At 41.0% G+C, this 144,179-nt stretch overlaps 1 protein-coding gene across 1 annotated transcript; it reads right to left on the bottom strand.

The window, feature by feature from the left end:
* Positions 1-82,512: 82,512 nt before the first annotated feature.
* Positions 82,513-120,480, bottom strand: LOC124620127 (E3 ubiquitin-protein ligase BRE1A-like). The gene is made up of 4 exons (XM_047146798.1): positions 120,359-120,480; positions 99,008-99,738; positions 82,795-82,848; positions 82,513-82,664 (listed from the first exon to the last, which is right to left on the bottom strand). The coding sequence occupies exons 1-4, from the start codon at positions 120,478-120,480 to the stop codon at positions 82,513-82,515; spliced, it is 1,059 nt and encodes a 352-aa protein (XP_047002754.1).
* Positions 120,481-144,179: the final 23,699 nt, after the last annotated feature.

The raw sequence follows: 144,179 nt of genomic DNA, 5'->3' as shown, positions 1-144,179 counted from the left end.
TGTCAGGAGACATCAGAAAATTTAGAAGGAGAGGTGTATCGGTCGTTGGCACCAACCCCACTAGTCAGAAACGGCAAGAACAATGGCTTTGGCAAACTCGAGATTTCCCTGTAAACGGCAGACGTTAACCCATTACCAGACCAATGAAGGTACAAAAAGCTACTCCGTCAAGTACAAAGCCCAAAGTGGAAGAAAACACAAGGATGCCACTGCTTTTCAAGGAATCCTTAGGCAAAACATAGCAGTGAGGATGAAATCTTAGTCATCTTTGCATTAAGTGAGGTTATTGGTGATCGGAGAGAAGATCAAGCACTGGATAAAAATATGGAAGCCTTGTAGAAGAAGGAATCGATAAAAAAATCGTCTGAATTAGTGCAGTATTGTATAAGGGGAACTACGATGCGATGGAGTGGACAGTGGTTGGTCCTTATCCCAGGACATATAAGGACAGCGGTTCACAAGTATATCCACGAACATTTTAGCTGTGGTCACCTTGGGTTAATGAAGATTCTGAGCAGCATAAGACTCAGATATCAAGAGCCACGTCTACTTCGACCCGTTGGACACTGTGTATGCCACTGTAGAGAAAGCCAATCATGTGCCAAAGTACGTGAACGCTTCTGGTACCAGTACTGCCAGAGCACCATTCTATCGATCTCCAAATGACCTCCTTGGGGGTCTCCCACAGTCGACAAACTGGAATCGATTGAGAGTAATATACACTCCTGGAAATGGAAAAAAGAACACATCGACACCGGTGTGTCAGACCCACCATACTTGCTCCGGACACTGCGAGAGGGCTGTACAAGCAATGATCACACGCACGGCACAGCGGACACACCAGGAACCGCGGTGTTGGCCGTCGAATGGCGCTAGCTGCGCAGCATTTGTGCACCGCCGCCGTCAGTGTCAGACAGTTTGCCGTGGCATACGGAGCTCCATCGCAGTCTTTAACACTGGTAGCATGCCGCGACAGCGTGGACGTGAACCGCATGTGTAGTTGACGGACTTTGAGCGATGGCGTATAGTGGGCATGCGGGAGGCCGGGTGGACGTACCGCCGAATTGCTCAAGACGTGGGGCGTGAGGTCTCCACAGTACATCGATGTTGTCGCCAGTGGTCGGCGGAAGGTGCACCTGCCCGTCGACCTGGGACCGGACCGCAGCGACGCACGGATGCACGCCAAGACCGTAGGATCCTACGCAGTGCCGTAGGGGACCGCACCGCCACTTCCCAGCAAATTAGGGACACTGTTGCTCCTGGGGTGTCGGCAAGGACCATTCGCAACCGTCTCCATGAAGCTGGGCTACCGTCCCGCACACCGTTAGGCCGTCTTCCGCTCACGCCCCAACATCGTGCAGCCCGCCTCCAGAGGTGTCGCGACAGGCGTGAATGGAGGGACGAATGGAGACATGTCGTCTTCAGCGATGAGAGTCGCTTCTACCTTGGTGCCAATGATGGTCATATGCGTGTTTGGCGCCGTGCAGGTGAGCGCCACAATCAGGACTGCATACGACCGAGGCACACAGGGCCAACACCCGGTATCATGGTGTGGGGAGCGATCTCCTACACTGGCCGTACACCACTGGTGATCGTTGAGGGGACACTGAATAGTGCACGGTACATCCAAACCGTCATCGAACCCATCGTTCTACCATTCCTAGACCGGCAAGGGAACTTGCTGTTCCAACAGGACAATGCACGTCCGCATGTATCCCGTGCCACCCAACGTGCTCTAGAAGGTGTAAGTCAACTACCCTGGCCAGCAAGATCTCCGGATCTGTCCCCCATTGAGCATGTTTGGGACTGGATGAAGCGTCGTCTCACGCGGTCTGCACGTCCAGCACGAACGCTGGTTCAACTGAGGCGCCAGGTGGAAATGGCATGGCAAGCCGTTCCACAGGACTACATCCAGCATCTCTACGATCGTCTCCATGGGAGAATAGACGCCTGCCTTGCTGCTAAAGGTGGATATACACTGTACTAGTGCCGACATTGTGCATGCTCTGTTGCCTGTGTCTATGTGCCTGTGGTTCTGTCAGTGTGATCATGTGATGTATCTGGCCCCAGGAATGTGTCAATAAAGTTTCCCCTTCCTGGGACAATGAATTCACGGTGTTCTTATTTCAATTTCCAGGAGTGTATCTCAGTCAATATATCTCAGCCAATATGCTGTCACCAAACCTGCGCCTACTGCTGAACTTCTGGGTACTGTAAGGTTCTTTATAGAACACATCATGAATGAAACATCTGTGTGCTGATCCCTGATACCTTAATAATAAGTTGGCAGATATGCCTTTGATCTACGTTGATACAGTACAGATAGATTGTCTCTCATGTCATTCACATACAAGACAGCAAAGCAAGCCACAACCCGCTTCACCATTCCTTCGGCCTCATGTTGGCAGCCAGAACGATAACAGATACATCCCATTTCAGCCAGATGATATTTACATTGACTGTGTGAAATCTCATCACCAGGACCAAAGAAGCAAGGCAGCTGGATCGCATACGGACCCTGGACACCCGAGAGAAAAGCAAGGAACGGTATAACGCCATGCACCAGTCAGTGAGATACAGCCTGGGAGACTTGGCATGAATTTACGCCTGCGCGGAAGGTAGAAATATCGGGAAACTTAATAAGGGGCAGCTTTTGGCTGTATCGTATGCTCTGCTGCTTGGACGTCACATAAGAAAACAGTTGCGAAGTATCGCCGAGCGAGGCTACTTTCAACGTTCAGCATAGTGAGGAGGATGTAACAACACGACCAGAAGCAATGATCCACCAGCGTCGCTATACAGAGCTGCTTTGAAGAGATATAGGTCAAAGACAGGGGAGCAGGTCGCTGTCCCTTCAAGAAGTGAAGCAGTGCCTCTATCTGTTCTGCATGCTCATGGCATTGTGAATAGGGACCCTGGATAGCACGCTGTAGGTCATCAGCTCAAAATAATATTTTTTTCTTTAATATTTACCGTTCCTGGAAAGTTACAGGAGTATCATACGTTTCCAATGTATGTATCAATAGCATCGTTTTGGAATATTCAATGTGCCTACTAATAGCTGATTAGTTACTCGAGTGCACGATGTCAAAGCTTGAGTGCGTGTTGTTCGTGAGTGCGCCGGCCAGGGTGGCCGAGCGGCTCTAGGCGCTCCAGTCTGGAACCGTGCGGCTGCTACGGTCACAGGTTCGAATCCTGCCTCGAGCATGGACGTGTGTGATGTCCTTAGGTTAGTTAGGTTTAAGTAGTTATACGTTCTGTGGGACTGATGACCTCAGAAGTTACGTCCCATAGTGCACAGAGCCATTTGAACCATTTTTGTTCGTGAGTGCACTGCCGAAGCAACAGCTCCTACCGCTCGGAGCTGGCAGATCGCAATGCGGCTGGGATCGCCTCACATGTGGGCTCATCGCCCACACCACTGACGTAGACAATGGTTACAACAGAAGGTGCATCGAATATTACGACCCAATGCATAAAGAAGACATACATTCCGATGATGGAACTACGGACTATACGACTCTTGTTGGGATGAACAAACGCAAACCAAGAGATGATTTCACCACCAGTGACGCACTTCAGACCTCTGCAGCAAGTGGCGGTGGATGTGCGAAATCGCTGTATACAAAGCAGGCAAAACCGAAAAAACGGAATTTCTTGCCTACTGTGAAGAATACAGATAATTGTTTGACAAATCGGGACTCTCCGCACTCGACGTCACAGCACGCAGTGTACCAGCGCCAGCTCATAACAGAGTAGACGGAAGTGTTTTATATTCTGGGCATCGACAGCTGTTGAAGGCCATGAAGGTAAAAAGAATTCCGCTGCAGCTGGTAAAATTGTGGTTTTATTGATTAACGACCGGGTTCGCCGCCTAAAGCCACATCATCAGGTGCAACCTACATAGCAAAGACTAATGTACAGTGTCATAACTTATTGGATTACTAAAATTAATGAAGGTCGTATCCAAACCATACTCACATTATTAAAAGGTCGTGAGTGTATAAATTAATCCTAGAGAAGATATATTATTCAATGAATATTGTCAACATTTCATAGGCGAACGAAGGGTGCCAAAAAGTGATCCATTAAATTCCTTAAAATTAGTATTAGGCGGATCATGAATTCACAGATTATTTTGAGATGTTCCTACATATAAAAGAAAAAAAGATATTTTATAGTGAGAGAAATCTAAGGAAAATATGTCAAAAAACCTGATGGGCTATAAAAAAGTCATTGCTAACGCGATTAGTTGGCGCACAATACAATTATTGTGTCCAGTGGTATAAAGTTCAAATGGCTCTGAGCACTACGCAACTTAACGTCTTAGGTCATCAGTCGCCTAGAACTCAGAACTAATTAAATCTAACTAACCTGAGACATTACACACATCCATGCCGGAGGCAGGATTCGAACCCGCGACCGTAGCGGCCGCTCGGCTCCAGACTGTAGCGCCTAGAACCACATGGCCAATCCTGCCGACCAGTGGTATAAGGTGTGACTGCAGTTCTTACTGATGTGACTGCAGGGCAGAGCGATGTTGGTAAGAATATGAGTGGCCCGTACAAGTGACTAAGACGGACTAACAGGCTGACGGAACGGAAACTATTTTGCAGATGGTGTAACGTATGTACTCGTGAATGAGAGATCTTGCCGCTCCCTTTACAAGCCGATGTAATACTGAAATTCATTACGTACTAATACTTAATCGTACAAACAGTACAAATTAGCCAAAATGCTACTGTGTTTTAATACTAATTAATTATTCAACGTGAACGGTCCATTTTCTTTCTCATTCCAAAAATTTCTACTTCCTCTGATATATTGAAACCACGGCTTGCTTCTTTTATATGAGGTACACACATCGAAAAGAGTTTTGCATCACATCGGATCCGACAGTTCCGGAACCGGTACAGGTAATTGGAATAGAGATCGACATAAACATCATTTTTTGAAATCTTATCGGACTTAACTGCTAAGATCGTCAGTCCCTAAACTTACACACTACTTAACCTAAATTATCCTAAGGACAAACACACACACCCATGCTCGAGGGAGGACTCGAACATCCTCCGGGGCCAGCCGAAACATCATTCCCGCCCTTTTTATTGCATATGAAATCCACTCATTGTATATTGTATCACCATACACCGAGGTCTTCAGAGGTGGTGCTCCATATTGCTGTACACACCGGTACCTCTCAAACCCAATAACACGTCCTCTTGCAATGATGCCTGCCTGTATTCGTCATGGTATACTTTCCGTAAGTTCATCAAGGCACTGTTGGTCCAGATTGTCCCACACCTCAACGTCGATTCGGCGAATATCCCTCCTAGTGGTTGGTGGGTCACGTCGTTCATAAACAACCTATTTCTATGAGTCCAAGGCATTTTCATTAGGTTTCATGTCTGGTTTTGTATCCCGCCTAGTAGGCGGCACGTGGGTTGCTCCTGTAAACTGAAGGGTAGGACGAATGTAGGAAGTGAGTAGGAGCAGGAAAAGGCGAAATTCTTCGGTACTGTGTTTAAATTAAAATCACCTTTACTATAGGAACAATTAGGATTACATCAGGCTAAGGTAACCTTGGCTGAGATGAGCACGTAGGTCCGATGCTGTACATCAAGTTACAAAGGCAAAATCTGTAGTGGCTCGTCCACTGTCAAATAGAAACAATGTTGCTTGGTCGTCTACTCAGAAACAAATGGGCTTAATCCGGAGCGGCGCTCGTAGAGCTGAACAGGGACTGATAGAGGGCGCTGTCGTCGGTGCCGTAGTGCAAACCTAGCAGAGCGCACCTACGTTGTGGCATCGTAGCTATCGACACCAATACTGGAGAACATGTTGGCCGCTATAGTCGAGCAATGCCGTTATCGTGAAGAAAGTCATTCAGAAGATTTGAACGATGGGAGATCAAATTGTCATCCATGAAGACGAATATCTCGCCAATATGCTGCCGATATGGTTGCCCTATCGGTCGAAGGATGGCTTTCACGCATCGAACAGCCGTTACGCCGCCTTCCATGACCACCAGCAGCGACGTCGCCCAACATCATGCCACACCAAAACCGCAGGAATCCTCTACCTTGCTGCTCTCGCTAGACGGTGTGTCTAAGGCGTTCGACCTGACCGGGTTGCCTTTAAACACGTCCGCGACGATTGTCTGGTTGAAGGCACATGCGACGCTCATCGGTGAAGAGAACGAGATGCCACCCGTGAGCGGTCCATTCCGCACGGTGTTGGGCCAATCTGTAACGAAGTGCATGGTGTCGTGGTTGCAAAGATGGACCCCACCGTGGACGACGGGAGTGAAGTTGCACATCATTCAGTCTACTGCACTCAATTTGAGTCACACAGTTTTAGTCGTGACAAGACGTCCTGTGGCTGCACGAAAAGCATTATTCAACAATGTGGCGTTGCTGTTAGGGTTCCTCCGAGCCATAATCCGTAGGCAGCGGTCATCCACTGCAGTAGTAGCCCTTGGGCGGTCTAAGCGAGGCATGTCATCGACAGTTCCTGTCTCTCTGTATCTCCTCCATGTCCGAACAACATCGCTTTGGTTCACTCCTAGACGCCTGGACACTTAGCTTGTTGAGAGCCTTTCCTGGTACAAAGTAACAATGCGGATGCGATCGAACCGCGGTATTGACGGTCTAGGTATGGTTCAACTACAGCCAACATGAGCCGTGTACCTCCTTCCTGGTGGATAGTCTTAAACTGACCGGCTGTCTGATCCCATCCGTCTAATAGGCGCTGCTCATGCATGGTTGGTTACGTCTTTGGGCGGGTTTAGTGATATCTCTGAACAGTCTAAGGGACTGTGTCTTTGATAAAATATCCACAGTCAACGTCTACATTCAAGAGTTCTGGAAAGCGGGGTCATGCAAAATATTTTTTTTTATTTGTGTATTATTAAATTTTTTCAAGGAATTGTGAGGCTGTGCCCTAAGTAGCGTAAATGCTTTGTTAACACTGCGCGGGGTTATTTAAGTTAATCTGTTACTGAAATCTTTAGCGAAATGACCTACCAGTTTACCCTATATGTTTCGTAGGGCAGTCACTGCGTGTAACACAGCATACACCCACTTCATTATATTTATGAAGCACAGTTTTTTCCCTGTGCCTCAGTTTACAAAGTTCGCTGGAACGATGTTTTTACATCTCAGACATCGTCCTGCTTTTCCGATTACCTCTTCTAATAATTAAACGTTCCTTTGTTTCATAAGCGTTATGGGATTTGTGTCCTATCCGCTATTCAAAGGTTCGTTTTTTCTTTTTGAATATACTTACGTTGACTGGCTTAACCAAGTCCAAATCATATCTGTTTTCACACGGTACATGCTTTATAATTTCATGTTCAGCCATCTGAACTCCGCCAGTAAGGCGTACTTCATACATAGAGTTTAACGCAGCTCTAAATGCTGCGGATTTATATTTCATTGTGACGAAATAAACCACCTACAGCCGTCCTTATGATTTTGTTTCATTTTGTTGCAACCATTTTCAACGCTTGAATGCGCCATCTTGCGGTACGGGTTGATATGATCCCTATATAAATCACAATAGTTGCCAGCATAAACTGGATATGCACATAATGTGTCAGTACTCCAACCGTCAACTGCCAACTCAAAATCTATAGAGATCATATCAACCCGTACCGCGTCAACAGCAGCCTGAAGATGGGATTGAAGCGTTGAAGCTGGTTGCAAAAAAAAAAAAAAAAAAAAAAAAAAAAAAAAAAAAAAAAAAAGATAAAATTATAAGGACTGCTGTAAGTGTTTTATTTTGTCACAGGAGTAAACGGTCGTCCTTCCAAAAGGATGGACATACAAAAACTTGTATTTCATTGGGTGACGTGACTGGCTATCTGTAACAATATCTGTCGTGGTTGGCTTTCGGCAAATTTCGAATACAGTTTTTCCATTTTTATGGTAAGATGGAGGTCCATAAAAGATGAAATGTCGTTCTCTGTGCACTGCCCAGTAAACTGCACCTTTTTGTTCTAATTATTTATATCCTGGAGAAACTGATCGCTTTCAACATTATTATTGTCATATTACATGAAAACATCATCGATATATCCAGTCCATAAAATGAATCTTGTAACATATTGAGAGAATTTTATCGTAAATTCATGCTCAAAGTTGTCAAAGATATTTGCTAAACAATAGGAAAGTGGCGAACTCATAGCTAAACCTAGTTGTGAATAAAAATCATCCCAGAATTTACCACAATTAAAAGACAGAACGATTTTTAGTAAGGACGACAATTGTTTCACCTCCAGAGAAGTCTTTCTGAAAAGGCTTACCAATTCTCTGGGAAAATAAATTCCACTTAAACACAAGGCATATTTCAGTATATGTTTTTGACATCTTATGTCATTATACATGTGATATGGATATAGCATGCAGGTTAGTTATAGCATAGGCCTTAGGAAGCCACAAATGAACCAAAAATATAGCAAAATCATAAATCCTAAATAGAACTAACAATAAAGGTAATCAAGCAACTAAATTATAAAAAATTAAGATTTAGCAGTGACGTTAGTGGAATGGCGGAAATGTTTATTTAAATATTCAGACAGCAGCCTTTCTGCCTCATAGCATACGCTCCCTCTAGCATTCACAATCGAGTGTAAAGGAATGTCTACTTCGTAGAGCTTTACAGTACCATATAGTTCTCGTGTAGTTTGGTACATCGGTAAAAGTCGCTCCTCTTTAATTGTATCAGGAAACTTTGCCGTTCTGCTGAAGAACTTTGTTAGCTTCGCTAGGTATTCTGCAGTTAAATCATATCTAAGTTTCGTTGTAGTATTGTGCCCAAAAAAGTTTCAAATTTGCTTATGTAGTGCGCTTCATAAATTACTACAGTTGACTCCCTTTTGTCAGGCTGTATTATGAGAAGTGATGTTTGGCTAACTTACTATGAATTGATGTTAGGTTACATGATCTAGGAGCCACTATAAATGACATTTTGTGGGTTCCAGCATCCTTACTAGCCCGTATTTTCGGCAGAGCCCTTCCAATTTCCTTTTAAGTGTAAAAGAAAATTCCAACCTCACGTGAGGTGTATGAAAACCAACGTGATTGTATGTTATGTAAAACTTATCACCAATAACCTGGTTGCCGAAAACCAGTTGTGTCAAATATAGTTTCCTATTAATCAAACCTTTCTTAATGTACACATAATCTCCTTACAGCTACTATCTGTGATTCTATATTTACTAATTAGCGTATGTTTAACACACCATAGCAAGCAACGCCATGTAAGATATTCCTTGTTGAACTTTATATTAGCATTTGAGGATCACTATTTCCTAGCTTAAATTTAGAAATGTATAATATGCCGTGGCATTTTGTCACAAAGAGTTTTATATTTTGGCCATCCACAGCTATCCAAGACACGATGATACGAAGAATTCCACTGAGGGCGGATGAAGTTTTTGTTTTACTGATGCACAAACGGTTTCGAAGCATAAAGTCGCATCATCAGGGGAACCTACAAAGTAAAAGTATTATATAATATCCCATAATTGTGGACTATTACAATTAATAAATATCTAAAATATGCTCACAATGTTAAAATGTCAAAGGCGTACCCATCGCTCCTTTTCAAGATATAGTAGTCAGCGCGTATTGTCTAAATTACATGGGTGGTTAAAGAGTGTTGCATCAACTTCCTTGAAAATGGAGGTGAGTGGGTAATGTAGATACAGGCCCTTGTTTTGATATTTGCCTGCATCTAAAAGAGGAAAAAAATATTTTATTGTGAGAGGACACTAAATAAATTATTTTTAAAACACGAGATTGGCTATAAAATAGCCACTATTAAGGTAATTAGTTGGGTCTCAATGTAAATTACTGACTGCAGGAAGACACCTCAAGAATCGACGGTGGTAGAGAGTTTTGCTGTTGACCCTAGACGTAAACGAATGAAATGTATTGTGCATGAATAAGCGGAAAGACCGCTTTTTGTATGATGACTCTTTGGCTGAACAGTCATTTGAAGCAGTCAGCAGATGTTTAGAACAACCACGAAGCAGGTGGCGCACAGAAACCTCCTTCGACTAGTCAGTATGGGGCTCAAAATAGACAGAACCCAAATTAAATGAGGAAGATCCAAAGAAGATCAGCCCGTTTCGTCACAGGTACGTTTAGTAAGCTTGCGAAGGCGTCCCGGAAACGCTCAGCTAACTGCTGTTGCAGGCGTTGTCCGTTAAGATGTGGTTTACTGTTTACAATTCCGATTACTCAAGCTGCTACAGGAGTCAGACAATATACTGCCCCCTCGCCCATATACCGGATGATTATAACTGAAGTGAGCTACTCACGGTCTTCAGTGTGGACTGTAATTATTGTATGGCAGCGAGACTCGGTAGATGTAAAGTAACACGTTAAAGCGGAACCGATTTACTTTGGAAATAACTTCCAATAGTTGCAACCAGGTGCAAATTTGTCACTGTGCACTGTCTGAATGACGGTAAGAAATCCAATTTCATCTTTGGCAAGCCATAACGTCATTAAAGGCTATCGAGATTAGATACCGTGCGCCCTTAACGAGACTGTTTTATGTCAACAAGAGCAATTACAGTGCTGCACTGAAATAATATCGTCAAGTAAAAGGCCTGAGGAAAGGTTCAGTGTCATTAAATAGTTAAAAAAAATGATAAAGAAATTCGAAGATACGGGTGAACTAGGTGTGGCACCGGAGGAGAAAGGCGTCGTATCACGGTAGAACTTACTGACAGGTTGCCGCTAGTTGTAGCTGAGTACGCTGCACATTCCCCGGGTAATGCTAGTGCACGTGCGGTGACACGAGAATTTTCCATCCTGTGGTCAACAGTAAGGATAGTTTTGAGGTTTATTCTACACTGGTGCCCGTACAAGATCGTGACGGTGCAGCAACTGAAACTTCGTGATCCACAGAAACGTATGAATTTGCTCTTCAGTTTCTGGCACGGACCAAAGATGACATGTGACAGGGCAATGTTCTATGGAGTGACGAGGCACATACTACACTGCAGGGTGCAGGAAAAACAAAGAACTGCCGAATGTGATGTACTATTAAAATGCCTGTTGTGCAGGAAGAGCCGTATCGCCCGCCGTAAGTGACTGTGTGGCAACGATTCACAAGCACCTTTATTCACGGTCCGTTCCTCTTTGAAGAGAGGGCCTGTCAGATGTAACGTGACGTCTGCATGTTATCCAGATCTCCTTGTACATCATACGATTCCTGTCTTGAAAGCACGCAACTGTTTGGAAACCACTGTTTTCATGCAAAGTGGGGCAACACCTCATGTCGCTCGCCCAGTGAAAGATCTGCTTAATGCAACCTTGACCTTCCACGAACGTGTTTTCTCCACCGGTTTTCCAGATGAGTAGCATGCAGACCAACTAATCTGAATGAAATTACGATGAAATCCAGACCTTTAGCTGCTTACAGGCATTGATATACATCAACGGATACAGTTGAAAATGTGTGCCCCTACCGGGACTCGAACCTGGGATCGTCTGCTTACATGGCAGACGCTCTATCCATCTGAGCCACCGAGGGCACAGAGGATAGTGCGACTGTAGGGATTTATCCCTTGCACGCCCCCGTGAGAGCCACATTCCCAACTTAATGTCCACGCCCAACATTCGTAGTACCCCCGCCCATTACACTCATTACTCGCGGCAGACAATCTTACAGAGTCCCGTAAGAGTTCGGGCAATGCGTGTAAATCCAACACAGAAGAGGAAGGTTAATGACCTGTTAGTCTCAACTATATGAAGATGGTATCTGTTCTTTCGGACATTTCCGAAAGAACAGATACCATCTTCATATATTACATTTTTAGTGCCCCTGCCCACCATATTCATTACTCGCGGCAGTATATCTACCGATTCCGGTAAGAGTTCGGGCAATGATTGTGCATCCATACTAAAGAAGATCATTGGCCGGTAAGCCGTGTCTATATGGAGATGACACGTCCGAATGAAAGGATACCATCTTCATATATTCATATAACTAATCTGAATGTTCCGTCTGTAACACTTTGTTCGGATTCCACCGGATCTGCTGCAAGCAACTGTTGACCTCTTTGCTTTAAGGATGCAGCATCTCGTCAACGTCCCCGATGCTTCTACTGAACGCATTGTGTAAGCGACAGTTGATAATTAAATCAATATTATTCCCGTCTCACTTGTTTGACATTTTGTGCTTATGTCCCGTTCCTAATCCACTATACATGTAAACATTTCTACTGGCCTTTATTGCATTCACGGCGCTGGATTGGCATGTGGTGGCTGATACTGGAATTAATTTCTTCCAGCATTAATTGCCAAAAGATAATTACAGCGTATACTGAACCTCTGCGAGTTGCTGCACTACGTAGACAGGACACTAGTCACGCCTGGAGCAGAAGAGATGACAATGACACCTTCACTTCGTATGGGGAATGCACATGAGAACGTTAGTATAGATGTAAATTAGGCTCACACTTGGTAGTGAAAGACATCTTACGAAAATGACATGTCCCCGTTTCAGAATATACTAGTCTGCAAACCTAGAAAAATTTCTAAAGAAACAATTCCTCTTACTGGAAAGACATTGTTATAAATGACGTCACTGATTCACAATGGAGGACACAGAATAAATGAAAACTTCTAACAACATTTTTCTTCCCAGATAGTCGAACGAATTTCGGTTCAGCAGTTTCCAGCTAGATGAGTTCGTCAAAACATCGCTCCCTTTCGAAGAACTCAGTTAGCTGGCATCATGAAAACCTTATAGTACCTGTAAACGTCTAAAAGACCACATCTTTGGCACACAGAGGAAACTGTGACACAGAGATGCAGTTGGCTCCGTCGGGGCAGCCAGCAGCTGGAGCTGTAGAAGAGGTCACCGAACTGGGCTACCTGCAGAACTTTCTCCACTGGTCTGGCACGCTGCGCCACCCAGGTGCTGGTCCCTGGTCCAGTCGCGTGCACCACCTGGTCCACGTCTTCACCATTGTAGCCATGCTGCTATTCATCTGCTCCGAGGTCGTCCTGCTTTGGCGCGATGGAGCGACAGACCTCGAGGAGCTCACTCTTACGCTGTGTGTCCTCAACACGACAATCACCTTCGTATTCCGCCTGAGGCACATAGCAGCGTGGGAGTCTGAGTTCCAAAGGCTTGCTCCACAGGTTAGCAATTTTGGGATTTGCATTGATTTGTCGCTCACTTTAATATTTTCGGTACACTGATAAGTGCGCTGTATAGCATTCCTAAGTAGTTTTTGGTAGCGATATTCTTGAATGAATGCTTCTCACATTCCTTGCATGTCCGAGTTTCATGCAGTCTGAACTTGTCAACAACTTCCTCCATCACGATCGTCACGAGCAGCTTACAGGCCACGTGGTATTTTATGTAGTTCGCTGTAGTGTGTCATGGAGACTTCATGAAGTCCTGAAACTCCCATACACTATCAGTGATTATGTTATTGTCTGTAGTGGAGGAACTTTGTTGGTGATAATGATATCTTTAGATGGTGGATGATAACTTATTTCTCTGTTGCTTTTCAGCATTAAGTTCCTGTTTTCATACACCTCAGCAGTATTTTATAGTTACTTTTTTCCGCAATGTCGGAGACATAGTTGTGCTGCTGATTTCCTGCTGTTGCTTGGGAATTCAAAAATTCAAGACTTTTCAAGATGGTATATTAAAAAATTCTTATGACGGAATATTTAAGAATACAGAATGGTGCTAATAGGAAACTAATGTACGCATTATGGCAGGAAATCAGAAAAAATATAAAAATTTGAGATTCGAAGTTGGTAGAACTAGCTCAGTCATGGTTTGTAACGCATCTCTTAAACCATCCCTCCTCATCCCTCTTCTCCCATCAGAACATAGTATTTCAGCAGCACAAACGACGAAAAATGTAAGGGTTGTATTTTGGTGGCCATTGACATTAAACAGGCCATCACAATGTTGCTCTATACCACGCATATCGGCTGTACTCAGAAGTACTTAAACGCACTAAAATGCCATTACAGTCAATATCCGAATAATTTTTAAAAAACCTCCATTTGCATTATTTCCCCAAGTAAAATGTGACATCAGAATACAGACAGACAGACACACACACACACACACACACACACACACACACACACAGACTTACAGAGTTTCGCAACACACTTAAAAATTCAAAGTTCATAATCTGTACTACAATTGCATAAAATTGGCGAGTTCAATAATATATTACCAATTACTTTTTTATTCTGCACCCCAATAAATTGTTAATGTACTATTTCTCCAGAAACAGCAGTAAAATTCATCAAAAGCTATAGAGCATTTCATAATGAAATGTGACAACACATATAAAACATACTCTCCATAATAAGTTACAAGCCTACATTCGCTTATGCAATATAATTATCGTATTAAAAATATGTAGTTGTGCAAGACGAATTTTGTTTTGAGTACTATACCTAAAACTTAAAAAGGTGAAGTAAAATCCACTCCTGCTTTATGCTCACAATGGTATTTTTCACACGCGCATATGTAACCAACAAACTGGTGTGTAAACATGACTGTGAACTCTAGGGTAAGGACATAAACGCTGTACCCACATCAACATAGTTCACAAAAAAATGCTAAAATGACGATTTTAGCATAAAAGACCGACGTCAACATGACCAGGAAAAATCCATGTTACCTAAATATTAGACTAATCAGGCAAACACACAGATAAATAGTTCTAATTACTGGAAGAATGTAACTACAAAAGTCTACTTGTGGTTTAAGGCACAAAGCACTTTCAAATTTCCTGTCATCCAAAATCATGAATTTTAAAATAAAACATCTTCTGGTATCTCGCAATTTTGAATTTTCTTCAATCACCAGCAAATAGCACCACGACTTTCTCCATGACTGGAGGTGAAATCTTGAACTGTGCCACAAACTCTTATAGAAATTCTACTGTGGTGCATGGAAACGAGAGGTTGATGCTCAACGGCAACAGAGAAATAAGCTGTCATGCCCCATCTAAAAATTTCAACATTGTGACTTACACAAAGCCTACACCAATATATCCACATTCAAATTGTCTCAAATGTAATGTAGGTGGTGTTGTGGTATCTAAATATGTAGAGGGAAGTGAAGTTCCATTCTAATTTTGTGGTATAGAATATATTGTCATCACCTAACATGCTTACAGATCATTCCATAATGCTTCGATTTCAGTTTGTGAGGGGCAAAGATAATGTTTTACTAAAAAACATAATCGACATCATTAACAGCAAAGAAATAACTTTCAGTGAAAGCAAAAAGATTTAAAAATTGTAAGTACAGGGCCAAGACCCTTTGAACTGTACTTCCTATAATCGGCTACTAAAAATACCAATACCTAATAAAAACATGTCATGTAGAAGCAACACACATAACAATACACAATCTTTGGAAGGAAGGCAGATGGTGTTTTTCTTATAGTTTACAATTTAAACCATGGTACACAAGGAGAATATATGATTTGTTTACAGATAACACGATCAAAAACAGAGACAAAAATGAAACACTACCAGCAACGATGTTTGCAACAGGACGTAATCGATATCTCAAATATAACGTTATTTATCTAAAAACATGCACGTCGATGCAAGCATAACTACAGCTCTCGAAAATTTTAGAAAATTAATGTTGTATTAACTGTTAGATTTCAAATACAAAACATATTTTCTAAGCACAATGGACATTCAAATTAAATATTTCAACATACAACTTGTCTGTATAGCTTATTAAAATTCATGTAGTTCACTCGTTGACACTATGATCAAAAGTTACAGGTTAAGCAGTACTTATTAAATCCAACGTTCTCTTGCAGTACCAAAATTACCTATAAATGTATTATTTACTGAAGTACAGGCAGTTTACTTATTGAAACTAGTGAAATGAAATATAGGTTAGTAGATATCTGTTGTTTAATGTATGTATTTTGTACTATATTCCTCAGTATACATAAAGACTTATTGCTTAACACACACGAGAATTACTGCCAACCTAATTTATAGACTAAAGGAATTAGACAATTAAAAAATGTTATTCCCGTGTCAACAACCTACCTGATACAAAGTTAATCAAAAAATTTAGTTATTATCTGCTAGGGTATTAATTTCATCTTGCAGTACAAAACCCTTGTCATCCTCTGATACAGCACAGTGGAGACAACATAACACTTCATGCCTCCATAATCGCCACTTTACAGGGTAACTGCAACTACTTACCTCAAAATTATAATAAGCTGTCTCATGCTACAGCTAAGCTCTAAGGAACTGCTCGCCATGTCACAGCTAAATTGTAAAAAAGATGAAGAAAAACCTGATTGAATTGACCCCCCTGTTACAGGAAAAATTTAACAAATTATACACATTACACCAAACATGTAACTATTTTTCCTCCATGTCACATATTTTCTCATGTTACATATAAACAATCACACATTTCACTCCGTGTCACAGTAGAAATTTAACAGATTGCTATTGTTACAGTAAAACTGTGATCACTGGCTGCACCTAAAAGCATGTGGCCCATTACATACTGTTTTGTTACCCTTCAATACAAATATATGAAGCTTAGCCTTACTGTGAATTATGAGTGTTGATTGGAATTACAAATTACTGTAAGCCATCAATTTGTTTTGCAGAGTTAACCTTCCCTTGTCATGTGGATTTGTGTCAGTTAGTAAGGTATGTACGTAGTGGAAGTACAACTTGTCAATAATCTATGGGAGTGTCTGGTAGCACAAAATAAAATACAAGAAACAATACCCACACACGAAAAGAGCCCAGCTGTGGATGCTTAAAAGTAGTACTATTTCGTTAACCATTTTATGGCTTAAAAGGCTATCAGCAGACTTCTACCAACTACCTTCATCAAAAGGTATAAAATACAGATGAATAACATTGAAACACAAAACTATAGTTGTGTGTGTGTGTCTTTTGGTGCTCAACCTTAAGATTTTCTTGGTTTGATCACCTTATATTTATTTGCGTTTTCAATCACATTTTAATTATACTGCCAAAGATGACATTTCTTTTTTGTTTGAAGATATAGCACTGCTTTAATGATTTTCATTACATGTTTGTGATGCCTTTCTATCTCTTCCTTTGCTTCATTTGTCCCATACTAAATTCAGTGGTCACATAACGCGCAGACCTCTACTTGAGATGAGAAATACTATAATTGTAGTATTAGTTAAACAGTCTTCTGTGGAAAGCGTCCTGGGAACATAAAATATTTTTTTTCGTTACTAATACGAGACATAATCAGAATGATTAACAGCTGCCAAGCGGTACTGAAAAATTTCGTATCGCTGCCATCACAATCCAAGATGGCAAGCGCTTGACCATGAAAAGTGCAAGTGGTACTGTGAGTTGCCTACATACAGTGGCAATCTTATCAGTGACATACTTATTCTTATTAGTTATGCCAGCTAGTCATCAGCCTGCCCCATCTCCCCTGGCGAATCACAGTGGACTACAGGATTGAGACAGTACATCACAGCTTAGTATTCTAGCGCTATTAAAAGGAAAAAGCTATTACAATGTAGCCACCTTGATCATGCACACAATTATTTGCTGTTCTTTATTTCTTGCGCTGTGCTTATACATATGCCCAATGGCAGCACAGTGTTTTGCCTAAGATTCCATTACACTACAGTATTTCCACATAAAAAAGTTTTGTAACCTTTTTAATAGAAATTGGCATTGTGTTCAAAATAAAATATTGTTATCAATACAACAGTATTCCCAAAAAAGTAATGTAGCTTCGTCAGTAAATTACATTGCTTTTATGCTATACTCGTTTCCATACTTAGTGTTTAAGTCAGTTAAGACTCCATCATATCAAAATTTCATCTCTCTCTCTCTCTCTCTCTCTCTCTCTCTCTCTCTCTCTCTCTCTCTGTCTACAAATTTCAGTAATGTTCACGTGAAAATACTGTGATATCCCATCTTCGGTTGCACTGCCTAATCATAAATAACTTTAACCTATGCATATGTAATACAGAGGGAAAAGGAACAGTGAAATTTTAAAAAATCTAAATGTAAATTTTTTTTAAAGAAAGGGTTACCTGCCAAGGAACGTTAGATGCCACTTGGTTGACTGTGCATGTTCATCTAGAGCCAATTTTTGCATCTGATTTCTTACATTATTTCACACATGTAATAATGTTTACAGTTCTCGAAACTGTAAAAGTACTTTAATATCCTCGGTGCAGCACTCAACCACTTAGTTATACTGCAAGAGAAACACATTTAATGCTATAAGACATAGTGCAAATCGCATGAATTTAGTATATATGCTACTGCATCTTCAACAGAATATCATTTGTTGCAAGCATTAGATTGTTATAATGTGTGTAAATATTTGAGACACATCCACTAGCTAATCTTGACAGCTATAAATGCCTTAACAAAATTGAAATGACACTGAATTGCGTTTTCTGCGCCAATTTTTACACTATTAATAATATGTCGTTAATGAAACAATCAATCAATTTGTAATACTGAAACAGACTCACTTCAGTATCATAAACACATTTATAGTTACCACACAATTCTAAGTATGAAGTCTTATGAAGGTACATAGTATTCCTGTTTGAGCAACATTATTTCCATGTTCACTTCTGATGAAGCATTTCGATTAGAAACAAATGGAATGCTTATTGTGTGATAACTAAACGCACACACACCTCCAGAACAATCTTATTTCAGATAGCAGACGTTAAAATCACTTATAATTCCAATGTGTGATGCCTAATAAATCTTGCCCTCCTTCAGATAAATCAGAATTGCCGTTCAATATTTGTTGTTGACGCAACTTTCTCTTAAGATTGGCTGCCGTTCGCCCTTCTTGAATGCTGAAAGTTTCTCGATGTATATTGTGCTTCTCCCATCACCCATGTGCTCAATTTTCTGTAATAGGGAAGTTGATGAATCCCTGCTCTCTTGATTTATAACATGTAATTGATAATAAAAATGCAATTTTTTTATGTCAGTAGTTTTACACATTTTTTTGTAATTCGATTATGTACACGCAGGGAATGCGTTAACAGCAACACCAGTAGCTACAACACCAGTAGCAACGTCGCTAATGCCTAATGCCCATAAGCTGTTGTCTCATATTTATACACAATTTTGTACTACGCCAGGAGTTAGCTACATTTTTCCACAAGGAACAAAGTGCTTAGTCACTTGGACAGTAGATTTTGGAATCACCAAGTATCTTTTATTTCACTAAGATGGAATGTCATGAGAAGAAGACTGTTGCTAAATGCATAGTGCGTAGGTTACAGCTAGCGGCTGACTAATTGGCCTGTGCGTCATATTACAGTAATCTGAGAGTCAATTGCATTTGTGTCCATCACCTGTCTGTGGTGCACAATAAATCACCTTAACTTTTTGCATTTTCACACGTACGCTGTAGTTTCAGTTAACTTTCTCTATCAGAACACATTATTTGGTAGATTATGATGCCACATTATTATTCATCCTCAAAAATGTCTAGTATATCAGCTGTTACAGTCAGTACGTTGTTACATGAACACATGTGCGACTGCTGTGTTCTCACCTTCCGTGACGACTAAGTTGTAATACTGGCACTACAATTGCGACTATACGCTCAAATCATCACTGTAATCAATTCCAACAATCCATTGTATGCTGTTCGATACTTTAAATCCCAATCAAAACTAGTGTGAAATGCTTCCAAATCCTTATACGCGGCAAAATGCGCGATTTTAGATGCCTTTGAAATGATGGGACATCGCATACGCAACTTACCATTCCGTAATTGAGTCTTTCACTTTATAATTTTCGTGTTTATCTGTCTTCTTTCGAAACAGCAATCCCAATCTGCGTAGCGTTTAAGAAATGGGTTTATATAAATGTCCCAGTATAGATTCGGCTTCAGCTTGCCTTTCTTGCAAAGTGCCAGTTACTTGCGGACATTTCGTCGAGATTTCCACAAAATGAGGTGAAATTTTCCTGTATCTAACTTTAGGCACAGCTGGATCTGAGATGGGAAACGACACAATATCTAATGAATATCTGTATACATAATGGTAAGAACTATATAAAAATTGCTCTTTTACACATTGACCCACTGTGTTTGGATATAGATCTGATGAGAATTTGAAATGCAGGCCTCTTGAATCACCTCTTCAAACACACTCTACCTTCACGTGGTTTCAAGTGGTATGCACACTTCCTTCATAATGTCAGTTCCAAGAAAATCAGCTGCTAACATGTTTGAATACCAAACTATCAGTTTCATGTCACAGTTACAAAACACTGATAGGAATTCTTTACAGATGAATCCAAAAATCTTATAGAAACAGACCTCGGGGTAGACCAGTTTGAATTCCGGAGAGACAGTGGAACACACAAGGCTTTCTTGACCATAAGACTTCTGTTGGAAGATAGGTTAAGGAAAGGCAAACCTACTTTTAAAGCATTTGTAGACTTAGAGAGAGTTTTTGATAACGTTAGCTTGAATAGTCTTTCTGAAACTCAGAATGTAGCAGAGGTAACAACAGGGAGCGAAGGGCTATTTGTAACATGTACTAAAACCGGATTTCAGTTATAAGACTCGAGAGGCATGGAAGGGAAGTAGTGTTGATAAGGCAGTGAATGTTGTAGCCTATCCACCATCTTATTCAACCTGTGCACTGAGCAAGCTGTAAAGGAAACCAAAGAACAATGTGGAGTAGATATACAAGGTCAAGGAGAAGATACAAACAGATGACACTGTAATTCTGTCAGAGACAGTAAAGGGTTTGGAAGAGCAGATAAACGGAATCGGCAGTGTCTTGAAAGGAGGATTTAAGATGAACATCAACAAAAGCAATACATGGATAGTGGAATGTAGTTCAGTTAAATCAGATGATATTAAGGGAATTAGATTAGGGAATGAGCACCTGAAAGTAGTAGTTGAGTTCTGCTAGTTGGACAGCAAAATTACTGGTGATGTGCGAAGAAGAGAAAATATAAAATGTAGACTGGCTATGGGAAGAAAAGATTTTCTGAAGAAGAGAAAATTGTAAACATCGAATATAGATTTAAATAACAGGAAGTCGTTTTGTAAAAGCATTTGCCTGGAGTATAGCAATGTATGGAGGAGAAATGCGAATGAAAAACAGCCTTTTTGAAATGTGGTGCTACACAAGAATGCTGAAGAACAGATGGGTGGATGAAGTAACTAAGGGAGTCAAACTGTACAGAAGTGAGGAGATAAGAGATTTGAGTCACAACTTGAGTAAAAGATGGGATCTGTTGATAGGACACATCGTGAGTCGTGATCATTAATTTGGTATTGGAGGAAAGTGATGGGGAAGGGTGGTAAAATATCGTAGAGGGAGACCAATAGATGGAAACACTGAGCTGATTCAAAAGAATGTAAGTTTCCCCAGTTACTCGGATATGAAGGGTCTTACACGGGATAGAGTACCATGGAAACCTGTCTTCGAAATGAAGACCAGAACAGTGAGATGTACGCTCAGTAATTGATGGTTCAAATGGCTCTGGGCACTATGGGACTTAACAGCTGAGGTCATCGGTCCCCAAGTACTTAACTAACCTAAGGACATCACACACATCCATGCCCGAGGCAGGATTCGAACCTGCGACCGTAGCAGTCGCGTGGTTCCAGACTGAAGCGCCGAGAACCGCTCGGCCACCACGGCCGGCTCAGAAATTGAGCTATACATAACTTCATATGGTATAAATTTTCTGTAGTGCTGAGTTATATACAAATGCTGTTCCTGATAGAAACAAAGTCTTAAACGTTCATACTGATATGTAAGACAATGACACAAAGCGACGTTTACTAACGTCGCGCTACTTTGATGTAATGTTCCCCACTGCAGTGTTCATTGGTCTGTATATGCACTTGATCTGGAGGGCCGAGCCCTTGACTCCGACGGATTATGGGGATGCGCCGGTTATCGGGCCTGCCAGTCAGAGTTTCTAGCAGGGAGGTCAAATTAATTCCGCAGTCTGTGGTGGCGTTTGTGCTGGGTGCCACCAGACGGAGAACATCAAGCGATGGGTAGTGATGGAGGCTCCAAACTGCCGTCTCTTGCGTAGCTCTCATCGGAGTGAAGCGCGTAAACACTTTTGTAAATATTTATGTCATATTACGTATACAAAGGGATCACTATAATTAACTGCGAAAAATGTTTCCAATGAAAATACATCTGTAAGCAGGTAATTTGTAAGACGACTTCGTTAGGAGTCTCCACTTTATTAAAACCGCGCGTATTCGTCAGCAGCATTGAAACGAGCAAGCTGTGGAGGAAGGTACAGCTACGATTACGCCAGACACACACGTCGCCTGCCGCCACGTAGCTGGTTGTCCCGTTCAGATGTGTCTGAATTTTGCGTCATGTTCAAAAGCATTCAAACGATATAAATTTGGTGTCAGTGAGCACTACATTCGGAAGTTTCCCTAATGATTTGTTGGATGTTTTCACAGCGCTCCATTATTTGTCGAAGCCAACAATTATACTGTTGATACAAGTCAATTCCATACGGTCCGCTGACACTAACGCGACCACTGCCTATATTTAACGTCAACGTGCAATATCAACTCACTGACGACATATGGCAGCACTAGCAGTAGACAGTATATAAAATGTGTTGGGGGAACGCGGAAAACAGTGCAGTCGCTGTCGTAGAGCGGAAACGAAGCGATTTATCTGCTACACAAAAAAGCATGTTCATTGACTATAGGGCAACGACGGAAGTACGAGGGCATTTCGAAAAGTAAAGGTACAATGGCTCGCAGTCCTTAAGTAGAACATTTATTTAGAAAACGTCAGTTACATCTTATTAATTGGATTATTTGTTAATTTTCGACATAATCACACCCGTTATCCAAACATTTGTTAAGTCAAAGCAAAAGTTTTTGTATCCCACAGCCATAGAAGGTTGCCGCCTGTTGTCGGAACCACATTTCAACTTCATCTTCGATCTCTTCATCGTCGTGGAATGATTTTCCACCAAGATGTGACTTCAGGTAACGGAAGACATGGAAGACGGTGGACGCAAGGTCCGGGTTGTATGGCGGATGGTCCAATACGTCCCTTTTGAATTGTTTGAGTAGTGCTTTGGTTACGAGCACTGTGTGAGGCCGAGCGTTGTCATGAAGCAAGCGGACTCCACTTGTCAGCATTCCCCTGCGTTTGTTTTGAATTGCCCTTCGAAGACGGTTCAAAGTCTGGCAATATACAGCAGCATTAATTGTCGTTCCAGGAGGCATATATTCCAACAGAAGAATGCCTTGTCTGTCCCAAAAAACAGAAGCCATGATTTTCTTCGCTGAAATCGACGCTTTGCATTTCTTGGCTTTTGGTGAATTCGAATGGCGCCATTTCATTGATTGTTGCTTGGATTCAGGTGTATGGTGATAAACCCACGTCTCGTCACCTGTCGCAATGTGATCAAGGAACTCATGACCTGCTTCAGCATAGCGTGTGAGGAAGTCGAGTGCAAAGCCCATCCTTTTCTTTTGTGTTCTTCCGTTTACAGTTTTGGAATCCAGCGCTCACACAATTTGCTGTACCCTAACTTGACAGTCAAACGTCATAAAGGGTTGTCATTGACACGTTCGGTATGATCTGAAGCCATTCTTTCAATGTGGGACGTCTATTCGCACGAATTGCTTTCTCCATTCTCCGATGAAGGGCATCAGAGATCACAGATGGCTTACCTGTTCTTTGTTCGTCATGAACATCGGTCCTACCTTCAGAAAAATGACGACACCATTTCGTTACATTTTGTCGATTCATAATGTTCCCATAAACAGAAACAATTTCCTTGTGAATATCCGCTGGTCGCTGACCTTTTGCATGAAGAAAACGTATGACGGAGCGCACTTTGCATTTGGCTGGATTCTGAATCGGTGCAGCCATTTTAAACACGACCTACTCCAACCAGAAGCAACGTTCAACTGCCGAACGACCGCGAGGAGAAACCTAACAGTTCAAGGTTAACACCAGTGTTGCCAACTTGCTCGGCAAAACTCTTCTGTTCCTCAGGTGTACGGTGTGTCTTTACTTTCAGAAATACCCTCGTATTTACGAAACGGCCAAGTTTGTAAACTGTTCACTTGCCGCCGTGGTTAATGTATACCGTAAATGGCAAAATGGGGCAACCCAAAATCAGCGCCGAGGTAGCTGTGGTGCACTGCGAGCAGTAGGTGACAGGGATGAACGACGGCTGCGGAGATGTGTAGGGGCGAATAGGCGTGCCACTGCTGAACAACTGATCGCTCAGATCATCCGAGGGGCTACCAACAGCGGCTCCTGAAAGACCATTCAGCGAAAGTTGCTCCGTATCGGCCTCCGCCGCCGGCGCCCTGTTCACACACCCATGACCACTGCTGTTCATCGGAAACGAAGGCTGGAACCTTAGCAGGCCAATAGAGCAGCTGGACGTCCACTGAGTCGCTACAAGTGGCCTTTCCAGAAGAACCACTTTTTAAGCTCCATTGGACAGTTGGCCATTGGCATTTACAGCGTGAAACGTCTAAAAGCAAACACCCTGAGACAATCTTCTGAAGGGTACACCCTAGTGAAAGTTGCTTCATAGCCTGATAAAACATTTTGGTGGGACTGCCTAGGAGATCTAATTCTCCAGGGGACAATAAAACGACACAGGTATACATCTATCATTGGGGACCTTGTACACCAGTTTGCTTTTTCTCTACCCAGTGGCATCCACCGGCACGACGGGGCAACAGAATGAGTTTAACCTACTCTCCCGGCCACCAAACTCTCGTATTGAAACCCAGTTGATAATCTGTGGAACTACCACGACAGACTTTTCTGGCCACAGATCCTCAACTGAGAAACCTGGTGCAGCTGGCCACGGGACTGGAGTGCCCTGCAGCGGACCACGCTGCAGAAGGTGGTCATTCAGGCTTTTGACAGGCAGCCACATTAATGTGACAATTGATGCGTAACGAAATCATGCTTGATGCCACTGTATACTATTTTAGAAGGAATTTAGGGGCTCACGCTCTTTTCTCCAATGCATTTGACTTTTAGCTAGGCATAATATGATAAACACATACAGATTAGGCTTCTGTTAGGCTGAACACGGACTACGTGTTTTGCAACACTCAGCTCGCCTGAGAAAAGCCCCAATGTAGTCCAGTCAGCGATATATGATATAAGCTTGGATGCTGCGAAAATATTGACTCGCTGACTAAAAACTTGTGCTTGTCCGTATTTAGCGTCAGGGAGAGCATGATTATAAGTATCATACTACTACTAGTATAATGCAAGGCTCTGGTGATGTTGCTGTCCTCTGTGCGTATAAGTGTAATATACAATATGGTTATCAAAAAAAATATAATTAGCCTACCAATTACTTCTCATACATCAAGAAAGTCGTTTTCTGTAGCGTGACATTTCGTTCATTGTTATGTTTTTCCAGAAGCATGATTGCCTGCAAATTCTATATATATGATTGCCCGGTACAGACAGCTGATTTGTTCTGAAGGAACTAAGATTTCGGATGTTGAGTGATGCTCCAGTTAGCATTGCTCCAACTGGCTTCATTTTGGATTGAACAACGTCGTTGGACATAACTTCGGAAAATGCTTAATAGAAATTCACTCCATCACAGTATGCACTCATCAATTTTGTCGCCGGAGACTGCGTTTGATGGTATACATTTACTTAACCCGCTTGGGTCACGTGACGGGTTTCGAGAAAGGGAAGTGGATTAAAGTCCTCTTGCTAGTATGCGACGCGCTCGATATTGAGGACAAGGGATGCTCCTCACTTACTGTGCACCAAGCGGAATTGTCTGTTGACAAACATGAACGACAGACTACTCAGTTCAATGTGTAGTTGTTGGAACAGTGGTGACATGATTGTCAGTAACGAGATTTTCAAGATGATGTCAGTCAGCGGAATGAAACTTGTTTTCGTACACAAATGTGATGTTTCTTAATGATAAAATATATATGAGCTCTAACTAAAAATGTGTGACAAGTTATCCGTGATTTGGGTGGATTTGTGAACCTGTCTCGGACTATAAAAAAATTTATACCTAGAACATTTGTGTTCAGGTATTTTTCCCTCCCACACATCTCTTTAATATGATGTGAATACCTCACTCAAGCATCGACACACACACCAACCCACCCACCCACACACACACACACACACACACACACACACACATACACACAGGTGGAGAGAGAAAGAGAGAGAGAGAGAGAGAGAGAGAGAGAGAGAAAGAGAGGAGAAGGAGAGAGATTAATGACACTTGGGACAACCATTCCTGGTAAAGTATAATAAAGCGAGATGAAAGTATTTCGCTATGCATTTTAGTGGAGTATAAAGCAGATAACGTAGAGAATTTTATTGATGGACAATTTTACGTGCTTACGTGCTTCGATAAGTAACAAAAACGTGAAAACAGTTATTTGTGATGCTATGTAGGTGTTATGTGTGTGTGTGTGTGTGTGTGTGTGTGTGTGTGTGTGAGTGTGTGTGTCTGTGTGTGTGTGTGTGTGTGTGTGTGTGTGTGTGTAGGTATATGTATATGTGTGTTTCTGTGTGCGTACGAAGGAAAGGAAAGGAAAATAAAGCTTTGTGCACATCAGTGTTTTACTATGTAGGAGAGATAACGTGTGCAAAGTAGTATCGAATTTTACGCATGAAATACAGAGGTAAGTGAATGAGTGTGTACGCAGTTCAGGTGAGGAAGGTTACGTAATTTGTACTTAAAAAGAATAGAATTTACGAATGTCGTGAACATGGAGCTAATTCAACTGAATGTTGCGTATTTTTCGACATGGAATCTATTACAGTGATGGCAAATATCTCTGATTATGACATCATTTTTACGCAACTCAGTTGCATGTTGACAGATATAATGCAATGGCTGCCTCATTTTAATACCATAGTAGCTTTTACAGTGTGGACTGATAATAATGTGCACTATATTTCCTTGGATAAAATGATAAAACATACACTAAATTGTATTCATACACGTTACGCTGTGTGTAATAGTGGAAGTCAGTTAACGGTGGACAAGATTCCAAAAGGTGGCTTCCTGCTCTCAGTGACGAACTCTAGCTAACTGCCCTGCCATCGCGTCCATCTTATAATCGAGGGAGACAAAACAATTCGCTGAGATTAATGCAAATTTTTGCCTTATTGGGCACAGTTGGTAAAATCTATTTAATGTTTATGTATCAATATGACATGTTGCTACGTTGCGGGCAGAAAAAAAAAACAGATATACTACAAACATTACTGTCTATACGAAAAAGGTTTTTCATGTGGTTCACCTCTGTAGTATTTTCTTTCACGGTGATAGTCGGTTGAATTCTAATGTAAACCATTGGGCACAGTTGGTGAAATCTATTTAATGTTTATGTATCAATACGACATGTTGCTACGTTGCGGGCAGAAAAAAAAAAACAGATATACTACAAACCTTACTGTCTGTACGAAAAAGTTTTTTCATGTGGTTCACCTCTATTGTATTTTCTTCCACGGTGATAGTCGTTTGAATTCTAATGCAAACCAAGAACAACTTAAAGAAATAAAGTAATATCACTGAAAACAACAATTCTCTGGTTTTCATTTATAATTATAAAGTTATTCTAACAGAAGCCACGGAAAAATCAGTTAGGGTGGGAACACACTATTTTAGATCAAGTTTCAGCTATTGTGTCTTATATCAACAATAATAATGAAAATGTTATATAAATATTCCACTGTTACTAACTGAATTTTTTTTTTTTTCATGTTAGCTGCTTGTGTTAGCTCCTAATACGCCACCTTTTCTTGATTTAGTGTACACAAGGTATAAGTGACGTAGCGTTTGTTCTGAAAACGACAAAAAAGGACCATATATTAATGAAAAATATTTATATTTATGATAATGCGATCAAAAGCTATGTAATCAAAAGCCACCACATAACTTTGAACTTTGGAGTGATACAGCCTTTTTTCTTCCTCTTCCGCTACCGGAGAGCGCTACAGGTTACCCAAAAGTCATACATACAACATATACACTCCTGGAAACGGAAAAAAGAACACATTGACACCGGTGTGTCAGACCCACCATACTTGCTCCGGACACTGCGAGAGGGCTGTACAAGCAATGATCACACGCACGGCACAGCGGACACACCAGGAACCGCGGTGTTGGCCGTCGAATGGCGCTAGCTGCGCAGCATTTGTGCACCGCCGCCATCAGTGTCAGCCAGTTTGCCGTGGCATACGGAGCTCCATCGCAGTCTTTAACACTGGTAGCATGCCGCGACAGCGTGGACGTGAACCGTATGTGCAGTTGACGGACTTTGAGCGAGGGCGTATAGTGGGCATGCGGGAGGCCGGGTGGACGTACCGCCGAATTGCTCAACACGTGGGGCGTCTGGTCTCCACAGTACATCGATGTTGTCGCCAGTGGTCGGCGGAAGGTGCACGTGCCCGTCGACCTGGGACCGGACCGCAGCGACGCACGGATGCACGCCAAGACCATAGGATCCTACGCAGTGCCGTAGGGGACCGCACCGCCACTTCCCAGCAAATTAGGGACACTGTTGCTCCTGGGGTATCGGCGAGGACCATTCGCAACCGTCTCCATGAAGCTGGGCTACGGTCCCGCACACCGTTAGGCCGTCTTCCGCTCACGCCCCAACATCGTGCAGCCCGCCTCCAGTGGTGTCGCGACAGGCGTGAATGGAAGGACGAATGGAGACGTGTCGTCTTCAGCGATGAGAGTCGCTTCTGCCTTGGTGCCAATGATGGTCGTATGCGTGTTTAGCGCCGTGCAGGTGAGCGCCACAATCAGGACTGCATACGACCGAGGCACACAGGGCCAACACCCGGCATCATGGTGTGGGGAGCGATCTCCAACACTGGCCGTACACCACTGGTGATCGTCGAGGGGACACTGAATAGTGCACGGTACATCCAAACCGTCATCGAACCCAACGTTCTACCATTACTAGACCGGCAAGGGAACGTGCTGTTCCAACAGGACAATGCACGTCCGCATGTATCCCGTGCCACCCAACGTGCTCTAGAAGCTGTAAGTCAACTACCCTGGCCAGCAAGATCTCCGGATCTGTCCCCCATTGAGCATGTTTGGGACTGGATGAAGCGTCGTCTCACGCGGTCTGCACGTCCAGCACGAACGCTGGTCCAACTGAGGCGCCAGGTGGAAATGGCATGGCAAGCCGTTCCACAGGACTACATCCAGCATCTCTACGATCGTCTCCATGGGAGAATAGGAGCCTGCATTGCTGCGAAAGGTGGATATACACTGTACTAGTGCCGACATTGTGCATGCTCTGTTGCCTGTGTCTATGTGCCTGTGGTTCTGTCAGTGTGATCATGTGATGTATCTGACCCCAGGAATGTGTCAATAAAGTTTCCCCTTCCTGGGACAATTAATTCACGGTGTTCTTATTTCAATTTCCAGGAGTGTACATCCACATTAACTTACATGAGTTCATCTGATTATAGAGGTTTAAACCACTGGAATGCATAGTGGAAGTTAAATACATTGTAACTCTTTTTTTAGGTTACTTGTAGTTCAACTGATATTCAATTGGTTCTGTGACACATTGCTGCAGCATTCCATCCAGTACCGTTTACGTATGCAGACGGTACATTATTATTTGCAGGAGCGACGCGACTTTGGCGAGTTTCTGAACACAGACGACATACAGCTACTTCGCGTCAGGAGCCGATCCATGCGGCGAGTAGTGTTCACCTACCTGTTGTCGGGCGTGGTCTCCTCCATCGTGTACGTCGCCACACCTATCAACGCTGACGGACTGCCGTTGCGCCTGGCGCTGCCGTACGACTCTTCGCGCCCTCTCACCTTCGCGGCCACGTGGCTCTACTCTGCCTACATCGTCTTCTGTATGGTCATAGTGACCTTGGCTGCTGACTCCTTCAACATCAGCCTAATGGTTCAGCTGCGGGACCAACTCGATTTGCTCAACAGAAATGTTCGCTGCCTAAACGACAGAACCTCTCGCATGAAATCTTCTTCGCTCCAGACTCTCTCTACGACAGATGTAGAGCACACAGAAGATCTAATCCTCGACGTTCACTATCGGCTCCGAAAGAGCATCATTCATCATCAAGCAATCATAAGGTATGAATAAATATGTATCTAAGACAATTAGAAACCCAGTAAAGAAAAATTTCAGGAACTCATGCAGGTTGCAGCTTAGATTATTCTTAAACGGTACTTCCACGTATTCCACTGCTCTAGAATTTTGTATTCTCTGCTGCAATTTCAGGGTTACGCCGCTCTCAAGTGTAAATATTCGACGTCACGGCGTGGTATACATATAAGTTAAGATTTAACTGTATCATTGTCCGTTTCTGTTGCACTTGCGAGGGTCACTCCAAAAGAAATGCACACTATTATTGTAAAAATACAGTTTTCATTCGGCATGTGTGAAAGTTTTGCAGTGTGTAGATACATCCTTCCCAGTTGTTTTCGAACTTAGTTCAACCTGTTGCCGTGAGTGACGCCTTCACAGCATGTCTTCAAGATGGCTGCTACACTTGACGATCGTCAGAAGCAACGTGCTGTCCGAGAATTCCTGAGCTGTGAAAACGAGACAGTGGGAAACATCCACAAGAGGTAGAAAAAGGCGTATGGAGATTTAAAAAAATATTCAAATGTGTGTGAAATCTTATAGGACCTAACTGCTAAGGTCATCAGTCCCTAAGCTTACACACTACTTAACCTAAATTATCCCAAGGACAAACACACCCACCCATGCCCGGGGCAGGGCTCGAACCTCCGCCGGGACCAGCCGCACAGTCCATGACTGCAGCGTATGGAGATGCTGCTATCGATCGCAGTACAGTTAGTCGCTGGGCAAGCAGGTTACGTGATGGAAGCGGGCACGGCAATATTGAGGACTGTCCTAGCAGCGGCAGGCCTCGTACTGCACACACTCCAGAAAATGCGCAGAGAGTTAACGAATTGGTGACAGCTGATAGACGCATCACAATGAACGAATTGTCACGATACACTGGGATAGGGGAACGAAGTGTTTGCAGAATACTGAGTGTTAGCGTTAAAAAGGGTTTGTGCCAGGTGGGTTCCCCAGGGTGTTGACAGTGGCTCACAAAGAAACAAGAAAAACGATATGTAGCCAACTTTTGGAACAGTACGAGAATGGTGGAGATGAATTTCTTGGAAGGATTGCAACAGCTGATGAAACATGGGTCCATTATTCTTCACCAGAGACGAAGAGGCCATCAATGCAGTGGCATCATGCAAATTCACTCAAGGAAAAAAAAAATCAAAACCACACCTTCTGCTGGAAAAGTTATGGCTACGGTGTTTCTCGATTCCGAAGGACTTTTGCTTGTATACATCGTGCCAAGTGGAACCACCAGAAATTCTGGTGCATATGTGACGACACTGAAGAAACTTCAAACTCGACTGGGTCATGTTCGACCACATCGGCAAAAGCAGGATGTTTTGCTGTTGCACGACAATACACGGCCACATGTCAGTCAAAAAACCATGGAAGCGATCACAAAACTCGGATATACAACACTGAAACACCCGCCTTACAGTCCTGACCTGGCTCCATGTGACTATCAGCTCTTTGAGAAACTGAAAGACTCTCTTCGTGGAACAAGGTTTCAAGATGATGACTCCCTTGTGCACGCTGCCAAACAGTGGCTCCGACCGGTTGGTCCAGTATTTTACCATGCGAGTATACAGGCGCTGGTTCCAAGGTGGCGTAAGGCACTTGAGAGGGATGGAAATTATGTGGAGAACTGAAAATATTGTTCCTAAAGGATGTATCTACACACTGTAAAACTTTCAAACATGTAGAATAAAAGAAGGAGTAAAAAAAAATAGTGCGCATTTCTTTTGGAGTGACCCTCGTAGTTCCATTTCAAGCATTACCTGTCATCAATGACAAAAGTTAATTCGTAATGTTACTTGCCTAGTGATCACGTTTGTTGCTGGCACTGAAGTATATCACCATGATTCAACAAACTGTTAGACGATTGAAAGAAAAAATTAATTAACTTTTAATTTGCATACATCATTTCGGAATTTGTATCTGAGTACCATATATATATATATATATATATATATATATATATATATATATATATATATAGAGAGGGATTCATTTTCAATGCATATTAATAATAAATCGGCAGACTCTTTTTGTAAATCAAATATACATGAAGAAGGAGTTGTATTTTACACAAAAAATTACGAGTCCAAATCCACTGAAACGGATGATTATGCAAATATCAATCACTGGAAGCATGTTACTGTGTTTTTCTCCTACCTTAGTGTCTATAGACCCAACTGAGAAGTTGTCAAATATTCCTACAAATAACTGAGTTGGTAAGCGATAAGATGATAAACTTCAATCCATTGATCGACCATACGCGGAAACCTAAACAGTCATTAATTGAAAATTTGTTCATTCTGTACAATAACTGATATTGATAGTTCTTATAAGAATTATGTGAAACAGATATATATGAACATACTTTAATTTCAGATGAAGCTGATAATTATCCAAATCGAAAGTAGTTATTGAAGTGAATAAAAAAATTTCAATCAGCGGTTGTTCACCTCACAGACAAGATTGGCTTTGAGCACTATGGGACTTAAAAGCTGAGGTCATCAGTCCCCTAGAACTACTTAAACCTAACTAACCTAAGGACACCACACACATCCATTCCCGAGGCAGGATTCGAACCTGCGACCGTAGCGGTCGCACAGTTCCAGACTGAAGCGCCTAGAACCGCTCGGTCATTCAGGCCGGCGCACAGACAAGAGATAGGAAATGGTAGAATGCAGCAGGTGTTAATATAAATAGTCTACAAAATTATGATAAAACAAGCTATCTCGAAATGTTACTTATAACTAGAGTTCCTCAATGGTTTTCTAGTCGGAATTATGTAGGAAAACAGAAAAGTAACAGACAAAGCACTTAATAAATGATGTAAATAAGTAAATATTTGTCCACTCATGAGAAGTCTCCCTAACTGTAATTCGTAGCTATCCATCTTTACTGACCTGCTGACCACAGTGAAGTTGTGTTGTATAAAGATAGCACGCAGCATAATTTGCAGCCAAGAACGGTACCTCAGGAAACAAATAATGCCTACCATTGGTCATCGAACCTTACGATGCAGCATTTCAGCAGAAGCTTCCAGTTTCATACAACCACTTCTGCATACCAGTGACCTGAGACATTAATCTGCCTTATGGAGACTTCTGCAGTTTCAAAAAATGATGCTAGACCACAGATTGACTGTGGCCACTGAATGCTCTTCAGATACTTCTACAGTGCCACAGCGACACAGTCCTTTCAGCAAAGTCAGCTCTGAGCAGCTGCATTTAAACCCCTACAAGACCAGAGTACAGGGTCAGTCAGCTGGGTAGCAAAGCGACGTCCAGGATGCGCTGATAATCGACATGGTAAATGAAGCTGGCGTCACTATCACTATTGGACGTAAAACGTCTGTCCTCCGTCTGATCACCTTACCACCAGAGCAACACAGCATCTCACGACCTTCAGCGGAGTACGATGCTTCAGTAGCGCCTTCCTTGCCTCTGCCAAGGTATCAACAGAGGACTTCTTCGCCTTTTACCACTGAGGACGGAGTTCAGCCATACGTACTCCCAGTGAAGCAGTTACAGCGTGCTGTCCACGCTACAGCTGATAACCAGTGGCTTCCCGTGACACTCGTGGGCACGCACAGGAATCTCTCGCTAGCACTACCTGCAGAGCTGGAAGGTCAACACACCAGCAGATGCTGTAATTATTTATCCGCCTTGCTAGTCGTCGATGGTAGCAACTTCAAAATTCAATGCCTGTATACAAGCTGTAATGAAGAAGTTCTTGCATCGACGAACTGCCTTTCCTGCTGTTCTACACAGGAAAGTCAGATATCGTAAAGTAACATTCTTAGTCAGTCTTCAGCAGGTTATCTCCACAGAATATGCGGTTTTTTCAGTTCAAGAATCGCATTACACAAAATATAAAGTACTAAACATAGCCAGTAACTATTTTCTGTGGTTTGTCACAAGCATTTGTTGGGGAATCGTAGTATTCTTCTAGACGAGTTCAAATGTTATTGTCTCAGATGTCTTGTTGGTTACTTGTTTTCCGCTGTTTCAACCCATAGAATACAGCATCATTTTCAGTAATCCATGGAGTGTAGACAGCTTCTTCGTGAATGGCAAATAATCTCCAGAGGTATACAACTCTGCTTTTGTCCATTTATATATAGCTTCAACCATCGCATAACGAAGAACATAAAACGGTTCACTTTCCTATGCATGCCGGTATTAAATTCAATCTCAATCCACCTTCAGAACTTTTGTGTGTAAATAAAATCTCCTTCAATAACATACATTGGTTCTTTGCAAACGAATTATCACAACTTACACAGTGCATGCGTGATCGAACTTCACATGGTCCGACCTCATCGTTGCATACAGTGCAGCACAGAAAATGAATAAACGAAACAACTGAAACTCAATTGTGACAGATCTTGTTAAAAGTCTATGCTCTGCAAATTCTGCATTACAGATAATATCCGAATTTCAGGATTAAAATATCAAGAAACTACACGTACGGAACCCATCATTCGACATTAGCGTTATACAAGGTGAGTCGCGTAAGACGTAACACCCCCATTATTCCGTTGGCGATTGCACGTATCAACAAGCGGTGTTCGGTGAATCATAGCCGACTGTGGGGCACATACTTTGGTACATCCACAATAAAATGGCTCAAAAGGCCCTGAGCACTCTGGGACTTCTGAGGTCATCGGTCCCCTAGAACTTAGGACTACTTAAACCTAACTAACCTAAGGATGTCACACACATCCACGCCCAAGGCAGGATTCGAACCTGCGACCGTAGCGGCCACGCGCTTCCAGACTGTAGCACATAGAACCGCTGGGCCACCCCGGCCGCCCATGCACAATAATCACACCGTTTATATTGACCGAGATAATGGGGCAAGTACATGTTTTTAAAAGGGACGCTATACTTATCTTACCATCATTCGAGCCCTCTGGAAAAGACGCGTATAGTGATGTAACGCATGTTGCTATTGTGATTCAAACTTCGCTTTAAAAGGCGCCGGGAAATATTGTACGATTGAAGGTCGAGTCGGTCGGAAGCGGCTGCAGACCATAAACACGCCTCGCGCGACCCGCAGGCCGAGTTGCCGTGCTCTACGCAGCATGCACGGCCTACGCTACGTTGGTACATCCTCATCCGCCCTCTCTTAAGCAAAGTTTGAATCACAGTAGCAAGATACGTTACATCACTATATGCGATTTTCCAGTGCTTTCGAATGATGGTTAAAAAAGTACAGCGTCCCATGTACTTGTCTCATTATCTCGGTCAATATAAACGTTGTGATTATTGTGGATGTACCAACATATGTGCCCCATAGTCCGCTATGATTCGCTGAAAACCGCATGCCGATACGTGCAATCGCCCCCGGAATAAAGGGGGTGTTACGTCTTACGTGACTCACCCTGTATAGAAAGACATGATATAATAATTCACGAGTAACTTTGACCACTTACTCAGCGATGTGAAATGTCTAACAGACGACGAAGTTAACTTCAAATACTAACCAAAGTTTTATCTCCTTGACAATCCATTCCACTGCACAGACCTCTCATCGGCCTGATGTTCTCAGGCACGCCCGTGCGTTTCATCGTCTCCATGTAAGCGGAGACATGAGACGAAGACAGTCGTCTGTATTCCCTAGGCTGCTGAATAATTTACTCATTTTCGGCGCCCTTTCGTCGTAATCTCTTGAAATGGGCTTCGGTCTTTGAATACACGTAATATATATTTTCCAGAATGTCTGTTTCGCCGTAGTTGATTAAACAGCTTCATTATGTATTGTATACTCTTCACTAATAAGAGCATACTCGAAAGCTAATCGTTGTTTTTGGCATGTTGGCAGGAATGTTGCGCTACTAGAGCAGTGCTTGGGCCGGATGTTACTGGGACAAAGCCTCTCCCTTGGGACATCTTTCTGCTTGCAGCTGTTCCAGGCCGCAAAGGTAAATTGTGTATCTATAGTTCGGTGGATATGATATACCATCTACTAGGGTCATGCATTTCTCGGTAAACCTTCGAACCGATCTGTTTTGTCCACTGACCTCGTCGTCAAGGGAACCGTGAGGTTCTTCACAATCGAGAACGGATCTTCTTTAATATTCTCCTTGTTTTATTATTCAAGTGTGGCCGCAGAAACAGAATGTCTTGTTAGGATGCCACGGGGATGACTGCGGATATATTTGCGTCAGATGTTGAGAGTTTATGCGCTTCTACGACTTTACTGTACCAGATTCTCATACGATATTTGCCAGATTTGGTACTTTAGCATGCAGACATCGTCTGCAACCCACAGCTTGGACAACATTTCCCTTGATTTTTATTGCTTAACGGAACAAAATTGCGCAATTACTATAATGACAAGACATATGATGAAGTATCGAGGTTGCAGACGACAGAATTATGGAAGCGGCTCAGTATCTGCTGTATTAGCTTTTCCATGAAGGAGTTTCGAGGTGAAATGTGCATGTGAATAAGAAGCACATCATATAGCAATTGTTGGATTTTATGGAAAATGAGACTTTTGCCTGTAGAATGAAATTACATGAATGTGAGCAAGGGGTCACCTGAGGGTCTTCGTGTTTCCTCTTTACAGATATTTTTATCTGGATCGATGTGTAGTGCGTGCCCACCTTACGTCGTATTTACCACCGAGATGTAGTTACATTCACAAGATGTTTAGAATTATGTACGAGCATACATATTTTTCAGAGATTACGCCTCAGTTTTCCAGGAAATTTAGAAAGTGAGTTGATATTCAGGATGGCACGGAAAGTATCATGCTTTCAGAATTGTTTACATAACCTTTAATAAACTAAACATATCAATGGTTCTCTTGTTTACATGAATCATCAGCACGAGTAACTCAGCGAGGGTTCAATACATGTTAGCTATGTCCTACTTGTTGACGTACCACCTCTTCGATGTCCATTGTGATGTTTCCGACCACTCCGCAAAACAAGTCATGCGTGATTCTGCGGAGAACTGTTGTGATAGCCACGCGGAGTAGCGTTAGATCACGTGGATTCTTGCGGTAGCCGTCTCCTTCGAAGACCCTACAGGAAATAATCACAAGATATTAATATCCGGGCTGAATAACGGCCACATTGAACGCCTTGAAAACGTTCTGGATATCGACAGTTATCACACGGGGCCCGAATGTTCGTGCAGGAAATTTAGAATAACGTTATTTATAGGAGGGCGAGGTCCATGTCGCATAGGTAACGTTGTTGCTTAACGTTGCGGAATTTATCGTCATGCAACATGTCGTTGGAGCGCACACTGTTAACTGGGCCATTGAAAGAGCTTTGTCAGATGCTTCCTTAGCTGGAAATGGCACTCTATACACTCACTATAAATTTTTTACCCCGTGTACATCAGGAGTTTTAACTGCCTTAAATTTGCTATTGTGCCTTCTGTTGTTGCCGTTATCACGTTATCAGAGAATTATCCGTTGTTTTGAATCATAATATCACCATTTACTAAAGCTGCTGAAGTCGCAAAATGTTATCGCAGTGCCCTGTCATTTTCCGTCAGATTCTGCAATATTAATTTTTTCTGGAAATAATTTCACTCACAAGGGAAGGCCTCAGACACGGCCAACCGATTCGGCTCCAGTTTTGCAGGTTGCTTGTGTACAACGTAAAACGAAGGAATCTAAGATATTTTGGGTCAACACCCCCGCAATTTTGAGAACATCACCCCTAAAGGTTATGACGAGCAATCGACTCAGAATTGGAGGGATCGATGTCTAGTTGTAAATAGAGCATTTTTCATAATCAGGTATGAGGTCCGCAAAAGCAAACTTTTCCAGAAATCGAGGAAAGAAACTTTTACAACTGCCGCTTCTGTACCCTCATGCTGAACGCGTTTCGCCATCAGCGGCGATAGCGCAACGGATAGCCGGCACGGTGGCTCAGCGTGTTCGGTGAGAGGGGTAGCTGCCCTCTGTAATAAAAAAACTGAGTTCATCGATCAACAACGAACTTAAAAGGGTGTCTTACGACGTTCGCCCCGAGCAGTTGCGACGAACAAAAGCGAATGAGATTTAAAAAAAAAAAAAAATGGCTGGGAATCGGAGAACCCGGTTTCGTATCTCGAAGAAATCTGCCGGGTGTTCTTCTTTTCGTTTGTATTTTTCCATATCTTAATTGATAGGGAGAGGAGGGTTAATAAGGTATGTTAATCAATAAAGCATGATAATAATAATAACGTAGGCAAACTAATTTCCCAAACGCCGTGTGTTAGTAAAGTATTAAACTTTTAAGCCTTGTCACATGAAAACAACTCCGAGTAACAGTGCTGCGAATTCCTCACGAGGGATCACAGATAGCCAACCTCGCGACGCTTGTTTACAACGAGGCACGGCACGGAATGCACGCGGGGAGAGTTATGTTGCCGCGGTTGCCTCTTCGTCATATCATAGTTGTGAACATGGAAGAGTGAAGCCGTCCAGCACGAGCCTTATAGAAGTCTATCGGAAAGAGTTGTTTTCCGTCATTAAGCTGCCGCGAACCTCGTGGATACATGTAGTGATTTTTCTATCGTTAATGCGCCGAATGAAATATGTTTTGTGAATCAATACAGTGTTCTTCCGTAAGTAACATATGGCAAGTACGTATGCAGTTTGTAGTAATTAGCTCGTTTGTTTATGCCGTAGTAACTAGTTATTGTTTGTTGTGTCATATCTTTCAGGTGCATAATCTCAATAATGGAGAATGTAGACCCTTCGACTAGCGCTGTAATATATAGTCGGGAGCCTGTCACAGGCGATGGTAAGCGGGAAGTTACCGACGCTGTGTTTTGGTTTGTAGAAGTGTTGCAAGACAGATGCATTATCAATGCACTACCGGAAGCACGCAGTTCTGTTTCTCGGCGTTCCAGATTGATAGGAGCGTCTATCGTCGGGCGCTTATTGGATTTGACGAACGAAATGACTTGTTGATACTGAAGTACTATACCATGAAGACGAAGCAGAAGGTGATTCAGTGGAAGATAACCCTACTAGTGAATTGTAAAATGGTCATAACATTTTGGAAATCTTCACGTCACTGGGAATATGTGCTTCATCTGTTCCCGATGAGTATTAAGAACCGGTTACTAAACGATTGAACTACGGCGCTACACCCCTTGAAGTAAAAGTAAAGGCTGTAGCGCTAGCCAGGAATCATCCAAACTGGAACTTACAAACATTGCAAAACAATGGAGCAACAACAGCCCTGAAAAGGAAGAAGGACTTGAAATTGTGGGAAAGTGATATCGTTAAAGGAGGGACAAGATACGACGAATACCAGGCGATAAATAAGTGGATATACGACAGATTTGTCGAATCTCGTTGTCGTAACGAGAATTTAACAACGAGAATACTTCAGGAGTGGGCTGTAGGTGCAGCGCTTCAATATACGGCCAACGAGGATTTAACGTTTGCTGCATCATTATCTTGGGCAAGAAATTTCAAATCGGAGTATAAAATTCGTCAACGGCACGTCACTAAATACGTTTCTCATAAGGAGGTACAAAATATAGTAGATACACATAAAGTGACGGCTCTTTTCAGCACGCAAACGGCGTCACTTATGACCTATTTTAATCGTGATTGCGTGATCAACACCGATCAAACAGGATGCGACTATCGGGTGAACATTCGACGCACGTTATCGCATGAGGGAGAAAAAGTTACCCTTGTCGCAGTTGGTAGTAAAAACTAACACATTCGTACACGGGGCAATATGCCATCACAGCCTCTGGAAAAGTGTTGCCTAAGGTTTTCCTGTGTTTACAAGGACGAATGTCACATTTGGTCCTCGGGTTATAGAAAGGGTCAATCGTTTAACCGACTCGTTGAAAAATGTTTACATTACCTGCTCCATATCCGGGAAACTGACGAATGCGATTTACAGAACATTTCTTGAGAATGTTTTAAAACCAAACGTTTCTGATACCAAGTTTTGTCTAATATTGGATTCCTGGAGTGGACAAATTAATACTACAATATATGACACAATGTTTATAGATGGCGAGGGTCAGCCGACGTGCACAGTAAAAGTAATATCGCCAAACTGCAAACCTGTGTGCCAGCCGTGTGGTGTTTATTTCTATCGACAGGTTAAAAACTTTATTTCCAGGCTTCAGAATTGCAGTGTGCTTCTGGAAATCCAGCGGGAATTGCACAACCGCACGGATGCAATAACTATTCACAGCATAATTCATAACCAACTTTCAGCACCGATTTTTCATGCAATGATATCGTATGCCTGGTACGCATCAAAATTAATTCCCGAAAAAGACATATTTTTTAATGTAACCCAAGTTTATTTTCCGCCGACTCTTCGGAAGAAACACTGTAGCTGTCGAAAGATTGCATTCATTAGATGTTCTTGGTGCCGTGAGTGTATTTGTTTCGAATGTTTATATGTCAAGTACCACCCATCTAGTTGTTCGAAGAAAAGTGAGGACACTTAACGTTGACTAGAAGACCCATTCTAAAGTATCCTGGAGTATCATTTAAGTTGTTTACTATCCCAAGAGGTTTGAGAAATTTATTTGCCTACCTTCTTATTATCATTCCTTATTGATTTACTTACCTCATTAACCTTCCTATCCGTATCAATTGAGATGTGGAAAAATACAAACGAAAAGAAAAACATCGGGTAGGGTTCTCCGATTCCTTGGCCGTTGCGCTATCGGTGCTGCCTGCGAAAATGTGTTTACAATGTGGGTACAGAAGTGGCAGTTGTAAAGGTTTCTTACATCGATTTCTGGAAAAGTATGCGTTTTCGGACCCCATTCTTGATGATGAAACATGCTCTATTTACAATTATCTATCGTTCCCGCCATTTTTGAGTCGGTTGCTCGTCATAACCTTCAGGGGTGATTTTCTCAAAAACGCGGGGGTGTTGACCGAAAATATCTCCGATTCCCTCGTTTTAGGTCGTACACAAGCGACCTACCAAACCTGAGCCGAATCGGTTGGCCGTGTCTGAGGCCTTGCCCTTGTCAGTATGAAGTTTTGTCTGAAGAGAACGACGTGAGATGACATTTCGGATGAAGCCCCCCTCATGGATGTCGTGGGACTTTGTGTCAATGCCACTCTCATGGCATCGCTATCCTCTGGAGAGCGGAGCGTGTTGGAAAGAGGCAGCTTTTGCTCTAAAATATTGCCGTTATCTTCATATTTTATGGTTAGTCGATAAATTGTGTGTATGCAACGGGCCCACCTCGTACAAAAATGAACACCAAAATATCCCTGAGTCTCTGCCGCACTCTTCGGTTCCACGTAAAACAGCACAGTCTTCACTTTCTGGTCTAGCGTCAAGCGGTCTTTGTTCACCATTTTACCGGGTTGAAGCGGTGGGGATACGCATACATGATACTGACAAGTGCTGTGTTCTGATGAACCATGCGTGAACTGCGGCTTCTTTCCGATGAACTATGCACAATCTACGGCCATATGTCCCAACATTCCAACATTGGCAACCTGAAAATGTAGTTATTATTAGGCAATGTCAGTTTATGACATTTCTAGCAAAACAAGTTATACATTTTTAACAGCGTATGAGACATTCCTTCCGCTCTTATTGCCTGGGACAATCCGAAAAACTGAACTTATGACAAACAGCTTTACTGTTTACAGCTGTACACTTAGTTAAAAACCATTGCGCTCGAATTTCACTTTTCTACGTAGCAGCTTGTTCGCTTCTTTTTATGTGGGTATCTGTAAATGAAATGTGTCTGAATGACAACGTGAGAGGTGTTGGTCTACGGTTTGAAAATTTCTTCTATTTTTATTTATTGATACTTTAAACAAGTCTGTTTTAAAGGAGCACCTATTTCGAGGTACAAATGTTTCTCCCAAAGCTAATCCTGTACTTAGAGTATATATTTTTCGTAAAATCTGTGACCCCTGTCAGGCATCAATCACAGCAATAATTCAAATGCTTTGCAGTAAAGGCACGTCGTTTTCTCTCAGACTGTCTTCTATTTCCTCTATATCCATTACGACAGACACTGCCGACTTTTCTTCTAATTTAGTGTGATATATGTTAAATTCCACATCTTTACATTTTCAGATAACGTAACAAAGTAAAGTTAAGATGAAAGAGTGGTCAGAAACATAGCCCTCCAACATGTATATTCATTGTTCTCTGTTATTCATGGTGCTTTAAATTACTACTCCACTATTGAATGAGTAAATGATTTTTAACATATAACAACTCATTTGAGCATTTATTGATCATCTGCATCATTATGGGAATAAAAAGCATCGATATTTAGTTCTTTTTTTGGTATCATGTTAGGACATTTACATTTTACATTGTTGTTGATTACGTACTCGGGAGACGAGCATTGGGGGATGTAAAATGTAGTGATTTGCATGTTTTGTTGTTGATCAAGGGAATGGAGGAATTAATAACGAATTTGCTTTATTTTCAGAGGGCTAAGGGTGTGCATGAACTTGGTAAGGCTGGCAGCTACCTGATGCCAGTATTCTCAGCGCTGTTTATGTACTGCTGGTTCGGGGACGATCTTATTTCGGAGGTATGTACCAGTTTTGATAAATGATAAATAATAAATGGATTAATGCTGCGAGAATTCTTTCTGTTTAGTATTATATTTTACTTTTCTTTTTCATTGTAGTCTGATAGAAATGTTTCAACTGGCCTTTTTTTGGTGCTTGAGTCTGATGAATGGTTATATAGAGTCGGAAACTGTGACTAGTGCTTGTCTAGTGTAATGCTCACTCGGTGTTGTTGATTATGCCAGTGTAAAAACAGATGGGATGAATCCTGTTGTTATTATATGACCTATTCCTGATGAACAGCACCAAGTGGGTCAACCGCCTTAATGTTCCCATTGGCAAAGGGCTCTCTGTCAATCAGCTTCGTTCTTGGTCTCAGCAGGAGTGGTATAAATAGGCGAGTGGTCTTATTAGTTACCAGGAACTTCCCCATTACACTGTTAACTGTGCCACCTAAAAGATGAGTAACGCTAAGCAGACACTGGACCGTAAAATGCGATCACAGCATGATACATCATTCTCTGTATCTTTAAAAGCATCATATGTCCACAAGAATCTTATTCCGGCATCGTCTCTAAGCTTTACGAGTAAAGCATCACATATCAAACAGCATCTGCCTCCGGCACAGTCGCTCTCTGGAAACTGATTGAATATTCCTTCACTCGTTTCAAAAGCCTTCTGTTGAGTCAAATGGAAACAAAGAGGAGAAAACTTGTAGACTTATGCAGACAGTACTTCTTCCGCAATTATACTGCTCTACCCTGTAGCGATTCGGAAGTAAAGTACTAGGACCCAAGAACCCTAAAACAGTTTAACTAAGCTGGTATCCTTGTATTTTTCATTTATCGGTACTTCATGACATTTGTGATATTTTCAATAGTGTATGGAGAAAAATCAGTGACGTATTTCGGAGAAATAGAATAGAAGGACAGCTTGCAAAAGATCAAATATCTCTGCCAAAGAGAAGAAATGGGTTCTGTATGATCAAATGGCTTACCTGGATACTAGAGATGGGAAAAAGCGTTCTTTCCAGAGTACAGATTAGAACTCGTCACTCACAGAAATGATATTTTTCTTTTTCATGACTCCGCACTCACTCACAAAAGTAAGTAAAAGGAAGACACGTTGATTTTTTAATTCAGGCCAGTGTGCCTGTTTCTTTATGTGATTTGGTCCTATCTTGAAAGAACGTATAAAGATATTTTGTGTTATGTCTCCAGAAACTTTGAGAGATAAAATTTTCAAATATTGTCTGCCACAAAAACTATAAATATTACAAGATACATGCTAAATGTTTATATGAAGTGGAAAAATTTTAAGAGCGAAGACTAATGCTTGTTACATTTTGATATTTTTATTGGATAAAACGCTATGTACGAATTATAACGCAACTATAATTCCAGTCTTTCTGCAGTCATCAGTTACAGTCGGTGTTACCATATATGTACTCAAAAAGGAAACATTTATTAGTATTGTCGTTTACAAATAAAATTCGACCCTTTCCAATCTATGTGAGTCTGTTTTTCTTGGCAGTGCATATTTGTCCTCCTTTTGAAAATAATCATTCACTGCGTACTCTTGTTTTTGTCATACATAATACTTTTACTACCAATTGATACAGCATTGCCCACAGAAATTTTCTTGTTTCTGACCAGTTTAAGGGATCACTGTTTCTAGGCAAATATCCCTGCCCTAAATATTTGTCCAATTCGACATTTGTCATACTTTTTGTGTCGTGACTGGCTTGAAGCTGATCAATAGTTCCGTCAAACTTCTCCTACGTTGAAGAAGTCTCGTGAATTGCGGTGGTAACTTGTTGAGAAATGAGCTGTGTTCTTTCTTGTTGAACAACCACGCAAAACAGCTTTCATACAGCAGTCCGGAAATGTTCTGTCTGCTGAAAATCTTTGCCTTTTGAATTCGGGGTCCAGTAACATTGACTGACCAATCAGTTCGTTTTCTGAGATAACACCAAATCGCTCTGATAACCCTTCAAGCAAATTATAAACCAATGAATTTGTTTCTTCAGGACACTCTTTATTTTTTCTGTACAAGATTTTACTTACAATTCTATTAGTCTGTGCCAGATTTTCATTTTCGGAAGCGAGACTACTTTCTCTGAGGACACCTCTTTGGTTACCTCATCGAAAACTTTCAAAATCTGTAAAGCCTGTTGCATTTTCTTCCAAGTCCGCCTCTTTTAAGTTTCAGGTGATCGATTTTCCACCTAAATAGCGAGGCAAGAAATTATGGCATCTTTATTTAAAGTAACTCTTTGCAACATTTCGTTAGTAGAGTTCCATTTAGTAGGAACATCTTGTTCCAGTTTCAGAGGGCACTTCTCTTTTGATTTTCTTACATTTCAGCAAGTTTGTTTAAAGCCAAGGGCTCTCCTTGAAAAACCCTTTTGACTCGTCAACGGTTTTTTGTATGGACTTCTGAATTTCGTGTTCCACAGTGAGATTTAAAGACTTTGCGAAACATGGGATACGTGGAAGTTAGAGAAGCATGGCAGTTAATTTCATATTTGACACATTGTCTTTTATTATGGAAGTGATATTAAAACTGTAATTGTATTTGACAATAACAGACTTTCATCTGGTTGAGATGTTTTCTGCATTGTGTCTGTCTTCTAATTGTGAACATTGTAAAAGGTATGACTTTAATTCACTCTTCTCGTCTATGAAATGTGAAGTGAGAGTATAAAAACTAATGTTATTTACACACGTCCACGCATCAGACGTAAGGCGGATTACATTTGCGATGGCGAAATCATTTTCACTCTTATCGAATAACTCATGATACAAACTAGGATATATATATATATATATATATATATATATATATATATATATGTGTGTGTGTGTGTGTGTGTGTGTGTGTGTGTGTGTGTGTTTGTGTGTGGAACTATAAACAAAGGATGGTAAATCATTATGAAAGGCTGTACATCTAATGCCATACATTTATATAAGATGAGCCGGCCTAAAAATTAAAACACTTACTTATTGGTTGTTGTTAATGGAAAGTGGTTGGGGCCGAGGGCATCACAACGCGAGATGCATCAGGACTTGATGCAGAACCTGACGATACTGTGGGCTGGATACGACGTGGAACTCAGTCTGCCTTTTGATAGCATACCTTCACCCGTGGTTTAAGCTGACGTCAGTGAGGAACGGTCACGAGAAATGATGTCTCGAATTTCTGCATCGACTGATGGCGATCTAGATCGGCTTCCACATCGCTCCAGATGTATCGCAGGATGCTTCGATTTTACGTGTCTCATACGTGTTTGATGATGAGCCTGGAACCGGTGGGAATTATCAACCGGCATTAGCGGCAATTTCGATTTAATTCCGTTTTGGTAAAACCGTACCGTACATCGCTCGTAATTCTTGCAGTCGAAGGCAATGTGGTTGACTTATTGTCGAGTAGCACTGAAAAATACGCTGGAGAAATTAAAATATTTACTATTAACATAGGCATTTTAAATTGTAAAAGCTGAAAGTGACAATAAGTATACAAGGATTGAAACTTAAATAGTGGGAACTATTTATTTACAGCTGGTACAAAATATATACGTGTTTCAAAGTTTTGCTGACCTTCAAAGTAGTCATTTGCATTGTGTATAATCCGTTGCTCGAGATGCGGATGCCGTAGGATACTCTTAGCATTGCCAGTTGTGTTGACAGTTCGAGCGGCGCGGTCTATTGGTTCAAATAGCTCTAAGCAGTATGAGACTTAATATCTGAGGTCATCAGTCCCCTAGACTTAGAACTACTTAAACCTAACTATAGTAAGGACATCACATACATCCATGCCCGAGGCAGAATTCGAACCTGAGACCGTAGCAGCAGCGCGGTTCCAGACTGAAGCGACTAGAACCGCTCGGTCACAAAGGCCGGCCGCGGTCTATTGCCCGACGAGTTTGTAGCAGTTCTGAAGTGAATGCCGTGATGTGTTTCCTTCAGTTTAAACATCGAGTCGTAGGTCGTAGGTTGTGTTCCAGAAATGAACACCATAGATACAGAAGTGATGACACTTTCTGCAGGACCTGACCATCACATTGCAGGACAATGCTCAAGCACGTACACTGCATGCTGTTACTGAATTGTTTGACTGATGGGGCTGCTAAGTGTTAAACCACCTACTGCACTGCCCTCCTAAGATCAACTCAATTTCTAAACTCAAGGACACACTTCACCGCATTCGCTTCACAACTGTTATAAATTCGTCGGGCAATAGACCGCGCCACTCGAACTATCTTCACAACTGGCACTGCTAAGAGTATCCTACGTCTTCCACGTCGTTCGGGACGGGTTATACACAATGCTGGTGACTACTTTCAACGCCGGTAAAACTTTGAAACACGTATCTATTTTGTACCAGCTGTAAATAAATAATTATCATTATTAAAGTTCCAACCCTCGTACATGCAGCACAGTCTGTTATCATAAGTTATAAGTAGAATGTAGGACGTTGTGATCTGCGAAACCGAGACCCACAATCGTAGAGCTGTATCATATACAAGAAAGTCTGAAACAGTCTAAGGAACGCGCTAACTGACAATACGCGAAGATTTCACTGCTGAAAGATATAAAAATTTTAAATAACATGATATCAAATTTGGACTACATTGCGTGTGAACGAGAGATAGCAGGATAACAGTGCGAATAAATGCTGGAAAAAACTATTCCAAATGAACTCTAAGGCGTGTGCTTTAGGTGCTACGAACTTGTCAACTCATGCAGCCTCTTGTTCTACCAGTGTGTCTGTATTGTCTCTGTGGAACACAGTTGGCCATCACTTTCAACTCATTTCGACGAACTCTGCCATATACACTCATGGAAATGGAAAAAAGAACACATTGACACCGGTGTGTCAGACCCACCATACTTGCTCCGGACACTGCGAGAGGGCTGTACAAGCAATGATCACACGCACGGCACAGCGGACACACCAGGAACCGCGGTGTTGGCCGTCGAATGGCGCTAGCTGCGCAGCATTTGTGCACCGCCGCCGTCAGTGTCAGCCAGTTTGCCGTGGCATACGGAGCTCCATCGCAGTCTTTAACACTGGTAGCATGCCGCGACAGCGTGGACGTGAACCGTATGTGCAGTTGACGGACTTTGAGCGAGGGCGCATAGTGGGCATGCGGGAGGCCGGGTGGACGTACCGCCGAATTGCTCAAGACGTGGGGCGTGAGGTCTCCACAGTACATCGATGTTGTCGCCAGTGGTCGGCGGAAGGTGCACGTGCCCGTCGACCTGGGACCGGACCGCAGCGACGCACGGATGCACGCCAAGACCGTAGGATCCTACGCAGTGCCGTAGGGGACCGCACCGCCACTTCCCAGCAAATTAGGGACACTGTTGCTCCTGGGGTATCGGCGACGACCATTCGCAACCGTCTCCATGAAGCTGGGCTACAGTCTCGCACACCGTTAGGCCGTCTTCCGCTCACGCCCCAACATCGTGTAGCCCGCCTCCAGTGGTGTCGCGACAGGCGTGAATGGAGGGACGAATGGAGACGTGTCGTCTTCAGCGATGAGAGTCGCTTCTGCCTTGGTGCCAATGATGGTCGTATGCCTGTTTGGCGCCGTGCAGGTGAGCGCCACAATCAGGACTGCATACGACCGAGGCACACAGGGTCAACACCCGGCATCATGGTGTGGGGAGCGATCTCCTACACTGGCTGTACACCACTGGTGATCGTCGAGGGGACACTGAATAGTGCACGGTACATCCAAAACGTCATCGAACCCATCGTTCTACCATTCCTAGACCGGCAAGGGAACTTGCTGTTCCAACAGGACAATGCACGTCCGCATGTATCCCGTGCCACCCAACGTGCTCTAGAAGGTGTAAGTCAACTACCCTGGCCAGCAAGATCTCCGGATCTGTCCCCCATTGAGCATGTTTGGGACAGGAAGAAGCGTCGTCTCACGCGGTCTGCACGTCCAGCACGAACGCTGGTCCAACTGAGGCGCCAGGTGGAAATGGCATGGCAAGCCGTTCCACAGGACTACATCCAGAGTCTCTACGATCGTCTCCATGGGAGAATAGCAGCCTGCATTGCTGCGAAAGGTGGATATACACTGTACTAGTGCCGACATTGTTCATGCTCTGTTGCCTGTGTCTATGTGCCTGTGGTTCTGTCAGTGTGATCATGTGATGTATCTGACCCCAGGAATGTGTCAATAAAGTTTCCCCTTCCTGGGACAATGAATTCACGGTGTTCTTATTTCAATTTCCAGGAGTGTATTTCAGAGTATCGACATCCATGTCTTTCTTCTAGCGAACGTGGAGAAATGGCCCAAGCCAAGCATGCTCTCCAGTTCTGTAAACTTAGACTCAATTATCCTAAGACACCAACGAAGTAACAGATGAGAAGGTGCAGTAGCGACATGCGAACGCTTTGACTTACTACCTATAGTGTTACTTACATCCAGTGTTAATGAAGGAAAACAAGTCAAATATATGTTTGTAAATATAAAATCCCTTAAAAAATTGTCCTAATCTCCATCCTCTACTGACGTCCGACAGTAGGCTGTACAGCCTGTTTCACAGCTAACCTTTCAGAACTCAATTCGACTTAGGAGCATGCAAACAATGCTAGTAGTATAAATATATTCTGTTCCACTTTTAAATTCAAGTGTGTAATTTGTTCTCCAAATGAACAGTGCTTCAGCTTGCAACTACCCATAATGCAGCCTGTACTCACACTCTCACACATATATTTGCCACGAAATCCACAAGCAAAGAAATTCGTACCAGGAATCAGCTCACAACATTATATTTATAACTTTATCTCTAAAATATCCAAGGAATAAACCTCAACTGACAATGTACCAAGACCTTAAGTGTATCAGTGTAAATGAACTTGCAGTAGAGGCGGAAGAGATAATTTGGGAGACAATTTCCATTCGATTTCAGGACTTGGTAATCAAATTCCATGTATATACTACCAAACTAAATCGATTACACAATAAATATACTCCACAAAAGACCGGAAACCAGAAGGGAAAACCTGCACCTTGGTAAACGGAAGAGTTCATGAATCTCGGAGACACTGCACATAGCACCTACGTACGACCTCCTATTATTGAAAATAAAATTGATTACAAGCAGAAAGCAAACATAGTCAATAAATCGGAGAGAAACGATAACTAAGGCATGCCAGTATATTAATCAAAAGCATAAAGACCAGATGCTCTATGGAAAACCTTATGTGATCCATAGAGGTATAGGCAAAGTAGAAGCTGTAGCTGATCCCTTTGTCCCAATGAAGGAACTAGACCAGTACTGTAGCGATAACGGTAACTGAACGGTAAATAAAACGGTGACTTAGTCAATATTTCAAGGAGTTAAATGATGGTACCCGCCAAAAATTATGTCTTGTGATTACAAAGCCATCGAAAGTCCTTCAGATCACCTTTTACTATACAGGACGGCCAAGCACTCTAAAAGATCAAGCTTATTGTTGATCCATTCTTTTCACAATAATTGCTGCTCCCTAAACCTTGAAGCTCTTGCCTGGACAACACAGCAGAAACACTCGTTACCATCAGAATGCAAGCCCTAGAACTCCGATTGCTAAGAAGAGTAGTTAGATAAATTCTTGATTATAATTATTACCAAGTTGGCAGAAAATAGATAGGAAGATTGAGGAAAATCATCAGTTTCAGCCATGTACATTTTTATTTGTATTCAGTACATTGACACTGTTTATAAAACACCACAATAGCGCAGATGCAGTCGAGTCGCATAATTTCATACAGGACACGTTGTCTATCAAGTCAGGCACCTACCTCAAACTGCCTTACACAACCTACCTACATCTCAGCGCATGCGCGTCGGGTAAGATTTCTGTTATTCTGTCGTTCTCTTCACGCAAACCATAAGTCCTAGAGAAGAAATAAATAGGACCTTTTTATAGGAAATTTAATGTAGTTTAATTTTGTATGGCGGCACGGTTTCGCTGGGGACTGCGGATTTCGAGTTACTCAAGATAAACTTAAAAATGTAACTGTAAATGTGTTCCATCTCAGAAACAATTTGGAACAGGACATATGTCCATATTTAGTTTTTTGCTTCAAATGATTGTTCCTGTCACATCCCTGATCATTGACCATTGCCCTGAGACAAACAGTGCTCATTGACTACTGACTACGCTAAAATAAATATGTGTTACACATAACGTTATTTTTAAAAAAAATCTGAACTCTGATGGAGAGATGCCCACTCAGGAAAGCGAGTTGCAAGCTGTCACTGTGCGAAGAGAGCAGAGAACAAAGCGACGCTCAAGTCGCCATGTGATCGGCACTCTGCAATCACATCTGTGAGAATGGTGGGGAGCAGCGAGATGCCTTGCAGTCCGATCCATGAGAGTGGTGGGGAGAAGTGAGCCAGTGAGCTACATTGTGATCCGGCCAATGAGATTGGTGAGGAACAGCGAGCAAGTGCGGCGTCTTGGCACCGATTGGTGAGAGTACTAGGAGGACCGAACTATTGGGAGTAGACTGATGCCTGGGTCACTTTGCGATATGCTCCCACCACACGGTGCCTGAAGATCGCAGCTTATATGGTTGCTAACAACACATTCCAAGTGAGATGCTGAATAAAAGGATAAGAAATACCAACTGACTCAAAAGTTTGTAAACGTTTATTGAGCTTCTGAAATGTGAGGTTTTCTTTGCAAATCACGAGGAGGAACATGACGCAGGAAGTGCTTCCTACGTTAACGTACCGTTCTAAAGAACCGAGTTTTGTTAGCCTCAGTAGCTACATGGTCAGTGCAGTGGATTTCTAAGTGAAGGGACCGAGGTTCTATTCTTGGCTGGGTCAGAGACTTTTCTTCCCGCACGGGGACTCAGTGTTCTGCTTACTTTCATACTGTTATAATTGTCACAACTATTGGAATGGCTGAACGTGTAGGGTCTCACACCCAGTAAATTGAAAAAGGGAGCATTCTATATTTTCAGTGTTGTTTTCTTGGATGAGAAAAGCTTCACACACTAATAAGGTATGCAAATGCTCACATGCACATTGTCTATAACACATTTTCTGTAGCTTGAGAAACGTTTTCTTGAGGATGTGGCGTGGGGCGCCGTTGTGGTAGCCTACCACAGAATTTTCGTTCCGCTCACTACAGCTACCAGAGACACATTTTGAAATCAGATGAGCAACCACTTTTTTTCCGAATCACCTATCACCCACTCCTCAGGAGGATCTGGCTCTTTGAATAGACTGAGAAGCAGACTGGCCATCTCTATTGGACACAGTTCAACACAAAAGTGAAAAAGCAAATTAGTTGATTTTCTGTTTACTACTTTCATCTCTCAATAGTTTCCACTTCTTTGCCTTTGGCAATAATAAATTAAGCTCATTTAGTGAGCTACAAGTTGAAATAAGTTATAGCAGATTTTTTACCCAATATTTGACTGTCTCAGTCGGAAGAAAAGGCCGATAGTATTGTTTCACACCTTGTGACTAAATACAGAGAAGGCACAGAAGTTATATCCGTATTCAGCTGCTTCAAATGTTTCAGATAAGCACAAAGTTTCGGTGCAGATAACGAAAGTGTAATCCTAGCAAAACAAGATTACGTAAGAGGAACAGGATGAATGCTGAAGGAGGGCTATATCTCCTGCTCTAAGAGAAGACAGACTGAAAGGCAGAAAGCTTCAGGAGAATTCGAAATAGAATAGGTAAAGGCAGGTGTAAACGAAAGTGACAGAGATTTATTTTTACTGAGCATGTCTCACCCTCTAGGTTAGTTTGGTGTAAAAAATACTGCATATGAAGTTTAATAAAACACGATGTCTTTCCCTGTAATGTAAAATTAACATGTTGTTTAATTATGAATAGCATTTGTACTCAGTTCTTTCTTTGTTGACTACTATTAGCCTGCCGATTATGGAAGAGTAAATAAGAGATTTCTTCACAGAGATTCAGTAAGGAACTTAAGTACAGTCCGAAAACATTCGGTGGCATGAGTTGTTGAACCATTAAAACTGTGAGAAAATGAAAAATTTTAATTTAAACAATTTTTGCCAATGTTGGAGAAATTGAAAGGAAATTAGCGTCTATGCTGTTTTTAGCTGCACTGTTGGCTTTCTTGAAAAGGTTGTCATTTTTTTCCGCATGTCACTCTCTACACGGCAAAATATGCCCACACTTGCTCACATCTACACTATTCTATACAGACAAGACGTAGTAATCGAAAAGTTCTGGTCCAATTCATTTCAAATTTTCACGCGATACTCTTATAAACGTGTGAATGAACATAGTCTCAAAATTTTTAGTATACTTGTGTATCTTATATAAATATATATATATATATATATATATATATATATATATATATATATATATATATATATATATCTTATATAATGGAGAAAAAGTGTTCAGAAAGAATCACAGAAAGTTGTCAACCCAATTTTTAGACGATACTGTAATGAACATTTGGATATGTGTGGGCTATATCATATTTCGTATACTTATCACGTAAAGGAGAATCTTTGTAAGCAAAAACAGCAAAACGTGCTGGGCCAAAGTAGTTCACATTTTTTATTATTGCTCTACTAGATATCTGGATGAAGATAGGATACATGTTTATTTTAATGCATGAAACATACCTATATTACTAAGTAAAGAGAAAGTGTTGTTTAAAATTGTTACAAAATATCTGTTAAATTTCTTGCCGATTTACTTCAAAATCTTACACAATATTCTACTAAATGTTCAGATATACCCTATATATATATATATATATATATATATATATATATATATATATATATATATGTGTGTGTGTGTGTGTGTGAGAGAGAGAGAGAGAGGGAGAGAGTGTGTGTGTTTATAATATATGAAGTGGAACCGCTGTAAGCCTAAATCTTGAAAGTTTTTGACCGATTTAATTAAATTTTTTACGTGGTGACTTACTTTTAATATATGTATATTGCACTCACACACACACACACACACACAAACACAAACACACACACACTCACACATATATATATATATATATATATATATATATATATATATATATATATATATATATATATTACAGTATCGTCAAAAAATTGTGTTAAGAGCCTTCTGGGATACTTGCTGAAAATTTTTTCCCCATACATAAGATATATATATCACATTTATGTAACGTACATATTTATATAACATATATATAAAAAATTTGGAACCTGTGTTCACTCACACGTTTATTATTGTATCGTGTGAAAATTTTTAATAAATTGGACCAGAACTTTTCGAGTACTACGTCTTGTGTTTCTAAAGTAGTGTAGATGTAAGCCAGTGTGGGCATATTTTGCAGTGTACAGGAAGTGTCATATATATAAATGCGAACATAGGAAGACGGTATGAACATAAAATGAATGTACTCTCGGAAGATGACGCGGCATATCGGGAAAGAGGCGCCATACGCTTCGGTACATTATCCCGTAATGTCACGGACTTTATGCACTGCTGTCACGACACGTGACAAGGCGGCCCGTGAGCCTAAGTAAGACATTTTGATAGCAAATTTTCTGCTTCACACGCGCACAATGATGTATTTTATGTTTATAGCGTCTTCGGATGCTTACATTCATTTACGCCTGGCGAACATTATTTCTTTACTTAAACGTTTTTCAATATCTGTGTTAGATTATTCTTCAATGGCGTTAGTCGAGAAACGATGTTCAAGACACGTAAATCTTGAAATGTCACCATGGAAAAACAGACGCCCATAAAAGCAAATTTTCAGCTAATTCATTACATTACCTTCAGTTTCAATAGTAGCTGTGTTCTAATAGATCCGCAGTCGACAGGGATTACTCGTAATGCTAATACGATAAAGAACAACAAAACAAATACGGCGATGAGAAAGGTAATCGTAGTCGACGAACAATTAAGAACAACTTTGCGATATTTGGCCGCAAGCAGGTCATTCCTTTGTTTCAAATTTACTTCTTTAATGCCCACAAACACTACACGCCAGCATTTTTAAACATTTTTTTTAGAAAAAAATTTTGATAACTGGTCGCATAGGTAAGCGTTGCTTCTGTAAGCAATAAATAACTTGTGTAGGTTGTCAGCAATGATTCACAGACGAAAATGCTTCTCCCCGCTACCCTTCAAGTTAATAAGCTGGTTCCTCCACTCTCCGCATGCGTAGGAGCACATTTGGGTAGTAGGCAAAACTTCCACTTTGCAAAAGCCCAGGGCTGTGTGCATGTGAAATCGTACCCGATAGATGGAACTGCCCAGATTCCCTCACACGCACCTTAAGACCCGATATAAAATTTTAATTCTCCAACGGAACCGCTATCAAAAATATTACCCTAACATGGAATCCTAAGATGGGGAAATGCTATAAAATCCTACTTTATGACTGCTTTCACTTAGCCGCCGAATAATAGAAAAATAATTAATTCAAAGTAACTACAAGTTACTTCAAATTAAACTCAATTAAAATTAAATTCACACTTTATTAAACTAAAAGCAATGAGATAGCCAAAGGCTCAGTGAGATGACTGTTGGAAAAAGTGATTGCGATGCAGGTATGAAGCAACTGGGAGACCTATACCGTATCATAGCTGCACATTCGATCACGAATACGAGTGTGTCTTTGTTACTCCAGTGGTTGACCGAATAATATATGAAAACGATACTACCACTGGAACTGGCATAAACGGTAGTGAGGCAACGGTACTTCCCCTTTGCAGACATTAACGAGCACCTATTGCTGGTGTTGATGCGTACTCAAGCTAGTTTGTTGAGGCGGTAAGTCGGCCGTGCTGGTTACATAGAAAGAACGAGATTCTCGACCGTCAATACCCGGACACCGTCAAGTCCCACCCACTGTTTAAACTCAGACGTCTAGAACCAGGCAGCTCTCATCCTCCACATCCAAACCGTCTCCCTCTCCGCCTTCCCTGCTCTCGACATTGCTGTTTCCGCTTTTCTCGCCACAACCACCAAACAGGAAAAATGTTACTGTTTTACGCCAACAGCGTGTAAACTCACACGTTTAATAAATTCTCACCCCGGAATGTCCCCAAGCACGGGTCAACTTCCTCGGCAGTTTGCTCCACAAATTCCCGTCTGACGTCAGTAGGCGATGGGCGAATCAGAGCGTTATTTATACGTTTCTGAATTTCTAGAAGCTTAACTAAAGTGACGGAAACTCCGCGAGGACCAGAAATTCGAAGACTTGAGACTACCGCCCTAAACCTTCCTCACAGCCGAATCGTGCTGAATACCGCGTGCCCTTCTTGGCTTGATTGACATGGTGGTTCGGTGAATCCTCTCAGATGACCCTTTGACACCCGTAAGCTGGAATAAAGCCTCTGCATGCCGTTTGGCCTCCTCGTCGATTTCAGAGTTCAGCGCTAACTGCGTGGCTCTCACGCGTTGTTAGAACAGAACTACAAGCCTCTACCGACAGCCACTTTAGTTTTGTGAAATACATTGTCCGGCATTAAATAACGTGGGGAGGCTTTCAGCGTGATGGGACTACAGTGTCCTGCCTATCACCATTCGTGACAAGGGCAGATGAATTTAGCATATAAATGGAATGAGGCAAGCAAGGCAGCTTGCGACCTTTCACTTCTTCTGCGTCATAAGCTGCGAATGCGAAACAAGGAGAGCGTTGGCAGAAATATCCGAAAATGGGACCCTGGTGGAATACAGTGTGAGTGCTTCGCTCTCTCTCCCACGAAATTGTTCCGTGGGCCGCACTGATACCAATCGCAGGCTGGAGTCGGTTGCCCACCTGTATTTTAAGAGATACATGATACAGTACTAAATGTTTGGATGGATGTAGATTACATATTTCTAAATACTTGTTATATGTAAATATGTATGTAATAGGTAACGAGCAAACCTCTTTAGCAAAAATCTTGAAATTTTCACACGTTATTCTAATAAATATGGATGGACGTAGACTACACATTCCTTAAATACATAAATACATAAATATATATAAAGTATAATAAGCAAACGTTTTTAGCAAAAATATCGAAAAATTACTTCAAATTTTTACACAATACGCTAATAAACATTAAGACTGACTTAGGCTGTACATTTTTTGAACGACCATGTACTGGTTTTCTGTTAAAATTGACTGTGAGGACAAAAACCTTCCTGTAAAAATCTATGGTCTACTTTTCTTTCTCAGAATCAGTTTGGACTACGAAAACAGGGGAATTAAAACGTTGGACAAATTGTTTCCCCTGTGTATAATCTTTCTCTTTGAATATAGTTTGTATACACATCATTCTGTATGTTTCTTTTATTCCTTGATGTTCGTTTTAGCACAGAACACGGAAGTTTTATTTATAGCTTATTGGTTTATGACTAGAATGCTACTCTGGAGACTGAATTGTCTGTAACTATGCAGTCCTACCCATTTGAAGATTAAAACCATTCAACATTCTGTCACTGAATCTACTTTCCTGAAAGTTCTTGGCGGGCTGTATCTCTTGCTCCATACGCCGATCATTCCAAACGGTTTACCCATTCATCTTAAGAGCCGTCAATTCCCAATCGAGGTTTCATTTCGAACACCATTAACCAAGAGAAAGAGTCCGAGAAAAGAGGAGACGGACTGAGAGGAGAGAGGAAATGAACATAGAGAGGGGATAAGGAAATTGATGGAGAATGGGGGCAGGAGGTGAATGACAGACTGGGAGAAGGCGATAGGCAGTGAAAGGGGAGAGCAGCAGGAGACATATAATGACAGTGAGGATGAAGGTGTGGACAGAGTGAAGGGGAGACAGATTAGGACATACATCCAATTCGCATACATATTCAGCAGTTGTGAAGCATTGCTAAGTATGCTGTTTTAATATAAAAATATACTTCTCCCCACAGCTTTGCTCATGTACACACTCCACTCGTACACACTCGTACATAGCACACGTCACCCCATGCTGCCTCTTCGTTCCCACGTCTTCTTCCCTCTGCCTCTCTCCATCCATTTCATCTTTGAATGTGCCTCTTGAAGAGTAATCTAGTTAGAGAGGGAGCTATGCTAATAAAGGGGGGGGGGGGGGGGGGGAAGAAAAACTGAACTGACTAGAACCAAACGGCACTGCTCCCGCTCTTTCTACAGTAATTGTTCTAAGTTCCTGTATGCGCCTTTATGATCGTTTTGAATGAAAGAAGGTGGTACGACACTTACTGGTCTTGTTAAGTGAGTTGCAGATGTACGAACGTAGCACTGTTAGAGACTTGTTTATCAGTTATAAGTGAAGAACATAGCCTTCCAGAATGTAATTATTTCTTCTATATCCATCTTTTTTTGTAAGTATTAAACATAACTTGCATTTGGTCCCTACATTGTAATAGATATGTCACGTCATTCCTCTTTGCATATAAGTTGTTGGCCTACTGGTGGCGCAGTTGTAAAACAGCGATAGAAGCATGGATCGCGTGTATTTGAGAATGCTGAAACTTGTGGTAAGAAATTCAGTTGTAACTACACAAATGGAAGAGAGCATACGGAAGAAGGAAAAGAAACAGTGAACATGAACATGTGCATGACAAAACCAGTATGTAGCAGCAAAGAAGGACCTGAATATGACTGCAGAAATATATTAGACTGATCTAACCTTGGTTATACAGCTATTCAGTATTATATGAAATTTCTAAAACCTCACTATTTTGTGAGTTTTACACACTTCAGGTCTACAATATTCGGGTACATATCTCAATGGTCTTATTGAGCATAAAGAATGTAGTCAGGCATTTGTTAAAATACGTAATGATGTAGGAGTGAGCAGATGAAAGTACTCATTCCCTTATCATGTAACATCGGCGACTGGAGCAAAGTATAGTGTATGTTTAAAATTATTTTGCGACGTTTTCGTCACCTAAAAGAGTGTCAACAGCTAGAGGTGACAGGAAACTGCTTAATGGTAGTGATGATGTAGCTGGTGATGAAAATACTGATGAACTTAAAACGTGACATCTTGGAATAAAACATATAGATAAACACGGAAAACACAGCAATTTAAAACACAGAATGAGTGAAGCCTCGTTGGATACTATTGGAGACCATATGAGAAAATCTTGGAACCACAGAAGCCATTTCACGTAGAGACAACGCACATAAAGTGTTCGTTATAACTGTGAAATCCATCTCTGAACTTCACCGCCTCTGTGAGAAAGAATGTCAAGTATCAGGAGTTTTACCTATAAAATAAGAAGTGTATTCAAAAGTTTTAAACTCAGATTTTAATGTAAGCTTCAAGTTACCACATGAGTAATAAGTGCAGTGCCTCTCCGAACGACGATATTCCTTTGAATGTGAGGCTTCAGATATTGAGTTGATAAAGCATATGCTCTATTGAGAGAATGCGCAAATTCTTGTTCCAGTAATGACCATGAGTACTTTGTAAACACCTATTATTTACAACAAGCACTTCCGTGGCCTAAAATTCCTACTGAGACACTGTTCTACCTAACGCTGTTGTGGGCATACAACCTTGGCTTCAGCACATGCAACTCTAGTTCATATTTTATGTGTATGTAGCCAGAAGATATTGCCTCAGAAGATTCGTCAGAAACTGCATCACGTATTGCGACAATACTGGGCGATCCATCAAATGTGTATTATAAAAGAAAGAACAAAGGAAATACAATACAGTGTTTATTGTATTGTTGTCAACTGATTCCATGATATCCAATATCATTTCCTTCTTGCTGGACGTACCTACTTACCCGATGGCCGAGACTTTGGCACAATGGAAAAGAAAATGCGAAAAGCAAATCTTATTTGCACATTGACAAGTAGTATGAACTTGTAAAAAATGCCAAAGTCAAAAATCAGTTTGAGGTCATTCCAGTGACAACAGAAGATTTAAGGGATTTTCAACAGCTAAACAGTGAAATAGTAGAGCGCTGTTGTATTAAATGTATTGGCTTTCATATTACGAAAACAAGTGCTGTGAAATTTGAAAAGCAAAAAAACATAATCTTCTTTCAACACGTCAATTCACACTTGTAAGAGTGGCACAGAATGGAACCCTTTAAGAAAATGCCATTTAATCACTCTAAAACTTCTTTATGGAATACCACTACTCTGTCCACACAGAAGTTTTATATCCGCCCTGAAGTTGAAAGATCTCAGAACACTACATCCATATACTCTTCCATTTTTCCGTGTTGTTTACCGAAAACTGAAATCCATAAAAACATATCACAGTGAAGGTACTCCAAAAGAGACATGCAGTGGTTTCAGTTGACATGTAACCTGATGACATTATTTACACTCGAACAACAGTATTTCAATCAGGACAAAACTATCTGATACGTGTGCATTTTTTAACTGTCAAAAGAATTATAGCATACGAGGTCACAATCAGTGCTATTTACATTAAAATTTTTCCTTTTGGATAATTTACGTAATAGTAAATTAAGAAGTTGTTGAATAAGTAATAACGTAATATAATGGTTTAGATAAACCAATTTATATCATTTTCTTCTCAGTAAACCCTTAAGTTCTGCACCGTCATTTGAATCACGTATTTTAGCATCGATTAGCGGAGAGCTCATTGCTGTTGATCGATTTCGATATTTATCACAGCGGCATGGGAAGTACTAAATTATTGATTGTGGTCTGGAATCGACAGCTCGGCCAGTCAACGGCTATGGCGTGTCGCGCCATGTCAGCAGGTATAATTTGAAAGTAAGAGAGACAATTGTGTGGAGTCAGTCGGTCTGTTGTGGTCAGGATTTTCTGTTGTTGTGGGTTTATGCGGGCAGGCAGTGCTGAACCGGATGTGGCCGTTTGGAAGTTCCTTGCATCTTGCCTCTTATTAGAAGCAGCCCGCGACTGTGTGTATGTAGCCAGAAGATATTGCCTCAGAAGATTCGTCAGAAACTGCATCACGCCTTCTTGTCGGAAAATCACTCACACTCAACTTATTCCACTACTTGTTGAATTTATTCCAAACGCTGTCTTTTTCTACAAGTTCTACCTTCTAGGCCTCCCTCTACCGTGGAAGATTTTCCCAGACGTCACAGCACATGTTCTATCACCATTTACCTTCTATTTTTCAGTGTTTTCCACACCTTGGTTTCCTCTCCGTCAGCTCTTATGGTATCAGTCGACATCCGTTCAGTGCCCTGCTCCAGGCGTACTTTCTCCGAAATTTCTTTCTGTAAACTAATGTCTATTCTTCATACCAATATTGAACCGTGGGTGGCTCGTCTTCGTGCCATCTCGTATTTCACACCCTGTTTCTACCGACACTGCCGCCTCGTTATGTTAATTTTCAATTACTGGTATCACTGAGTTATTGCCTTGCCCTCCCGTGAGCGGCAGCAGCAGCGCTTATCGGTATAGGCCCTGCCATATTATCTTTGGGACTGCTTTTACCTGGTCGTCGTGTGTTGTCCAGCGAGTTGGAACGCGCCAGCAATACTGTTGGGACCTGACAATGAAGTTAGTTGGAACGCGCCAGTAGTTTTCGGACCTGGCAGACGGACAGGTGAGACGCGTTAGAAATTCGGTCGCGTTGGAGCGGCAGTTAGGTTCGGATAGCCATGACTCGCCCGACCGTTGCCGGCGCAAGTGGCTGGGGACGTTCTTGGTTGAACGTCGGTTGGTCGTCTTACCGGGCGATGTGTATTTGTTCGCCGATCGCTTGTGGGTTGACTGTGTGTGTCTCAACTCGTGGTTCGTCCTGGTGATTGCACAGTCACTGCTCTTAGCATTGGTCACGTACTTCGTCCAAGTGTTTGTGAAATTGTGTGTAGCCCGTGATGTTCACTGCCCAGTTATTTTAGTGCTGTCTCCGTGTTGATGTGCAGCAGTTGGTCGGTTGGAGCAGTCGCGTTGTAGCACCAGTGGATCGTGCAGCGCCAGGGAGGCGCGCATACCCATCACTCGCCGATGATTGCGGACACACACGATTTGAGTGGGGAACGACTGTGTTGATCGTCGGTCGGTCGTCTTGTAGGACTACTTGTATTTGGCAGGCGATCGCTTATGGGTTGGCCGTGTGTGCCAACTCGTGATTCGTCCACGTTTTGTTCAGTCACTGCCGTTAGCACTGTCTAGTTCTTCGTGCAAGTGTTCGTGAACCTGTGTGTAGTTTATGTGGTTTGACTAGTAAGTTATTTAAATGTTGTCTGCCCTCTGACTCTGAACTGGTCTGTTGGCGCTGAGTGGCGAGGAATGACAGAATAGCTATCACTCACCCGATGATTGCAGACACACACGTTTGAGTGGCAACGACCTACCTTGGCTGTTTGGTCGGTCATATGATTAGACGACGTGTATTTGGGTCGTCCACCGCTTATGGGTTGTCTGTCATCCGTTCTAGTTGTTGTTCCAGTCTCCGCTGTTACCATCGTTTTAGTGTTGCTGCAAGTGTGGATCGGAAGTGATCTTGATCATTGGTCTGTTTACTGTCTTTCGGTTGGGTTCCCAGCGGATTGAAAATGGTTGGGCCGACCGCCTGTCTTACCTAAGCGAGCGTTAGTGTTTGAATTCCAGGCCGATCTTCGAACATCTGAGCAACCTTGGGTGTATTGCTACTTTTTTTTTTTTTTAGTTTGTTCTTGTTGTTTGTACTGGTATGGCTTCTAGCCGAATTTTGGTTTAGAGTTGTTTTGCTCTTATGGCCTTCAGCGTAGTTTAAAGTACTGTTTCACGTAAGACCTTTGGTATTTAAAAAAAATTAATGGTATGGAGTTTTAAGTATTAAGCCTTCAGCAGATCTGAATTTAACTTGTTTACTTCAGCTAAACTAAAGAACTGATTTAAGATAAGGCTTGCCTTCAGCCGTTTTTAAATAGAAGTGGCTTTCAGCCGGTAATTAAGTCCCAAGGATTGAAGCAGTGTGTATGTGTGTGTGTGTGTGTGTGTGTGTGTGTGTGTGTGTGTGTGTGTGTGTGCGTTTTGTTTTGTTTTAAATTGGGGATCATGTAATCTTTGATCAAATAATGAAGTTGTATGTTTGAGTGTAACTGACAGTCCTTATTTTGGCCCCAATTCACAATTTGTGCTATCTGTCCTGTCTTGCGGGATTGGCAGGGCGTCTCAAATACGTTACTTTTATGTTATCCTGTGATAGTCTGCTTTTAATGTCCTACTACATCTTTCAGTCATCCTTGATTTTGTTTAGAAGTAGCAGAATGTCTTAGTTCACTATGTGGTCCGCAAAATTTGATGTCAGGTTTGTCGCCAATCTCATTTCTGCTGATCATCAATACTTGCATTTCTCTTTGATTTGCTCTTAATTCATATTCCCCGCTCACAATAGGGTTTATTCCCTTCAACAGGTCCTCTAAATGTTCCTCACTTCCGAAGATGGTAGTAACGTCTTCTAAGAATTTCTCTCTGAAATTAAATCCCATTTCCGATGTTACTGATCATTGCTCCACAAAATTACCCTCGAACATTAAGGCACAAGATGAATGAATCTCTGTTGTGCGCTCTTACTAACGTGAGCACTTCTCTCTTCGTCTTCCATTCTCACTATTCCTTCTTTCGAGTTCGTATTGCGCATTACACGTCTTTCCCTGTAGCGTAGAGCTACTTCTCTGGGGATTTCGAATTTCTGTCGTCAGTTTGTTGAACGAAATTTGTAGATGCTCTTATCAAGTACAGCGTCAGCACTGCGCCTCTAGTGCGTTTACCTTTCCTGAAACCAAACTGCTCTTCCTCTGATAGATCCTCGTACATACCATGCGAAAATAAACGTCTAACGTACTGACATTTCAAATAGAAAATAATAAGGGTAGTAGCATGAGTGATGTGAGTGAAAAATCCAGGTTGCTTCCCTTGAATATAAGTATCATATATCAAAATGGCAGAATGTAACTGTGTTTTGACGATGGTGCATTAAGCCAGTAACGAGTTGCCTACAGAGCGATGACTCTCTGAGGCCCTCGCGTCTGATAAGGGAACGCAGCCAACAAAGGTAATAGAATACCCCACCTGTACATCAATATTAAAACGGTCGCTGAGGCCCCCAGATATAATGTCTGCGCTTCTTTGGCAATTGTAATCGGTCGATCGTCACAAGGAACTGCAAGTTGTTTGTACAGCACTTCCAACTCGTTTGCTGAGTGACACGTGGCTTAAAAAATAGATGGTTGCAAGATAATGCCCACAACATAAAAATTATTCAGAAATTACAAGATAAATGATAAAATTTTGGTGTCTGTCAAGTAAGTATAAGGCGTACGAGTCATGCTAAGAAGCGATATGTAATCGTAAGAACTAGTGAAGTGATGAAATGATTTTGGGAAGGATTTAGCGAAAGAGCAACTCAGTTGTAAGGCAAACAGCACACAAGAACCTAGGTCGACCAATTCTAAGCTACTGCTCCAACATTTGGAAGGCTTATCAGTTATTAATGAAAACATCTGTTGGACGAATTCCCAGACGCACTTATAGGATTGTTGGTTGTCATTACAAAGTATTACAAAAAATTTAAGTTTTTTAAAACTGTATCTCTGGAAAAGTAAAGGCGACATTGCTGTCGAGAAATCATGGTAAATTTAGAGAACATGAGTTCGATGCTCACTGCGTAACCATTCTCGTATTTTTGTAATTTACTGTGTGAGAATACGAAACCAGAATAGGGGACATACCGAGGCACACTGTCATTTCTCCATCGATCCCTACGCGAACGTAACATGACAGAAACCTTCTAACATTCGTATGTACTTTCCATAGTCCACTGTGCAATACTGAGATGTTTATCGCTGTGCGGCACACATTACTTACGATTAAGAGCGATATATATCGTTCACAGAAACGTAATCGTTGCCTTACTGGTGCAACGTTGTATAGTTTCTACAGTACAAAGCTGCCATTAATACTACACAGACTTCTGTGTTTCTAATTACGCTGTGACCGGGAAGCTTGGAGTGCTCATGAGTGACATGATGTTGTGTCCTGTTTGACCAGCCGCGTCAGAAGATAAAGTTACAGTAGAGTTTTAAGATCCTGTAGCTGACACCGACTGCACATTCTGTCAGCTTTCTGTGTTACAATAGTTTTAAGATCCGGTAGCTGACCTGTACTGCACCTATCCCTTGTCAGCTTCTGGCGTTGGAACGGTAATCGTTTGGAACTCTCAGCTTTTACAGCTTTGCCTGCTTGTTGTTGTTGTTGTGGTCTTCAGTCCTGAGGCTGGTTTGATGCAGCTCTCCATGCTACTCTATCCTGTCCAAACTTCATCTCCCAGTACCTACTGCAGCCTACATCCTTTTGAATCTGCTTAGTGTATTCATCTCTTGGCCTCCCTCTACGATTTTTACCCTTCACCCTGCCCTCCAGCACTAAATTGGTGATCCCTTGATGCCTCAGAACATGTCCTACCAACCGATCCCTTCTTCTAGTCAAGTTGTGCCACAAACTCCTCTTCTCCCCAATTCTATTCAATATCTCCTCATTAGTTATGTGACCTACCGATCTAATCTTCAGTATTCTTCTGTAGCACCACATTTCAAAAGCTTCTATTCTCTTCTTGTCTAAATTATTTATCGGGGTCCTGATTACTTTGTTTAGAATATTGCAATATAATTTGTAATGTGATTTAGCTCTGTAGTCATCGTTTTCCCTTGACATTAAGTGCAGTCTTCTTTTTGTTTTGCATGATACTTTTATTCAATTTGTAATCCCAGTTTTTGAAACATTTGATCTATTTGCTTTGATTATGTTCTTAGGGCAGCATTTTTCAATGTGACCTATGACCATATTAGGGAAATAGTTATATTTTTCATTTATTCCATGTAAATTGTTTAAATCTTTCCAGTCTGTATTCCTCAAACAGTTTTTTATACCTTCAATTCCTGTTTCATTTATTATTCCACTTCTTGTTATTAGCTGAATCAGACCCCACTATATTAAATGTAAGCAACTGGGCATCATGATCTGAAAGGCCATTAAGTATTGGATTTACTATGATTTACTAGTGTGGTAGTATCTATGAAAATGTTATCAATAGCAGTGCTGCTGGTAGCCATAATACTGGTTGGAAACTGTACTAAGGGAATGAGATTATAAGAAGTTGTAAGAGAGACTAGTATGGATCTACAGAAAATTTAAATTAAAATCTCCACTTACTGTGAGTTCATTATTTTTAGAAGTTAAGAATTTTAATACTGCATCACGCTGTTTAGTGAATAGCTGCAAATTACCAATTGGAACCCTATATATAGTGACTATAATTATTTTTCTTTTGTGTGTTTCTACTTTTGTGGCACATGCTTAAAAATGCTCATTACTACAGTATTTAAGAATGTCAATGTTTTTATAATTGACCATTGAGGAGTGTGACAATCTGGACCAACAGTGCCTTGATGAACTTGTTGATAGTATTCCAAGACGAATATAGGCTTGCATTAATGCAAGAGGACGTGCTACTGGGTATTACAGGTACCAGTGGGTATAGCAATCTGGACCAACTACTCTGAAGTTGTCCCAGTATGGTGGTACAATGTGCAATGTGTGGTTTTCATGAGCAATAAAAATGGCGGAAATGATGTTTATGTGGATCTATATTCGGATTATCTGTACAGGTTCCGGAACTCCCGGAACCGAGCCGCGTGGGGTAGGCGTGCGATCTCAGGCGCCTTGCCACGCGTCGCGTGGCTCCCCCCGTCGGAGGTTCGAGTCGTACCTGGGGCACGGGTGTGTTTGTTGTTGTTAGTGGAGATTAGTTTAGGTTAGATTAAGCAGGGACCTATGACCTAAGCAGTTTGGACCCATAGGAACTTGCCACAATTTCGAAACCGAGGCGATGCAAAACGTTTTTTGTTGTGTGTATTTTGTTTTGCATGTCACTTCAGCAGAGCACGTGTGTCCTGCCTCATTATAAGACTATTTATACATGGGATTAGCCGTCGTGCATGTAATTTTAGAGTCCACAGTCTAACTGGAGGTGTCGAGTATAGGGTACACATTATTTGTGCCGTTCGAGTAGCTGAGACTTTTTGATCTGTAATACATAATACCTATTTGTGTCAGCTACCACTGTCTGCATAACAGCGTAACATATTCTATAGCATGTATCTTGGTTTGGTCAGGTACACATTTTCACGCAGCCTCATTTACCCCCAAAATAAAATATCAAACAAAACTGCATTCCTGGCCTTAGTTGTTTTGTACAATTATAAAACATACTTATCTTCTTAACGACACTAGGTAGGTTATTTTGAGAGTGCAATTAGATGTTATAGGCATCGGATTTGACAGAGACGTAATTTTTAGTGCGGAAATATTAAACTGTGCCTTACTCTGCGTGTTGTACAGAGATCGAACGATGCACGTCCACAAGTTCTGCTGAGCCGGCGAGCTGTAAATGTTGTAATGTAGTGTGTATTTTGGTAAATATTACGGACAGCCTAGACTTGGATATATTTCATTTTTCGTTGTGCCCTGAACCAAGTATGGTACACTGATCAAACTACGTTCACTAACAAGTGCGACTTACTATTTAGGTTAGGTAAGCTGATGTAATTCTGATGTAAGTATTCTTCCTCATTTTCAAATATAATCAGATATATTTTTGAACGTGACACAAAATTCATGTTGTTCAGATACTTTTGTACATGACCGGAATGGTTCTCTGGTGCTGCATTGTGATTAGCTGTTTAATTGCTAGTAAAATACTGGGACGTAGATGCCTGTTACATTTTAATGAGTACTAGAATCCTGGACTGTGATTATCGTTCTTACTTTCCCACCACTGAAACTCCATGGAGATGTGTGGCAGGGGTCATGGCTTGTGATGTTAATGTCATTTCAGGCATTTGCCTCAGGTATGTAGACAACCTGAAGGTTGAAAGTCAAATAGATCCCCGAATGATACTGACTTCCCAATGTTTACCTATCCGTGAACGTTAACATTAGACTTGCTTTAGAGAAGCTCTTCACCATTCGTCTACAGTTTTTCCTGTCTTTTATTCCAGAAACCGTTCTTTGATTGCAACAGTAAGATGCCGTAACTATTATTACTGGACAATAAATGTATGGTGTTGAGAAATCGATTTTATTTATTTATTGGTGATGTCTGTTGTTTCTTCTAGAGTGAAACAGTGGCGCTCTCGGCATATGACGCAGTTCCGTCACTGGAGGAATGCCCCACGTCCACCAAACGGTCGCTGCTGATTCTAATGCACAGAGCCCAGCGGCCCCTACGGGTAACTGCTGGTGGCTTTTTCCCTCTCTCCAGGGAGTCCTTGGTGTCGGTGAGGATTTCTTCAGGCGCAATCGTATTACCTTACAATCATTGGTTCATGTCTTAACACAGGTACTAAAAGTGAGAAATGTCCCAGTAACTGAAAAGCAGGACGATTTTATGATGTCAGTGCTACTTACGTCAATCCTTCGCTATTATGACAGCTGTTAACCTCCTGTGTTGCTGGGATACGACTAGACAGATTTCGTCGTGATACTTCTCCAACTTGTCTTGCCTGTGTTATCACTCCTCGAAAACTAGTTCCCGCATAACTATTTATGCATATTTGTTGGAATGACATTTCTTAGTGACCAATAGACTGATAACAACTACGACTTTTAATCCCAAATACATTTAGCTGAATGTTCCGTCTTTCAGACGCACATGTGAGTTCAGAACATGGCTCCGAACGCTCTGACCTATGTCCTACTTCTAATGCATTGCATTATTTATTCATTTAATAAACGATAAATCAAAGGTGAAAACATTATGTGAAAGATTAAAAATTTGTTGTATATAGTGGAAGTCGCTCCTTTTGAGTCAGAATCTGTGTTTCATAATCTGCGACATCGTCGCGAATAAATCACTGACCCGAATATAGAATAAATTTCCTTTACTGTGCGTCTATGGTCACAAACTTTTTGTCATCAGATTACCGGTTTCGGTCGATAATGACCATCTTCAGATCTGCAGCAAATTACAGGAAACCATAAATACACTAGCATATTATCTACAGCTTAAAACAATAAAATATACCATTATGAAAAGTATTACTGACATACATATACAATTTGTGCGCTTCAAGTATGAAGAGGCATACCTGATTCATAAAAACATTGTCCTAATGTAATACAGCCATAGTGGCATCGTCAAATGTTGAACGCAAAATCAGCACTAGCATCGCCAAATACGCATAAATAACAGAATATGTGAGTCATCTTGTCAGCAGCACTGCTGTTCAAAACAAGCTGCCGCACATTAGCCACAAGATATTTGTGTTGTAAGTTCACTAGATGTCCCTACTGTAGGCATACACAAGTCTTCAATGATTAACTGAACAAAGTAAAACAAAGAGTGTTAATCGTTAAAGTCTTTAACTGGCTTATAAGGTATAAGAGGAATTAGAGTAATAAAAAGCGATGAAATAAAACATAGCAAAATTTAGATTGTTAAAATTAGGAAGAGTTAAGACACTGTGTAATTGACATGCGCTCAAGTGCCAAATTTAAAGATATTTGTTAGGGAAGCTTGAAATTTATAAAACAAAAAACATAGAATAAACAAAATTGCTTAACTGACAGAGCGATTTCGTGCCCAATGCCTGTTTTGCTTTGTTTGACAATGTTTTACTTTAATCACTGAACGCCTGTCATAGATAGTTTGTTGGCAGGTTCACCTTGTATAGAGTGCCTTACATATTTACTTCTTTTCCGTAGGTTGTTCACGTAAGTCTAGTATTTTCTTGTTCCTTCTCTATTTACATAACATACTGCATTAACTAGACAATCTTGTTCATGCACTGGTACGGAGATCTATCATTCTTTTCACGCAACGGCGTGTCGCAGGGTACGAGGCTGTGCACTATGAAAGCTGTTTATTATTTATGTCATTATCTATAATATTGGCACTTGAGCATATTTCAATTACAGTGTCTTAACTATTCCTATTTTTAACACGCTGACTAATTTTCGTTAAACTGTAATCAGACACGTTCTCCATAGAAAACGTGTAAAATCTGTAGCTAAAAGGAAATTTTAACTATAAATGCATTTGTCCGCTTTCTGGTCCCAGTAGTACCCTTATGTTGTGATGAATCTGTGTACAGTGAGTCCGCAGCTCGTTGTCTTGCGGTAGCGTTCTCGCTTCACGCCTACGGGTTCCCTGGTTCGATTCTCGCCGGGTTTAGGGATTTTCTCTGCGTCGTGATGATTGGGTGTTGTGTGTCCTTCATCATCATTGACTCGCAAGTCGCAGAAGTGGCGTCAACTAAAAAGGACTTCCAATACGGCGCCAGAACTTCCCCGCATGGGGACTCCCAACCAACAATGCCATAGCATCATTTCATTTTTTGTGTACAGTCAATTACAACACTGCAGCCCTGTGGCGAAACCAGTGTGAGAGAGTGCTTAGCTAGGTGGTAACATGACGCCCCCATGAAAGCGCGCCCGAGTTCGAATGCCGTCCAGGGTGGAGATTTTCTCCACTCGGGGACTTGGTATTGTGTTGTCCTCATCATCATTTCATCGTCATCACCGGCGCGCAAGTCACCCAACGTCGCGTCGACTGAAATAAGACTCTCACTTGGCGGCCGAACTTCCCCAGATGCTGTCTTCCGGCCAACAATGCCATACGTTCGTTTTCATTTACTCGTGTGAGTAGCATTCGTCTGCCTCACTCAATACGCACGCGCACATCGAAGCATGCAGCTGGTACTTCACTGACTCGTTATCATGCGGCGCTCACTTACACACAACGTAGCGGCACTAATAGGCCTGGCATGTATTTAGATGTATTTAGAACTAGAATTTCTTTTTAGCTGTCGATTTTCCATATTTTCTGTGAATAAGGTGTGTTCTACACCTGAGATTCACTAGGTGTTACCACAGTATAACAAAAATTAAAATGATAACCGAATATTGAATGTTATTGAAGGTCATTTTTTCAGTTGTGGAACTGTTTATTTCAGTGAAATAGTACGTGATGCATTAATGCCTGCTTTCAATTAGCTGGTAAAATCGCAATGACGTTTAGATAAATTTTGTACAGAACCAATTAAAAGGATGAACGTTGAGAGTGTGACAACAGACCGTAATCGTCAACTTCGTTTATCGTTAACTAAAAACCTTCAGTCCAGCTACACCATATGCTTTCGTGAGTAAATGGAGCAAGTGAACTATTAGCACTCTTTACATTTGATAATAAGAACAGAAAGAGAACTTGGGTGTTACGTGTAGTGGTGAAAACAGATGGGCATTATTCGAATATGTTTTTATCCGAGTAACTATTCGAATAAGCAGATCATTAAAACAGATTTATTTTTCAATAAATTATCCGTAAATTAAGTAACAAGAAACACATAATGCTACCTATTTTCTTTGTTTACTTCTTGTACAGAATTGGTATTTGTTCCCTGGTCTCAGTGCAGTTTCTGTTTTATAAATAATTAATGCTTTGTCGAGAAATGTGCCTTTGCAGCTCATTGGCTTATGTTCCAGACTAGAAAATTTAGGCTTATGGTTCAATCCCCGATTGGTCCTACAATTCTCTCTGTCCTTATCGCTTCTTTCACCTATAGCAATTACAATTATGCCAAACCAAGTTGTACCCCATTTCAGAGTATGTGTTGAAATGTAGACCACCCTCCAACTGGCTGTTTCCGTTGAGAGGCGAGAGGAAGTCAAGGGCGCATCACGATACCTAGTAAATATCTGCAGTGCTGAAACCATCTGTCAAGTTCAAGACAGCTTTTCTTGATTCACAGTGAAAGAAATCAAACAAAAATGCTTATAGGCGGGTTTCGTCAGCAATTTGGGCTACAGTGCACTAGGCAGCCGCAGTGTTAAGCCGCCAGTTTAGCCTGCCAGCCGACGATGAGTCATGACCGAGCAATTGAGCGAGTTGCATGTGGAATACGTTATGCCTTTCATCTCGTAACAAACGTCGTTTAATATAATGATAAAATAGGTATCTGGTGTTAGGACAGCAACCAGCCACAAATTTACTTTCATTCCCTTTGTTGAAAGGGTACCGTTACCGGATTCGAATCGTTATGATTCATCTTCAGACGGTTTACATTATTTCCTTTCAACATGTTGTGCGTTTTTTTTTTACAGATTAATTGTCGTGAAATGTCGGTTTGGTGTGTTTGTTATCATGACATTCGCCCAACAGATGTGAACACATTCCCACTGCATTCTTATCGTTGCACACGTAAATTTTACTTACCGAACACTTTAGATTTGTCACTGAAAAGATTTCTACCACGCACATGTGGTGCGTGGTAGAAATCTTTTCAGTGACAAATCTAAAGTGTGCGTGGTAGAAATCTTTTCAGTGACAAATCTAAAGTGTTCAGTGAGTAAAATTTACGTGTGCAACGATAATAATGCAGTGGGAATGTATTCACATCTGTTGGGCGAATGTTATGAAAACAAACACACCAAACCGACGTTTCACGACGATTAATCTGTAAAAAAATAAAAAAAAAAAATCGCACCACATGTTGAAAACAAAGCAAGTAAACCGTGTGAAGATGAATCATAACTATCCGAAACCGGTAACGGTACCCTTTGAATAAAGGAACTGAAAATAAATTTGTGGCTTGTTGCTGCCCTAACACCATCAACATTTGTCTTCAAATAACAGCCACGGCCTGCAACCATGTCAAATGGTTCAAATGGCTCTGAGCACTATGGGACTCAACATCTGAGGTCATCAGTCCCCTAGAACTTAGAACTACTTAAACCTAACTAACCTAAGGACATCATACATATCCATGCCCGAGGCAGGATTAGAACTTGCGACCGTAGCAGCAGCGCGGTTCCGGACTGAAGCGCCTAGAACCGCTCGGCCACATCGGCCGGCCCAACCATATGACAAAATTGCATTAGTTTTCTGTCGGTTTACTTTCTGTATGCTATGCGGATCTAAGTTCAGTTCCTTAGATGTTGGAGCGTACGAAAATTTCAGTGACTCGTCTATTTTTATGCGGACAGTTATGCATGAAAATCTCGTTAGTAAGAATTTACAAATATTGGAGGAAAGCACCATATGAAACGGGGGAGTACCGATGCCATGCGTCATTCACATTCCATTGCTGACCTCGTCCCCGACTCTTAGCATGGTCGCTGTTCACAGCGCACTAACACATTTTCCCCATTATTAGCTGCCTATGAATGTAATAGGTACTTAGTGAGTTTTCGAATTCTTTCCAACACCAGCGTTTTCCCAGAGATTCACACAAAATCACCAAAGACGTAACTGGAATCTTGGTCGCTGACGCATGCTTTTGGTATATGATGTGCACTCTGTCAATGCAGGGGTGTATGTCAGGCGCTATGTCACAGAGTGCGTGGCCCCTCCCGCCGGAGGTTCGAGTTCTCCCTCGGACATGGGTGTGTTTGTTGTTCTTAGCATATGTTAGTGTAAGCAGTGTATAAGTCTAGGGACTGATGACCTTAGCAGTTTGGTCCCTTAGGAATTCACACACATTTGAATATTTTTGCATATCAGGAAGTGCCAGGCAACTGTCGGCAACATATATCAGTACCCGGCAATGACCACTGTGATTTCACATGGATGGAGTGTTGTGTTAGATGTATGCAGCAAAACTGGCCATACAGTGAGCTGTCAGTGTGTACACATCAACCAGTGTGCAAATTTGTCTGTCACTGTCAAGGCATGGTGCGGCGTTTACCCCAACTCGAACGACAGCTCAGCACATTTGGAACCAGACGCAGCCTATGTGGCATGCAGACTGGCATGTGGGTTGTGGGGGTGGCGGTGGGGCTCTGCCCTGAATTCTTTTAAGTAGAAACACAAGCTTGCCTGTTCTATCCGAGTGATTGTGACCTTTAAACAGCATCAGTGGACTGGTCAGTGGGACGGGGCAAAATGTTTTTAACACAAGTAGATTTGAACTTAGAAAAACTGTACCATCAAACGGCTGCACTAATGTCCGTCATCTTGGATTCCCTACCATGCTAGTTTACCTGAGGCCTGCCATCTTGGACTGTGGGATCATAGGATCGGCGAAAACACAGGAGATATGAGAACCGTACAGCCAGCACTAAGGCCAGTCATCTAGGTTTGTGGAATCATATGGTTTTTCTAAGGTACACCATCTTGGATTTTATACCTGTGATAATATGCTAGGTGCACCATCTTGATTTGCCTTCTAGGATTTCCGACCATTTATATGTAGGGCAGTTGGCCTAGATCCACTGTGGTGTCAGACATTAAGATGGAGGATGGGTGTGTGGGGAGTATTCTGGAAACAATTCATTGTATCACCATAGGTTACATCCTTCTGTCACCAGTGAAGGACTGTGCCAAAATATAGACAGACCAGCTCCAGAGAGGGCATTTGAAATAATGACTCATTGTAGACTCATGGATTTTCAGCCAAATACCAGACGTGCTGTTAGCGGCACAGAGAGTATCACAGTGAGGAATATATGCGAGCGGTTTTCTGGTTCCAGCATTTGTCCGACAACCCAGAGGAAACTTCTGAAGACTTGATTAGAACTGGAGGACGGGATATATTTTTAACTTTATTCCAGGATAATATATCACAGATGAAAATGAGAACTTAGTGCATGTGAAGATACATCTATTTTACTTATGTATGTATTTAACAGGGGAAGAGTAAGGCTTTCGCAACATCTCTTAAATCTAACGAGGCATTATGCATATTTTAGGTTTTAATGATTATGGTACGCTCAGTTACATCGAGTATACAACATCAGGAAATATAATTATTCTAGTAACCAAATAGAAAAAGGTAAACACAGTTTACATTATTGCTACATTCATGACTGCAACAGCAGAGACAGTTTACAGGGCGTTACTTTTAAACTATGAGGGCCATCAGCAGCGGATATATGAGAAGAGATGGAAAAGAGACGGAAAGACGTATTTGATTAAAGAAAATATAATGAAAACAGGGGAAAAGAAAGAAGTGTGACTGACAAATGAAGAAAAAAAGAAGCGTAAATGAAAGAAAATTTAACCATTTGCCTTACAGTTTGACAATGGGATTACAGTCAATGTGCGTTATTTTTTGGTGAACCGTTATGAGGGGGAAAGGAGGAAGTGTTTCAGTGTCCTCTTAAAAGCAACAGCGCAATTAATTGTTCTCAAAGTGCACGGTAGCTCTTTAGAGAGACGGTGACTGCTCAGGGTAAAGTCGATGACAGTCGATGTGATTCTATTACCTCTTTATTTTTCTTATTTTCTGCTTCAAGGAGAAGAGCGTGTTGTTCCAGATTGGGTCCATTGAGAAGTAGCGTTTCTCTCCAGCCAAATGGCACAGCAGGCTGGGAGAGGGACAGGCGGAATCGATGTCGGGAATTATTGGGAATATATTGGGAGATGACTTCCAGTTCTGGTAGTCGCCTGATAACAAAGGGAAACCTCCAGAAAAGTTTCGTCAGAGGCAGAGGACTAAGACAATTCTAATTACTTCTGGGAAAATGTTATCAATTATCCCAGACAAAATTCGAAATTAGATCTACTTACGTGTTGCCTGACGTTTGCGTCTACACAGCAACGGATTGGAAGTGAGTAAGATCATCAGTACTGATTTACATGCCTCAGAAACTGAAAACTTTCTAAACACGTAAAATCGCTATATGTTACACATTCATGGTTTCTACTTTGACCACGTTTAGTCGACGTTAAATTTCTTAGGTACAGATGATATTAAATTTGCCATTATCCCATAGGGACATATAAAACTGGTTTCCAGCTTCAGCGACTTTTGTTGGTAATGTCATATTAGGCACAGACAAATTCTTCCTCCTCATTCTGTAACTGTATCAAAGTTTAAAAATTTCTGTAGTTCGAGATGATAATGATTTAAAAGTACCGGATCGGTACTGAGGTGGAGAAGGCTCAAATCTCCAAATGGACATCCTCATTTAAGATCTGAGCAAAAGTAAGTCACGAAATTGCTGGTAGGGTTCTTCAAACATTCTCCGGTCTGTTACCTTCGTTAATATTTCGCGAGTTGTTACAGTAGTCCTTGTCCCATGATTTATATGTCTCACAGATGACGAACTGCAAACTTTAGTCTGCCTTTAATATCAAGGTAGGTCTCGGGTATCGTCAAGATACGAAATGATGATGGTTGTAACTGCGTTACACCGTTTCCGGCTGTCACTAATATTTTAAGATTACTTTAGATTAATGTTTTGGCGAAATGTGGTAGGCATGAATATTTCATAATTATAGGTTAAGAGAAATTCGTGATAACAGTTAACAAAAATTGTAGCTCGAAGTAACTGTTATCGAGATATGGTCAGACGTTAAGAAGTTTGTATTGCTATTTCCAGAGATACACGTACAGTTAATCTTTTGGATGTAACATTTAATAGTGTAGAGATTGATTAAGATGTAGCTGTTAAATTTTTAGCTTCAACAATACGTAACACAGTAACGTTTGATTTCTAGGTATGTAATATAATAAATAACTATTTCATAATTAATTAAAATTGCAAAATGTATTGTTTCTTACACGTCTTGATTTTCTTACAGGTTTTGAATGTGTCATATTCATTCTTCACGATTCTTCGTAATTTCAAGGATGATTAGAATTGTCTGACGTCTTTCTGCAACGTTCCTGCCTACTGAGTTAATTACCTACAAGGCTGTAGGGTTACAACAAAATATTTGTATTGAGAATTACACTGATCAATAAAGTGGTTTTACAAACGCTTCATTTTATTAAACTAAATGAGTCAAATAAGCTTGGACCCACTCTCCTTCTTCCCTACACACACACACACACACACACACACATACACACACACACACACACAATATGCTGATTCCTCTCGACGCCAGTCAGCCACAGTTCTTGGAAGCAGGTCAGACCAGGATCTTCAAAGAACTGAAATACAATCTCAGAATGCGGTTTGCTGGTCTGTTTTCCTGAAAATTCAAAACTTCTTTGGAATGCTGAAGAATATCAAATGCACGTGTGTGACGTGTCAGCAACTGCGATGTCTAAATAACGGACGGTATCAGCTGTAGCCGCGGGTCTCTTTACATGGAATCGACACGTTCCCTATGGTATATCATTGCTTAAGACAAAGGCTGTATTCTGCTGGCAAGATTGTTTTCTGCGTTCTTTTCGACACACCCATATCCTGAAATTGCGGCTTACTACTAGATTGATGGGATATTTGTTCACACTTCGAAGGAAGGGTGGAGCAATGTTTGGTGTTAAACGTCTCGCGGATTATGGCACAGCTTCAGCTCCTTCAAAGCTGTATCTGGAATTCAGCTGTATCCTTTGTAATGTTGTCAATGTTTATAGTCTTTAGATAAACAGTAATTGCTCATCCGTCTGGCTCACTGCCATAGTACCGGGTGATCAAAAAGTCAGGATAAATTTGAAAACTTAATAAACCACGGAATAATGTAGATAGAGAGATAAAAATTGACACACATGCTTGGAATGTGAAAAGTGCACAGAATGTCCGACAGATGGCGCTGGACAGCAAAACTGCTACCGTGACGGGTGAGAGGTACGCCGATATGTTACAGAATCGCATCATCCCCAGCCTGGCTGATAAACACCTGCTGGAACGTACGATGTTTATGCAGAATGGCGCTCCACCCCATATTGCTAGATGCGTGAAAGATCTCTTGCACGCGTCGTTTGGTGATGATCGTGTGCTCAACCGCCACTTTCGTCATGCTTGGCCTCCCAGGTCCCCAGACCTCAGTCAGTGCGATTATTGTCTTTGGGGTTACCAGAAGTCGCCGCAAGTGTATCGTGATCGACCGACATCTCTAGGGATGCTGACAGATAACATCCGACGCCTGCGTCTCACCATAACTCCGGACAGGCTTTACAGTGCTGTTCACAACGTCATTCCTCGACTACAGCTATTGTTGAGGAATGACGGCGGACATATTGAGCATTTCCTGTAAAGAACATCATCTTTGCTTTGTCTCACTTTGTTATGCTAATTATTGCTATTCTGTTCAGGTGAAGCGCCATCTGTTGGACATTTACTGAACTTTTGTATTTTTTTTTTTTTGTTCTAATAAAACACCATGTTATTCTAAGCATGTGTATCAATTTGTACGTCTCTATCTACGTTATTCAGTGGTTTATTCAGTTTTCAAATTTCTACTGACTTTTTGATCACCCTGTACATCGACGTTCTGCACCCTGTCGTAATCTCTGTGCTATCCAACGATATGTTTTATACCGTACAGCACGAAGGTGGATTTTAAAGGGTCTTTTACAACGAAGGTATTAGAACCGAAAACATAATAACGAACATTCGCAGGTAGATCGCCAGTGTTCACTACCATTCGCAGGTAGCTGTGAGCAAGCGTTTACGCAGAAAGAAACACAAGAGACTCTAAAAGACCATAGTGTGCCAACACTACAAAATCTGCGTTATTGTTTTACTACTATCTCCACTAACAATCTGTACACAGGTATCACTCAATGAAACGCTAGTTACAGCCATTACACAAAACTGTAGTATTTACGTATCAATATTTTGAATGGCGAAACCTCAGTTCTTGATGAATCAGGCAATATGATGTATGAGAAAATAGATGTCTCAATTTTTACGTATGAGTGAAACGCGTCGGGTACTGCATTTTATAACTCAAATGCTGCTCCTGCCTTTCTTCATCGTACTGTAAGACCTTGATTATACATTGTCTGTCACATTCCACCGGCTTCTCATTGCAGTTCGTCAAGCAACGTAGCAAAGTGGTTAACACAGTGGACGCTCCTTCGTGAGGATGGCGGTTCAGAAACCTCCCGACCGCCCACACATCTAGATGTAGGTTTCCCATGATACACTCCTGGAAATGGAAAAAAGAACACATTGACACCGGTGTGTCAGACCCACCATACTTGCTCCGGACACTGCGAGAGGGCTGTACAAGCAATGATCACACGCACGGCACAGTGGACACACCAGGAACCGCGGTGTTGGCCGTCGAATGGCGCTAGCTGCGCAGCATTTGTGCACCGCCGCCGTCAGTGTCAGCCTGTTTGCCGTGGCATACGGAGCTCCATCGCAGTCTTTAACACTGGTAGCATGCCGCGACAGCGTGGACGTGAACTGTATGTGCAGTTGACGGACTTTGAGCGAGGGCGTATAGTGGGCATGCGGGAGGCCGGGTGGACGTACCGCCGAATTGCTCAACACGTGGGGCGTGAGGTCTCCACAGTACATCGATGTTGTCGCCAGTGGTCGGCGGAAGGTGCACGTGCCCGTCGACCTGGGACCGGACCGCAGCGACGCACGGATGCACGCCAAGACCGTAGGATCCTACGCAGTGCCGTAGGGGACCGCACCGCCACTTCCCAGCAAATTAGGGACACTGTTGCTCCTGGGGTATCGGCGAGGACCATTCGCAACCGTCTCCATGAAGCTGGGCTACGGTCCCGCACACCGTTAGGCCGTCTTCCGCTCACGCCCCAACATCGTGCAGCCCGCTTCCAGTGGTGTCGCGACAGGCGTGAATGGAGGGACGAATGGAGACGTGTCGTCTTCAGCGATGAGAGTCGCTTCTGCCTTGGTGCCAATGATGGTCGTATGCGTGTTTGGCGCCGTGCAGGTGAGCGCCACAATCAGGACTGCATACGACCGAGGCACACAGGGCCAACACCCGGCATCATGGTGTGGGGAGCGATCTCCTACACTGGCCGTACACCACTGGTGATCGTCGAGGGGACACTGAATAGCGCACGGTACATCCAAACCGTCATCGAACCCATCGTTCTACCATTCCTAGACCGGCAAGGGAACTTGCTGTTCCAACAGGACAATGCACGTCCGCATGTATCCCGTGCCACCCAACGTGCTCTACAAGGTGTAAGTCAACTACCCTGGCCAGCAAGATCTCCGGATCTGTCCCCCATTGAGCATGTTTGGGACTGGATGAAGCGTCGTCTCACGCGGTCGCACGTCCAGCACGAACGCTGGTCCAACTGAGGCGCCAGGTGGAAATGGCATGGCAAGCCGTTCCACAGGACTACATCCAGCATCTCTACGATCGTCTCCATGGGAGAATAGCAGCCTGCATTGCTGCGAAAGGTGGATATACACTGTACTAGTGCCGACATTGTGCATGCTCTGTTGCCTGTGTCTATGTGCCTGTGGTTCTGTCAGTGTGATCATGTGATGTATCTGACCCCAGGAATGTGTCAATAAAGTTTCCCCTTCCTGGGACAATGAATTCACGGTGTTCTTATTTCAATTTCCAGGAGTGTATGAGGCAGCTGTTGAACGTTAGCCACTTTATTCAGGTCTTTCGTATATTTTACGTTAACTTTCCGACTGGTGCGCCTTATGCTGTCACAGGAGCAGGTGAGTGTTGTAAAATTTACTACATATAATTTACTACGTTCTTTTAGTATTAGTAATGCTGTAGGTCTTTAAAAACTGCATCTCTAGGTCTCGTTAGTGATAAAGAGCTAATTATATTCTAAATTCTGAGAGAAAAGTCAGCTAACGCTACATGAATTCGCCGATTCAGGATCAAAGAAACGTAATTCCAAAAACAGTGCTTTGAGATAATTCGACTTAAAGAATTTGTCCAAAGAACTGAGTCCTTTCTAATGGTTTTTCACAAATCTTTCTACGGCAAATAGAAAGTACATTTCATTGACTGTTGTTTTCCACTAGGTGTTACATATTCTAGTCATTCGGTGGACACTAATGCCATATTTTATGAAATTATGCAGGTAGTTACGTTTGTCGGATCCTTAACTTAGTGGCTGCTGCTGTATAACATACGAATGTTAAACAAGTAATATGTAACTTTAAGCAATATTATCATATTAAAGATCACCGCAGTTGTGTTAATAATGTCTCTATAAATACAGATTACGTGGAACAAGTCATGGGAATGCGTGTCATAGCTAACCAATGAGCAAGAGAACAGTTTCTCAGGAATTTTATTATCAGTCTTGATGGAGAATACAGAAAAACCATTATTACTTTCACTTTGCATTATTGGCCTGCAGTAACACTGAACATACAATATATAATTTACAGGTAACAGAAATAATATTCTTGCATTTAATCTTCACATAACAAAATTGGGGAAAATCGTTTTAACAAAGCACAGAGCTTCCTCACAACTGTTTTTCTGTTTGTGGATTACCATTTCAACAATAATACCGAGCCAAAATTATTGGTTTATATGAAATAGCTAAGGTGGTAAACTAGCAACGTTAATAAAAGGGACAAGAAACAGAAAATAAACATGATGCCTATTCCTGTGATTCCTCTAAATTTTCCTCATTTTCTAAATCTTTAGCAGCATAGAGTCCTTGATATGTGTGATACCTAGGAGGTATAACACCTCTCTTACAACAACTTTTCTTTTCTTTGCCTACGCAGAGAGGATTGTCATATGCTGGGCACAGTGTATTGTCTTCAGGACCTGAATTCGAAGGATTTTGTATCCCAGGCCTTTTCTTGGTGTGCAAAACTTGAAAGTCACACTCATCGTAGGAATACTTCAAAAACATCATGTCCAACTGATCTTTCCTGTATTGCATCCAAACAATCGTAAGTTATTTCACAATTTCTCCATTCTCAGCAGTTTTCCTATTCCGAATTATTTTCTTCTGAAGCTGGTTGAAATCTAAAATTTGAGTGTTATCCATTTCTGACACTCCGTACTTGTTGGAGGTTACAACTTTATACCAGCCATTTTGATCAACAACATCCACATGTTTACTTTTTCTTTCGATGCTCGCATGCACTGAGTCTACTTCCATTTGTGAATGTCTAGGCTGAAAAAAGCATTGGTTGATTGTTGGAATGTCCAGTGTATTCACTGCAAGCTAACACATAGTATTCAGGTTGGCATTCCTGTTCTGGTCGCCATATGTATCACGAAACAAGGTTGTCGATTTTCCTTGAACATGGTTTTTCAGAAAATCCCACAGACATGAAGCCACCTCTATGGAACCCTTTTTTCTGTTGTCTCGTTCCACATGTAGCAATCGGTTTTCTTTTCTCCAACATTAATAATTGTGAGATTGTACACAGAAAGCCTTCTTTTATAGAATACTACCTTTACATTCACTGTAGGGCAGTAAAACACAGCTTGTAAGTCAAATTAAGATAGCAAGGGTTCTCATTTTCTTGCACTTACTTTCTTAATGTTCATAAATTTTATTGCTATTTCTTTTCAAATGCTCTTCCTGTTCCCTTTTAAAATCGTCATCTTCCTTTTCATCAGGCAAAAGGTGTGAAAACTTTAAACATTTATCAAGCATGTCTGTTCGTGACCTGAGGAATTTCAGATTAAATTTCTTTGTGAATATCTCTTTATATAGCAGTAATTTCTCTATTGTCTTTCGTTCCACAAATCATTGTTTCCGATATAACTCATACATTACCTTAATAATTATATCGGCAGGTAAATAATCTGCTGTACATTCTGTCCTCTTGTAATGAGAAGGAAGAGTAGGAAAACTCTTAAAGTGTTCGTTATAGCCTCTTTACTTTCTTCTGGTCTCTTTATCCCTGGCTCAAAACATCATCTTCGCTCTTTCTCAGTTATATGATGTTCATCTCATTTTTTGATAGTATTTCTCACAAAGGTTTCAGAGATATCAAATGTTTTGAGAAAAACTACATACACACTTGAATGTTATCAGATCCCTCTATGACACAATAATTTCTGGGTCGTCTTACTTCGTGAGTTACCACATTTCGTCTGTCTAGCACAGTAAACTTACTGCCACACTATGGTGGACATTTAGAGCAATCTTTTGGCTTCACATTTCTTGCTGGAACTTCGGAATTCTTCGGAGAAACATATGCCCGACCATGCTGTCCATTGATTTTCCTTTGATGTCTTTTCCACTAGTCTTTAACCGCTGTCCCTTTTCATTTCTTTGTTTTGTTACTGTTCTCAATACTAGCATTATCATCTGAAATTTCATCTTCCTGATTGCGATGATTTACTTGTGCACTAGTTGCAACCTCAGCAGTTTTTATGACATTCTTTATAAGGGATGTGCCATGTTCAACACTGCAGTCTGTAACAATAAAATGACAAGTATTCAGAGGAAGAGAAAAAAATTAACTGGAACTGCTACAGTGTCTAGTAATTGTCTGGATACTCACCAGAATCCGTAGTGTTGTCTGGCTCCTAGGAAGGGTCATCACCTGTATCTGAACCAATGAATGTCCTGAGCATCTCCACATCACGATCTTCCTCAGCTATGAATATAAACAATAATAATAATAATGACAACAGCAGTAACAGCACTAAAATAATAATAGCACTTACTACCGAAATATATACGCTAAGAAACAGGTTCTAATACTTACGAGATTCTACCAAATTCTGTTCCTTCTCTAGGTACATTTTCACCATCCTTCTTCCTCTGGACACCACAACGGCCCTACTTGCTTGTAAATCCATTCACAACTGAAACGATATTTATATTCACTGCCAGGAAGTTGCATTTCATTGTTGTCACAGAGCGACGGTGACAATCCGTCTAAGGAGAAGTAGCGGGAGAAGCAGGTTCTAGTAGATCTGTTAGGATCAGAGAAACGTAAAAGCTGTTCCGTTTCACAAATTAATTCTGCGTCCTGTGCTCTAAAAACGGACCAGCTCTTCCATCTGTCTGATCATTACTACTTTTTGTAAAATGTAGACACGGTCACAACTAAAAAGGAAACCACATAAGATAGAGTTACAATTGTTTGATCGTACCGTAGGTCTTGATTCCGTTTACCTTAAGGTACTAACAACTCGAAAGTGGCAAAAATGTAGTCACGTCTGTCTCATCCTAAATGGGGGCATTGTAAGCCAAAATGGAGAATAAATTGTTTGAATTTGGAAACGATGCAACAGGGATTTGCAGACATAAAACGATGCTCCTGAGAAAAATATTTATAGAATTCATGTACATGGAAGACTTCAGAGAGCGCCATGGTGTCTTTCATATGCGGGAGCTGACGAGACAGCTGCAGCTCAGGCTGTGCATAGAACACATACTGTGAGATGCAGCTGACTGACAACTCGCCATCACACGTGAGCTGTCATGTTCAGATGTATTTGAATTTTTAGACATGTTCAAAAGTACCCAAACGAGCTGAATTTTGCGTAAATTGGTACTATGTTCAAACGTTTTTTGAACGATTTGCTACAACTTTTGGTAACACCCTTATTTATCACAATCAACGATCATACTATGGATGTAATCATATAACTGATACTTGACGGAGATAGGCCATTTTGAAAACTAATGAGCAGCTCACGCATTTTTCGCCAATGTGTTTCGCCTTTGGCTTGCCAGTTTATTTGGGTCAGCTGGCTTCCATCGTCAAATCTGACCCGTTGACTATGCATTTTGCAAGCCTCAGATTGTCCTGGCTTCTCTGAGAAAAGCCCAGACGCTTTATGCCAACTGAGCAGCATGCAATCCAGTTGGTGATTGTCCAAGTACTGACTGTCTAAGTGCTATTTTGTGTCATAACTTGTCGGTTAAAGACGGAAATTGCTGCCCCAGTAGTAAAAAATGTGTAAATACAGACAATTAATAGCAGAGGCAAGTCGTTGTTGTTGCTGTTGTGTGACAGTATCACCGAATTACAAATACACAGGATGTCTCAAAAACACCGAAAATGCTTAGTATGTTTTATTGGAAGATACCATGATCAATTTTCAAGAAGGGACACATATTTAGAAATGCACCCCTGGGCACTGGAGAGCATCGAAGTTTCAAGTGGATGTGCATTCTACATTACACCAATGAACCCAACATGGGTGGCACATCACGCTGTCTACATCAGAAACGGACATCGAACTGTGTACCTTCTACATCAATGCATAACCTGTCAGTACTGCTGAGCCTCACATCCGTGAGCCATTTCGTGTGGTAGTCTTTGAAGTATTTCAGTTTTCCTGTGGACACTAGCAACAGAGTCCTCCACTGACATTACAGGTGTGCCAGTACACCGTAAACTTCCCACAGCAAATAATCGAGACACGTCAAAGTTGGTGATTATGCTATGGAACTAGTCGACCTCTGCCAGTCCATCGATTGGGATAAGCAACTTTGAGGTAGTTCTGCACATCAGCATCAAAGTGTGCTGAAGTTCTGTCGTGTTGCAGCCCCATCTCTATCCGAAAATTCGGTGGCACCACATGCAACAGGGTAGGCAAACTATCTCTAATAAATGTGAGGTATGTTGGTTTTGTTTCTTTGGCAGTATACATGGTCACCAGTTACCTTGCCCATATGTTAATAACGACATTGTGATGCTGATTTTGAATCACCTGTGCACGCGGATTTTCGTCCGCCAAAATATACATGTTGCACATGTTTAATACGCCATCGCTAATAAACATTCACTCATTTCTGAATAGAACGAAGCTCGGGAAATATGGCTGGAGTATTCACTTTTGTAAATACCACTGCATAAGCTGTACACTGCATGGATAGTTTCCCTCTCATACTGCCTGGACTTAATGCAGATGGCATGGATGGAGCTGGTGTTAACAGACAACATGCCATATGGCACTTTTACCCATGTTCAGCGCCTGTGCCACCTGCCAAGAGCTGGTGGTTGGTTCCTCTTTGAACATTGCCAGCACATCTGTTTCAAACTGTAGTGTTTGTGACAAGGAAGGACGATGTGAATCACATTTTGGCACCTATCAGAGGACAAACAGTAGCATGGGTTTGTTATAATGATATATATATATATATATATATATATATATATATATATATATATGTGGGGGGGGTGGATGTATGTATATGTGTGTGTGTTTGTATGTAATATGCATTGCTAATAAAATCTATATTTTTCTTAATTACTTGTTACTGCATAGCAGTCCGCTATGTGCATGTGTAGTGCAGTCGCCTTCTTGAGAAAATCTGGTAAGGTAGCAGACTAAATACTTGAGTTTGGGCTCACTCACAGTCTTTACAAGTTGGGCAGCTGACGGTAGCTGTTGATAAAAGAACTTTGTCTTTGCAGTGGAATACCTTACGCAGAACAAAGTGAGGTGTGGGAGTCCAGTTGCAGTACCATAAAAACCGAGGGAGCTGTCTTTGTCAAGAATTTTGTCTACCTCTTGATAGAAGACAGCAAGGACAGTTGTTTAAATTCTGAAATGAAACTTCTTATTGGTTAATAGATATTATTATTTAGTTGAGGGGGGGGGGGGGGGGGGACAGATTCCGAATGCTAGCTTCCAGAAAGTACTAACGTGGAGCCCAGAGCACAGGTTAGTAAACTGAACTGTGGACAGGGGAAGTCAGAAGAACTGTTAAGAACTGCATCCCTCTCTACGTTAATATTGCAAAACTGTTACTAACTCTGAATTTTGGTGTTTTACTTACTACAATACTGAATACTGAAAAGCCATCTCAATTGTGCACAAAAAGTTGTGCAGGATCAAAAGCAAGACTTAACCGAAATTGCGGACAACAATCATCTCTTTCCCGGTGGGCGGCGACGAAAGTCTTCTTCCTTGGTAGGCCGTGTGTGTAGACTTTTCCACCATTGGGCAATGTGGAGGGACTTCCTCTCTGCCATCTGCAATCAACAGCAGATTAAGGCACATGCAATCTTCTGTTCTTTGACTTGCAGAATTTCATGATATTATTCAGTCTCAGTAAATGGGTAATGAGGCTTAGATATCGTTTGCAGGCACGATAATAAGTGCGAGTAACTGTTGCAAGCACTGAAAGATTAAGTTAACCATTCTTTCAGTGTAATCATGCAACAACTAAGAACCGAAAGTTTGTACTTTCACACCTGTTCTTTGATGACAACCTCGCAGGTTCTCATCACTTTCTGATCTTTGCATACCATTTAAATCTCTGAAGTCAAACGATTATTCATTCTATTTTCTCAGTGTTCTGGAAATTCATTTAGATCTTGCGAGCAATTTTATATGCATATTTTTAACAGCAGGCCTGCTGCAATAATTTGGATTATTTTGGAAGCCCTATTTCATGTCGCAGTCTGATTATATTCTTTTACTAATTGTATTTGGCAGTATGGTTGTAACATGACTCATGCTTCGACAGAGATACACCTTTATAATTAATTCAAACTGTTGCACACAGTTGTAACTGAAGTACTTGAGCCTATGTAAGCACGCAAATAAAACAGTCACAAACATATTTGGTGACCCTGCTACGATTCTACCTACATTGGATCTCTAATCCGCAGTTGAAATTGAAATAAAAAATTGAAATTAATTTGCTTCCAAGAATAATTAGCAAATATGCTTCTTTTGCGGTGTTCCTCTTAATTAACTGGTTAGCATTGTTCTTGCTGTTTCTCAGTATTGTCCTATTTTGGAGTGGAATTTAATTTTTGGTGACAGTATGTTGAATTGTGTTTTAGTTTCCTGTGTCGGCTTTTCGTTGTTCAAGTGGTAATTGTAAATGTGTGTTTGGGCCTAATTAAGTAATGCCCTGATTGACCAGGTCCAGGGAAAGGAGTTTAATTAGAATGAATGTAAGGGAACAGGATGTCTGTAACTTGGAGACTATCCATAGAGAGTGTAATATATGGAGAATTAGTCGGAGATCTTATTTGCAGGGTTTCGTTAGTGAAATGCAGAGAGTGATCAAATCACCACATATGGATCAGGATATGGTGAAGGTAGCTCAGTACCTGGTCCCAAAAGAAAGAACACCTATGGCGAGGATTGCACAGCAGTCGTCGTGAATGAGAAAGTAGCATGCACCGAAATGGTTTGTGGAACTGCTCCATATGCCCCTCCTGCATTTGATCTTCCGTTCTTCAGGTATTTTTAATACACATCGACACAAAGATTAACTATCAGTATAAACAGAGTGACGAGAAGTTTCAATGAGAAAGCTGATGATTGGTCCAAGAGAATGATGAAGAGATAAAAATTTAAGTACGAAGAATCAGAAACTGTCCGCGAAGATCGATTAAAGGTTTCAGTTGCAAATTAAACTTGAGGAAAAAGTATTAAGTCTGGGTATTCAACTTCAAGAGAACCTGCCACAGAAAATCAAGTAAAAAGCAAAGGAGTTTAATAAAAAGTTTAAGGCATCGGTAGATGAAAACAAGGGAAGGAGGAAAGAAACAAGCACAGATTTAGCAGATTTAGTAAGCATCAGTGTGAAACGGCAACCCAAGCTAAAACCGAACATGAAGTTCAAACTACTGTGAATAAACAAACTGACTATCAGATGGCCACTCCTGGAGACGACACTACAGCTGGGGAAAATAAGACACCGAAAGAAGAAGAGCATATCAGAGGATTGACTAGAGCCGTAGAGAAGATTGTTGTGTGCTGTGACATGGATTAAATAGCTCTGTTCAGTTTAAAACACCCTCTGGAATTCAAAGAGTTATTCAGATTAAAGGAGGGCCAGAGGAACACAAACTGTAAGCATCAGGAGATGTGGTTTCGAATAAATTGATTGAAGGACAGTAACGGAAGTGCAGATAGTAATATATATTATTCTGATACAAAAGAAGAGAGAAAAAGAAAATAGGAAGAGCAGTTGCATTTATTAACTGACAACCTGTGTCACGTTACAGAGATACCACTCAAAATGACTGCGAAAATCACTCCAGATTATTAAAACTATGACACAGATGACAGTCATAGACAACTTGAGTTCACACAAATAATTACATGTTCCAAGATCCTACCAATGAGTATTGGATTGAGTGTAGTTACTCTAAAGCAGCTTAATACGTTGTTCAGCGGTAGGGCTGGGCTAGAAAGCAAGAATACATTCTCAATTGAAAATATGCATGACCGTATATTTAAATAAGAATCAACAAACTTGTGATGTCAGTAAAATAGCTTTCAAAACCAAATAAGAAATTTAACAACTTGTGAAATGGTAACGAAGAAATGAAATTAGGAACTGACGTCAGCAAATGATCTTTTAAAGAATTAAGACTAAGCAATTTGTCAAATATTTACAGGTACAGTGGGGCTACTGAGTCCCCTGTGTCAAACCTGGCTTATCAGGCTACACGTAACAACTACAGTGGAAAATTACAATCTTATTTTAGCAGAAATCACCATACTAAATCTGAGGGTGTGTAAGCTAACAACCTCACCAGGTTGGCCGGTCGGTGTGGCCGAGCGGCTCTAGGCTCTTCAGTCTGGAACCGCGCGACCGCTACGGTTGCAGGTTCGAATTCGCCCTCTGGTATGGATGTGTGTGATGTCCTTAGCTTAGTTAGGTTTAAGTAGTTCTAAGTTCTAGGGGGCTGATGACCTCAGATGTTGAGTCCCATAGTGCTCAGAGCCATTTGAACTTTTTTCACCAGGCTGTTTTACAAATACTTAATTAAAATGGGTACAGTTAAAAGGCACTCAGATTAAGTTATACTTCCCTACATTTAAAAAGGATAACTCATAGTTGAGCCCTCAACATTATATATGATGTGCCACTAGAAATACGATAAATTTAAACACGCATTTCTGATTATCGTAACTGTAACACAGATCACGTAACTTCGACACATTTCGCAAACAGCTGCGACTAACATCTGTAATGAAAGAGAGTTGCATCCATTAAGGTAAAGTTCAGTTCTTTTGGAGTGAACCCCCATAAACACAAACACGGTAGACCTTCAGGGAAGAAGAAACTAGTGACAGCACCACTACTTTAGCACAACAAGGCGCAGAAGCCAGAGATGGTGTTTCTTTGCCACCAGAGCCAACCCAAAACATCGCCTTCCTGGGACGATGTATGTGCTCCGGAAAAGCTGTTTACTGTCGGCTCCGGACAGTGAAGGTAGGCCGGCCTCGCACCTAACAAGTGCTCTTTCCAACTCAGTCCGAAAATTCTAACTACCCTCGTTCATGCCAGTAGACGTCCTCATGTGGAGAACCACCAAAGATCGTACCCCACTACTACGATTGACGGGACTATAAATCGATACGAGTACGAGCCGGCCCAGCTCAACCACTCTCACTTGAACTTAGAACACCACTCCCTCTTCCCCTCCCCCCCCCCCCCCCCCAAGGATTGAGAAAGGGGTTCAAGTTTACTTAAACAAACTAACTTGTCCTTTTAACGTGGAAAACGTGGACCCTGGAAACCTTTCCTATGATGAGGTTGTGCACTGAGAGGCTGACTGGGTTCAACAATCGGAAGACCTCTCAGGTTACCACAAACCGAGAAACCAACATACCAGATATAGTTGCGTCGCCCCATTCCTAGCCACGAAAGACAAAGGTGAAGACGTCATCACCAACTTCCTCTTAACATGCTCGGTGGCCCTTATCATATAGCTGTGCGTGCTCCAGGCGTGAAAGTTCTGCGTCCTTCGTGGCTCTCTTCCAGTTTAGCTGAATGACCTCAGGGATGACTTACGACGTAGTCCGACAAAAGATCATTTACAGAGCACAAACTTGCGAGCGGGAAATCGAGAGGGTAACTTAACATCAGCGAGGCAGTTGTTGCGTTCAAAACTTCGTGATGTGCCGAATTAAAGTCTATGTTCTGCCACAATTATGACTAGTTCCACCTGCGCTGCAACTCAGCGTGGAAAATAATCAGTGCTGATTTCAAGTTGTGGTTCACTCTTTCGGCAAATGACGGCTGAGGGTAGTATGGTATGGCGGTGTGATGGGCGATGGCATTATTAAAACAGAAGCGCTTAAGTTGCCTCAACAAAAATGCAGGAGTATTGTTACTATCTAACGACCGGGATGAGCCGAAGGTAGAAAAAATTCTAGACAAACGCCGAACAGTTATGGCCGTGGTCATTCCAGTGCTCAAGATCAGCCACAAAAAACCTGCTGAAGGCACCCACTGCCACGAAAACGTAACGATTCCCATGTTTCTATATGGGAGCAATCCGACGTAATCAATAAACATTATGTCCATGGGATTACTTTTGCGCGTGGACTGAAGCGACCTCTGCCTGGGATTGGAATTGGTCTTGGCAATCTTACAATCCCCACACTCCCCCATTAATTTATGCACGTTCTTCCGCATACTAGTCCACGTCAGTTGCTGCATAGTTTACGCCAAATTTTTATTCACGCCCAGATGCCCCCAAAAGACTGGGATATATGAACATATTTAAAGATACCCAGAACTAATTTCCCTGGTAAACAGGTCCTAAAACATTCGTCACTCTTGGTGTTATAACACACAATGCCTTTCCTTAATTTATAGTCCGGCACCAGTTACTTAGCAAGAAGCCTTTGCTTGAGCCCTGGGTTCACAGATCCTGGCTCTGCTTGTCCCGAAGAGCTCGGGTACCTGCTTTAAAACGACAGAAGCCACTTCAGCGCTGAAGGACCCTTGACACGGCTGCTGGTCAATTTAATTTTTTTGGAACATATGCCTGAGGGCGTGCACTACCCGACTCTCGTCGAAAATGCTTGACGGAGAAGCGAAAGACAGAAACACACACATTCCGCCTGGCGAAGCGTTGTATGGTTTACTGGGTATAGCCAATACGCAGCTCAAAAGCTGACTGCCGGTTTCGAGGACAAAATGCTGGTACTCCATATAAGATTTAAAGTTCTCCAAAGTGAACATTACTGCAAGTGACTCCCATTCGTACACCGAGTATTTCAGTTCTGTTGGCGACAAGGCACCGGAGCCATGTGCTATGGGACGACGCTCTCCATCATGTTCTTGGAAAAGCATGGCAGCTTCACAAGAACTGGAGGCGTCAGTTTGCACAATTAAAAGCTTGTTCAAAATCAGAAATGGCCGAAACGGGTGAATTGGTTGAAGTTACTTAAATCACGTCAAAGGAGGCTTACTCTGTCTCCCCCCCCCCCCCCCCCACTGGAAACTCACCCCTTTCTTTCTCGTCATTCAATGGAGCCGCAAAGTGGGCAATATTTGGCACAATTTTTCTGAAAAAATTTTACATTGCGGTTCTTAGGGGACGGAAATTTCTGAAGATCCCGACTCCATTCCTTGTCTGTCTTAATCCCTTCGTTAGCAAATGTCCTAGAAAGGATATCTCACTCCGAGCCAAATTTACCTTCACGGTTTCATTGTCGAACCCGTTTCCCTCAGACGAACGAGAATTCGCTCAATATGCCGGTGGTGTTCAGAAAATGTAGCACTATACACAACTACATCGTCCAAGTAATTATAAACTGACGTGAACTTCAGGTCACGCAAAACGGGATCGAACAGACGTGACAATGCAGCCGCACCAGTGGACAAGCCAAACGGAACACGACTGAATTCGTATAAGTTCCAGTCGGTGCAGAACGCTGTCACTTGCTTAGAATCCTCAGAGAGGAATTTTGTGGTAGGCTTCGTTGAGGTTTAGGACACTAAAAGAGCGTGCCCTAGCAAACCAGGTAAAAGATTTATGCAAGTCCGGTAGTGGTGCAGATTCGGAAATGACTTTGTTGTTGAGAACTCTACAACCCAACATCGGACGATATCTACCAGTTAGCTCCTTAGATACCAGAAACATGGGCGACGCATAGGACGAGGTTGAAGACCGTATCACGCCGTCACGAAACATGTTATCAATCAGCTGTCTCAAAATTTTCATTTCGGTTAGCGACAACGGTATGGAAGTTGCGGTACGGAATATCATCCGTCAACCTGATCTTATATTGGCTTCTGTTAGTGACTCAGTTTATTGATCATTACATCAGGAAAGCGCAAAAGTACTTCCAATAGAGCTTTTGCTTCACGTTCCCCTAACGACTGACCTGGAACTGAGTATCATGCATCGCGACACTATTAACCCATTGGAGCGTCTGCCAAGCACCGCACACAGCTTAAAATACTTGCCAGGAAAATTTTTAAAAGAAATCTTCTTGTCATTATAATTAAGAATTTAGGCCATTCGCTGCATTAAGTTACAGGCCAATAACCGATTAACTGATAATTTTTTGACGTATATTAATTCCACTGGCCACGAAAAACTTGGTATAGCCATACTTCCCCGCAGATAACCAACTAGAGGCAACACCTGCACATTGGCAGTACGATATCTCTGCTGAGTTTCCTGCAATGGAGCGCCCTTAGAAATGGCGAGCCTCTCCAAATACTATGATCAACAAGAGAAACACTGATTCCTGAATCTGAGGCCGCCGAGAGGTTCATGATTCACATAAGCACATACAAAATGTCAGAAACGACTAGTTACTGCCCCGTTATGAATACACCGTTTGGGTCGTAAAGGTCCCTCGGACGCCCGCGCTTGTGGTGTCAGCTGTTCGGACGCTCCCCATACTGTAGAGGGCAGTGGTGCAGAAAGTTACTGGTATCACCACACCGAAAATAACTTTTAGCCTTTGATGGAACCGTTTGCCTACCCCTCAGACTCTGAACCCTTTTCACATGTTCGTTTCTTTCGGAGCTCCTTTTCTCATCAGTGAAGCGTATTATCTAGATTTTAGACAATAAGTCATCTAACTCGAGAAAGCCGGCAAGTCTCCGTAAAAACATCAGTTGTGACCTGTCTTCGGGCTTAATGCCTTTCAAAATATGTCCAGTGACTTCTTTCTCGGCTACTGACGTTTCCAGTGCTGTGACTGCAATACGAATTTCCGCAATATACTGATGGAGTGTGTCGCACTGAGACTGGACGCGTAGAAAATATTTATGCAACAATTCGGCCCTAACTCTCGGCGATATTCTGCCTCTGACAACCTTTCTCCTTAAGTCACCCAAAGTTCCCAAATCTTATACAACCTGAAGGATCTCCTAAAGCGAGACGCCAACCAAGTGCGTCCGCGTGTTTTTCAGAACGTACCAATGGCCATAAAACCTCTACCAGTTGTTGTAATTCGCCGATGAACAGCGCTGGAAAATTTTGAAACTGGTATGAAATCAAATTCGTCCACCTTTCCAAGGATTCTAAGGCTACGTGAGAATGTTCTTGACTCACAGTGCCACGGACTGACTCATTGGGATTACTTCGCGTTGCACTACCCTGTTCGTCAGTAGCCTCTGTGTCACTCGAACCCAACTTACTAAGCCCAGCTTGCAACTGCATAGCTTCAGTTAGCAATTGATCACCGTTAACTCTTTGTTCAGGCGTACACTCAAGTTGCTTCAAATCATGCCTTGTATTAATTCAATGATTAAGTTGTGCCTAACGCGGAATACCTGGGCACGGGTGGGATTGTTATCCTCCGAAAACTCTATATTCTTAACTACTCCGGAGACGACCGCCGAACAGACGTATAAATCGGGACGCATCTCGCCGATGTTCTCAGCGGTCAGGTGCAGCGGACAGTGTACGAGACAGCGACGCTGCCACCTCAGGATTCTCCAAGAATACGTAATTCGCAGATAAGTTGTCCCCTTTTAATACTGATCTCGCGTCCGTCGGTCGTCGTAATTTAATATATATATTATTATTGTTATTATTATTTTTGATTGTTGCCGACTTACGTGGTGGGCCTTAATAAAAATGATATTTAAGTTGAACAATGTAATAAACTTTTCATATAAATTTCCTCGGCTAGTCAGTTGACTTTAAAGCAAAAGATCTTTAGTTATTAACTACAATTGCGGCCCACACACGCGCGAGAGTATTTTCTTACCTCCGTTAACCATTGTATTGTAGTCAGAGTCCTGGCTCTGGGTCTCGGCTATGCTACTGAAAATAAGAATCTTAAAGCTAAGTATTTCTGCTACTTCGTGCGGCTGTGGAGAAAAATTAATATTATGCTAATAGCGGGCGAGTTTTCCGCTTCCGCTAATTTTTCATAAGTTAATATCGCCACGTAATGGCGTCGTTGGCTGCATCGGCCGCTGCGATTGTTGAGCTGTAAATTACTTGAATGCAGGTTAATTCAAGTAAGGCGGACATGAAATCGGGATCACCTCTTACAAATTAAAAGTGCACAATAATATTAAATAGTTATATTATATGTTTAACTCATACAAATATGCTTACATTTGTCAGCACACGCAAGATGTCCCTCTAGACACATTCAAGACAAGAGAAGAAGTGAAGTCGACTAAAAAATTAACAAAAGAGCGTATCTTGTCGTCTCTTTAGATCATTCTGTCATAAATTATTTCTTTGCAATCTAAACCTACACAGAAAAATTATTATTTTACGGCTACATGATAAAAAAAATCTCTTACAAATTATGAATGTCTTCTTTATAAATAATTTAAAGTCTTTTCGTAATATGGCACTGGGGACGCTATATTGCCCCCCCCGAAATGTTTATGTCATAAAAAATGTTCGTGTTTTTTGACATAAATATTTCCACTTTCATGTCCACAGTGTCCACACGCAGATTTTTCTTTCACAGTTTACATATGTCACATCGTATGTTGTAATTACTGAGGTGCGTAGCACACAAAGTGTAATACAGATGAGGTTCAAGGTATACAACCACGAGTTAGTCCGGAATATTTTTAAGTCCCAGGGGTGTCAACTGTTCGCTCCCCATTTGGCGCGGCCGTAGGGAAACCTGGGGAAAACCTCGACGGAGCGACAGACTAACTGCTTTGGTCACTTTCACTTAATAGTTTCTGGAATGTCATTGGAGTACAGGATGTGCATACAAATATTTTTGTTGCACTATGCAAAAAATGAGGTCATTAAAACAATTGATTGCGGTGTCGTTGATGATCTACGCCGCGACGTTTGGCTCGCGACGGCGTCGGTTGGTGTGTTCGGTGCTCGGCGTTCGCGGCGGCTGCGGAGAGGTCAACGGCCGCTCGACGCCAGCGTGTGTCTCGCCGTCGCGGAACGTCAGAATCAGCTGATCGGCTGCACCGTTGGCGATGCGCTTCTGTCTCGGCCGGGCGTGGCGGAGTGGGATGATATCCGCCCCCCGCTCTTGTTGGCAGGAGTCAGCTCTGCTACGCATCTCCGACGTAGTACATGAAACACACACACAACCAACGTAATATTTGTTTCCCGCTGCAGATGGTTACGCTAGTGGGAAAGGAGCATTTATTAGTGCGGCAGTTGTTGTTAAGTTTTCGCCAGTTTCCGAGTGTCAAGCTAGCACTGTCTTGCAGAAAACATGACATGGATCTTCTCCCGTGAATGAAGTTTTGATGCGCCACTGTTTCCATTACACGTCAGTTTTTGTCTTAATAAAATTATTTATGTTTTCGCCGCACTCGCAGGCACTGGTGAGTGTCCCAATACGAACTTAGCACAAACATTCGCCGTTTCTGCGGTCGCTGTTTTGCAACAGTCCACGCATCGCATTCCAATCTCGCATTATTGTGCTCACTGAAACTACAGTCTGTCCCAAAAATATTGACTGTGGGTTCACTTCACGTTAACAGTTCACATTTATAGTAAATTCACAGTTTTTCGTGCGTAATATTGGCGTTTGGCGTCCTCACCGCTGTTAAACGTTCAATACTAGCACTTCACTGTCCATATCACAGTTTCACCTTCACAGTTTTTCACACTGCTTAAAGTAACTGTTTCGATTAGTTCACAAACACTAATGTATTTCATTCAGTCTGAACTGGATTTTGGCTAGTGCTGGATTTTGCCAGTCTCTCGCACTAATTATCTCTTTTTTATTTTCCACTTAGAGTCGTACTTGCCTTCAGATTTTTTGACTATACAATTGTATTTACGTCTCATCTGAGGTAAGTCCCCATGTCATGTCTGCCCACTCGTTGCGTACTTGCCCTCCAGAGCCAGGCTCGACTTTACAAAACTTTGCCTCTCGCATTACTGTACACATTTTATAATCTAGGCCTAGCGTGCAAGTTCCTAGATTAATGTTAGATTTGTGACTGTTGTTTACACTACAAATTCGTGCAAATCTCTGCCTTAGCAGATGGCAATATATTTTAACAGTGCTTGGCGGTAGTCGCGTTTACTGATTTGCTTTGTACTTGGTCCACAACACATGAGGTACCTTGGGTGATGTACACCCTGCACTCATGTTGTTTAGTAAATTATGATTGAGCATATTTCAAGATCGGTATAGACATAAATACATAGAACAACATATACACTATAATATTAAATTTCATAAGTTGCGTTACTACTACAGTTCAAAAATATTCGTGACACACTAATGAAAAATTCTTTCATCATTACATGCTGGTGAATTTTTTAAAAATATTTTTAAAGCATTTTTCAACATGAAATTTTTAACATATTCTTAAACCTACGTTCATTTTTTTTCTTCAAAATGCAATTGCTTAAAAATACTATTATTCCTTAACATCTACAAAATTGAATCGCACTAATCTTGTGTGCCTCATTGTCTTTAAATATTACACTAAAATCGGAACATTTACACACAGAAAAAATACACTATAAACTTAACCTACTACACACAAAGGTAAACGTTGCTCTACTGAGCAAACTTCTTTAAGTCTTGGTAAGTATTTTTCTTGTTTACTTCGTAATTGCCTCCTTATTCGACCACAGGATGATGCAGTTTGCGTGACAGAAAGTATCGTGAGGTACCACTTCGATGTTATAGGTGTAGCCCTCGATAACACCGGGTTTTTCCGAAAACACATTCTCATAATCTGTAAGTAGCTGAGTCAATTCGTTTTGTTGTGCTTCAGTCAAATGTTCTGACTCCCTAACTTTCATGGCTATCAGTTTCCTTTTTTCCTCTCTGTCTTCAGTAATAAACTCCTTATAACATGCTTGTCTTGTACTTAAGTCAGAATATAAATTCATTACCTGTATTCCTTCGAATCTCGTTTGAAAGCTCCGGCAATATTTACCGTGCACTTCCCGTGTCCTCAACAACGGCAAAATTACACGTCTATCCTCATTCATAAGGCTTACTTCCCCGCACAAGAGGTCGATTTTTGCGTCCCTCTGGCGTAAAAATTCCATCCCCAGGATGCAAGCAACACCTAATCCCTTAACTACTAGGAACGAGCTTTTCATTGCTTCATTTCCTACCGTAAACTCGACTTGCACCTGGTGCTTTATGATATGAGATTGTGCACCTATTGCACCTGTTACACGACAATTCTTCACTGGCAGTACTGGTATTCTATTATTTTCACTCAAGTACTTGTAAAAATTTGCACTCATGACATTGGTTGACGTACAGGTATCGACTATTATCTGTATTGGTGCTCCATACATATCTGCTTGCAATATAGCCTGCACAACACTTTTGTCGGTTCGGTTACATGTCTGCGGTATGTCTACAAGTTCCTTTTCTATTTTTGTTCCTTCATTGTATCTCAGCATACAAAGTTTATGGCTGTCATCTGTGAATGTGCCCTCACTACACCATTCTGCAGCCAACAACGGAGAGCGTATTGTGGCTGTCTTTAGTTTAACGGATGAGCATTAGTGGGTTGACAGTTGTCTGTTACTTCCACTAACCTCACATTGTGGTTCTGGTTGTTGTTGTTGCTACTGTTGGGTTGGCCGCCCTGCCTCCCCGATGGTGTATTTTGATATTGTGTATGGGTCTGGTTTTGTGGTGGTCGGTTGTAACTCCATGACATGTTCTGTGATGGACCTGGGTTGGCGTTCCATTGTGGCGCTGTGTTTTGTTGCCACTGTGGTGTCGGTTCGTTACGACCACGCCACTGGTTTCGGTTGTTCCGCCATTGCGGATTGCCGTTACCATTATATCCATTACTCATGCGTCCATCATGATGTCTCTTTCGATTTTCACGGTTATAACCGTTGCCATTATAACCATTGCCATTGTTTGTGCCTTGATTCTGTTGCCGGTGCTCTTGCCTATTCCCGTTACCATTTGGTACTAAGTTACTACCGATACTGTGGCTGCTATTGTGATCGGCTTTGTGTTGATTATAGCCTGCATGGTTCCACTTGTTTTCGGTTTTCATATCTTCGATCAATAGGTCAACAGAATCCACTATTTCCATGAATTGTTCTATATCGTATTCCGGCACATTGATGAAATATCTTTTAATTTCACTGGGCAACTTCATTTTTATTAATCTGATTATGTCACGATCGGACATTGGCTCGTCCCAGTACCTGGTTTTGTTTATATACTTTTCGAAATATTTGCGTAACGTTCCCATCTTAGGATTGTACATTTCTGGACTGTACAACTCCTTTCGTAGTCTTTCTTGGACGCTATCGGACCAGAATTTTTGCAAGAATGCACCTTCAAACTGTTGCATCGTTAGACATTTTTCGGACACGTCGGTGGCCCACAGTGCTGCGTCACCTTGAATAAAGGAGACCACGAACTGTATTCTTTGTCTTTCCGTCCATGTCCTGGGAAACACATTCCTAAAGCTCTTAATAAATACAACAGGGTGGACATTTCGTTTTTCGCTATTGAAAGGTTGGAATGTCCTGTGTTTTATTACATTGTCCTCTGTTTTGCACGTCTGATTGCTACATTCTGGGACATTCATCACTTCGTGATGTACGCTGCACGGTATCGCATGTTGTTCGTGCTCATAATTCGCATTAGGTTGCGGTTGCGCACTCGCACCCTGGCTACCGTCAGCGTTATTATAGTAATCAGTGCGCGGAGTCTGATTCATGATCTGTCCGCCACTGTTTACATTGCTTTCCAACGCAGACAGTCTCCGCGCGACCTCCTGTTGCCAATTTGGCAAATCCGCAGTCACACGGGACTTAATCTGTGTTAATTCGGCATGTAGTGCGGCAGCGCTGGCGTCAATATTTACACTCGCGGCCGCAGTCGCTTGTTCTACAGCTGTTTTTACGTCGCTTTCAATCTTTGCAGATATCTCGCGATCCTTTACTTCTAGCCATTCATTTAATTGTTTTTCTACTTTTTGAGCTTGCACTTCCAAATATGCGTCAATACTTTTCCGTGCATCTATCTCCACATTATCTACGCGGTTGGTTAAAGTCTGGACATTATCTTCAAGCCTAGCCTGCGATATATGTAATTTTTGCATTTCGCCAGCTAAGCTTTGCACAAGATCGGGTATTTCTTTGCACGCGTCCCGCATCTCGGCTAGTTCGCTTTGGATACTGTCGAGTTTTGCTTCACTGCGCTGCTCTTGCTCAATGAGCTTTTGCGTTAATTTTTTCTCCTGCTCATGCAGCATCTGAGCCAGTTTTTCGTCTCTTTGTTTTTCCCTCTGTTCTGACATTCTTTCCTTTTCCCTTTCTTTCAGTTCTCTTTGTTGCTCTTGCTCATGGAGCATCTGAGCCAGTTTCTGATCTCTTTCCCTATCTCTTTCTTCTAACCTGCGCAGAAATTCTGCAAATGGGTCTGCACTCGGTGAGCATACTGGTGCCCCGCTTAATCTAGCACTCGATTGGCCCCCCTGCCCAGGCAGTGGAGTTGTTACTCTATTCCCATTCTGCTGTGGAGCGTCATTCACCGTCCACAGATCCTCGCCCCCCGCTCCGGAAATTATGTTATCCGAGGCGGTGGCTTGGGATTCGTTTACGTATTGCAAATGATCCTCACTTTCCATATTAACAGAATTTTGTTCTTCTGGTACGGATGCTTTAGGTTGTCCTATCTTACCCATACTAAATTCACTTTAAGCTACTGACAAATCTTTAACGCTGATACACACACGATTAATTATCCCCTCCAAAAAATAAACACATAAATACACAAAACGAATAATTATCCCTCCAAAAATAAACACATAAATACACAAAACACCGAAGGTATCTCATGTGCACATGGGTTCGATATTCCGCACAGAGCTACACAGGATGCTTGCACAATAGGCCTTATCTTACTTATTTTTCTTTCTCGCAATCCTCTTTCTTTTCTACACTTTTTCCTCTACAGATCTCCTCAGGGTGTGGTTTTGTTGTTGTACATGTAAAAGAATTCATACAAGCATTAATATTTTACAACAATTAGACACATACATAATTACATTCATTACAATAGAATCATATTAATCGGGCCCCAAAGTTGCGGCGCCAATCTCGCGTCCGTCGGTCGTCGTAATTTAGTATATATATTATTATTGTTATTATTATTTTTGATTGTTGCCGACTTACGTGGTGGGCCTTAATAAAAATGATATTTAAGTTGAACAATGTAATAGACTTTTCATATAAATTTCCTCGGCTAGTCAGTTGACTTTAAAGCAAAAGATCTTTAGTTATTAATTACAATTGCGGCCCACACACGCGCGAGAGTATTTTCTTACCTCCGTTAACCATTGTATTGTAGTCAGAGTCCTGGCTCTGGGTCTCGGCTATGCTACTGAAAATAAGAATCTTAAAGCTAAGTATTTCTGCTACTTCGTGCGGCTGTGGAGAAGAATTAATATTATGCTAATAGCGGGCGAGTTTTCCGCTTCCGCTAATTTTTCATGAGTTAATATCGCCACGTAATGGCGTCGTTGGCTGCATCGGCCGCTGCGATTGTTGAGCTGTAAATTACTTGAATGCAGGTTAATTCAAGGAAGGCGGACATGAAATCGGGATCACCTCTTACAAATTAAAAGTGCACAATAATATTAAATAGTTATATTATATGTTTAACTCATACAAATATGCTTACATTTGTCAGCACACGCAAGATGTCCCTCTAGACACATTCAAGACAAGCGAAGAAGTGAAGTCGACTAAAAAATTAACAAAAGAGCGTATCTTGTCGTCTCTTTAGATCATTCTGTCATAAATTATTTCTTTGCAATCTAAACCTACACAGAAAAATTATTATTTTACGGCTACATGATAAAAAAAATCTCTTACAAATTATGAATGTCTTCTTTATAAATAATTTAAAGTCTTTTCGTAATATGGCACTGGGGACGCTATACTGGCCAGACCTCTCGGCTTAATTACAACAGTGCTCCTACCCCAAAACCCAACTTAGCATTAGCATCTCCGACAAAGAAATATACAGAAAACACAACATTTATGTAATTGGCCACCCCCTTCTTATAAAACCACGCTGTGATCCTACCACTGAACATCTTAATACGTCGTTAAGTGGTATGGCCGGGCCAGCAGGCAAGAAAGGAACATTATGACAGTAAAATAACTTTTAAAACCAAGTACGAAATTAAACAAGTTTTCAGGTATAAAAGAAACGGCCTTGCCGCAGTGGATACACCTGTTCCCATGAGGTCACCGAAGTTAATCGCTGTTCGGCGTGGCCGGCGCTTGGATGGGTGACCATCCAGTCGCCAGGCGCTGTTGCCATTTTTCGGGGTGCACTCAGCCTCGTGATGCCAATTGAGGAGCTACTCGACCGATTAGTAGCGGCTTCGATCTAGAATGCCATCATAACGACCGGGAGAGCGGTGTGCTGAACCCACGCCCCTCTATCTGCATCCTCAGTGGTAGGCCACTCGTGGCCTGAAGACGGAGTGCTTAAATATAAAAGAGATTAAGAATTGACGTCACTAAAACATCTTTTAAACGATTAAGAAACTAAGCAATTTGTCGAACATTAACAGGTATCTGAAGTCAGCCAAGCTGCATATTAATAATAAAACTTTTACATTTACAAACATTTTCAGTTGCCTTTGAAATACACAACAGTAACAATTTGTTACGTCCATTGGTGAATTCAGTTTAGGACTACGAGAAGTTCTACAGATACAATTCAGCATCGCAACAGGTGGGATAACACGACGGATATTGGGGGCGGTGTGAACTCGCAGGTGTGCATGTGAACTAAAGAGTAAGAACTTACCTAACTTTACGAAGGGCTGCACATATTTCATTATATTACCACATATAACCTTATTATCGTTAAACTAAACTAAACTCCGTCCAAACAGGCCTTGGAAGGCCCAACGGCACCGACCGGCCGCCGTGTCACCCTCAGCACAAGCGTCACTGGATGTGGATATGGAAGGGCATGTGGTCAGCACACCGCTCTCCCGGCCGCATGTCTGTTTACGAGACCGGAGCCGTTACTTCTCAATCAAGTAGCTTCTCAGTTTGCCGCACAAGGGCTGAGTGCACCCTGATATTACCATTATATAACCTTAAATAAATAAAGAAACCTCTGCTCCATCAGTGGATACAGTGATAAGCAAGAAAGTAACTAACAACTGGGTAGTACTCTTACTACAGGAATAGGAAAATCAATAAAGCTTACTTGCCAGCAAAATTAATTGGCAAACAGTTACTTGTATTAATTTTGTGTGAAGACATGTCCATGAAGAAGCAACGGTGGCAATGAAATTAGTTGCAGGAGATTGTAAATCTTACAATAAATCCCTAGGGTAGAAAAGTGTCAATATATATCAGGAAGCCACCTAACGGTGTGCTGCAGCGGGTCCTTCTCGTGCCTCTAGATGATACCCTCTACCTCTTCTACCTCTGAATAGCGCTTGGCAAGAATGATGTAGGTAAGCCTCTGAATTAGCTTTAATTTCTCGAATTGTGTCGTGAAGGTCATTTCGTACAACGGAGGAAGTGATATCTTCCCGCAAAGTGCTCTTTCGAAATTGCAGTACTAGACCTCTCAGTAAGGCACGCCTTACTCGTAATGCCTGTCACTGGGATTTGCTGAGCATAATTGTAAAGCTCTAGTGTCCACTAAATGATCCCGAGACAAAACGCGCCACTCGTAATTGGTTTTTCTCTATCTGTCCCACCTGTTAAGGAATCCCTGTTGATAAATGGTACTAAAGAATTGGTAGAACAAGCGCCTTGTATATTACTCCTGTAGTGGATGAATTACATTTGCTTAAGATTCTTCCTGTGAAGATGTCTGCCCTCTGATTTTCCTGGTAATAGTTCTATATGGTGATTCCATCCTGGGTTTATCTGTATTGTTGCTGTTTGATATTTTACAGTAGTTAATGTTTCCAGCAATTTGTCATCAATAATGGTGCACCACTGGATTCCTTACATTTATTTACATTCAGGGTCAGCTGGCGCAATCCGCAACATTCACCAATCCTCTGTAGGAAATTTAGGAAATCAGTATTGTCTTCTGGTCTTACAAATTTCTTACAGACAACCGCATCATCTGCTAACAGTTTTAAACCGCTTCTGACGCCTCCTGATAGACTATTCATACACATTGTAAACATTAGTGTCCCTATCACACTTCTGTATCTACATCTGCATACGAGTAAATACTCGGCGAGTTCCCATGAGACTACTGCAAGGGCTTACGGAATTTTCAGACATCATCGAAAAACTGTCTGACTTCAAAGTCTTACTAAAGATAGATGCGCTACATTGACGCTACACTTTGGAGTTCAGTTGAGATACGGAAATCATGCAGTATGGGCATCCAAAGCGGGTAAAAGTTAAGCAGATCATAAATAAAAAGAACCACGTCACAAGTTGATACAACATGGCTAAGTTCCAGAGACGGAAAATGGCTCGAATTCATGGTGTCTGTGTATTCCTTCGGCATAACAGAATCGCCTTATGTGTTACACACAGTTAAAATTGGAGCTCTTTAGTGTAGAAAAGTGTAAACAAAATGTTCCTCGTTATTGCTACATATCATATGTGTATCAATGTATGCATCAGTTACTACGAATTTGTATTATCGGTCAATATGCCAAATAGTGAATGTATCGAGCAACATGCCTTGCAACGTATCCTAACAAATAAACACGTGAAAATCATCGCCAATGGGATCGCTGGACATCATACCCAGGGTAGAGGTGTAAAGTACCTTGTAGCACCTAATGATTTATTCACAAAACCCGTCTGATTTTGTGCTACGAAAACAGCTACATCAGAGGCGGTAATAACAAGCATTAAGAGAGACTACATACCCAGGTTTGGGAAACCAGAGGCAGTTCCCTCTGTCAGCCCTCGAAGTTTTACTGGTAGAAAACAGAAGGCTATCTTTAGATGGATATTAATATCGTCTTTTCACGGAGAATCAAATCCGAAATCACTTCCCAAAAACAAAATAAGTGGGTTGAAATTGCGTCTCCATTTAAACACGTATCTCCACACATTTTGCACACCGAGGTAATGCTGGTAACCGCAGAAGAAAATGGAAGGGTAGACCCCAAAGCCCCAAATGCCCACAACCGAACCAACAAAACCAGAAAGAAAGAGATAAGCGCACATCTCACTGAACATGTGTGCTTGCCTTCGAAAATCCGCCTATGAAAAAAGGCTAGGTCTGATACAGCAATTCCAAACTGGTGAGAATAATTCAAATGAAAATGCAAAGCACTTCAAACCTTCACTCCTACGGAAAAGTAACAAAACATTGCTACTGTTATACTGAACCGTACAAGATAGTCAAGATACCACAGCAGAGACGGTATTTGAACACATAAACTGAGTCTTTTCAACTCAAACGACTGTATCATCAAGAATTTTAGAAATAATGTACAGTAGATATCCTCATACATCCCAAGTCATCTTGCAAATATTTACATTTCATCTGCTTTCCACTAATAACCTCTTCGTTTCATCCGTACACACATGTGGACCACCATTCAATTTTTTCTTCTCCGTATATAGGCGTATTCTGTCGCTTATGGATCGATGGTCTGTGAATGTGGGCCTTCTAGTTCTTAGTTTTAAAACCAGGGCGCAGCATCTTGTGAGGTGCGACTCGTGTGCTACTTTACAGCTGGTCGTATGCAGAAAATGATTACTTCTGCCTGCCAGAGTGTCCGAGCGGTTCTAGGCACTTCAGTCTGGAACCGCGCGACGGCTACGGTCGCAGGTTCGAATCCTGCCTCGGGGATGGATGTGTGTGATGCCCTTAGGTTAGTTAGGTTTAAGTAGTTCTAAGTTCTAGGGGACTGATAAGTTAAGTACCACAGTGCTCAGAGCCATTTGAAACATTTTTGTTTACTTCTACAACTCGGAAAGGTATGGAAATGAATATTGCACCCAAATATTAAACTGAGAACTGTGTTGTTTCCTAAGGCTCGGTTACTATTCTAGACGTTGAGAATTATGACACATTTGTATAATTTTTTTGTTAATAAGAAATAACATATTTCTTGATGACGCTCGTACTTGGATCTCTGGTCATAATGCACGTCTGCTAATTTCAATTTACTGAAATAATTGTTATTCCTACACTCTGCAACAATGCATGAAATATTGACTAACGGTGAGTTGAAAGCTTTTTATATTAACAACAAAGAGAAATTGTCTGACGGGGATGATGACCAATTCTCGTTTCTGACTGAAGATTGTCCTGTTGATCTCGAGGAAACTGACCAATTAACAACAAGGATGTTACGATGTCGTGCCAATAGCGAGGAGGGCGTTGTTGCACAGTGATTTCTTGTAAAAGTGAAAATGTAGATTATGTAGAAAACTTGACTAAGAAGCCAAAACGAGCCGTGTTACAACTAACCTCCGAAGGTAGGTTTTAAAATGACAGCCAACTTCCAAAATTTGTTGAGGGCAAGGCTGCCTCAAAATACAGGCAATCTGGCTGGAATTCCAAGAAAAGGGGTATTTGCATCAAAGGTGGACTGCAATAATGTACTGTGAAAAGAAATTATTTTGATGCTTATTACAAAAGTAGCAGAAACGTTCATTTACTGGCAGTAGTAAACTATTATTTGCCAGATATTAATTTAGGTTCATTTCATTGCATCAGCAAAATCCTGTACTCGAAATCATGTATTTCAAAAATACTGACATTAAGAATCTTAGTTTCTGTTTCCATTAGTTTACTGTTTCGAAAGATTATATACTACTGAATAAAATGTTTTTAGTGAAGACAGGGGAAAGAAAATAAAAACCAAAGGTTAGCACACTTTCATGATAAATAAGATCCGAGTTCCACATATGTGGATCTCCATTCATGCTTTAGTGAATCATCAAAACATTATTTGACTCTCATTTCTGTTACGTTTGGTTATTAATTTGTTGGAAAATAGGAAACAAAACAAATCTTGGTTTTTTATGTCAGGTATGAAGAGTTTAAAATATGTATTCATGGCCTAACATTACATATGTTCACTGAATGGAATAGGAGAAATATTGATCGCTGCGTGAACTAAGCATTGTGTAAATAAAATTTTTGTTGAACTTGTACATACACTGATGTGTTACTCGATTAGGTTAAACTAAGTCTAAGACGACTAACGTGTACTTGTACAATCAGAATTCCTGTTTGTTTACTCATGACTAAAGTATCGTTCAAAACTTTTATAAATAATTAACACAGCATCGTTTGTAAATAATTGTCTTAATGTTTAACAGTGAAAGACATATGATTAAAGTGTACTGAGAAACGGCATGGCCATGTAATTGATGCAAGAAGTGAAAGATAACGAAGCTATGCTGGAAAGCACCACATGTGCATTTAGTAATTGCCAAAGAATTAAGTGATTGAGTGTGTGTGTGTGTGTGTGTGTGTGTGTGTGTGTGTGTGTGTGTGTGTATGTGTATGTGTGTGTGTGTGTGAGAGAGAGAGAGAGAGAGAGAGAGAGAGAGAGAGAGAGAGAAAGAGAGCGAACGTGAGTGAGATGGAAAGAGAGGTGGGAAGGGAATCAAGAAAACATAAGTCTTTTTTACTGTTATGCTTTTTGTGGGGAGTCACCAGAGTATAGTTCATTTAGTGTTCCAAATAGCGTTTTGTTGCACAGAGTTGTATTTTCATTCAGGACTCTCATTTCCTGTATTATTGTTTTTTGTATATGCTACTTCTGCTCTGTTATGAGTTTCTCATAGGGACTGTTGCTATCTCTGAGGATCTTAAGATGAGTCACCGTGTTTTTTGGGTAGTGGTTTTCTTGTATTAGATGGTCTGCAAAGTACAGTCTGTACCATCACTTCTTAGGGCTATGAGGTGTTCAGAGTATCTCCTTTTGAAATTTCTTCATGTTTGGCCTATGTAGGTCGACTGGCATGAACTGCAGGTTAACTGATATATTCCAGTTTTGGAGAATTCGCCTGCAGAGGTGTTCTTAGATTTTAGATCTTACCCACAACAGAGATCTTAGCCACAACCAGACAAACGCAGGATACCAGGAACACCCTACAAAGAGCATGGCACATACTAACATACAGTAAAAAAACGTCCACAGGGTGGGAAACATAATGAAGAAACAAAGACTGTATATCATACCGCACAAATAACAGAGTACAGAAGAATCTAAGTTCTAAGAACACGTCTGCAAACAAATTCTCCAAAGCTGGAATATATCGGTTACCCTGCAGTTTATGCCGGTCGATCTACATAGGCCAAACATGCAGATTTTTCAAAACGAGATACTCCAAATTCCTTAGAGCGCTAATAAGTGATATCACACACTCCACTTTTGCAGACCATCTAATGCAAGAAAACCACCACCCAAAAAACATGGAGACCGATCTTAAGATCCTCAGAGAAAGCAACAGTGTCTATCAAAAACTCGCAATAGAGGAGAACCACCACATACAAAAAGCAGTAATACAGAGAAAGAGAGCCCTGAATAAAAATACAACACTGTGCAACCAAACGCTGTTTGGAACACTCGATGAACTACACAATGTTGCCTCCCCACTAAAAACATAACAGTAAAAAAGACTTCTGTTTTATTGGTTTCCTCCTCATCCCTCTTGCCATCTATTTCTCTCTCCCTCCCACCCACTCTGTCTCTCTCTCTCTCTCTCTCTCTCTCTCTCTCTCTCACACACACACACACACACACACACACACACACACACACACACACACACACTCACACACACACACAAACACACATATACATTCAAAATCAGCGCTATAACGAACACAAGACAAACGATGAACAAGTGAGCAACGACATTAATATAACACCTCTCACTGAGTGTGTTGTCAGAAGTGTCTGCTCAGATCACATTTTGCCACATTTTTTGTGTAAGTGCATGTGAGGTAAAGTAGTCAGCGGAAATTTGTGAAAAAATGAGTGAAAACAATGCACTAAATAGCAGTTGATTGAGACGCCAACCAGGTACACGAAGCAGGTCGAAAGATGTAAGTATAGAAACGTACATAACCTGTACCCTCGAAACAGTTACAATTTTCTTCATGGCTAGGTAGCAGATGACAAGCTATCGGAAAACGACAAAAACGAGCCCTAAAATCGATGTACAATAATACAATACAGTTAGCAATGTAATTTTAAGGCGAGTGTCTAAACCAAACGAAGCAAACTGCAAATATTCTTAGGTCTACAGCAGTTATATTATTACAAATGCGATATTGTACTTTACAGAGATAAAAATTATACGCACAGAAGATGACACATTGGTGTCAAAACATGTCTGGATAGATATAAAAATAAACTAATTGTGCTTGCATAAGGCTGATTTCCAAAACAACCCAGTTTTTAAATCGCAAATACAGAAGAACGAAAAGAAGAGCTTCAAACCTTAGTAAAATGAGTATCACTAGGTATGTCAAAGCAGTGATCTTTGGCATCGAGTGGACTCATTGGTGGCAGCAGTAGATATGGTATCCTATGACAACTCAGCAAATTATATATTAAGTGCTGCCTAGTACAGTCACGAATACAATGAATAGTGTCATTAGAGCTCTCTCATTTGTAATATATCATTGTCAACATCAGTAAGCTTGCATATGTTTATACTGTTGCAGACAACTAACCAACTACATGTTTCATGACCATCTCTGTGCATAAGGAAGAGAACGAGAATTGTATAAAGAGAAAACGGGACTTGAAAAGGCATTAAATGCTTTTAAAATGGTAAATTATAACAGTAGTGAATATTAATACAATATCCTAAACCTATGCAGGTACCAGCTGCATTATTTATGGCAGCGCCATCAAGAAAAAGTGAGAAATAGTGTTAATAGTTCACTCTTTAACAATATGGTACATAGAGCATATTTTAGACTCAGAGTTGAGCCATTCCATTAGTAACCAAGTGATAAATATAGTTACTGGTAGGGCCTGTCCACAGAACAATAGTGGTTATATAGACATTAACAATAGCTGTGCTAGTAAGTAACTTAATGTATACAGGCAATAATTCTAGAAAAAAGCACATGAAGATTGGTAGTAATAAATGACAGAATACATAGATTATAATTAATCTATATGCTGTCAGAGCTCATAATAATGATCAGTATAGTAGAATGTCTCTATAGTACTTGAGATTTGAAAATGGTATTTGATGCAAATATTGACTAGACATAAGTAATATAACTCTGACAGAGAAGAGAGGATAAAATATTAATAGCACCTACAAGGAATGCACATAACTACTGGGAAAAGTGGGACTAAGGCAAAGGAAAGTGCAGTTTTATTGCAAAAGAAAATCATTATTGTCAATAGTCATGAAATTGGTTAGTCAAAGTAATTAGGTCAAAAATGTGTGTTGACAAGAATATTCAAAGCTCTGATATGAACGTGTTAAAGAAATCAGAATGACATAACAACTAGAAGCATATAGTACAACTATAGATTGCAATGCATGCAAAAGAAAAAATGTGGGTGATGACAAATGGCTTGTACCTGTAAAGCATGAAGAAATTATCATGCTGGAATTGTTAATGGCGTAATTAATGCAAACAAAAGTAATGTCAGCAGGTGCTAAATGTCAGTGCACATATCAAGTAAAAGCACCATTAGTTTAGAAAAATGACGTGTGTATGAAGTGGAACATCCATGACTACTCTACCAATCAAAAGTAAATCTTTTCTTTGTAATTCAAGAAGTGACATACGTGTGTAAGAAGTAATGTCATGTTCTTCTACAATAGTTGAAGAAGAGTATCCTTACCTCCATTAACCATTAATGTTTCCATTACTGTCAAGTTATCATAAAACATTTCTCATTACAACAGTGTGACCTCTGCACCATCATTTTTCTTTACTTTATCATTCACATGTAATTGTTACGATTAGTAGGTATCATTGTTTCCTCTTTATTATCACTTCATATACTATAACCATAATCAAATTGAAACTTATATCTAGCATACATAGAAAAGTCGTTAGTACATATCGTTCTTCGTATTGCTATAGTACTCATGTTGCATGCTGAAAAAAATTGATTAATGACAGTATATAAATGAGTTTGCAGTATACATATGTTACCCATAGGTTTATACTTTGCAATTTCCTGTAAAACCTGGAAGAAATTTTATATATATATATAACAAAGGATGACCTATCTTGTATTCATTTTGTTCTTTTTCCATTAACGTGTTGCATATCCTCGATGCTTCAAAACGTATATATGTTTACTTCATTTTATTTTACTTTACATGGAAACAAATTTTTCTGTAACAGTGAATGAGGATGTTAGGTAAACAATAATTACAATATACAGTAAACATATGAAATCCTTGCTCTGCCTAACAGGTGGCTATCTGTAAAATATAATAGGGCATGAAATGGCACTAAGTTATGAGACAAATAACAAATAAATAGTACAAGTGGAAAAAGTGCTAAAACTAGAGAAAAATGCAAAGGGAATCATTATGTCTCAATGTGACAGTGTAGTATCAAATATCGTCTCAATCAGGAAAAATAATTTTTTTCTTTCGATAAAATGTGTTACAATACTGATATGCAAAGTTTCTTCTACATGAACAATATTTAGATGCGGGATATGTCTTATTCTATACAGACTATTCCACAACAATTCAAACATGTTGCACTTACTTTTGGCTTTATTGGAAAGATGATGGGTATGTAGTGGTACTTTTTGGCCGATTTTAAATTTGCGGTGATGACTTACCTGTTTCTGTTGTTTCTTTCTTCGTTCAGCTTCATGTTTAATATTGTTGATTACAATGTCGACGATTTCATGGTGTCTTAGTCGCCTTGGAGCAGAAGATGCTACTAATTCCTTAATTTTGTTCATTCAACATTGTTTCATACCACAAATGGAGACAACAATGTAAAATCATTTCCAATGGAGTTAATAATTTCTTGAAATGTGTAGATGAATTTATCCCAATCTGTTTGTTTCTTCTGACACTGGAGACGACAAAGCTTACCAATTTCATTCATAATGCATCTAGACGTGTTTGATAAAGTTTGGTAACTGGGTATATATACAGGTGAAATCTTCCTAGTTTTCAGATTGTGTGTCCATATATCCGATCTGAATTGCGGTCCATTATCTTATATAACCGTTTGTATGTGACCAACAATGGGCAAGAAATATTTGGAAAAGCTGCTGAAACAGTTTTGGCAGTAGTTTTAGGTAGCCAAGTGAATGTTACAAATTTAGAAGTTACTTCTACTGCTACAAAAATGGGAATTGGTTCACAGATATCCAAGGCGGCCGTGTGACGTTATTTCATTGGTATAATGGGATATAATGGAACGAGATAAGAAGTCATCAATGATTTCCCTTGCTGACAAAGCTCACATGTTTGCTAATAGACCTCACATACCTTTTTCCATATTTGCAAAGTAATAATTCTCCCTGAGAATGAGGAAATGCTTCCGTGAACAGTAATGTACACAACTTAAGTGCGTGTCTCAAAATAGTTTATTGACTACATCTTCAGGTATACATCAGCCCCAGTTGTCGTTGTGTGAATGTGTACGTCGAAAGAGAATATAGTTACATACTAAGTAGTGATGTCTCATTACTGAATTGGTCTTGTCATGCCAGAGCTGCTGCATATTTTTCCAGTTACTGTCTATATCACATTCTTTTGGAAATATCTGTAAGAGATGAAGAAATGAACTTTTCAAATGCTGCTACCAAATAATGTGATTAGTTTGTCAAAAATGTATGGCAAAGTATTCCTGTCTGGCAGTAAGAGAACGGGATAAAGCATCAGCTACCATGTTTTGAGAAACCAGAACATGGATTACAGTAAAGTCAGATTCTTTTAAATATAACTTCCATTGTCCAAGACGGTCGTGAGAAGATTTTTCACCAAGCTGAAATTGATAGCATGGTGGTCAATATGAACAGTGGTGTGTCTTCCATACAAATGTTTCTGAATTAGCAAAGGCCCGAACTGCAGACAAGGTTCCCAAGTCTGTAATCGAATAGTTGCGTTCTGCAGCAGACAGAATGCGGCTCGCAAATGTCATGCTTTTAATAACAATCATGCTATCTTATTCTGGCTCTTGCAAAATGTACAAGCTGACAGCTGTTTTGGAAGTGTCAGTGGCCCTCGAAATGTTCTTAGTTGGGTCAGGGTGTGATAGTATTGGTGGATTCCAGAGTACATGCTCAAGGTTCAAGAATTCGGAAAGATCTTGTTCATCTCGTGTCGAAATAGCATTTTTGCCTGTTAAGTTACATAATCTCGATGTATTCAGTGCAGAACAATGAGCCAGATAACAAAAATTTTATCAGTCCTAGGAAGCTGCGAAGTTGCTTTTTTGTAGTAGGAATCGTAATAGCTCAGTTGCTTTAAGTGTTTATGGATCAGGCACTAAGCTATTAGGAGAAATGACATGACGAACCACTGAAGTTGAGTTGACCTTGCTGAGAATAAAGTGCTCGAGAATTTCCCACTTGGTGGTTTTGTTGGTGAAATTGTTGAAAATTCTAGTTGTTGCCACCAAACTGTTGATACTGTTATTGGTTTTGTAGATAATGATTATAAAAATGTTGATGTGTGTGAAAAATATTCTCCATGCTTTTGCCATTTGTGAAGAAATAGGTTCCTGGAGATTTACAAGGACCATGAGTTTTCGGTCAAAAAATGTTTAAGGCAAACTACATGAAGTAAATTAATATTTCATAAACCCTATGAAGCCGTTTTACTTCCGGAAACCTCTGTATGAGAAGTTCCCCAATCCTGTTAAAATTCTGATATTAAAATACTTTGATAGTGAAAACAGTAAAACACTCTGAAGGACACACTATACTGTAATTTTGTTTACTAGTAATATAATCAGATAAATTTGCATCTAAACATGAATGAATGAAATTGTGACGTTAAGTGGCATGTAAACAATGATCGCTACTTTGGCATCTGTTAGATTCAAAGGTCCCCCTAATATACTAACATGAACCAATGATTAATAAGCTACTTTTTTGTACTTGGTCGGTGTAACTAACTTAAATGGGCGACGCCTCAACTGACACATTTGACCCCATTTCACAGTACAACACATAAATTATCCTGTCTCAACTACTGTATACACACGTCAAAGCACACCCTTCCAAAGACACACACAACACATGCAATGACTAGTATAAATACACTGAAAAATAAAACAAATAAATGATGGTAATACCTACTATTAGTGGTGGGGTCAACAATCACTGAAGGTGAGCACTATTTACAATACACTACTATCCTTTTATTTATGGAGAGAAACATTAAGAGATGGTCTATTACAAAACAAAAAGAAATTACATTGTTTAGAATTGTAGGTTTCTCGAAGAGAACATTGGCTTTCTGACTTATGTGTTGTGGGTCAGCTTGATGTGGTTACGGTGGTAGAAGCAGTTTGAAGTTTCTGATATGAATCATAAGGTCGTCCAGTAGTGTCCTAGGCGTTAAAATATCCTCTTTCCTTACATCCTGTTTAGGCTGGTAGTGGTAATAAGTTGCATGGCATCCATGTGTCATACACTGGACAAAAGTAACTGTTTATGCACCATTTGAATGTCGTATTAGTTCAACTGCAATTTCCACAGCTCCATTTGGCACAGTCCATGGACCTTGCCATTGGTGGGGAGGCTTGCGTGCCTCAGTGATACAGATAGCCATACCGTAGGTGCGACCACAACTGAGGGGTTTCTGTTGAGAGGCCAGACAAACGTGTGGTTCCTGAAGAGGGGCAGCAGGTTTTCAGTAGTTGCAGGGGAAACAATCTGGGTGATTGACTGATCTGGCCTTGTAACACTAACGAAAACGGCCTTGCCGTGCTGGTACTGCGAACAGCTGAAAGCAAGGGGAATCTACAGCCATAATTTTTCCCGAGGGCATGCAGTTTTACTGTATGGTTAAATGATGATGGCGTCCTCTTTGGTAAAATATTCCAGAGGTATACTAGTCCCCATTCGGAACTGCGGGCGGGGACTACTCAAGACGATGTCGTTACCAGGAGAGAGAAAACTGGCGTTCTACGGATCGGAGCGTGGAGTGTCAGATCCCTTAATCGAGCAGGGGGGTTAGCAAATTTAAAAATGGAAATGATTAGGTTAAAGTTAGATACAGTGCGAATTAGCGAAGTTCGGCGGCAGGAGGAACAAGACTTCTGGTTTGGTAACTACAGGGTTATATACACAAAATCAAATAGGGGTAATGCAGGAGTAGGTTTAATGATGAATAGGAAAATAGGAATGTGGGTAAGCTACTACAAACAGCATATTGAACGCATTATTGTGGAAAAGATAGATACGAAGCCCACACCTACCACAGAAGTACAAGTTTATATGCCAACTAGCTCTGCACATGACGAAGAAATTGAATAAATGTATCATAAAATAAGAGAAATTATTCAGATAGTGAAGGGAGACGAAAATTTAATAGTCATGGGTGACTGGAATTCGTCAGTAGGAAAAGGGAGAGAAAGAAACGCAGTAGGAGAATATGGATTGGGAGTAAGAAATGGAAGAGGAAGCTGCCTGATAGAATTTTGCACAGAGCACGACCTAATCATAGCTAACACTTGGTTCAAGAAACATAAAAGAAGGTTGAATACATGGAAGAAGCCTGGAGATACTGACAGGTTTCAGATAGATTATATAATGGTAAGACAGATATTTAGCAACCAGGTTTTTAATTGAAGACATTTCCAGGGGCAGATGTGGAATCTGACAACAATCTATTGGTTATGAACTGTAGATTAAAACTGAAGAAACTTCAAAAAGGTGGTAATTTAAGGAGATGAGACCTAGATAAACTGACTAAACCAGAGTTTGTACAGACTTTCAGGGAGAGCATAAGGGAACAATTGACAAGAGTAGGGGAAAGAAATACAGTAGAAGAAGTATGGGTAGCTTTGAGGGCTGAAGTAGTGAAGGCAGCACAGGATCAAGTGGGTATAAAGACGAGGGCTAGTAGAAATCCTTGGGTAACAGAAGAAATATTGAATTTAGTTGATGAAAGGAGAAAATATAAAAATGCAGTAAATGTAGCAGGCAAATAGGAATACAAACGTCTCAAAAATGAGATCGACAGGAAGTGCAAAATTGCTAAGCAGGGATGGCTATAGGACAAATGTAAGGATGTAGAAGGTTACCTCACTAGGCGTAAGATAGATACTGCCTACAGGAAAATTAAAGAGACCTTAGGAGAAAAGAGAACCACTTGTATGAATATCAAGAGCTCAGAGGGAAACCCAGTTCCAAGCAAAGAAGGGAAACAGAAAGGTGGAAGGAGTATATAGAGGGTCTATACAAGGGCGATGTACTCGAGGAATATATTACGGAAATGGAAGAGGATGTAGATGAAGATGAAATGGGAGATATGATATTGCGTGAAGAGTTTGACAGAGCACTGAAAGACCTGAGTCGAAATAAGGCACTGGGAGTAGACAACATTCCATTAGAACTACTGATAGCCTTGGGAGAGCCAGTCCTGACAAAATTCTATCATCTGGTGAGCAAGATGTATGAGACAGGCGAAATACCCTCAGACTTCAAGAAGAATATAATAATTCCAATCCCAAAGAAAGCAGGTGTTGACACATGTGAAAATTACCGAATTATCATTTTAATAAGTCACAGCTGCAAAACATTAACGCGAATTCTTTACAGACGAATGGAAAAACTAGTAGAAGCCAACCTCGGGGAAGATCAGTTTGGATTCCGTAGAAATATCGGAACACGTGAGGCAATACTGACCCTACAACTTATCTTAGAAGCTAGGTTAAGGAAAGGCAAACCTACGGTTCTAGCATTTGTAAAGTTAGAGAAAGCTTTAGACAATGTTGAGTGGAATACTCTCTTTCAAATTCTGAAGGTGGCAGGGGTAAAATACAGGGAGCGAAAAGCTATTTACAATTTGTACAGAAACCAGATGGCAGTTATAAGAGTCGAGGGACATCAGAGGGAGGTAGTGGTGGGGAAGGGGGTGGGACAGGGTTGTAACCTCTCCCCGATGTTATTCAATCTCTATATTGAGCAAGTAGTGAAAGAAACAAAAGAAAAATTCGGAGTAGGTATTAAAATTCATGGAGAAGAAATAAAAACTTTGAGGTTCGCCGATGACATTGTAATTCTGTCAGAGACAGCAAAGGACTTGGAACAGCAGTTGAACGGAATGGATAGTGTCTTGAAAGGAGAATATAAGATGAACATCAACAAAAGCAAAACGAGGATGATGGAATGTAGTCGAAGTAAGTCGGGTGATGCTGAGGGGATTAGATTCGGAAATGAGACACTTAAAGTAGTAAAGGAGTTTTGATATTTGTGAAGCAAAATAACTGATGATGGACGAAGTAGAGACGATAAAAATGTAGACTGTCAATAGGAAGGAAAGCGTTTCTGAAGAAGATAAATTTGTTAACATCGAGTATTGATTTAAGTGTCAGGAAGTCGTTTCTTAAAATATTTGTATGGAGTGTAGCCATGTATGGAAGTGAAACATGGACGATAAATAGTTTGGACACGACGAGAATAGAAGCTTTCGAAATGTGGTGCTACAGAAGAATGCTGAAGATTAGATGGGTAGATCACATAACTAATGAGGAAGTACTGAATAGGATTGGGGAGAAGTTTGTGGCACAACTTGACTAGAAGGAGGGCTCGGTTGGTAGGACATGTTCTGAGGCATCAAGGAATCACCAGTTTAGCATCGGAGGGCAGCGTGGAGGGTAAAAATCGTAGAGGGAGACCAAGACATGAATACACCAAGCAGATTCTGAAGGATGTAGGTTGCAGTAGGTACTGGGAGATGAAGAAGCTTACCCAGGATAGAGTAGCATGGAGAGCTGCATCAAAACAGTCTCAGGACTGAAGACCACAACAACAAATTAATGTTCAGTTTGCTATAAAATGCCAATTGCGGAGTTTGACAGTCCATCTGCTATAATTATTAATGGTTCACATTAACACTGTTCCTGCGAAAACTGTCAGTTTCCATATTGGCGGTTAGTGTTTTAGTATATGTCATATTTCGTCAAGAAATGTGAGTAGTATTAAAGTCACAGTACTTCTCTTTAACCATTTCTTTCTATTCAGTCAACAATATCGTCATTAAGTCCTCCGCCTTGGTACTGAATACTACCTCCAATTACCCATTCATCAAATTTACCTTCTTGTCCTTCAAAGCAAAATTATACATTTTACCACAAATCATTGGTCCTGTATCCCAAATATTACTCTCAAAAACAATTCGTATCTCAATCACAATCACTGTTTTGTCACTCTGGTATTATGTGGTTTCCTGTCTACTATATTCTTAAGACCCAAATTTCTACTTTGACCTTGGGTAAACAAAATAGAATGCCTTCAGATGTGGCATAATTAGTACATCAAATTGACTTTTATACACAAAAAAAATTTGAATCTCGTTATCTATCTCTTTCGATTTTTCATATGACTTTACTAAGTCTAGATCTGCTACTTTAATATCAACCTCCTTTATTTTCTCATCATGTCGCCTCCTTCTTTCCTTCACCTTCTCTTCCACCAATTCTTTCATTCTTTTCTTTTTCTCGTCCCAATTTAGTCCGTCTCTGTGAGGAAATCACAATATCTCCACAACCAAACCCAAAGACCTCTTTCCCTTCATAATCTCATAAGGAGTAAATCATGTTACATCATGACTTGCAGTATTCATTACATCCTGAATATTTTCCACAATATCTCACCATCAACTATGGTTATCGCTAGAAAATGTATTGTGCAGTTGCCCAATTTCCCTCATATAACGCTCTACCAGATGTTAAGTTGATGTATATATCACTATTGTTCCATGGTTGGCAACGTCTTCCTTCCACGTCTTACACATAACCCATGAGCCATGGCCTTCTGTTTACAAAACTTTACAAAATAGTTCTTTTGTAATTTAGTCAAGATCACTTTACCAGTTGCTTTACACAAAGAATAGAGTTTTATAAATTTAGAGAATACTTCCAACACTACAAAGATGTAAGCAGAACTACTTTCTGTTTTCGGCGAGGGGCTATAAAAATCCACTGCTAACAATTACATTAAGTCATGTGGATTGATATTATGCATGGGAAGTCTGCACAATTGATTAGTAACCTTTGCTCTTTAACATTTGTCACATGTCTTAAAATGGTTGTTTACCCTCCTCACCATGTTGTCAAAACTTATGCACTCTTTCAATTTTTGTATGCACTTTTTTGCTCTTATGTGTCCAAAGCTCAAATTAATACAGTCAATTATATAGTCTATGTACTCACTGGACCAACACACCGTCCAGTCCTCTGAATTTACATTAGATCGCCTCAATAAAATCGCACCGTGCATCTTGTAATATTTCGCCAATTTATTATTAGTACCTGGCTTATCTAAGTCCATCTTTACCATTTTCCATATTTCATCATGATTCTGATACCTCCTCATGTATTTACAGCTGCCTTCTACTCTCGTTTTTCCATCAACTCCTTTTATATTGAAAAACTTAACATATTTCTCACCTACTTCTGTCTTGCTTCTCCATCTTCTCCCAATGGTAACCTTGAAAGTGTGTCTGCTACTTTGTTTTGTGTACCCTTAACGTATTTTATTTCAAACCGACCTGGTTGCATAAGTACTGTCAACCTCGTCAATCATGTATGCATCAACGTAAATTTCTTAAAAAATACAAGAGCTCTGTCATCAGTGTAACTAACAGTTTTGTTGCCTCACAGGTAGTCTCTGAACTTTTTGAATCCCCAAATTATTCCCAGAGCTTCTCTTCCAGTCATGGTGTAATTTCGTACTTTCTTTCAATCCTTGTTAATGATCTGTTTGAAAGATCAGTTGTCCTATGACGTTTCTTTTCGTCGTCCCCAATATTGCGAAATAATTCTATTCCAATATCATAACCACTAGACTCAGTTCCCAGAGAAAAAGGTTGACTAATGTCCAAATGGTGCAAGATCCAATACTTTTTCATGGGCTATTTAATAGTGGTTTAATGCTTCTTACATTCATGCATCCAAACAATAGGCACTTTAGGGCTTAACAATTTGTTTAAACATGGGTTGCTGAACACTTGTCCAGAAACAAAATTTCTATAAAAATTATACAAACCTAGGAACAACTTTAAAAGTTTCCGAGTCTTGGCAGAATGATAAGCTTTAATTTGTTTTATCCTTCCGGAGTCCACCTTAATACCAGCAGTAGACAAGATTCTTCCCAACACTTATTTCTTTTACTAGAAACTCACGTTTCTTAAGCCTTTCCTCATCCAACAATCTACAATGCTCTTCCCAAGACTCAGTAGCAGCCAACAGATCATCCACATATGCCACTTTTTTGGAACTCAACCCTGATCCTAATATTTGGTCGAGGTCCCAAATAAACACTGACACACTAATATTTAAACCAATTGGAACCATAGTGTGCTGCTATAATTTGCTATTTACCAAAAAAGAAGTATATTTTCTATACTCCATTGGAGTGGGACTTGCCAGCTGTCAAATGAAGACTGCACATATAATTCATATTGTAGTATTTTTGCAGTATTCCTGCCATATTCTCTGTGTGATCAGTCTCTCTACTCACTATGGTATTCAACATGCTAGCATCTGTGACCACTCTCACACTACCATCTTCCTTGCCAACAACTATTAATGGACTATTATATACACTTTTACTTCTCTCTATAATACCACTCTTTATCATACTCCCAATTTCCTTATGTACTGCTCCTTTCAAAGAAAATAGTATAGGGAAAGGTTGTCTTGCGAAGACTGCATGCGGCTTCAGATCCCACTTGCAATCATAGTTCTTAACTTTACCAAACTTATCTGAAAACACTTCTCTGTTCACCCATAGAACTTCCCTTAGCTCATCCTTCTATTGCTCACTTAACCCTCCTACCTTGTCAATTTGGACTTTAAACCCTTGTATAGTTCCTCTTTCACCTTTATTACCACCACACCTCATGGTTCAGTTCTAAATCCCCAATGTCTATTCCTATTGGCATCACTCTTATCTTCAATTTTCCTACTAAATTAGTGTTATCTATCACCATACCCCCAAAATTCTCCCTCATTTTCGACTCTTTTAATTATCAGAACTGATAAAACTATCTCCACAATTAATTTCCGCTTTTCACTCTATTAAACAATTTATACCCAAGATAATGTCCACACTCAGACGAGGCACCACAAAAAACTTGCATGCCAAATCTGTGCCCCAAAGTTCCAATTCTAAAATAATTTGATGCTTGACGACTTTACTCATTTTATGTGTGACACGTATTATTTTTAAGCCTAACACTGGTACATCCCTTACCCTATTGCCATCTTGTATACAATTATATAATTCTTCAGCTACTGCACCAATTTCACTACCCATAACAAATAGAGCTTTCTCTTCCCTACCATGGGCTCTTAACTCTACAAAAGGTTGTGCAGCTTCAATATCATCCACATACTCTTCCTTATGTAATACATATCTTTCAATATTGCCACATTGCCAATTTCTACTACATAATTCTGCATTTACATCCTCTTCTGATTCCTTTCAAATTGCATGCAAGCTCTTCTTCTTGTCAGTACAAGTTGCCACCTCCTCATTCATACCAATGATAAGTACATTTACTCTCTCCTCTTCCTTTATGCCAATTTCATGATACATAGTACTTTTGGAAGTCTCCACCTCAATAATTTCAGAAATGTCCCCTTCTCCTTCTGTATTATGTCGCAGCTAACTATCGCATAAGAGAAACACATCTCCTTGTATGCCTTCTTGTTCCTCTTCACTACAACTACTCTCCTCAGATTCTTCTCCCTCACATTCAACACGTTCAGTTTGCATTATATTACCTTCCTTTTCTCCATATCCCTCTACCACTTTGTATCCTTTAATTCCATCATACATATGAGAAAACATTTCAATATATGAACCTTCCAATTCTATATCATTTCTACCATTAACATCAGGCACTTCCCTCCCAATCACAAAGTTCTGACTTTCACACCTCTTATCACCATGATCAGCATAATCCATATTAAAGATCACTAAACATCTTGATTCATCATGAAAACTAGCAACATCAATGGACCCAGACACTCGACCCATCCCAGCATGAACCCTTTCTCTTGCAGGGTACCATACTACAATATGAGAATTTCCCTGTCTACCATGACCTCTGTTACGAACTCTAAAATCCGATAGATCTCTTCCTCGTCTGCCTACCTCATTTACTTGATTCATTCAGTTAATCTGCTCTCAGTTCTCCAGATTCCTCTCAGAATCTCTGTTTTCATGAAATGAACAATTTGTTTACCATCTACCCACATCCCTCATTCAATTCAGAAAACTTTCGCGTTGTTGTCATTCCCTATCAGTCCACAAATCTTAATGGGGGGTAACTTCCCCATTAGCACCCCTATAGTATTTCTGTCACTCCAAGTACCATCCAAATGTTTGAGCCCATTAATCCACGTTTCACAATATTGTCTCATACTCTCTCTGTTTCTCCGATCACACCATGGAGTGATCTTCAAGACCCTTTTAACATCACTTTGTTCCTCTTTGGGCAATACTCTCCCGTAAAAGCTGATTCAATTTCTTCAAACGTTTCGTATTTATTGGGTGCATCTGTCCCCCCCCCCCCTCCCCCAATGCAAACTCTCACCTTGAAAAAAGCACGTGTCCTTCTTAGCTTGTCTTCCTCTGTCCAATTACCTGTGAACTGACGTTTCAAAATACCTACAAAGGACTATGTTATCGAAGTTACTATAGTCTCTCACATGCACCACCACAGCAGAAGCTCCATAATTCCTATCCTGTACTGTCTTTCCTAGCGTCCCTAACCTATTCTCAATCACAGAAGTGGTCTCTTTAGTGTCATTCACTTTCTAACAACCCTACCACAACAAAGGTCATAAATTGATTATGATTGTAGTGTTGCTCACGCTTCTAAATATTGCATTTTTGGGCAACAGCAAAGGTATATTATGTTGCAGGTGTCATTAGAGCACAGTTAATAAAGTCATTTCTTGAAATAATGGATAAACTAGGCACTCATCTATTCGTGTTTCCCACACTGGTCTCGTTTGAACTCATGGCTCAATCGTCGAAAATCTACGTAGTGATGATTCCAAGCTCGGATGCAAAGAGGCCTAGATGTTATTCTGTGATATTCAAAGTCTTATAGATGTGTTTCATAAACCATTCTTGAAGATTAAACTTTTGCAAGTTAGGACAATGGTGATGTAAAAAAAGTAATCAGCACTCCGAATTTAAGTTACACTTCTCTGTTATTACTTTTGTTGCAGTATCACGTATCTCGTTCCAAAACATCATTTCACAATGTAAAACATACTTGACAATAATCTTCCTCACTGTTAAACTTCACATTTCATAAACTGACTACAATTTGCGTCTTTTTAACATGACAACCAAAGCTTGACTCTCTAATAACCGCTTACGCGCCCAAAAATCTGAGTTACATGTATTTCAAAGATCATAGCGACAAGAGAAAGAATACACATAAGAATAATATCATTGCAATATATACATATCGGTGTATCGAAGTACCTGTACATTAATCAAATCAAATCTGAATGTTGTCACAGAAATATGTTAACTATTTTACAGAAACACAGTAGAATATTGCTGGTATCGAGAGGTTGAGGTGAGGTGCCATAATGGTTATGTAATTCAAGTACCATTACAACTTCTGCTTTAATCTTCTACCGTTGTTCCTCAAAATTTTTATTGCAATACACCTTTACCGCAGTCTTTCTTTGTTCACAATTTTTAACTTGGGCTTCCTCATTTTTATCGGAGCCAATTCGTTTTTCCTCCACCCTATCCTCGAAATTCTTTTCGTTTTTCTTCAACCCGAATTCTGTTCCGAGAAATACCTCCTTAACATCATCCATAAACTTTTCAAAATCTTTTCCAATGTCTAATTTGACTTCAGAAATTCTCCTTTCCAATCGCTACTCAAACTACATTTTAAAATTCTTCAACCTCTGTTCAAACGTCTTGTCTAGGTTTTTGAATTCCTCCCACATTTCCTTTTGATATATACTAATAACTTTTACTTTGTTGGTGACAGATTCTATCATTTTATCAGTAGCTTCTATTTCTCCACCCAGTTCTTTGATACAAGCTTCTATTCTTCCACTTATTCCTTTGTTATCAGCTTCTATCCTTCCACCTATTTCTTTCACTTCCGTTAAGAGCCTAGCTAACATATTTTCATTCTTCCATTCTGCTCTGCTTGCCATGAGACACATGGTTCCTCTTTAATATTTGGTCATTTATCCCCTTTTCCTTTAAATAGTTCTGTGTCTCAATTTTATCTTGGTCATCTCCCCACACCTTGGAAGTAGTTACTTTTTCACCCTATTTTATCGCCGTATTGTATTTGCTGTATAGACAACATCACCCAACAAATATTTCCATTTGCAAAAACTTCGATCAAAAGATTGCAGATTCAAACAGGCAGCATCCACATAATACTGTCCTGTCACTAAGCAGTCGACATATGTGAAGAAATGTTTCATGGAGATATACTATGACCGTGAATTTGCAATCAGAAAATGTGTAAAGACAAACTGCATGAACTAAATTCATATTGCATAAACCCCACGAAGCCATTTTACTTCCAGAAACTTCAAAAGGAAACTACTATATGAGAAGTTTCACAATTGTGTTAGAATTCTGATAATAAAATAGTTTGATAGTGAAAACAATAAAGCACTCCAAGGATAATTTGATAAATAAGGACACAGTATACTGTAATTCTGCTTACCAGTAACAGTTAAACTTAGATAACCTTGCATCTAAACATGAATGAATGGGAATACGATGTTAAGTGGCATGTAAACAAAGACTGCGTACTTTTGGCAACTGTTAGATTCAGAAGTCTCCCTAGTATGCTAACTTGAACCAATGATCAATAAGCTACTTCTCTGTACTTGGTCGGTGTAAGTAACTTTAATGGGGGGTGCCTCAACTTACATATTTGGCCACATTTTACAGTACAATACATAAATTCTCCTGTCTGAGCTACTGTATATTCATGTCGAAGCACACCCTTCCAAAGACACACACAACACACATGCCACGACTAATATAAATACACTGAAAAGAAAAAAAAATATATGATGGCAATACCTACTATTAGTGGTGGGGTCAACAATCACTGAAGGTGACCACTCTTTACAATACACTATTGTACTGTTATTCATGGAGAGAAACATTAAGAGACAGTCTATTACGCAGCATCTATGTGTCGTACGCTAGAACAAAGTAACTGTTTACGCACCTTAGTTTGGCAGAGTTCACTCATTGGGTGTAAATTAATGTTCCATTTACTACAATTTGCCAAATGCGAAGTTAGACAGTCCGTCTGCTGTTAATATTCATTGTTCACAATAATACAGTTCCCGCGAAAAAAGTCAATTACGTAGCAACACACTTCAGAGTTTTCGCATGGGCGGTTAGTGTTTAAGCATACGCCATATTTCATTGTCAAGAAAAAGGTGCAATATTAAATTCACAGTTAATGTAATGCTGTTCAATTCTAAACCGACGACAATACTATCTGTCCACGACTGCATTGTCACTGGGACATGCATCAATCTGCAAAAACCAACAGCGCTCGCATAATACAACGACCGTTTAGAATGTCCATCATAAAGTCAAATTTTAAACCATGTCCAACACTTAAAAGTCTGGTATTAATATGGCGTTAAACGCACACCGTACTACACACAGTACTTGGTTTCGTATCGCTACTCTCACGCGCCATCAGCAACTCATCGACAATCTGCCACACAGGGTTCAAACCGACAACTACCGATACCTCTTTCGCTCCACAGTTATTACAACACTTCTGCCTATTGCATTCCTTATCATACAATTCATGTAATAAAACTACCTGAAAGATCATTAAAAAAATCCAAGTCTTTACATTTGGCACTCGTATAGAAGACAGCACAGTAAACTTAGTCACACATGCTTCATGTTCTACTCTATATAAACAAATGAAAAATATTCTACATCATCAGAAATATATCTATGAAGTACAAGGTAGTAAAAGAAAGGAAAAAATCATATCCCGTTAATAGTCATGGCATTACGCATTCCTAAACGCCTTGCTACGCTAAACGCCATGCTACGTCTGACATTACCATCCCCTGATGAGGTTTGAAATCCATACATGTTATTACTGATCTGTTCTGGGATGAATTCTTAATGGCAAAGGAATAGTCAGAACGTTGTACTTATAAATGCTGTTAAGGACAGCGAAATGCAGGAATGCTTCCTTTTTGTTGCCCTATTAAAAGGGAGACTCTTCACTGACGGGGTAATTTAGAGATACATACCTGTACTATTCTGATTGACTATGTGGCTTGGTAAGGTGCTGATTTTGTTGAACCATTTGTTCAGAAAATTGCGTAATGTTTAGGATGTTAGAATTTTTAAAGAATGGTCAACTGATGAAGCAATCTTTAATTCCTCGTTGTGTAATTTCCGACTAATGACCTGACAAAACAGTATTTCGAAATTCTTCTGATCATAAGCATTGTCTTGCAATGGAGGGATTCGAGGTGGTGGGTACGCCCTCCGATAGACCGCAAATGAATTCCCATTTATGGGTAATAGGCCAAATTGGTGGTAATGAGACTCAGAACTATCGTACCCAGTCCAAGGGATGGAGATCTGCTTAGTTACTGCAGGATACTATGAACTTAAGCGCAGATAAGAAGTGCTTGTAATGGAAACCATCGTATGGGAAATTTTGTGGTGGTTCATTACTGTTAAATAATGTTTGCTGACGTTGTTCCGCGTCTAATTGTCTCACACGTCGTTATCTACCAAGATTATGCTCTAGCGACATATTGTCAAATTTCTCTTCTTGATTATATTGGAGGTTGCTGCTGGCTTCATAGTGTGATGTCTGATCGTTTAACGAAGCAACTTCATTGTGCAAACTGTCAACTTTGCGATTCAGTGCATTGCTATGTGAGTTCAGCTCATTAATAGCATGGTTCATAGACCAATATTGTTCAGAGTGGATGAAAGGAGAAGGAAATGTTTCTTCAGATTTAGTATCGGTAGTACTTTCTAAAATATCTACCCTGTTCGAAAGGTCATCAAGCTTTTCTGTAAGTGATGAAATGTGAGCAGTATTGTTTTGTGTCATTTTCGTCGATCTGTTTCTGCAGTTTATTTGTACGCTTGTTAAGTTTGCATACGCCAGATTTGAATACGGTAGAATCAGTATCCAGTTCTAATTGTTGAAGTCTAGTGGTGACCGTTAGTATGTGTTCTTGGTGTTTTATGTGCTGTTGAATCAGACGAGTTTCTACTTGTGTTTTATGCTCGGTAAAATCACTTTGAAGCAGTGTGTTCGTGTCTTGTACGGTTTTATGATCACAGAAAACTCTACTGTAGCAATTGTCTATGTATTTTTCTACTTGAGCTACTACATTTTTCCTGAGTTCATATTGCTCTTGAACGAGAGTTTCGCGTAACTGTTCGATATTTAGTTTTGTTGGTGAATGGTATCATTTTGCACTTGGATTGCAAGTGTAACTTGCTCTTGAAACTGATTATATGCCTCTATCTGCTGATTGAGGCCTTCATTAAGTCCCGCTTCTTGTTCTTCAAAACATTCGTTAATTGTTTGATCTATATAGTATCTGAGCTCCTCTTGTTTTTGTGAGACTTCATTAACTTCGTCACTGAGTTTTTGTGTCTGTTGATCCCTCACATCCCTAACTTGAGTGGAACGTTCTTCTTGTTTCTGCTGTGACATTTTATTGTAATCCATGATTTGTTGAAACATTATAACGACAGCGTTATTCGATAATTGACGACCAGTGTTTAAAGTATTTTGCATAAACTGTTCAACAGCGTCAGCATTTGGGATGTCTGTTGAGGTTTGGGTATTGTCATTTTGATAGGTTTATAATGGTAAATGATCAGAGTCCAAATTTTGTACATTGGAAGTTTGTATATCAGCTGCTTCCTCATTTGTCGAGTGTGCCGTCTGATTCATTGCAACATCGGTACGTAAAACAAAATTGAAGCTAAATTGACCGTTTCGTATTGCAGATGCAATTTCATTGACTGTCGTGTGATGCACTGTTTCAATACAGTATTGTCAGAATTGGTATTTATTGCATCAAAGTTATTTGGCGAATGAGTATTGTCGGCATTGTCCATAACTGAGTTACGCATAGTTCTATTAATCGTTTTACGCGGCATGATGCACAAATACAATCACAGAACAAACAAATATACAAGAAATATGGAAAATTTTGCCGTTGACCTGTTAGGAATAATTGACACAGATTAATAAAGGAGCAGCGCGAAATTGCTAATTCCTCTTACTAACTAAGTAACAAAGAGCAGAGTGTGTGCCTGAGTGTATAGTTTCAAATGATTCCAAAAAGAATTTCGCTCTGAACAAAGTTGTCGCCAATGAAACACGTACTTTTGAAATACGATTAAAATTAAGTAACTGATTGTACCCTGAAACATAACAGTGAGAAAGGGAATGGCTTTTGGACGTGTATTTTATCTCGTCGCTTATGCACTGTGCCCTCTATTCAACTTTTCTGACCACGAGGTTGGAAATTTAATTTACCTGCGGGAATGTAAACTGTCAATAACTTTAAACCAAACCAAAACTGCTTGAATTTACATAACACAAAAAGTTAATATGATGCAACACTATTAATCAGAAATTGGTCCTGGAAATAAAACAGAACTTGATTAATTTGAAAATAATGCTCTCTCTACTTAATGAATGCTATTTCTGAAATAATAAAATTTCTTACCTTTATCTGCTCAATGGTAACGCTCCTCGGACTGCTCTCTGTCAGAGTTAAATTGCATAGTTAGCAAACAGCTATCGTACAAGGCTGTTACTTAGCATACATTTTAATTAAATCGAGTATGACTGAGACAATAACGTCTTGTGAAAAATATTTAATCAACAATTACATGGATCTGGGAACTGGTATTATCTATGGGCAAGTAAATTACAGCACTAAGTTTAAAACTTGTTCTTTGACTCATTAAAAATTAATAATGCTTGCAATTACACTCTCAACAAACTAATTAGACATTAACAATTAGCTTTACAAAATCATTGGGACTGAGTGCTATACATTGTCTCAATCATCACTTATGAATACGAGCATTGCATTACTAGCAAAACAACTTACACATGTTTGTGTTTTCAGTTTCATCATCAATGCGAAATTTCCTCATGCAAATAATATTCATTTTAGATTCTTGTTTCCGGCTTCGTATAATAAAGGCTGGTGACGAATCGTTGGACAGTGAAAGACTGAACAATCATGGTGCTCTCTCATTATTCTCTTAAATGGCACTTAAGCGTCCCTGAGATATTTCGTAGCGATCAGCCTTCAACGGCTTACGTGATGATACTGGTAAGAATTGTAGTAAAATGGTTCAAATGGCTCTGAGCACTATGGGACTTAACATCTATGGTCATCAGTTCCCTAGAACTTAGAACTACTTAAACCTAACCTAAGGACAGCACACAACACCCAGCCATCACGAGGCAGAGAAAATCCCTGACCCCGCCGGGAATCGAACCCGGGAACCCGGGCGTGGGAAGCGAGAACGCTACCGCACGACCACGAGATGCGGGCGACGGTTCTTCGCCAACACAAAAGTACATATAGTCAATTAAACAATGGGAGGTAAATTGAGGGCCACCCCAAGTGCAAGTCGTTCGTCTAAAATACGACGACACTGTCCCACCCCCACACGCCGCCCCACAGACAGCGCTCTGAGCAGAACACATCTGCCTAGTGCGACCACCCACACACAGATACTATAATGTCCTCCACACCGCCCTGCCGCAAGGGAACGCAGTTCTGAATGGAGAACAATTTCATTTAGCATCAACGCACCTTTTATAATCACGCAACTTTTAAAAAGGAGAACGCAATCACGACGACTGTAAAAGTCGTCTTTCCATGAAAATAGGCGCAGTCACTTTTATTTTATTTTTATAAGCAGTGTCGGTATACCTTTTACTTTCAGCTGCAGGATGCAACTCGCATCTCAATATTTTGCGACATCCAACAAAGTGCCCCACCACCTACTATAATTAGAGGTTAGGTTATACACTGCTATACACGTCCACCCTGAGTGGAATTGGGGAAAAAAGCCTCCAATATTTTGCTGCGAAATTTACCAATCACCGCCGAATGTCCCCGTTGTTTCTGCACCATCGACGGAGTAAAGAGAAAGTGTGAATTTAAACTCTGAAGTAAAACAATTTATGTTATGCAATTTCTTTCAGTTTGATGGACAAATTATACGATCTGATATGTCAATCTTGTTCAAATAAAATTTCTGTAAGTAAATTGTTATGCACATGTGTATTACAGATATTTCATACACTTGACATAACATTAGATAATACAACCTTTCACGCCATTCGCTCACATGTCGGAAAAAAGCGCAACCATTTTTACGATCGACGACAAGAAACTATAATTCAAGAGGACGTTGCTGTTTTGTACACTGTGGACAGCCCGTTTTAGCAACGCGATGCTGTATCACACTGGCGTTTACGGAACAAATCGTTATAGCTTGTCTTGTAGAAGAACCTCCTACAAGATTTTACCGCCTCTTTCTCTGTCTCTCTCTCTCTCTCTCTCTCTCTCTCTCTCTCTCTCTCTTTCTCTTCCGTTAGATTGAAACTAATTACCGTCGGCGTGTTTACATTAGATATTTTTGCTCGATAACTCTCCTCTACCGACATGTCTGCAAACTTTCTATCATGCACTAGATTCTTGTGTTCCAGTTTTCTAAGCAATTTGATTATCTCAGCCTCTTTCGCGCAATTCACTCACTTGTCGGGAAGGAAACGTTATCATTTCTAGGTTCCACATCGAGCTATAATTCACAAGCTGTCTACTTCATAATCAGAGACTATGAAATAACACGGTACATGTGAAACACCTGTTCTTACACCCGCATTCGTGACCATAATAATTAGAGGGTCATGATTCCAGGAAAATATATACGTCTGATGTCTATTAGTTTTGTGAGCAAAATCGGTTTAGTTTCGAGAGAATGGTGTGCATCAAAACTTTAACCAGTTTTACCACTCCTTATTGACTGAAGAGCCAAAGAAACTGCTAAACCTCCATAACATCGTGTAGGGCCCCCGTTAGCACTCAGAAGAGCGGCTGCACGTCGTAATACGGACTCAATTAATGTCTGAATTAGCGCTGGAGGGAATTGACACCATGAACCCTGCACGGCTGCCCACAAACCCGTAAAGTACGAGGGAGTCCAGACATCTTCGGAACAGGAGTTTGCAAGGCATCCCAGATATTCTCAATCATGTTCATGTCTGGGGAGTTTGGTGCCCAGCGGAAGTGTTTAAACTCAGGAGAATGTTATTGACTCCACTCAGTAGCGAGTCTGGATGTGCAGATGTCGCATTGTCCTGCTGGAATGGACCAAATCAGTCGGAATGTGCAATGGACATGAATGGATGAAGGTGATCAGACAGGATGCTTACGTAAATGTAACCTGTCAGGATCGTATCTACAAGTATCAGGGGTCCCATATCACTCCATCTGCACATTCCCCACGTCATTACAGAGACTCCAACAGCTTGAAGGGTCCCCTGCTGACAAGCAGGGTTCGTGGATTCATGACATTGTCTCCAAACCCATACACGTCCATCCACTCGATACAATTTGACACGAGGCTCGTCCGTCCAGGCAACATGTTTCCAGTCGTCAACATTCCAGTGCCGGTGTTGATGAGCCAAGGCGAGGCGTAAGGCTTTGTGTCGTGCAGTCATGAAGGGTACACCAATGGGCTTCAGTTCCCAAAGCCCATATCGATGATGTCTCGTTGAATGGTTCGCACACTGACACTTGTTAATAGCCGAGCACTGAAATCTGCAGCAATTTGCGGAAGGGATGTACTTCTGTCACGTGTAATGGTTCACTTTATTCGTCGTTGGTCCCGTTCTTGCAGGATCTTTTCCCGGTCGCAGCTGTATCGGAGATTTGATGTCTTACCGGATTCCTGATATTCACAGCACGTTCGTCAAGCGGTCGTGCCGGAAAATCCCCACTTCATTGCCGCCTCGGAGATGCTGTGTCCAATTGCGCCAACAATAACACCACGTTCAAACCCATTTGAATCTTGATAACCTGCCATTGTAGCAGCAGTAACCGATCTAGTAACTGCGCCAGGCCCTTCCTGTTTTACACAGGCGTTGTCGATCGCAGCGCCATATTTTGCCTGTTAACATATATCAGTATTTTAATACTCATGCCTATAGAAGTTTGTTTGGCACTTTAGTGTAGTAGAACCTCCTATGAGATTTTACCGCTCCTCTCTTTTCCCACATATCGAAAAATAAAATACCATCTTCCTGTTGACATCGAGCATATTAGAGATACACATATCGCCCCGTTGGAGCACATAACCAATTCTCGAATTTGCTTGCACAGCTCTGTGTAAAGTTTTGTCGACTGTACTGAAGGAAGACCATATCCAGCAGACCATCAACCACACAAGAGGGCCCCTGCATTGGTCCGTCATAGGCCGTTTAATACACTGTATTTTCGTCTGTAACACATCCGGGCAGGGTACGACTACATTTTTTGTAAACCGCCATACACTTTGTTTTTCTAACAAGACTTCGAGGCCTGCGTCAGGCGCTGAAACAATATTAACACGTTTCGATCCTTTGTCTCTCACAGAAAGCTGAATATCGCAAGGTGTAAACTATGCAGCTCCCACAACACACAGGTCGATAGAAATAAAATACATAGGCGATGTTTCTCATAGCCAGAAATGCGGAAGACATCGCAATATACTTAAATTGGAAGAGTTTGGAGCAATATAGAGCGCATCCAATAGCGATCGAAAGATGATGACCGTTACAGTTAATCTCATCTTTCTCAGCGATGGAATAGTGTATGTCTCGGTGTCCTGTTTCGCTGAGGATTGTTTCTTCATTTTGGAGTCATGTACTGTACATGACCTTTGTTGCGTGGTTGACGATTGACAGAAGGTGCCGTTCACAAGACGAGGGAGGAAATAGAAACAAAAAAGGGTATTGCCGTCTTACTGGTGGAAATATAAATAAATAAAAAATATATATAAAAATGTGGAGATTATCGCAGCATACGGAAATAGGATGAGTCTGAAGCATTGTGGAACGCTTAAAAACAACTGTCTGAATGTGATGGCTTCTACATTTAATCCCCGATAGGGATGGGAAAGACACCATAGATATGGGACGATGTACTGTAATACACACCACAGTTGATAGCGTAATCAATTTTAGCAATTTTAGCAGTTTCTCTGTAGTTTCAACGCCAGCCGATGACACAGAAGAATCCTTTCCAATTTCGGATCATCGCTAAGTCACCCCTCCAATACCTAAAAGTACCATATAATAGACTGCGAATGTTTCTGGATGATTGAGCAGTACATCCCTTCGACCATATAAAACAAGGAACAGCAGTTGCTCCTAGTTTCAGTGCCAGCCAGTGACTCAGTAGAATGGTTCCCAGTTTCTGTATCGTCGCTAAATTACCGCTCTACTGCTTTGCAGCTACAGAATACTAGATTGCGAATGCAGTGTCTTGTGCCGACACAATTAGGTTATGTACATATTTCCAGCGCATTTGTCACTGCGCGGAATTTACAGTTACCACTGGCCATCTTTCCTTGTGTGGGTGGGCGTCACAGAGTATTCTCGCATTCATAAGATACAGCCGGAGATTGACATATTCCTCCTAGATTTCCTTGACTAATCCTCCCTGCAGCACCAGTCATACCGACTGAAACAATTCACGTAAGCAAAAATCACGCTATCCATTTTGAAGCATTATTCAACTGCCTGGAGTCAGTGGAAGGAATGTTCCAGATGAGAGAAATCATTGTAGAGAGAATCACAGAGTATTCTCGCATTCATAGGAGAAAAGCCGGAGATTGACATATTCCTCTTAGATTTCCTTGACTAATCCTCCCTGCAGCACCAGTCATACCGACTGAAACAATTCACGTAAGCAAAAATCACGCTATCAATTTTGAAGCATTATTCCACTGCCTGAAGTCAGTGGAAGGAATGTTCCAGATGAGAGAAATCATTGTAGAGCATAACCACATTCTGTTACAGTTAAACGGTTCTACAACTAAAAATGCTATATTCTAATTCCTTATGGTTTCCGAAGTATTAGTCATATGGAATCCAACGCACTTAATGCTCTAATGCTGGGTATATTTGTCCAACATCAGACAAACAACCACCCGATAACTTTCCCACCCCAATAATTATGGTGAACAACTTTAAAACGATAAAACTACATCCTTCTTCGCTATTCTGGTGTCCTAGAATGGCATCGTCAGCGTATATCCATCGCTGCAGCTGCTTATAAGCCAACTAGAAAGAAGTCTGGAGACAGCTGTTCTGTCTTTTAGGAAATTAATTCATTTTATGTCTTTTTAAGTCGGGGGCTCTACACGACATTAGGCGGGTGTACCAGTTTCTTCGGCTCTTGAGCGTATTACGAGCTGATTCCCCTCTACAAATCACAGAAGTATACACCGACAATTTCCGAACCGAATTATAGTTTAATCTCAACGTTAAATTGACTATAAACTTGGATACCCGTCTGACTTCTAACACGGATCGCGCTGCTGGATCTGCAGAAAGACAAAGCTGCCGCAAGCAATGATTGCCGACTGGGATTAGCGGCGCTGCGCTCCCACGCTAAGTACTCTTCAGGCAGCGGCGGCGTACGTATCCTATTGAGGGCGTGACCACGCCGACGTCTCTTAATCGTTGTTGCGTCATAAAGTGACTCACCGTACTTGTAGTTCCGTCATGAGGTTCCCACTTTGCCGTGGGACCTCGTTCTTCGGATGACAGCACAGTTTTATTTCAGTACTGAGTCACATCCACTGAAATGGCTACCTTTCTTAATAGTAGCTAGATAGAGCGCTCCTGCACGGCATAGTGGTCCCAAATAACATAAAATCTTGATAATTATTAATGAACATACTGGAATCATAATCTGATCATGCTGCAAGCCATTGTCATACAAGTATTTCATCTTCCTTATAATTTTCACAAAATAAACACGTTAAAACGTGGTATGATTGATGAGAGTAATGGCAAGAACATTGGTAGGATACCCGAAAGCTGATGAACTATTGTTTGCTCGGCCAAAAGGGTTCACTATAGGTAGTTTGAGGCTGGCAGAAGCAGTTACGAACTGTTAGATTTGGCTGACGGCAGTATATAATAGCTACAGTTCGCGTGATGTCAAGAATAATTCATCTATCAAATTTAAAGTGACAATGAAAATTTTATTAGAATAAAGTAGTGTAATTATTATTGAATTTGATAATGTGCGCACACCTATTAACAGACGTTGCGTTCTTTCGTACCTTTCAATCGTCAATTTCTTGCTGTTCTATATGCGTTTTCTCATTACAACAATAGAAATCGTAAGATTTCGAGTTCATTATCAGGATTAAAGTAGTGATCTTAATTAACATTCTAGGTTTTGCTGTTTATCTGTCAGCTAAGAATCTGCAACAATCTGCGAAGATAATGTGTAGCAGACGCGCAGAAATCTGACTTATTAGGATTTAGTGCAGTAGTTCGACTAGCACTTCATATGCTATTTAACGTAAGCAACACCGTATTGTGTCACCGTGGTTGACGCAGTAATGTGTTGTAAAAGGAACTTCGCTTGAAATTAAATTTACTAATGGAAGCACAACAATAATAGCATAGCATGGAATGAATTGAAGATTGTTAAAAATAAGATAAATAATAGAATGTTTGAGATGTGCTGCTAGGGAAGGATGTTGAAAACTATGTGAACTGATAAGGAATTAGGAGGTCGGGCGCAGAGTAGTTGAGGAATGGAATATTTGGAAAATATTCGCGAGGAGAATGGGCAGGATGATATCGAGGAGTAACTTCTACTGCACCCACGGGTGTAGTAGACGGTAAAAACTGTAGCTGGAGACATGGACGGTAATAAATCTAACAAATAATTGGGGACTCTCGCAAGAAGGAGTTGGGACTGGAGAGGAACTCTACGCTGCCCGAATGGAACCAATCGGAAAACGTATATTTAAAAATAATTAAGATGCTGAGTGATGATGAGTTCAACCAAAAGGAATTAAATGTTATTGCACAAATTGCACAAATGTTTAAAGCAACTATAAAGTATTTTGAGTATAATTTACAAAATGTATCCAGCTAAAGTATTCGCACATACCTGCATGTAACTAAAAGCAATTTCGAATTGCAAAATTAAGAGGGAATACGTTAAAAAGGGGAAAAATAGTTTCAAAGACAATGCATGTCTCTATGAACTTAAAAGTAAACAAATTTACTTCGCTTTTACAAGTATCAGTTCACATTTAGAACCTCTCGTTCACGATGGAAGAAAGCTCATATGATTCATAATGTATGAAGTAAACGCCAACAGAATTCTCAGATTTCTAAATTATCGTATCGTCGAAATGGAAAGTACACCCATTGCCTTTTTAAGAGTAATAAGGGACATTTCATGCTGCGTTAAGAATATATGTCACCTATCAGTTTAAAGCAGTTTCGTAATTGTTAATTTAAATATATTGTGCATATCCATAAGCACTTTAAGACGGGTTGCAGTTCTTCGCTTCATAGAAAGAAATGCAAAAACTGAATACAGACTGATCTTTTATAAGAAATAAAATTGGATTTTTCACTTTTTCACCTTTCTAACACACTTTATCTAGTGTGGCGGATTCCTTTTGCCCTCTTATGCTGGGGATACCTTTTATTGGCTATACGAAAACAACATGACATTTATTGTGCAAGTAGGAAGGAAATACCCTCCTCTTTTTCCTGGTTTCAGTCTCGTACCCCTCAAAAGGTTGGCACGTTACTTTTAGGATATGGCAATGGTGTAGTGTTAATGATAGAGGGCGGCCAGGCGTCCTACGCTCTTTATAACGCAAGTCCGTCCGCCTCTCCCCTTCTACGCTTTCACGCGCCAGCTCCTCTCCCAGAAGAATTTTGTCCAGCCCAGCTGTCTGCGTACCCCACGTGAGAGTGTGGGAACTGCGTTCTAAATGTTTGCCTAGCGCGTAACTGCCTAGGTACCAACCCGGTATTAACATACTGGGATGTGGGAAAGCGCCTGAAAACCACATCATGGCTGGCCGTGGGTGGCACACCAGCTGTCGTCGTTAATCGGACGGGCGGATTTGATCCGGGGCCGAGGAGCCTCCCCGCATCCCGAAAGCGGCGTTCCAGCGGGTGACTCTATCCGTTCTGGTCACAAATAGTAAGAACGAGTGGCAAAAAATATGTTGACGGACTGCAGCAGCAAGCACGCCGACAAAATTATTATCCTGTGGTGGAAACTTTACACCTAACAAGCAAAAGTGCGTGTCAGTGACAGATACTCTTTTGAAGCACTCTTTTTTCCGACGTCTGAGAAGATAAGGCTAAATCAAAGCAATGGACAGCTAGAAAAAAGTTTTGCAGGAAATAACATCATTGACTGCTGCTGGAGCCACCGAATGAAATATTTACTGAACAGATCCTTCCCTCATTAACGGTTGCAAGAGAAAAAGCGACAACTCTGAAATTATTACGGAGAGGCTAATTGCAAGTCATACAATGCCGTAGTAGTCACTACAAATTAGAGTCGGAGAAGCACTCCTCATTATTCAGACACTATCATAAAAACGCCCTCTAAAAGTAAGAATAACGCTTCACTTGATGATCAGCTGATTAAAATGTAATTTAGCTTTAAGAACGGAAATTCAGTCTGTCGCTGGATCTCTTAAATAGTGGAACGTCACAGGGAGAGGCGCTGTGCAACGACTGTCTCCTCAGGGAACTGCTCGTGTGTCTGTGTAGCAGCGGTTGCAGCAGCTGCGCTCAGGTAAATCTGTTTAGTAATTTAGACGTGTTTGGCAGCTGCAGCTGTAAATATCATAGTAGGGTAAAGGCTGTATTCAGGCAGCGAATGGCAATGTAGCAATCTTGGAGCAAAAAACTTTTGTTTTTTTACAAAGTGATAATTTCTAGTTTAGTGTGGCAGCAAAAAAAAAAAAAAAAAAAAAACGCAAAAACAGTTACAGGAGTCGAGACGGTAGCGAAAGAATTTAATGGAAATTCCTGCTAAGGAAAATTGCAGAATAGAGTATCAGCTGATAAAAGTAGGATATTTCGCTGCGAAGGGATATTTGGCACTGAAACATGACTTTGTGGCACAGTGATTATCGTGTCGCAGATGTGTTCGACAAAGATCTGGATTTAAAAGTAATAGAACAATACACCACCTCCATCAAATTTTACTCTCACGACATCACACACAGTAGCATCGTTTCCCGGATGTTAGCCTGGTCCACGTACTCCTGTCTCCATTCCACGCAGAGTATTATGACTGAAAAATATTGCGGTTTTCAATATCGTCCGTGAATTGGTATGGTCATGAATTCCGAAAAGCAGCGTGACTGTCAAAAACGGTCACTAATGCGTCCACACGGATGGTAATAGTGTTCGGAATTAGTTCTAGCGACGTAGGCCATCCGATCAAGCTCTTTCGTTTCCTTATTTGGCCGTAACGATGCAGCCATACCTGGCGCCTTCGTAGTGTCACTACTAACGCTCACATCCTCCTACACATTAAATCACATTAGCAGAATTATAAAAGCATGGAGAAAAGAACTGGTGTATTCATGAAAACCGTAGTGACAATGACCTAAGGAAACTGAAGAGACCATAAACCTGGATTAAGAGATACGGTTTTCAACTGCTATCCTTAGTTTTGCACACACACCAAGCGTGTGTACAACACAATTCAGTTATTTCAGTCTCAGATATGACTCTGTTTAATGCTGCCCTAATATTTGCATTCCATTACGACGAAAGGACGTAGCCACAAATCATATACGTTAAATGTTCTTCAAGAGTTACCAGAGCCTGACGCGCCATCACCGTTTCTTCTGGCCGGAACACATCCGTCACATTGACATATTGTGTAAACATTTACGTTATCCGTTTGATAATGATTTACCCTTCAGCTTGTTGCTTCTGTTTCGGTCCCATCGCATGAGAAAGACTGGTGTGTTGTACCTCACTGGAATTGTGAAAAAGTATACATTTATTTTATACATGACTAATTCCTTTTAGTTAAAAAGGGGACAACATACTTGGTAATATTGAAGAGAAAGCATGCTCTTTCGGTTATTCATTTGCCTGTGTCAACACCGAAGAGTCACAAATTATGATAACAGTTTCCTTTACACACTTTAAAGATACAAGCACTTCCACTTGTAGCCCGATGTCCGCTGTTGTAAAAATGGCGGATGTAGATTGCTGCAGTTCATCTACTGGCATTACATGCGAACAAGACGAAAAGTCTGAATGCCAGGTCTGCTTTTTACCTTTAAGAGCTGCTATGTGGTGGGTAGATCACATAAATAATGAGGAGGTATTGAATAGGATTGGGGAGTAGAGAAGCTTGTGGCACAACTTGACTAGAAGAAGGGATCGGATGGTAGGACATGTTTTGAGGCATCAAGGGATCACAAATTTAGCATTCGAGGGCAGCGTGGAGGGTAAAAATCGTAGAGGGAGACCAAGAGATGAATACACTAAGCAGGTTCAGAAGGATGTGGGTTGCAGTCAGTACTGGGAGATGAAGAAGCTTGCACAGGATAGAGTAGCATGGAGAGCTGCATCAAACCAGTCTCAGGACTGAAGACCACAACAACAACAACATGTGGTTATACTTATAAAACTACAAAGTGCTGTAAAGTCAAGTGTTTATTTGCGTTGTTGTGCTACGAGTTCTATGTTGTCGTACTTTTGAACAGTATTTGAATTTCGTTGTTCATTGTTGCACTGTTTCCGTCGGAGCTTCCCGCCAGACAGGAAACTGTCCTGCTGCATTTTGTTATGTATTTGTATCAGACAGTTCTCGTCATGTGGTTGGCTGTCTTGTGTGCAACAATGCATTATTTACGTAGTGGTAAAAAATCCGTAGCGATCAACGCATGTGCTAACTTTGAGGGCGAAACATAACAGTACAGGAGCAGTTCTGTATCACAGCCAGGAAAGATTCTCCTGGTATTAGTGAAAGTACAGTGAATCGTCTTTTGAGAGAATATAGAGAATTTTCATGTCTCGTATCACCAAAACTGTGTTCTGGAAGGTGACAGACGTTTGCGTTGGACAAGTAGCGCTCATAGAAACCAAGGTCCACGACTTACGTTGTGGAAAAACAGTTTCCAACACTAGCAGCTGTATTGGAAAAGGTGAAGACTGAAGTGCAAGATTGTTATCATCTGAGTGAATCAAACCTCTGACATGTTAATCTGATTTCAGATACACAAAGATAAAAAACCTGTGCTCAGGAAAATAACCAAGTAGCAAAAAAAGACACTAGTTCTTGTGGGAAATAAGGAACATGAAACCAATGGATGGATTGTTTATTACACTGATGAGTGGTGCAAATCATTCCAGAAACTTAAGATGGCATGAACAGAAAATAACTTATATATGGGATAATGTATAAAATAATCATAGAGAAAATGTTCAAGAGTGGAATCTCTGAAAGAAAGGAATTCCAAAACCGTGCAGTTCTGGAAAAAGGTTTTATAATGTGTCACGTTGGGAACTAAGATGAGTTCAAACGGTTCAAAGGGCTCTGAGCACTATGGGACTTAACTTTTGAGGCCATCAGTCCCCTACAACTTAGAACTACTTAAACCTAACTATCCTAAGGACATCACATACATCCATGCCCCGAGGCAGGATTCGAACTTGCGACCGTAGCGGTCGCGCGTTCCCAGACTGAAGCGCCTAGAACCGCTCTCCCACACCGGCCGGCTCCATCACTGTATGATATGTCATATTATGAAAATTAACAATAAGAGCCCACACCCAGGGATTCACAAATGTAGTACATTCAAAGATCCGACAGTGAATGGATATGAGTTCAAAGGATTGGTGTAGCGATGTAACGGATTAATGAGAGTCAAATCTCAGCACTGAATTCTCTGGGCATGGGCACATATGCAGGGGCACGAGGGATGGATGAACCACCTCTCCATTCTTCGTCGTCGGTATTTGTGTGTTGGTGTGGAAGACGCTGGGACTGAACGGTGCGCAGTCTCGCAACTGAGCGGCGGTAAGGTGGTAGTTATCGGCTCTCATTTGTGTTCTGCAGCTCTGCAGCGAGGCCAGTGATGATTTTAGCGTTGGCTGAGCGCGGTGTTTTGCGTTGCACAAGCAGCCATTTGGGACCGTAGGGATTCGTATATTTAATATGGAACAACAAACGTATCAGTCCAAAGTGCCGATGAACATTCAGTCGGAGTGCGGTTCAGAATCGAAGCAGACAAAATTGACGATAGGTTCAGGGTTCTCCGTCTCTTCTACCTCCCGTGCTGTTTGACCACCTGTTCCTTTACACCTCTACTGAATCCTAATCTCACAGACTCCCAGACTTCTCGTCCTCTCAACGTAATCATTGGCTGGCCAAACTTGCAACGACCCCAGTGACTGATGACTGTTTCGTGACCACGCCTCCCAGTGCACGGTGGAAATTTCACATTGTGTATGGGCTGGCTGTGACTCAGGAACCAGTGTTTTTCTCAGATGCTTTCCGGCAAACCCGTTTCCAGCGCTGTTGGCAAACAGTCCAGTACGTTTTCCCTTCGCATTCCTTAGTCAGCGTGAAAGCTCCCACACAACACTTTTTATAACCGATGTTGCTGCATGAAATCTGCACAACCTTACACGGGCGCTTTGTCTAGCATCTGCTCGTGATTCATTAGCATCCTTCTCACTGTCTAGCAAACCTTATTATCAGGGCGTACTCCTTCAAAAATTCCAAAGTTTCACCCATATTTCTGTGTGCATTCTCGGAGCTTTTCTGTCTGCACTTAGTCTCTGTGCCAGCAGGGATATACAAATTATCAGCATGTTCCTCATTGTCTAAGGCAATCCGAATTGTTCTGCAGGAAACCAAGTTTCACATCACGTATCTGCGTTATGGGCAGAGGTTTATGACAGCGGTGTTTTCCTCCATACTTGGGTCCAGGGCATGCGAAGCCTCCCTTGCAGAGAGTGCATAACGCCTCCATGTCCGCGTCTCCTAGCACTCGACGCTGATGGCGATCCAAGACACTCTCATCGTCCTGAGCTGCTAGTGCTGGGAGGTGGCGAAAGTGGCCAGCCCGAAGGGACTTCATACGAACTAAACACTACTGGACTCATTTGAGCGTTTGTCGAGAACACAGAAGCAGAGAAGAACAAGAATTTCAAGATAAATTATATTTTACAGGTGTATAACTCCACTCTAGAAAATGTTCCCCATTGTATCTGGACGAATTCAGTATGTCATTAGCATAAACGTCAAAACATATATGGACTAATAGCTCTCGGCATTGACATAGGAAAATAACCATTGCTGATCAAGTAAACCGCTGCAACGGCAGTTACGAAAACACATCCTTTAATGAAAGTGATAAGATAAATTTTATTTCATTTTTCATTCTCTTATACAAAATTTATACAAGGCAATCAATATTTTTATTTTACTGTAAAAATTTACAGTACGCTTGGTTGGTCATTTATTGAAAACTGTCTGTATATAGATTGATCAGTTGTAATTTCATAATTTTTTGCACTTTAATTGCCACAGAAACTTAATGCAGCATTGCTTCATTGGAATATGAGGAACAGATTTCCGATATTCAATGGTGAACAGGTGATTGTCGTGCATAGTTACAGTGGCAGTGTGCCTGCATGACAAATATACTCCACCACAGCCTTGCATAGCCTGCTGCTACTAAGGGAACTGCTTTACAAATTCTTAACTCCCAAGCACTGGTAGTAAAAAAGAAATTCAACCTTTATACCAACGCTATCTCCGCGAAAATAGCTACAGTGGTAAACAAAGTTGATAATTCTTGGCAAAAGTTTAGCAATTTACCACCCAGAATAAATTTATTATATCTCTCAGTTGATTCCGAAAACCGACTGAGCATATTTGACTTTTATCGTTAGTCACCACATCAAAGCTAGCTTTATTTCCACTACTGTCTAGCTGTAGCGGTTCCATCTTGGGAATGATCATCAATCCTACGTAACTATCTCCTTTCACACAATGTTCACCTAGACATCCATCAAATCTTTGTCACACTATACTTCACCCCAGTTTTGCCTTGCCGAACCTATTCTCCCAGTTTATAGTCATCCGGTATTGACTCAGGAAATCCAGATGCAGAAACACATCGACAGTCAGAATGAGATTTTCACTCTGCAGCAGAGTGTGCGCTGATATGAAACTTCCTGGCAGATTAAAACTTCGTGCCGGACCGAAACTCGAACTCGGGACCTTTGCCTTTCGCTGGCAAGGGCCCTACCAACTGAGCTACCCACGACTCACGACTCACGACCCGTCCTCACAGATTTAATTCCGCCAGTACCTCATCTCCCACAGTCCAAATTGCGCAGAAGCTCTTCTACATACCTTGCAGAAATAGCACTCCTGGATGAAAGGATATTGCAGAGACATGGCTTAGCCACAGCCTAGGGGACGTGGGGGACGAGGTACTGGCAGAATTAAAGCTGTGAGGACGGGTCGTGAATCGTGCTTGGGTAACTCAGTTGGTAGAGCACTTGCCCGCGAAAGGCAAAGGTCCCGAGTTCGAGTGTCGGTCCGGCATACAGTTTTAACCTGCCAGGAAGTTTCATATCAGCGCACACTCCGCTGCAGTGTAAAAATCTCATTCTGGAAACATGCTCTAGGCTGTGGCTAAGACACAATCTTAATCTGGCAGGAAGTTTCTCATCGGCAGTCAGTTTGTACTTCTTTATTAAACTCCATACTCCTTCAGCCTACAGCATATACAACCTTTGTCTTCTGCAGAATTAACACGGGTTATACATTTTCTTGCACACATGCATAAAAATTTCTCCACTCATCACTACTCCCATTGTCTAGAATATTTAGTAAAGCCTTACCGCTAGGATTCATATTCAGAACTGAGTAGTCACCAACATTGTAGCTTTCCATGTCATCCAAGAGTTCCTCCCTTATCTCCATAATTTCAATATGCAATGACACAGGTTCCACTTCACCTGGTCCCAAAACAAATACTCAGTTAAAATTTTGTCAGTTAACCCTTCATTTGACATATTGTACCAGAATTCCTCTACAAATATTGCCAAATTCTCGTAATTTCGCTCCAGTTCTGGTCCCTAAGAGCCTCGTCCATTATTAATGTATTTCACAGAGACCAATGGCCTCTCCACATGTTCCAATTCCATCAGGAAGCACTCTGTCACTTGTCATACCATGGTTGCCATGTCTCTGATCAGAAAGTGACATTTGGGTATCGACTAGTTCCACTTCTGTTGCATGGAAGTGCGAAGTTTTTTGTTTTCATTATAACCTAATTCTTGCATAAAGACTAAAAGGGCCTTACGTCGTTCATTTTCCTAAACACAAAGATTATTTCAGTCTGTACGCGGTGTGGGTCAAACAAATTATAATCAGAGAATCGAATTTCGATGACATAAATACTATGTGCTTCCATCAGCAGAATACCAAGCTTAGTTTCGTCCTGTACACTTTTGGATCATAATTCTGCTAGGAATGCGTTACTAAAGTCGTAATAAGTGTTACAGTAATACATTAAAATATACATACTGCCACT

This window comes from Schistocerca americana, chromosome 6 (assembly GCF_021461395.2).
Source record: "Schistocerca americana isolate TAMUIC-IGC-003095 chromosome 6, iqSchAmer2.1, whole genome shotgun sequence".
Lineage (NCBI taxonomy): Eukaryota > Metazoa > Arthropoda > Insecta > Orthoptera > Acrididae > Schistocerca > Schistocerca americana.
The sequence above is the reverse complement of the archived record's forward strand: the minus strand, read 5'-3'. Positions and strand labels throughout refer to the sequence as shown.

What these genes read in the sequence shown, in the direction of transcription:
- LOC124620127 (XM_047146798.1), bottom strand. Translation starts at nt 120,480, where the DNA reads ATGAGGGAGAATTTTGGGGGTATGGTGATAGATAACACTAATTTAGTA. An exon ending in CTGAACCATGAGGTGTGGTG is followed by an intron (nt 99,739 to 120,358) that starts GTAATAAAGGTG and finishes ATTTCTGCGCAG; the next exon opens with GTTAGAAGAAAGAGATAGGG. An exon ending in ATTCATTGGTTCAGATACAG is followed by an intron (nt 82,665 to 82,794) that starts GTGATGACCCTT and finishes TTATTGTTACAG; the next exon opens with ACTGCAGTGTTGAACATGGC.